The 106,714-nt window shown below is 38.3% G+C and overlaps 3 protein-coding genes across 7 annotated transcripts; all 3 read right to left on the reverse strand.

Moving 5' to 3' along the window:
• Positions 1-1,091: 1,091 nt before the first annotated feature.
• Positions 1,092-42,233, reverse strand: BTAF1 (B-TFIID TATA-box binding protein associated factor 1). The gene is made up of 38 exons (XM_014875374.2): positions 41,962-42,233; positions 32,996-33,119; positions 31,859-31,973; positions 29,362-29,508; positions 27,405-27,568; positions 26,981-27,117; positions 26,230-26,341; positions 24,893-24,961; positions 22,453-22,542; positions 21,212-21,307; positions 20,793-20,969; positions 20,137-20,277; positions 19,897-20,021; positions 18,613-18,733; positions 18,432-18,536; positions 18,049-18,198; positions 17,325-17,467; positions 16,984-17,158; positions 16,306-16,509; positions 14,970-15,396; positions 13,728-13,918; positions 12,654-12,807; positions 12,454-12,563; positions 10,850-11,051; positions 10,294-10,442; positions 8,765-8,917; positions 8,147-8,268; positions 7,768-7,935; positions 7,504-7,581; positions 7,294-7,423; positions 6,472-6,613; positions 6,173-6,303; positions 5,638-5,763; positions 4,754-4,906; positions 3,970-4,181; positions 3,651-3,810; positions 2,906-3,076; positions 1,092-2,687 (listed from the first exon to the last, which is right to left on the reverse strand). Exons 1-38 carry the CDS (start codon positions 41,973-41,975, stop codon positions 2,541-2,543), a joined length of 5,535 nt encoding a protein of 1,844 aa, XP_014730860.2. The 5' UTR covers positions 41,976-42,233; the 3' UTR covers positions 1,092-2,540.
• Positions 42,234-50,829: 8,596 nt separating this feature from the next.
• On the reverse strand, positions 50,830-72,498 carry LOC106852647 (uncharacterized). Of its 5 annotated transcripts, none has more exons than XM_014875415.2 (13): positions 72,415-72,498; positions 71,800-71,987; positions 71,534-71,610; positions 65,741-65,816; positions 62,228-62,359; positions 61,262-61,385; positions 58,902-58,962; positions 58,753-58,799; positions 57,571-57,646; positions 56,614-56,715; positions 55,148-56,068; positions 54,227-54,337; positions 50,830-53,128 (listed from the first exon to the last, which is right to left on the reverse strand). In XM_014875415.2, exons 3-13 carry the CDS (start codon positions 71,560-71,562, stop codon positions 52,816-52,818), a joined length of 1,992 nt encoding a protein of 663 aa, XP_014730901.2. In that variant the 5' UTR covers positions 71,563-71,610; positions 71,800-71,987; positions 72,415-72,498; the 3' UTR covers positions 50,830-52,815. The 5 variants fall into 5 exon arrangements, with proteins under 5 accessions (XP_014730901.2, XP_088025278.1, XP_088025276.1 ...); XM_088169151.1 differs by having other exon boundaries at positions 52,792-53,128; positions 54,227-54,268; XM_088169152.1 differs by lacking the exon at positions 71,534-71,610.
• A 15,274-nt stretch (positions 72,499-87,772) lies between these two features.
• On the reverse strand, positions 87,773-97,340 carry CCNJ (cyclin J). The gene is made up of 5 exons (XM_014875437.2): positions 97,197-97,340; positions 95,293-95,503; positions 92,679-92,978; positions 92,428-92,587; positions 87,773-91,021 (listed from the first exon to the last, which is right to left on the reverse strand). Exons 1-5 carry the CDS (start codon positions 97,263-97,265, stop codon positions 90,610-90,612), a joined length of 1,152 nt encoding a protein of 383 aa, XP_014730923.2. The 5' UTR covers positions 97,266-97,340; the 3' UTR covers positions 87,773-90,609.
• Between the last annotated feature and the right edge of the window lie 9,374 nt (positions 97,341-106,714).

Here is a 106,714-nt window from a genome sequence, read left to right on the forward strand (position 1 = left end):
GGTGTCCCTGTCCATGGCAGGGCTTTGGACCTGGATGATCTTTAGGATCACTTCCAACCCAAAGCATTCAGCCTATGCATGGTTCTACTCAGTTCATGTTTCTTTGGGCCTCTGGTGACTCTACCTGCTGTCAGTCAAGGCTTAGGCTGTATCCTCACTAGCAAGTAAGAACCTGTACGAGGGACAGAGCTGGAGAGCAAAATGGCTGGTGCTGAGAATCTGACATATTTGAAGGTTTCATTTCAGTCTAGAAATAAACTTTCCTATTCCAGCCCAGACCCTGGTCTGGTCCAGCTGAATACCCATTAAAGGGATCAAATGCAGTTAAAGGCATTGCAAGAGCTATTTCTTGTTGTAAGTGAATCCAGTTTGTGCACTGAGGACACTGCACAAACAAGCCAGATCTTGGCAAATGCTCTGCTAGTTTGAAAACCCATAGAAGTGCTCTTCATTAAATATTTAAAGGTAACAAAACCTCTTTTTATATAGTTGGTGCAGTGCTCCAGTTGGGTTACATTTCAAAGCATTGACAGAACACTTAAGATCAGTAAGTACATACAGTAATCTTGAAATCATTATTCTAGGTTTATACCTTCCCCTGTTTTTCAGGTGCTGGAGTCTTCTTGATGTGATATCCAAGAGAGTCATCACTAAAATTATTATGGTTGCATAGCAACTTCAATATGATAAATAACTGGCTTAAAACAGTCCTATGCTATTTCTTTCCCAACAGGACCCAAACAGTTTCTTACCACAGCACCTAATAAAACTATTGAAGAAAAACATGCAATTTTTACCACTAAAGAAGTTTCTTTATTCAAATCTCATTATTTCTAGGCACTATCACCAAATTACTGCACCAAATTATCTTCAAGTATGCATTACTCCAGCATTGTAACTTCTCTGCAAACACCACCAAGCCCCATCTTGTCTCCCCTGCTTGGATCATCAGCTGAAAGCACAACAGAAATAGTCTGAAGGTAGAAATTAATGACTATTATGCTCATAATCCAGCTGCAATTTCCAAAAGCATTAGGTTTTTTAGGCAGCCAGATAAGTCTTCCTTACAGAAACAAAACTCAACATACAACTTATGTATTCCCAGTTTGTTTTATTTTCATGGAATGCTAATTCAGTTACAATCTGGCAGTTCATACCTACTGAAATGTGACATTAACTTGTCTCCAATGTTGTAGAACTGTCTTGATTTATATAGTTTTAAAACCATCTTATTTTACAATAGTTGAGGTCTCTGGTGGTTTTTGAGCTCTGATGCTTAAGCACACAGCAAGCTACAAACCTTAGGTTTTATATTTATACATATATTCTATGTGTTCAGACAACTGCTGTAAGTTATCTATAATTTAATATTTATAAAAAGTGCATATACTGGTACATATGCACATCTAGAAACACACTTTTGCTACTGCCTCCCTTTTTTATAAAAAGCTGCATAACATACAGCCATATAATTCTCACTCACTGCTATTAAAGTCTTTTACTATTTTTGTTACACAATTTTAACTATTCAATTACCTCAAACTGAATGTAGGTATTTCTATGTATATTTTCTCCTAAAGAAAAAAAGTCCTTCCTATTCCTTTAAGAAGCTTTAAATCATGCATCAGTTTAGTACACAGTCACTTTTAGCATGGATTTTAGAATCCTAGACAGTGTAAAATCTACTTCTGGAAAATGTCTGTATATTTAATTTCTTCTTTTAGTTACAAAAAATATATAGGATTGAAACATATGGAATACATGCATCTCTCAAAGTGGCTATATTCTAGCCTTATAGATAAATTAAAAAAGTACACCCCTGCTAATAGGATGCAAACATGGCCTCAAATAGGCCATTACCTGTATTTAATAGAGCTCATTACATTAAAAAGTTCAAGTCAGCTGTTCTCACAAGATGGTGTCAAAAGACTGAAGAGTGTGATATATTTATAGTCCATATACAAAGGTGGGTGCACAGGCCTAGTGCCATTCCATTATTCAACACTTTCAAGGCTTCTGGGCTTTGTCTCTGGTGATACAAGTCCTGAAATGATCTGAAGGAAAGCTTAAGTTGAAAATTGCTTTTTAAATACACCATAAAAGCAAGTTGTGTTTAAAAGAAAAATGTACACTGAACAACCTGAAGTACTCACAGAAACAACTGTACAAAACTATTATAGATACAGAAAGAAATAATGATGGACTTAACTGCAAACACAAGCAACACTTGTTAACAAATGTAAAAACCTGCTTTGTTTTAATTCTTCTACCAAGTAAGAATTTGCAGCTGTTCAGAACAAGTAAAATTCGAACCACCTCACAATGTTTACATTAAAGTTTTTATACAGTGCAAACGTTTAAGACAGAATAACTTCCCAGTGAAACAGCTGACACTACTTTGTGCCAGTCTTTTGAAGATTCCTCTTTCAGTAAGTCTATTTACACATTAAGCTAAAGGTTCACTCTATATGCTTTGAAGTTTGCTGAATATCAGCAGAAAAATGTGAACTAGCAGCAGTTGTATTACAAATATGTGATGGTTACTTTAATGAATGCATAAAGTTTTCAAGACTGTATTCAGTGTCATACTGCTCTTGATCCCATAGTTCTCCAAGATTTTCGAGTACTGATTTCATTGACGCTTTCCCAGAAGAGGTAGAGGTATCTGCTTTTTCAGTTTTGCCATCCTTCACAAAAGAAAAAAATTCCCGTTAATATACAGAGTAATATTTTCAAGATTCTAACCAATTCTTCTGGGGAAGTCTCACTTCCTTTTGTTGTTCAAAAAGCTGTCTACTATTCATGTCCAACTTAAGCATTCGTGTGACTATATTTTATATTTCAAAGCAAAGCTTTTCCCTAAGCTGACTATTTTTGGCAGGTATTTGTAAAAATGTCTCTTTACCTTGTCAAGAGTGAACAGATCAAGAAGCTGCTCTGTTCCCATGCTCTGTAGGCTTGCATTTTCTTGGCTGATCACTGTATTTGCAATATTCATTTTGAACTTCTGAAGACCCATGATCTTCTCTTCCAGAGTTCCCCTGGTTATCAGGCGATATACATTAACGACACGTTTCTGAAAGAAAAAAAAGCACACTTAGCTAAAAAGCGTGTAATCTTAGGTTTTCAGGAAAGCATAAGCTTTTACTGTTTATCATGGAGAGTCTGGAAGTAGTTTGGCTTGGAGTTACCCTTCAGTAACTCTATTCAGTTTGACAGACATTAGATGGAAAGCACAAGACTATCCCACATACAGTACAGGCATCTTCAGTTGCCTCTGTACTCTGGAAGAATTCACTGGTTTTTACAGCTCTAAGGGAAGACTACCAGCAGTCATTCTTGCCCTGTCCAAGCACCAGAGGATAACCCTGTGGGGCTGTCCCTTCAGTTCCTTGTCTCAGCTCTCAGTCATCTCTTCCTCCACCTAAGCGTGATTCTTCTCTGGCCTCTCCCCAGCAGCTCAGGAAGTACACAAGACTTACCAAGAATGAGGAAGTACACACTTCAGCAGCTGGCATATTTGCAAGAAATAAGTGTGAATGGCAGCTTGGCAGAAACCTACAGAAGTCACTTTGTTATACATTGCAAACTCTTTCAAGCAAGTTCAGCAAGAGAAAAGCCACCCTCATGGGAAATGAAGAGGTTCTCACCTGCCCAATGCGATGTGCCCGATCCATGGCTTGCAGGTCTCTCATTGGGTTCCAGTCATGTTCCACAAATACAACTGTGTCAGCCCCTGTCAAGTTAAGTCCCAGTCCACCAACGTGAGTGGTGAGCAAAAGAACATCTATAGATGGGTCATTATTAAACCTGCATACAAGAAGAAGTTAACCATACTAAGTTTCATTTGAAAACCCAATTTATAAACTTAATCTGCTTTGAGTCAGAAAAAAACCCCAATTTTGCACCATATAATTAATACAGTTCATTAGAGCTGGCCTCATCCTGGTTCTGGAGGGTAATGCATACCGGGAAACAATGGAATGTCTCTGCCCAGCAGGGATGCTGCCATCCAGTCGTAAGTAGGTAACTGAAGGTAACTGAGGTCGGAGAAGATCGTGCTCCACTATATCCAGCATACTCTTCAGCTGACAGAAGATAAGCACTCTGTGCTGGGCCACAACAGCTTCTGTACCACTTTCTGAAGATCCACCATTCCCTAAACCACAGTCTAACAGCAGCTTTAAGTAAAAGAATATTAAAGTGTGTCATTAAAATGACTGCAGATCTCATGAAAACATTGACATTCGTTGATTATCAAAAGTAGAAAGGAGAGAAAAACTGCAGAAGGAAGTTTCTAAATGACAGTCAAATTGCAACAAGGTGAAGTTTGGCTTCCCGATCAAACTGAGAAACTTGAGTCATTGAAAAATGAAAAACACAACACATTTTCTTCACTTAAATTCGATTTTAAGTAAGCTATGCAATGCAATCTAACTTTATCAAGGAAGCAGTCTCCTGTGCAATAAAAATGAAAAAAAAATCTGCAACAGGAGGGACAGGAACAGAAGTAAGGTTTTTCATATGCCATAAAGTTATGGAAACATCACTATGAAGATGGTTGTTTCACCCTCCCTCTTGAATTATCAGGGAAAATAGGGCATATACCTGAAACACCCTTGCATTTTTTCATTTGCAACTTAATTTTATTAAGAAGAGTTTCCATACTGATGAAATCTTAAATAAAAGATCCTAGACTATAACAGCAGTAGAGGCATATGGGTAATTTGAGGCACAACACAAGCCCACTTACTTGTTTTAAAGCAGACAGCTTAGGTGCATGTTGGATATCTCGAAGGGATGAATTCTGAGCTGCAAGTTGCTCTGTAATTCTCTTATATTCTGGATGTTGAGTTGTGAGCACTAATGCTGGATGGTTGCAGAGCTTCCGTAAGTACTGCAATGCCTTTATTTAAGAAAAGAAGTTCAAAGAAATAACTGGCAAGAACACAGAAAAAGGACTAACAGAATTGATTTTAAGTACAGGGGTCACTCGGCCACATGCCACAATCTGGACTTCATGGTGTGTTTTCATCAAAGCTACACATTTAAAACCTGCATTTCAAATTGTGTAAAAAAAAAAAAAAACCTGTTACACTCATTGTGATCTTCCTTCTTTCAGGAAAAATGCAAGGATTACCATTTCCCACACTTTCATCTGAGTCTGCAATAGAGGAGCAGTTTGAGAATAATTGTTTCCAATTAACCAAGAGTTAATCTGCAATTCTGTAAGATCATGAACCTTCATAAATTCAGATCTACCCTTAAGGGAACATTTTGTCAATGTTTTAGAATCTTAATGTTGAAGTGTAACAGCTGGTGCAATCAGAATTACTTCCCCCATTCTGAGGTTTTGCTCTCTCAGTACTCAAGTTTTTACAGGATCCACAAAACAGCTGAACACAACTGAGCAGATCACATTAAAAATACAAGGCTGTGTTATGCTCCATAAGACACAAACCCATAATTTAAATGTAATAGCTATACATCACATTCCAGCCATACATACTCTGCTTAGATCGTATGACCACAAATGCCTAAGTTTACTATTTTGATTTTCATTTTTTACTAAACCTATAAATACAGTTACCAAAAACATATGTACTTGGTAATAAAAATTGCTGAAAAAATCTTTACCTGAAATACATGACCTGTAGATTTAAGCTTTGGTTTTTCAGTTTCTTCATTCATTGAAATTGAAGAAACTGTTTCATCAATATCACATTTGGCACGAGACTTGGCAAAATCTTCATAAAGCTGAACCTGTAGACCAGACAAGAGAATGAGTGTTTTTCCTGACAGAAAATAGACAGTCCTATTCAGAGTTTAGTTTCAAATTAAAATTCTGAGTTATCACGCATCAAGAAAGCTACTTGTAGCATTAAGAACAGAATCTCTTGCCATTTATTTTCTTTCAACTTGCAAAGTGTAACTGAAGAACAATCTGCAGATGCCTCCACGTTGTTCCTGAATAATGCCCAAAATTAAGCTCAGTAAATATTCTATTACAACAGGACTGGAATTAGCGTTTCAAACGCACACTACAAAATTCTTATAGTACATCCAGAGAATGTCAGTATCTGATATCAGTCTGATACAGGAATACAGAATTCATGCCTGTGTGGTATAAACTGTGCTGAAAAATAAACTTTCAGCCACTTTTTAAGCATACCTGTAGAGGACTGAGAATACAGTAATAATCTTGAATAATTTTGGGTGGAAGATCTTGCAGCACATCCTCTTTCATTCTCCTTAGCAGGAATGGCAGGACTTGGCGATGCAGAGCTTCCATTGCTAGTACCCCTAGTGAGGGAAACAGCAGCAGTGTTTTAGAAGAAAAACACTTTTTTCAAAACATTCAGCTCCCCCTCAATCTCTGATGTTAGAACTAACCACACTTTTTCTTTTCATTAGCAGTTCTCATTTAAAAGGCTAAAACAAAACCCCAGGTATTAAACATTTGATCCTTACCAGCCTCTTGCTCTCGACTGGAGCTTCGGGCATCTCTGCTTGCCAGGATGGGTTTGCCATAACGAGCTGCAAATTGGCGTTCAGTGCCCAAGAATCCTGGCATTAGGAAGTCAAACAACGACCACAACTCCAAGACGTTGTTCTGAAGATAAAAGAAACATTTGATAAATGATTTTCACAACTAGTAAGTTGCTGCAAGATATAAGAAAATTTCCATACATGTTTAAAACATTACAAAACTCACACTACAACCTAGTCCCAAGCTCCTGGAGCTAGGTTGCTCTTTTTTCTATCCGAGTTACAGAAATACCTCAGCATGCACTTGAATGTATAAATGGACTTCCCACTATGTCCAGTGCCTTAAGTCACACTTAGTTCTTCTGGTTAAAAAAACCCAGGACACACCAGTGGTCTCAGTCCTGGGTGTGACATAGGCTGCACAGGCAAGTCATTGGAACAAAGCTCAAAGTCTGAAGATGACAGAATTGAGTTTCCCGCTAATTTTACTTGAGGTATAGGGAAATGGTCTCTTTCCTGCCTGACACTTAAAGAGGAAGTGGTAGAGAAAGTCTTGCTGCCAACTTTTGAACTTCTTTAATACCATAAACCTGCATTAATTCTCCTGTACACAGGTATACCAGGAAAGGGAAAAGTATTTGAGTACTTATATTTTGAGTATTTAGAAGTTAAAAAAAAAAAAAAAAAAGTTTTACAATGTATGCTTTGAACAAGATGATTGTTAAAAGGTACGCTAAAACTGAGTGCAAGGTAGGTCTATCTTGTTTGTTTTCTACTATTTATCAAAAATAGAAAATTAGTTACCTGGATTGGTGTCCCAGAAAGAATTATCCTGTAATTAGCAGTCAGCTGTTTTACTGCTTTTGACAGCTTTGTTTTTCCATTTTTTATGACATGGCCTTCATCAAGAATGCAGTAATTAAACTTAATATTTCTAGAAAAGAAGAACACAGACTTAAGTAGCATTTAAAATTCTAAGCTATTAAAAACCTCAGAAAACAAGCCAATTCTTACCTGAAGAAGTCAATGTCATTTCTTACAACATCATATGAAGCCACTATGAGATTGTGTCTTTTCACCTGGTGTTGCAATCTGAAGAAAAAAAATGAGGAATTAATTGAGCTGTTCCTTACATATTATTATTTCAGCCTTTAAAGATACCACCACAAGTGTTCCCATGTTCACAAAGTATGCTTCAGTAGTAGCAGTAAAGTAAATTGAAAAAATTCCATGTGTGATATTTTACTCTAAACCAGTCATAAACACAAAATGGGTTACCTTGCTCTCTCAGTAGGAGGTCCTGTATAGTGCAATGGATTAAGATATTCTTTTGAGCAAAATTTGCCCACTTCATCCACCCAGTGTCCTGTGAGTGTAGGAGGACACACCACCAAGGAGGGAAGAGGAACACTGTCCACCAGTTTTGTTCTTGCATATTCTTGAGCCCTTTAAGGGTATAAAATAGAGTTTTAATAAAAATGCTTTTCACAGAAGAGTTGAGGTGGGAAGGGACTTCCTTAGAGGCCACTTGGTCCAAACCCCTTTTCCAAGCACAACCACCTACAGTCACAATTGCCCAGGACTATGTCCAAATTCATTACCACACCTAAGACCTATCACTAAAGTCTAAGACACAATGTTATTTGTTTAAGCTTACCTGAGGCAATGATCACCTGCAAGAATGCAAATGGACTGTAAAGTTTTTCCTAAGCCCATGTCATCACAAAGAATTCCATGAAGTTTGTATTTATTGAGAAATGCAAGCCAATTCACTCCATCCTGAAATCAGAAAAGGAGAGTGCCTCAAGTAAAAACTGGCTTTTTGCTAGTTGAGCTTCATTCAATTCAAACATCCATATGTTCAATGACCCGGCACTGCCAAACTAGGAGCTCATTTCCCACCACAAATGCATCCAGTAGAGCCCATTCACTAAAAGAGGGGGGAATAAAGGGAGAAGCAAACATCCAGATGGTACAGTGAGGTCTGCCTTTGCAGTGGTGGGTTGCCACAGTCAGTGTTAGCAAGGCACAGACCACAGGCCATTCCCACAAAAAAAGGCAAAAATCCAGAAAGGGGAAAAAAATATCATTAGAACAGCGTAAGAAGCATGCGTGACTTCATTTGTTCTTCCTTATCCAGAGTCCAAGATACACACTGCACAACAAAAACCAGAACACTCAATCTACAAGAAAAATGCCAATACCTGAACAACTCCTACTATTCCATGAAATCATATCAAGACTGGAACTCTTAAAATAAAATATAAGCTGTTACCTGCTGGTATTTTCTGAGCTCTGCTTTGATTGGTACTGGAATTTCATAATTTTCCAGTTTTTTTCCATCCAGTAATTGTTCCAGGAAGTGACGTTCTTTAGCCTTCATTTTGATTAATTCTTCGGACATGTTTGGTGGGTCTGGTATACCAGCCTAGGGAACATTTTTAAAGCAGTCGTTTAAGGGCTACAGAACTTAATTGCCACACAAAGGAGAAGAAGAAAACCTCATACTCAGACATTTTAAACACACTAAAGATCTGCAGTCTTCTCAACTGTATGAATCTAAACTCAGGATTTAAATACTATATTTAGCTATACTTGTTTGATTATTTGCAGGTCAACACATGCAGTGTTGTAAGGTACAAGAGACAAATCCTGCCCCAAAAGGACACATTGTACAGATTGACAGAAATTACACAAAAGATGGAAAATTCTGGTCACGCTGCTAAGGTTCTACAAAGACTGAGCTATTCTCCCTCTAATCAAAGTTTATCTGGCTGGCTAGAGAATCCTGTGACACCCACATCTCTTGAGGCACAAGCTACCATCCCAAGTTTGATGGATTTTTCTCCTACTTATTAGGATTAGATTTAATGGGATACTGAAATCCATAGGATTAATTCAAGCAGTTGGAAACTGTTAGGAGAAAAAAAAAAAAAAAATGAACCCCTCTAGATTTGTAACAGCAGACCTTTACTTCCTAGGTAGTCCCCATACCAGGCCAGAAGCCCAAAGAAGGCATTTGGGGGCCAAATATGCTTTCTTACTTGCTAATAACATACAGTGCTAAATTAAAAAGTGAAATAATAAAAACCCATTAAGCTGACAACTGTTTTTTATTATTGCTGTGGAAATTCTAAGCTGTCTTCTATTACCATCTGGTGGTCACATTAAGTTACTTAGAGGCATTGTAGTCTTTGATGCACAACATGAAAAGTTGTCTGAGGTATACAAGTTGTAGCAGGAGTAAAAGACTGAAGCAGATGACTAAAAAGCACTACCCTACATATTTAGGCAAAATATTGTGTATTATGATGCAGTAGTGTTAAATTTTAAGAACTAGTAATAAAAGTGACCCTACTTATCCCCACACAGTTTCTATTACTGTTATTTTTGATTTTTCTTTTAAACTAGTATTGTTTTTGTGCATTTCTCTTAACATACTCAGCAACACACATACCCTAAGGAAAGTGCATGTAGAACTCCAAAAACTTTTAAACCCAAACTAAAAAAAGCAGCATTACACACAAAATTAGTAAGTCTACCATTTAATAGCATATACAGCTGAAATGAGCTTCTTATAAAGAGAAATTTTATTTTAACATTAAATAGGAAATTGCTAACACAGGGTCAAATTTTGTTCATTTTACTTATAAAGGGCACATCTAATATCATCTGATACAAACTCAACTCCTATAAAACCAGTTACTTATTCAGCATTTAATAAGCCAGAAGCCTGGACTTTGCAGCTGGTGAAAGAGTGGAAAGGACAGGTCACATACTCCATAAATTACAGCTCGAGCTTACCTCAAGAGGCATCAGTCTAATGAGTGTGGCAAAGCACTGAGTAGCCATGAAACGCACACTGTTTGTCTGATCACTCATTCTCCCCAGAACTGGAACCACTAGAAGGACAATGTATGGAACAATACCAACATCCAGCTGCTCCATAACACCTGGAGTGGTTATTAAGGAAATGGTTTTTAACAGCTCAGGTTTGTCTGACAAATACACACCCAGGAGATTTCACACTCAATAAGTAAGAGTCATTAATTGTTACACTCGGGTGAGTGAGATTTCTAGTAACAAAGCAATGCAGAAGCAGGGAAATCTGATCTACCCAATTACATTCAGCCAGAAAAGTGCATAGTTTGAGAAACGGAATTACCTCCACCAAAATGTCACTTGGTAGATAAAATAAGGGCAATAGAAATGGAAGTTTCTTCTGTTTCTTTCCACAGGAGAAAAAACAGCTTAGTATTTTATTTCATTCCTCCTCCATTTATTCCAGGCAACCATTTTTGTTCACCCAAATGAAACAACAGCAAAGATTCTGCATTTTTGAATACACAAGCAAGGATACATGCAAGTGCTTCAATTGCACCTTCTTGTTTGGTGTTGTCATCTATTGCTCCTAGCCAGGGCAGAACTTTCTCTAGAAAGATATTCATTGTTTCCATGGTTGCTATTTTGCTCATAACACCCACACAACGGGAAGCCATGTGTCTCACAGCAGTGCTGGGATGTTGAAGGCACATGTAAAGATGAGGCAAATGCTGTATTAACTGAATAAAAGAAAAAAGGCATGGGGAGTAAAGATTAATATGAATTATAAACAAATTCGTAATTTTTTTTTAAATTACAGTCTTTCAAAGTAACTTAAAAATGCATAAAAGGCTCATTTGCAAGATATAATTGCTTAAAACTAGAAAATCATTTCAGAAGAAAAAGGCAATTGGAACTTTGAACATGTATTGAGTGCCCCAATACAGATAAAATTCAGAGTAACAAAATATTTAGCATTTCAGTCAAAATGAAAACTAATGAAGCCCTTAGTTAGTAAGGAGGCGTTTAACACTGAAAATATAGTACTAAATACACAGAATAGAATATTTCTTAAACACAGATACATAGATTTAAGAATTCCTTCCAGCTAGCATATTCATTCAAGACTCATTCCCTCTGTGTTTAAGCAGATTACTCACTCATGTTGGGAATCTCACTAATTCTGTGTGACATGGAGGACACCCAGAAGGAAATCTGCATCTCCCCAGCAGGATATACAGGTCTGTCTTTGGTGTATGTATGTGTCCTCTTTTTAATCAGTGCAGATGTGCTTTCGTATCCAACACCTGAACAGATGGTCAGGTTTTTCCTGCTGTGAAAGTCCCTAAATTCTAGCTTTGATGAACCAAGATCAGCCTCTTTGACTTTCTACGAGTTTTTTTTAAACTGCATACAGTATTAGCACCACCAAAAACAATCTACACAATAACCACATTTATGTGCCTATACATATAAAATGCACATATTAAAAAAGTCTTTCCATGGCATATACTAAATGCATTCAAAATCACTTAAGTATTTTATTAAAATAGGTAAGAAATTTCCACATGATTCTTCTCCATCTGCTCGGCATTTTATAGCCCTTCATTATACACAACCTTTCCAGAGTCTGGCCTACTTATTCCTTGCATAGGAGCCTTGTCATGTATTTTTGTCATGTCTTCTGTGTCTCTTCCAGAGCTACTATATTTATTCTGAAATAGAGTACTGCAGATAGGCTAGTACTGAAAATTGTGTTCAATGCAGACATAAGGATGGCTTTCTTGATTATTCCTGTTTTTTTAACCAGTACTTTACTGATACTTTCACAGAATTATCCCAACTCCAGGATTCTCTCTCGAGTAGAAACAGACAGTTCATAGAAAGAAACAGTTTAAACAATCAAACCTATTCTACTTGGGGGCAAACTGAGGTCTCCATAATTTTTGCATTCCCTGCACAGGCAACCTTTCTGACAACCTTCAGTCTGGTACAGGATAGCCAAGCAATAAACTGACTTTATTACTACCATTTTGCCTCCACTCTGGCCACACAATTCAGAAAAACATCTAAAAAAGAATAATATAGACTTAAACCACTAGCAACAAAGAGGCTGAAGTGTTTCATGCAAGAGGTGATTACCAGAGGATGTAGCTGAGTATCCATTGAAGCTGCTGTTGTTTCAAAAACCTGCAAGGAATTCACCAGCTCCTGAGCAGGAGCATCTCCTTTTTCCAGTAAGGACTTTCGGTCTGGTACAAACAGAAAAGGTGTTCAGTTTAAAACTGGCATACTGGATCCAGCCTGCCACCCTTCCCAGCTGAAATCAGAAGTGTAATTACCAAAATTATTTATGTGAATGTTGTTCCTTAATGAACCAACCATAGCATCCCAGAGATGTGGCAATCCTGTTGCCATTTCAGCACCAAAATGTTTAGCTATAGTAGATAAGGCAAATTCAGCTCCTCTTCTCTGTACAACGTAAGGTTTCTGAGCCTAGAATTAAACAATTTATCAAAGTAGTGAGGTTAGATACATTTAATAACAATTATTGCCAAGGGTGACATCTCATTACATAGGCATTCAATTCTGATTGTTTACACCTACCTACAACACATCCACCAATAGGTTTCCAAGTTAATTACTTTATTCTTTATAGATGTAAAATACAAAAAAATCTTTTGTAGCCAATTATTTAAACTCTATACATTTGAGATGTGGCCTTTGCTGATATTGGTCCATTTCAACAAGACGTTTCCCAGTGGCTCTGGTCCCAGAACCTCAGATATTGCCAATACAGTGACACCAAGAGTAGTACTATACTAGAAAACTTAGAATACTTGATTTTTTATTTATCCCACCCTCTTTGGCAAGAAGAATTAATAAAAAACACTACTAATTAGGAACAAAATCCACAACATTGTTTAGGAGTTCACAGTCCTACCTAGAATCTAGTTAAAACATGCTGAAGTTTGAAATTAATAAAAGGGGAGAGTTTAGGAAAACAAGTATGGAAGCCACACAGATGCTGTTTCACAGAGTCCTATTTCAGTTGCTGGTTTTAATGTTTCAGAGGCATTCAGCAGGCATTGAGATGAACCAACACTACCATGGGAAGGACACAGCTCGTGTCCTCTTGTGTTTGTTCCACACTTTGTGGAACTCCATCTGCACAAACTTATATTGATATTCATATACTACAGTAAATATAACATTTCAGGAGTTACTAATGCTCTTAATGACAAACATTCAAAACATCAAACATAAGCTGCTTGCATCACAAAACTTACTTTGTGATGCAAAACCCTGGCCCATCCCTACTACAATGGTATGAACTCCAGTGAATTCCATTGTAAGGAAAGTAATGGAAGGGAGGAGTAAATGTGAAGTTGCAAATTCACACTTTTGAAATGTACCTCATCAAGTTCTGTAGGAATGCTTCCACTGCTGCCTGTGGGGAGATCTGCAATAGGGGCTTTTGGAGCTTTTGGAGTAGGACCTCGCCGACTTGTGATGGCAAAAGCAGCTTTCTGATGTCTGTACAGTGTAATTATTCCCCTGTGCTTAGTGACTGTGTGCTGCATCCCATCTTTATCAGAGTTGGGCCCTAAAAGAAAAGGGAGAACAGCTGACAACAATTTATGCTGCAGTTCAACACATAGGGGGAAGTGAGAGCTACCTACAAGTCATCTGCTGATTGTGCTTTAAAAAACCCTTGATTTCTTCCACCCTTGAGGACGATGGCACTTCAGTACAGAGGAGTTACTATGCTACAAACACATTACAGACTTGGAATGAAAAGTTCAGTGTGCAAACTGCCAGAAATTATAATTCAGCAAGAAGCACTGGTAACACATCAAATACAAAACATCTGCACAATTTTATTTCATAGAAAGCACATTATGTTCTAAAGTTTCCACCAGTTTATGTTCTGTGTCCTCTAAAACAGTTCAATACTTCTGTCACGACACAATAAAAGATGCCATCAGTATCCTTGGATTTGTTGATGTTTCTATTTATATTAAGAGCTTCACTTTCAATCAGGTATGAATGTTATTCTATCCTGAGATAAAGGAGGACACATTCATTAAGAATGAGTAAAACATACAACAGTCAAACCTTAAAGTAGGTTAGAATCTTTGAAAGCATTAAGATCTTAATTGGGTTAATCTGGGTTATTCATTCAATCCATACATTTTCAATACTGGACAGCCATTTAAAGAATCCATGGCCATTGCATGCATAAGATTACTTTATTAATTTGGAATTAATTTTATTAATTTGTCCTCATCTTTTTATCTTATGATTAGCCTATGGAATGTAACACAAATCATGTTTTTGACAGGCTACTATAATTTCCATTTTTACTCGATAACATCTGTAAGAGAAATGTGATCATAACTGGATAATAACCAAGCAAGAGTCAATACTGGGAAATTGGAATGACAGTATTTTCTAGATCCATATAGATATACAGATATAAAATAATACATATTAGTTGTACACAGTTTAGAATACCTAAATGAAATCATTATTAATAAATACTCAGATGCTGGCATTTTTAAAATCAATGAAAACAAGTCTCATTCAAATACTCATTTCAACAGCTCAGAAATAAGCAGACATATTAGGAACCATAGCAGTCTTAGATGTCATACCTTTGGAGTTTTCCTGGCTACTCTGAGGCTGTGCAGGACATGCTGCCAGTGGGGTAAGGTGTGGATCTACACACAGGGAATTGCAGAGATTTTTTATAATCTTTGAGTTGGGACAAGGAGACCTTGCTGTACACTGCTGAAGTAACTTTGCTATACATGAAGCCACATAGTTTTGCACGAGTGTATTCTCTTCTTTTTTGATAGCTTCCATTAAGGGTTTTATAACAGGATTTAGTTTTTCTGGAAGTTGCTGCAAATTCACAACTGCACACGCAGCAAAGGTGTGGACTCGCAGATGCAACACTTGCCATTCTTGATTTGTTTCTGTAACAGTCATTTGGACTTGCTGCCTTTTACTGTCCAACTGTTGCAGAACTTTAGGATTCAAAGTAAAGGATGATGTCACCTCATTGAAAACAGAAGTAACCTAAGGGAAAGGAAAAAAAAAGAATTGCAAATCTCTTTCATTTACTATAAAACAGGCTATCCTCATGGCACAACAGGAGTCACTTGACCACATATCACCATCTCCATTTGCCAAGTAAATAACAAGAAATACTCCAAAATGTAGTTTCTGGGAATCCTGAACTGCAAATCAAAGAGAAAATCAGATATATTATAGTCATTTAAAGTCCAGATTCCCAAAGCTACAAGAGCAGTTTACCTACTCCTGCAAATTTAGATTGTCCCATATCTATCAGTTCTACCCAGATATTCTGGAAATATGTAAGCATGTGACAGATCAGCAAGGCAGAAATGTGAATATAAGAATCCAGAAAGGATGTACAAGGTCCAGTACACAAACAAGTTGTTTCTCAGCTGATTTTCTTTTGAGGAAAGAGACTGGGATAAAAATCTAAGAAAAAAAGCACAACAAAGTAGTTGCAGAACCTTCCATATCCTTCCCCACTCACAACTGGTTGACTACTGTTGCTTAAATCTTTCACTGGAAAAAGATTAAAAGCAGATTAAAAGGTATGGGGGCAAGGAGGGAGGAGGCCTAGAACTTATATAGTCTATTTACAAGTCTTCTGACAATGGTTTTGAAGCCCACTTTGTCTTCTTATGCATAGACTTCAATAGCGAATCCACACCTGAGATAAGAACACTCAGTGTCCTTCTTCCATTAAGTATGTAACTCGTATTGCACTTTATTTTTGTCAGACTGAAAACGCCTCAGGGGAAGCAGTAAGAATCTTCACACATTCCTTTTCATGAGATATGCAAAGGTCACCACATTATTTCTGCAAGTTATTGTCTATGTAATAATTATGCTGAAGGCATAATTTCAAGACAAGTACAGATTTGGAGCAAAGGCAGGCATGCTTCTACTTACCAGCTCATTAGCTTGATCTATTGTAAATACACTGCAGTTTACTCTGTTTCCAATGTCAATGTGTGCATCAGCTAGCAATGAGATGAGTTGTTTGCATTCATTTTGCATTCGTGTAAAAGGAACCGCAATTTCATCGTAATAGAGATGTTCAGAAAGGACCCCAAGCAAACGAGGTTGAACACAAAGAGCCACAGTTGTACACTCCTGTAACAGAACAACATAATTCGCATTTCTGAATAATCACAATTTCTTTTGTTCAGTCTTGGGCAGCAGAATCTAGCTACAAAAATCAGTTTCCAGAGGGACTATTAACATTCATAACCCAGAATATTAACGATGAAGGATTAAGAACAAAAAGTCTGCCCCTAGAAGTGACATTGAGTAGAGAAAAAACAGTCATCTTAAAAAGCATCACTGACCTTAGATAAAAGGCATCTTGAGAATAGATTTATTTGTAGAAAAGATTTGAGCGTATTTACTGATTCATAGTTCTGACAGCTGGCATTTATCTACTGAGTCCTGTATTCCTCCAATGTCTAATGATCAAGATTTTGGCATTTAAATGTATAAACACCATTTTAGCTTACCTACTGAATTCTTATTCAAGCTAAGTACTACACAACAAGCAGTGGATTGAGATAGTAAGTAAAATTTATTTTTGCTGCAGAAACATCCTACCTTTTGCAAGGCTGCCCACTCACAGATTACTAACGCAACACTAATCCTCTGCAAGGCAGATTTAGAATTCAAGTGGAAGAGCAGTAGCTGAGCTAATGATTCAGCTGGCTTTATTTCTTGAGTAACAGTATTTACACCTGGGTCGCAAATGCAGCAACAAAGTGCTCCCAGCAACCTGACAAGACAAAAAAGAACAGTCACTTCAATGTTATAATTACTCTGCAATCAATGATTCAAAATGAAGATGCCAAAATAGTAATTAGATTTTGGCAAAACCACTATATATTATGGAAAAAATACATGGCTTTTAAGTATTTTTTTCATATTTCCAGTAAACTGACTTTGCTGCCATCATCCGAGCACGCATGACAACGTAATCCCTGGTTGCTGGATCTTCTGCAATGCTGTCTGCCCCAGCAATGTATTCCTGAATCACTTCCTTATTCTGGGTTTGACTTTGACGCAGTTTAGCACCTGCTTTTTCCTGTGGAATAAAGGAAAGGTTAAAAGTGTGTGTGTAATGAAAAGATGAATTTATATTCCATAACAATACAAATAATCATCACACCATTAAAAAGCTGGACTAAGAACACTTCCTGGGTAACAGATTTCTTAAAGTAGTCAATGCTTGCATATCACCTGTCCACTGGTAGCATTCTGTAGTCCAATTAAACGTATGCTAAGTTCCTTTGCTATAATATTAAGGTTAATACTCGACATACAGCCAATAAATACACAGAGGAAAAAAGAAACCTCTCTCAGCATGTTTTCAGAAATAACAATGCTTTTGTATTTAACTCAGTCCTGCAAACAGATGGCTTTAGAGCCATGTAAACACAGATTTATAAAGTACCCACGTAGAGAACGCTACACAGAAGAACTTAATTCTCATAACCTGACAAGAACCCTTTTGCTCTACAGACTTGAGCCATGTAAGACAGTTTACATTTGGAACTGTAGAAAAGCACTGCCACTCCCCTCTACTCCCCTCAGAATGTGTTTTATATACAGCTAAGCAATTTCCTACTTTCCTGAGAACAGTAAGCGAGGCCACATTTCACTTACTTTGGATCTGGTTTTTACTTCTAGCAACATGTTTAAGTCAATGGGCAAATGAGATGGTTGCATCATTAAGCAGAGCCACGCTCCCATCCATGGACAAGCAGCTGCAACAACATACTGTACAGATGCCTTGTTTAACAGTTCCAGCCACACCTAGGGAAAGAACCACAGTAGAAACTATGACAAATTCATACATCTATGTAAGATCATACACATGCTGAGAAACTGTAGAACACACTCTCATTTACTCTACAGTAAAGCATCACACATAACAATTGCAAAATATTTAACATAAACACACTATTCTTCATCTGCACAAAAGCACAGAGGATTTGAAAGAGCAGGATACACAAGCACTGTATCTATGTGGTAAGTCATGCACATACCTTGTGAATAAGATCCAGAATTTCTTGGTTGCTTTCTAAGATACAAAACTGAAATATGTGCCTCAACATGTCCTGCAGAATTGGAGTCAGCCATGTTGAAGAACTCTGAAACAAGGATATCGTATAACCAAGCACATTCCAATATGCATCACAGTAAGACATTACTAACTCTAATTCTTACCTGGTCTTGGGTAGACAACAGTGTGAATAATGTTTCCAGTGCTGCTTTTCGCACAGAAGATATCGTGTGATGCAAGAACGGCCACACACGTGGGACCAAAACTGTCAGGGATTGCTGAATACTACAGGAAAATGAGATGTAGAGGCAGTGTCAGGGATAAAAAAAAAACCACATACACAGAGCTAAGTAAATTTTGTTTATTCTCATTTTATCCAAAAGAAAGGAAAGTATTGCATATACTTGGTGATTTTAAGTGAAGGATCAACTTACTACAGCTTATTCATTTTAAATAGTTTGAGTTGATATCTTTTTTCAGGAAAATACTGATTTGGGATTTTTTAACTGGTATAGAGAACTAGTCAGTTTAAGCGTGTGTTTTTACCATGTTTTTTTTCCCAGATCATACTTTAGGCTTTGTTCAACTGTTTAGAAAACACAAAGGGCTGTTTATGTCCGGAAGTTGCTATTAGGCAGTTATGACTTCACAAATAATTAAAAACAAGCTTGCATCTTTTTTGCACGAACTCACGTATCAACTGCTGCAACTAGCATATCAGCTGATGAAAGTAGTACATGCTGAATTAAAGACTGCATTAGTAACAAAACTTCATTCTTTATTTTGGATTTGGGCAACCACCAGCTTCAGCAGTGCCAATCATACAGGATGAGAAAAATCAAATGTGTATACAGCATCTACCTTAAATGCAGATACTGTGAGTTTACCACGTATATTATGAAAAATTTAACATACTAGGATGAATGAAGTTCCTTTCATTTGTCAGAGTCCCAGAAAGATTGCAACTGTCATCAATCCATCACAGAATTACTGGTTGTACTATTGATGTGAATTTATGTTCAGAACTGTTCCAACAGTAAAGTTCTACAGGCTCATGAATGTGTCTTAATATACATAGTTTAGTCTCATTTCGAGTTTGTCTGATCCTTGTAAGCAAACAAGATGTTTGGGCAGTACCACCATGTGAGTGGAGCAAATATCCTTTACTGAAAACACCCAAGATGAATGGAGAGAGACAGAAGAAGAAAAAAAAAGTCTCATATAAACCACATTTAGTACACCTCTTAATTCCTTTGTTGTATTTCACTACCAGAAATAGAAGCACTGCTGCAACCTTCACTTTATGGAAAAACTAGAGTAGAAATAAAATACTGAGTTAAATTAGAAATCTCCTTGGTACATAATTTGAAAACAACTGGTAATTCCAATTTGACTGTAAGTGGACACTCAGACCTGTAATACTGAAGCAATACTAATTGCAAAGTTACCTGCATTTGCGGACCTGAGGGTAAGTCAGAAGGGATGAAAGAAGGATCATGATACTGTTTGTGGAAGCTGTCAAGTCATCCAACTCCAGAAGTGCATCCCACAAGGTATTAAGAATAAAAGGCACCTACACAAATAAGCAGAGGAGGTTTATAATGAAAAAAGCCCAACAAAACCAGTGCTGCCTCTAAGTATTATTTTCTTCACTTAGACCAAAAGTGAACTTAAAACAGTTCAGTCACCTTCTGAGACTGAAGTTGGACCAGGCTTTCCACTACTGGTACTAAAGATGCTGCAGCAACAGCTCGGACATCATCATCCAGATCTTGCAGACCTTCAATTATTGCAGGCAATACTTTAGGCAATAAAGTGTTGATCATGTCCTGCCAAAAAGATCAAAAGCATTTTTAAACCGAAAAAGCTTATAAAGATACAATCAACTAAGATGTACTCTGTGTGTGAATGAACCTGATTGTTTCAAAGGGATGGTACAGGTCCAAGACTGTAACCTAGATATTTTAAGTAACCGTTCATGAAATTAAACATAGGTTAGCAAATTTAACGAACTGTAAGTCAGCTTGGTTTTGGTATAAACAAAGCTCAGTGTCTGCAGAATGCCACTACAGATAGCCTATACTTCTTGTAACACTCTGCTCTGTTACCTCACATATGAGAGTATCACCAAGACAAGGCAGGCATATCAATGTTTTCTGCAAGCACAGCTTGCACTATATACTTGCAGCATGGATATAAAAGTGCAGTCACACATCTCAACCCACAGGACTGCAGTGCAGGCAAGCTGGCTTTATCACACTTATCTACTGTTCAGCTACATCCTCTACTTAAAGCAGAGATTTTTGATCTAAAGTTCTCTACAATTTGTCATGAGGGCTATTACCTGACGTACGGCCAAAGCATACTTTATCCCTAGGAGACCACCATGTCTCACTTCCCACTGTTCCTGTGTAAGTAGCTTCAGGAGAACATCCACAGTTTTATGAACACCAGTTTCATTCATGTGTTTCAGTACCACTCCCAAAGTCTGAGCACAAGTCTCACGTACTGGTGCCACTACCTAGGAAAAAAGTAAACGACAAAACAGATACTTCTGCATGAAATTTGACTTAAGAAGAGCCAGATGACCAAACCGTTATACAAACAAGGTCAGGTTTATGTATCAGCTACTTTTTAATAAGCATCTGTGAGCAGTTATAACAGGCACATGCAGTAGCACCACACAAGGCACAGCCAAGCTGCTGCAATGTAATCTGCAGAAGCCTGCTGATCTACCTGTTCATGAAAACATAACAAACTTACTTCATCTGAAACAAAGTCTCCAAATCTGTCTAGTGCAAACACACAAAGAAGTCTAATAACCAAATCTTCTAGCCACTCCTGATGCTGCTGAATCATCTGTAAGAACAGAAAAGTTCAACACCTTGACTACATTTATTCATAAAGCATTTCTGATATGCTTACTTGAGCTAATATCTGTAAAAGACATGACAACAAATGTTCACATTGACTCAATAATGTTCTCTTGCAGAGACAGTCCAGGCCAGTAGTCAGCACTAATTCAACTCACCTGGATTATTACAAATATCATAACCTGGTTGTTTTCTTCTCTAAAAACACAGTACCTTTATCAAAAGGCTAGTGTCCTGCTTTCAGCTGGGACAGAGTTAGTTTTTCTCAGTAGCTGGTACAGTGCTGTGTTCTAAAGTCAGTATAAGAATAATGGTGATACCATACTGGCGTTTTGGTTGTTGCTATATTATTAACAATTTATTATATTTATTCATTATATACATATATATTTTATTATACAGAATTTCCATAAATAGTTAAGAAATGGTTTAAGTATTTTATTATAGAAGATTGTGTTATTATTATCCAGCCATCTCCACGAAACAAATACTATTATACAAGGAAGGAAGGAGAGAGAAGTTTTTGCTTTCCCTATTACTAAGTATGCTGAAGTACACTGATTTACATCTCCTTCTTCAACTCTCTAAGCCACAAGCTCTTCCAGCTGCTTTTACAGCAGGAGAGTCAATAGGAATCTGGATAAAATCCACTATTAGTAAACATACAATTACTGTCAGGATATTTTTAAACAATTGTTCTCCTTATAAAAAGACTATTTTAATTCCCTTTCTCGTAATAAAGAAAGCAGGTTGATAAGAGTCCTCTTACCATTCAAGCAAGTAGAGTTAGATGGTCTGAAACACTACCAGAGTTACATAATTAGCTTGTCAATTTTGTTTCAGGACAGCCTTACCAGGACTTGAAAACAGTATATGCCAATATGGAAGCTAATGTTCAATAACTTTATACACAACCAATATATTAATGGCTAATTATACAGTGGTATTGGGTTCTGCACAGGCCTTTTAAAAACAGTGTTTTGTCAGTGCATACAGTGATGTCATCCAGATGCTTCTGAGAAAAGTCTTTATATTCCCCCACATCACACACCTGTTGCAAAGTATTTTAAAGAGTCACTTTTCTAAACTTCATTTAAGCAAAATACTAAGCCTACACAACTGGAAACTTACCTCCTCTAAAGAGCTATCTCCCATTTTACCACCACTTTTACCATGAGCTTTAAGTATCTCTCTCAGTCCAGTACCTGCACCATGTCGAACCTAGGAAAGTGAAATATAAAGTCAGTTTAAAATACTAGGGAACAGAAGACAAAACCCATGCTGGAAAATTGAAATAATACCACCGTGTTCTTAACAGAGATATTTCATGAGCTGAAGAATTAGCACTACTTAGACTTGTGGGAATTATTACATCAAATCACATATTAAAATATTCACTTCTCCAAAAATCAACCTCCTTTTGCTCAAATATTTGCCAGCTTATGAACAGAAGCAATTAAAAACTGCCTCTATTTTCTAACATGTTATGATATTTGCAGTAATGCAGCCAACATTCATTTACTTTTACCTCACTATGCTATATGGCACTAGCTGTCAGAGAAGTCTGAAGATATTACTGGTTTTATTAAGTTTACAAGCTAAAGCAAATCTATTATTATAGTTTCAAGCACTTTGTGTTTAATATTTTTCTGTAACTCTGTATTTCTTAAACAGAGTTTGGATCCTCACTGAGTATTCTGCAGTCTGCAAAACAAATTTCTGGGAACTACTATTCTGCATAACTTACAAACCTGCCTTGCTTGACTGGACTTCAGAAATACGTGAACAAATATTATGGGAAAGCAAATTACAGGCACTTGCATGTTCTCACCAAACATGAACAGCTGAACACACTAGGAAGAGTTCTGGAAATAGCAAAAGACCAGCAGAAAGATGTGCTAAAGACACACCTGTTTCTGGTATTTTTGATACCTAACTGGACTAGTAATCAGCTTCTCAAGGAAAGTTCACTCAACAGATATGCAAAGTTGCAAAAGCAGAGTTTTGAACCAGGTTCTCATTGAGAGGCCTTTACATAAGTTAGAAGAGAATTAACTATTTTTTTTAAGAACAGTTCATATACATGCTTGTTGCTTACATTTCATTTCACAGCAGTAACAACTAGAACTGAGTACTTGGTAGCTCCTCCCTTCATCAGAACATGAAATGCAAATATACATGGCCCCTATGTACAGCTCAGTGGCTGCTGGTTAAAGCTATAAGCAAGCCAATAAAAAACAGCCACAGAGTCCAGTCTTAAAATTCCAATTGTTCATACACCAACAGTTGATTTGGTCCAAGATGGCTCATAAGCTAGGTTTTACAAGTCAAAAAAAGGAGACTTTGCTAGTTAATGTCTCAGCTTCTGCAAATACAAACCAACAAGACACAAATGTACAGAGGAAATAGCAGTAGTAGGATTCACCCTGCCTGACTTCAACTGCCTGTAAGTGTAGCAAGCAGTCTGAAGTAGTCACCCAGGTGACCTCTAGACATTGCAAGATCCTTCCAGAGAAGCATCTTTAAACATACATTTTGAGGCAGGCTAGCCTGTTTTTCACCCAGAACATTCTGTAATAATTATTCTGTATTGATCTACTTCCCTTATATCAAATGTACAAAGAAAGCTATGAGAATGTCTACATACCAGAAGACAAGTGGACCTGGCCTTCAACTGCAAACAGCCTGCTTTCAAATAAGGTGAGACTTTTTAGCTCAGATGCAATGATGTGCCACACAAATATAATTATTCTTTTTCTGGGACCAAAATAATTGTGCTGCTACATATGATCTATCTCTGTGTTTCCAAGTTTGAGAGCAAATTGGCTCTGCCCTTACTGACATCACCGAGACTGCTACAGATACACATAAGGATGTTAGAGTTGCTGTTAGCATTCAACCCTTCAAAAGATGAACTTAAGAAAATGAAGTTAGTTGACCTTCTGCACAAGGAAGTTAGATCATTATCAGCTACTTCATATTTTTACCTGAAATTTCTACCAAAGTTTGTGGAAAATTGTATAAGGACTGAACAAAAAGGTGAGTAGAACCATTGTGAATTTTGAAAATAAGTGGTCTAAGTAACCAAACATATAGCTTTTGTAGTTACTAAAGGATTGATTCCCCTTGCTTTTCTACTAGCTTAGTATCAGACAAACATGCCATTGTTGCCAGCAACAGATTCACATAATATTCCTCAAAGTCTTGATGAATCCAAGTTTGTTTTAATTGCTTCATCTTTTTAACCATAGATTGATGTGATTTTATTTTGCTTGAATTTCAATACTCCCATAATTTTCACTTCTATAATGATGGCTTTTCATATCTTTCCCACTCTCCACAACTGCACATTACACATCTGTTTTCCATTCCCCTTTAAATGAGTCTTAAAAAACATTTAAGTTTGCTAAAAGGAAATTTGTCTCGGCTATGTAATCTGTATGCATAAATGATTTAAGTTTTGGTATCTGGTAAAGTTCTCTTAAATTCTACACATACAGTGTTTGCATTTCTGTTGAAGCCCTTTTTAAAAACCTTAATAGTCCCACCTTAAATAGTGCACGTGTCTTACCTCCCAAGAAGGGTTAAAGAGATCATTGCACACCTCTTCACAAAAGCTTTCCAGAGGCCATTCATTTGCCTAAATCCATAAAGAAATTAAGTGTGAGATTAAAAAAAAAGAATCAAACACTTCTTACATTGTTATTTTTGCATACTTAATAGCATACAAAAAAATCCCAAAAGAGCACTTTGAAGAGTACTTTTCATCATTACTGGGCAGAATTGAAAAAACTATCTTCTTCCCCAGTTCAGAAACTTCACTGATTAGCACTGGATCTCTTAAGAACTTTATGAAGTTTGTGTTAACAGTGTAATCTCTTCTCTATGGAAATTAATTTTGATGTTCTGAAATTCACCTTTCCTTTGGAAATCATGCTAAGAAAGAAAATTAAGCAAAGTTTCTCATTTAACCCAATCATATTTTAAGTTTATGAACTTTGCCTTTAAAGAACATAACAGACAAGTGTCAGTTTGAAAACACTACATAACAAAATTGGGTCAATGAATCCAGCAATAAACAGCACCCTTTTCCAAACACATTCCACTTCCTGAAAACCAAAGCATATCCACTACTCCAAAATTTCCTACAAGAAAACTGACATGGCTGCAGAAAGGAATTTTTACTACTATTAGTAAGTTCACATCATCACATACACAGAGCAACTGAAAGATAGCTAGCAACCAGCAGCTATTCAGCCTGTAATTATCATTAATATATCAGATTAGTTTTCCAATCATTTTTATGTAAATAAAAATTTAATTACTGAACTATGACTGGAAATTATTTTTGTAGGATACAGACTTATCTAGATAAAGTCTTCTCAAATAAACTTCATGCACCATTTATATTCTATTTACCACTTCTTAATTTTTAGCTTTTCAGTCTTTTGAAACAAATGCAGTTTTTTCCAAGACTAAGGTAATTGTTTTAAATCTTCCAACTATTAAAGATAAAACTTAATTCTAAATAAAGCCTAATTAAAGTACAAAGATTAAATAAGCATTTGGAACAAATGATTTGTGGCTCACTGTAATCCTACCATGTAAGTGTTTAGCACAGTTTTCCAGTTTAATACCCAGGTCTGACACCTGTAGCCACCTACTCGTGTTAATTTGGGTCACAAACTGCTACCAAAGGATGAAATGTGTTTTCTTCCTCAATGCTGTCACACAGTTAGAAGCTCACTTGCTTCGTTGTATAAAAGTAAGTTGACCATGACATTCTTCATTCCATTTCTGTGAATGCTAAGATGGCTAAAGAATTTGGGCATATGAAGGAGTTTTGTTTCAAATTTCTCTGCTAAAAAACTGAATGATCATTCCTGCTAACAGCAGAATACATCATACCTCTTCCTGAGTATTTTCTACCAATGTTTTTGAGTCTGTGGCAGGCTGGCTGATGACAACATTTGCAACTTTTCTTCTCTTTTCTTCTGGCTCCCCATCAGTGCTATCATTGCTGAGAAGGAGTAAGTACATGTTTATGAGTTAGAAGCATGCTCTAAGGGAAGTAATTACATCTACAACTTGCCATAAAGTATGGCAAGAATACAAAATAAAGAGGTGTTAACACTGAAATATGCAAGATAGGTAAGCTTCTACGTAAAAACCAAACATGCAGTGAGTAGACAGCAGAATGCCGTCCCAAATTCACAATCAGTCTCAGATTTTTTTCCAAGAAACCCAGAAATTCCTAAATAAGATCAAGAATTTTGTTCACCACTAGATGACCACTAGAACACAGCAGATATGATAATATGTCACTATAAACTACAGTGAAGAACACAGCACACATCAGAAAACTGTATTCTAAATTTTTGAAATCCCCCATTTTCATGCTTTATTATCAAGTCATATTTAATACCAGGGACAAATCACACATTTCAGCTGTAGCATCCCATTATGTCAAGATGCCTCTGAAGCTGGGTCCTCAACAAAGCTCTCCTGGGAACAAGCACTGCATGCAAACTTTCCACCATCAGCACAATTAGCACATAAGAGATTTAAGATGCAAAGACTGTAGGAAGTTTCTCAACAGATAAATCAAATCACAGTCTCAGCTTAACTGAAATAAAAGGAAACCAGTTCACTATTATACCTCTTCTCATTAGCTTCCACTGCATCTCTGGATCTTTGCTTTGCAAATAGCTTAGCCATTCTTTTGGCTTTATTCTTTTGTCTACTGCTCATACCAGCTCGAAATTCTGAGTCAATTAACTCAGCAGCCTGAAGAGTCTGAAAGAAAAGTCATTCATTGTCAATTCTTCTTACAATGAAGTCCTGAAAAATTCTCAAACCCACAATGCTCTCAACTTTCCCAACCCTCCAATTCCAACATTTCAGCAGTTTGACATCAAATAATACTAACAAGCAACTACAGGATATAAGAACTCAGAAGGCCAAAGCATATCACATTAGATGCCAATCTTATTTAAAATATAAATACTATAACCACACAAGCTCAAATTAAGGAAACCCACTGTATTGTTCCTTGCAGTGAAATAGCCCGAGGTTTTACCTACAGGTTGTTTGTTTACTAGTAAAACTGAAGAAGGAGAATAGTCCAAATCTTCATCATTGAACAGATCCTCAGTATTCATTCCAATGGCAGCACCCATATCTAAGCCAAGTTTCTTTTGCAGCAGTTTCCTCTGTCGTGCTATCCTCTCTTTAGGATCAATTTCACCTTAAAAAGGGGGTTTTAAAAGAAGATGTGTCAGATTTCCAACCAGGTATTTTACTGACTTGCTCAATGTACATAAAGCCAAAATTTACAGGATTAAATTGTACTTGGCTAATACAATCATCTAAAGCAAATCACCCTCATACCTAGGAAGACCTTTTCTGCTACTTTAACTACACAAGTACTTCAACTGTAATCAAGCAAGGTTCGTTCTGGAAATTAACAGATGCCACCTCAAGAATGTGTGAAGTTTCAACACTAACTATAGAATACCTAGACTTTGGGAGCACCTGCATTTACATAAAGAAATGTAAGATTTTAGCACCCAAGTAGAATAAACCCTCCAAACAACCCAAAACTTGAAGCTGGTAGTGCTGTCAGACCTCACTTTTTACATGTACAGTACAGAAACCTGTCAGGAGGGGTTGATTTTCTGCTGTTTTGGTTTGTCCGTGGTGTGGTGGGGTTTTTGTTTTTTATTTTCAATTATCAGCACAAACTTTTAAATAGATGACCAATATAAGCACGATTTTGGGGCACACACCAGGTCGAGTAGTAACCAGTACTTAATATAATCTATACCAGTACATTTTTTTAAACTACATTTAACTGACAAGCAAATACAAGTAATTTGCATTCTTTATAAAAATATTTCTCCTTTCTAACATAACCTTAAGAATAATCGTCAAAGACTGCTAATTCTAAAGATTATTCAAAGTTACATTATGTCCATTCATGTTGTTTACTTACTTGAAAAGGAAAGCTGCTATAAAATACAGAAGGGAAAGCAGACTGGACATTTTCCCATGAGTTAAAAAAAAGCAGCAACTAAAGATTTTTTGCTTCATTTTCTTATTTTTTGATTTTTAGTTCTTATTTATTTTAGTTCTTTTAGTTTTTTATGTGAAATCGTGTGACACTGGGATAAATATCAGGCTTCTATGAACCGAAGTGTTGGGTTTCATTAGGTGAGGTGAAACATGTACACCACTTTATTAATCTAGCTTAAAAGATGGCAAGCAATAAATTAGCAACCAGGCTGAAGAGACAGGACACTGCTCAAGTTACAGCAGCCACAGGTGCTGCTCCTTGCTGAGCTACTGATCTTCTGTGTATTCTGCACAGAATCCATCACACACAGGGAACAAAGGAATCAGTGCTACACAGTCAGATTCTTATCAACAGTATTACTTAATTCAGTGCAGAAACGGGTAGATTGTCTGGGATTAAGAACAGGGAAGTACAGTAATAACAAAAAATACCTTAGATTAAAATAATTCAGTACCATTACAGTGACAAACCAACTCTCAGCTAAAAAAATATTAGACAAGTCACTTGAAACAAAAAACATCACACATGCACTGGTATTTGATCTTCCAACTTTGTCAGTCTTATCACAGTATTTTTCATGCAATCTTTCTATACTTGAAACCTTCAAGCTTTTAAATAAACCATATCCTACTTCTGTATGTGGGAACACTGTTTAGGTGAAGAATAAGCAGTAATAGTGCCTGATCCTTTTTAAAAAGTCTACAGAAATCTCTGATGCTTTTTAAGGTTTCCACCCTTTCTTCCCCACTGTACACATAGTAATAATGTTAACCCAAACAAACAATACACACCCCCTAAAAATTGTGTTACTTGAGGATGAAAATACAAACCACTTGTGCTGGGGAAATTTTCTGTCATTATTTCTTAACATTCTGAAAACTCATGGATGACTAGATTCATAATGCTGTCACAACAAATTTTTTTATATCAGTAAATTTTCTTGTTTGCAAGTAAAATATAGATACCTGATTTATCATCTTGGACTTCAAATTCTGCACCAGCAGATCCAAGAAGGGACGCCCCATGTTTTAACAACCGACATATATCAAATCTGTCAAAACGCAACCGATCTGTTGAAGGTGAATCTTCATTAGGACTTTCTGAGCCTGGTTCTAGGCAGGAAATAAAAATAATATTAAGGACAATGTGATGAAATTTTTGTTCAAAATTCTGGCAGAAGATTAAGGAAAAGCAAAAGATAATATCTCTCCTGCAAAGAATCATCAGACATACAGCATTTGGATTCACAAAGTATAAAGGCTCAATTTTCACAAAGATAGACTGAAATAGGTCACTAAATGTACCTGAACAGAAAAAGAAAATAATGCTTTTCCCTGGATAAATTTAGCATTTTAAAATCTTGGACACTGACCTACCACTAAGCCTTCTCTATACACACAGGGCTAGCTTACAGTTTTGAACTGCATATGGCTCACAAACAGTATCACAAGTAGCCCACCAACACTGCTGCATATCCCTACCAGCCAAGCATCCAAAGTGGGCAAGCTAGAGAGTGATCTAAACAGGTGTGGGAGAAAGGGCTGCTGACACCTAGCTGTAAGCTCTTGTCAAACTACTTTTTTCTCAAACACACAATTAACTTTTCAATTTCATTAACAATCTGATTGGCAGATATGCATGAACTGGACAATGCATCTAAAAGGATGCTGTCTCTAAGACTAACAGGTTACCCAATTTCCATGTACAAGAGGCATGCTACAAGTAATCCTTGAACTAGACAAGTGAAATGAACTTGGTAAGATAGAGTACACAATAGCAGGGTCCCCACCTGCAGTAGAAGGGGTTGAAACTAGATGATCTGTAAGGTTCTTCCCAATCCAAACTATTCTGTGATTCTGTAACTAAATTATTAAGCATATGGATAAATATGATTTACTGGGAAAGAATTGCTCTGGAAAAAAGCATCTTTCAATAACCTGAATATCAATGTCCTTAAAGACCTGCCACAAGTGGATAGAGGGCATCCAGCAAATATAATAACATTTAAAAGCTTCTGGCAAGGATTCATATAAAAGAATAAATCAAAAGAACTAGGTTAGCAGAGAGCTGGGGAGAACATCCTTTTACAAACTGAAAGGCAGAAGTTAATTCTGGAGTCCTTTGGAGATCAGTGTTGGTACCAATTCTTTAATCAATGGAAAGGACATTCACTAATGCACTCTTCTCCAAGCACACACGTGACACTAAACTCTTTTGGGTAGCCTGTGCCCCCATGGAATCCAAGGAGGACACTCAGAACAGACTAATGGGCAAATAAGTACATAAGGTGTAAAAATGAATAACCTAAACCATGCCTACAGAACACTGCACTAAATAAAAATCTTGGAGGCATTTCTGACAACTTTCACTGCTCAATAAACAGATGAATACAGAAAGGCAGAGCAGACAACGAGTACTGGGTCTCACCAGGAAGGACACTGATGACAGGACAAAGCACATCATTTTGTCACTGTGTAAATTTCGGTACTCTAGAGATATAGGCAGACTGAGTGGAGTTCTGTGCATCTCAAGGAGGAGACAAGTAAGAGAAGAGAAAGCACAGAGAAAAAGTTATTTAAAAGACAAAGCAGCTGTCTTGTGAGGAAAGACTGAAGAGACTGCAATCTTCAATATGAAGAGAAGTTGTTGGAGGAGAGCAAATATGATGGTTTACAAAAATAAAGACAATGGACAAGGAAAATGCAGAACTTGCTTGTCAAATTCAAAGCCAACAGAACTGGGAGGCACCAAGTGAAACAAATATGAGATCATCTCAAACAGATGTGAGTTTCATTGTTGCTATTTTAGGGAGCATGCGTGTGTTTTTAAACAAATCAGTGAATTTCTGCAACTCGGGCCACAAAGTTGCGAGCACAGACAGTACTAATGAGTTTGGACAAAATCACTTAGTCCACAACTCAACAATTAAGGAAACTAACATCCCAAACATGATGATTCCAGATGAAAAGAAACAGAACAGACTTGAGTAAGCTGCCATTTCACCTCCCTCAGAAAGGTGCCTGGATTAAGGGAAGAGTGAAGAAAAGAGTTTCTGCAAACTATCTTGACAAAGTTGATCCGTTTAATATTTTACTAGCTACTCCTTTTCTTTATAAAAGCTTTATGAGGGTACAAAGCACAAGCACAGGAATTCTGGAAGAAATAAAGGTCAGAATATCTAAAGGCAAAGAGGTTTAACTACAGTCCCACTTCACAGAATCACACAATAGTCTGAGTTGGAAGGGACCCAGAAGGATCATCAAGTGCAGCACTTAAGTGGCCCATACAGAGACTGAACTCATGACCTTGGCCTTATTAGCACCCTGCTCCAAACAACTTACATGCAAATAAAAGTCTACACTCATAAAAAACCAAATGACATAGATGGCTTGCAAAGTCTCGTATCACAGACAGTTTGCATAAGATAAACAATGAGTTATACACAATTAATTTAAGGAGCACCTTGTTTTGATCTTGGAGTTGGATTCCATTCAGGTACATTTTTCACTATTGCTTCAACAGCCTGGCCAGCCGCAATGCGAGTGTCCCAATTCGTACTTCTTAAATACACTAACACCTTTAAGGAGACATTAATAGGTAAATAAGTATTGGCCTAAAATGTACTTAAAAAAAAAATCAATCAGCTGTTATGCTCTATTAAAACACAATTACTTTAATGCAATTAATTAATACAACATACAAACCAAGAAATGCCAGCAGCCTTTTCTATATTGCTCACTGCTTAGCAGAACACTCGCCAGAGCCCGACCTTAAGACTCTGTAAGTTATATTTAGTCCAATCTGTTAAACTGAAGCTTTATTTCCTCCAGGTACTGAACAAGGCTTGAGACATGTTTTTATTTTTTTGGCTGGTTGGTTTGTTGCTGGCTTTTTTCTCTACAAGGAAGCATTCAAAATTGATTAACAGACCTTAAAACCCTGAAGTCATTTAACCCAAGAAGAGATAAAACATGGGTCACTTGAAGCAATAGATGCTCTTCTAAACTAATTTATCACTATGTCACACAGCTGGAAAAACTATTTATTTCTCTGAAAGCAGTTTGATAATCATGATTCCTTGGCCACTCTGCTGATAGCATCAATTGTGATGAGAGCACCTGGTTCAATAAGAATAGAAATGAGGTTACTGAGCCATTTCCACCTGTCAGATGCAGACTATTTTTGGTGGTTTTACTAGACTTGGTCAGATTGAAGTCTCAAACTAATGGAAAACTCTTCCCAATTTCCAGCGCTTTTAAAGGCATGCAGCTGTCGACATTTTTAATGCTTTATCACCCAAGTAATAATCTTTAAAGGCAAGAGCAGAAATCCTTAAAGGCAGTAGAGCTTCTCTTTATATAAGAGGGTCTGAATAAATGCTGAATATCAATACTGAATGCTAAACGAAACCTCACTTATATAATAATTTCAGAAGCTGACAGAACAGCACCTTTAACAGAAGCAGCCCCTAATTTTCTTCATTCTCATACTTTTGAAAAACACAAGACCACAATGCATTTTCTCCTTCCCACAGAAGCAAACCCCTTTAAACTAGTTTTATTCTCACCACTGAAGTACTAGGGAAAAAAATATGCTTACTTTAGATAAGAGATTATTCAGTTCATGAGGATGCAGTTTCACTACTTCCCCAAGTTGCTGTGCAGCTGCTTTTCTTGTTACTGGTGTTGTACCGGTGTCCAGTAAAATAAAGAGACGATCGAGCCTAAATGTGATTGACAAAAACCAAAAAGTTATGCTATTCATAGTTCAGTAGCCCATTTCTATTAATATTCCCCCACATTTTTCAGTTTATATAACGAAAAGATGTTTGCCTGAACATTGTCAGTTGGCAGGGTGAATAACGTACTTATTTTCTAATAAGCACAGCTGTTCTAAAAGCACATTTAATTGGGTAACAAAAAAAGAGTAACTGTAAGAAATGCTACTTCAAAAAAATGTACAAGAAAAAGGTACAAGAAAAAATTAATCATTCCTGTCTTTGTTCTGTGACAGAACATTTTCTATCTTGAAACAAATACGTTATGTTGTAAGTGATCATCAAATTCTATTTGATAGAAAAAGCAGGGGCTCAGTTGCTCCTATTGTGCATTAACACTTCTATTAACAACACAGCCTGTTATCTAGAGTACCAAACTCTGCTTCTCCAGGATGACAAATTTTTACTTTTCACATCTTTTCCCCCCTAACTACCTGGAATACATAAAATCAAACCTCTTGACGTATTTACAGCTTGGAAATCATCTGATGCTTCTGCACTTCTCACAAAATATAGGGATTTAACCACCAGATCTGTTTCCACAGTAACTGTATTCAGTGAAAGACTCCAATCATCTCTATGTAGAACAATTCATTTCTTTCTTGTTTAGTTACTGAATGAGAAATAAAGTCTGTCTTCACATATATATTCACATAACTATCTAGACACTGAAATGTATGACTGAAGTTACAGGTGTTCATTATTCTCTATCAGTGGGTTGATCAGAGGTCGCTAATGAGTGCCAAGTTTATGCATTAGTTATTGGGCAGTATGAGGTTATTACTGATTATGAATCTAGAACCTGTTCACACAGTGCAATCAAAACTGTTCCCTCCAGCCTCATCATAAAAATACTCCTTCAAAAACTGCAACAATACAAAACCAGACCTTACACAGCAGTGAAGCTTACCTAGACCATCCTGGTAGAATAAAGATATCCTGAACAACCTGTCTTCATAAACACATCCTTGGTTTGAGCACACAGAGGAAAGGACAAATGCCTTGTCCCTGTTAGTCTGTTGCTACTAATTACATTTCATGTGCATTGCCTTTGGCATTAGTTCCAATAATTTAAAAAGAAAAGGAAAAAAACCACAACAACCTCTTTGCAACATAACTGGATTTTGTATTTTTTTAGCATGCTTAAACTGCCCTTAATCCTGAGTATACCTTAACGTGTCATAACACAATAAGAATTGCAGTGCAGGGCCAAGGTAACACCAAAACTCAAATACTCTCATAACTGGAGGTATTAGATTAAGTATTCATTAGACTTCCTACTACTAAAATAGGTGAGCTTATTTCAATTTCTGTAGATAAAATTAGAGTTTTAATTGCCAAGATTTACTAGTTAGTAAGTTGGTTTAAAGTCACAAAAATTAAACTCCAGATGTATCTAATGCAGCAGTTTTGTGTGATTCAACAGTCAAAGAGAAAAAAGCTTTACAGATTCAACACTTGTGAATCCCTGATAGTGGAGCAGTAAGGAGAAACACACCAGGTACCTCATTAGTTGCCAGTATTTTTTCTTCAGCACTTTTGACAGTAACAACCCAACCTGATTTACAGCAGTCACTATTATTCCATACAAAACACAGTGGCTTTCACAAGAACCACTGTTTGCTCTGTTCTCACCCCTTTTATTCTTCAGCTTTCTGTGAAACCTCAGTGTTCCATACACAAGTTTGCTATCCAGTACCACATGCTCCTTTAACTATGAAATTATCTTTTTTCATCTCAAAGTCAAGCGCAATGTGCAACTTTGACCACTTCCTCAGCTAGAACTCTTCACAAGTCAAAACCGAGGAAACCACTAAGTCAGCTTACCCTCAAGAACTCAACTTGAATTCCAAACTTAATTACGACACTACATCTTCACCCCTAAACCCCACAACTTTCTGAAGCTGTGCTACCTGCTAAATGTTTGGGGTTTTTATAACCTACAGTGCACTTGGTTTGGAATTTGTTGTTTTAAACTGTAATCTGCTCAACTTACACACAAATGCAAGCCAAACAAAAAAAAAAAAAAAAAATCTTTCACTTGTCTGACACTACAGGAAGGTTTCAGCTTTCAACTCCAGCAAAATACATGGAAACGGGATTAGCAAATACAGCCAACAACAAACAGTAGTCCTGGTCACACCAATCATTCTCTTTTCCTCCTGCAGGAGGATGTAAAATTCCCAAACTGGTAACATTTTGGAGCTATCAATATTTTCAAATTAAGTGTTGGTGTTGCAGCAGAGTATGGCAGAGCCTGAATTCTGCATGAGTTGGAAGGGTAGCACTGAAAAAGTTGTCTTTGATCACCAGTGCTAGTTGGTTTGTTTTTTAAACTAAACCTTTCAGTCTGAGTTTCATTAAGAATGAAAAAACCCCATGAAAAATTCCTAACAAAATAGTTTTGACTACCTGCAGTTTAAAAAAGAAGTTTCCTAAGTTCTGACAAGGTTTTCATTTCCAAAAGAAACTAGCGGTCTCTAAACAAGATATTAAAGCCAAAGAGAACTAAGTTCTCTAGTGGCATTTGGTTCTCTGCTTCTCATGCTAGACAGTGCTGGAGGCAGGGCACCACATGCCTCACATCATTCCCAGAAGTGTGAAGCACTATGGTACAGTGAGATGCTCTACAGTGCAGACGAAATTTTTAATCATTTTATGAAATACTTCAACTCTGTCAAAAAAATTGATCTAAGCCTATAGAAGACACAAGCAAACAACAGAAACACAAAGAATACTTTGGGAAAGAAAAATATTAAAACAAAAGAGATGTATAAATTATGAAAAATAATTTTAAATTATTATGAAAATTGCTATGCTAAAAATTATATATATCTAAAACTATTTCTTCTGCACTTAAAAGTGAAGAATTTTGTATTTTCAAGTTCTGATTGCAGCAGTTAACTAAAACAATGGTTTAGAGCCTTCTGTCATCCTCCAATCTTGTGTCAACTGCATCTCATCAACAGGCCAGCAACCATACATGACTTTAATATGAACTCATGTTGTATGAGATCAGCACAAAGAACTACCTTGCCCAGAGAGGTAAATAATTTCTTCCTCTCACTTTAGACATTTGAAATTTTTCTAGTCCCTGTTGAAGTACATCAGACAGGACTGAGAGCAACAACTCAAAGTTCTTATGATCAGCACTGCACTCAATTTTTTTTCTTCTAAGAAACACCTTTTATACTGACACAATGTCCATTAGAAATGTTTCTGACACATACATCAATGCAGGTGCTTAAAAACAGGCATCCAGTAGCACTGGAGATGCTTCACCTACAGAACAGCCACCACAACCAAGTGGTGGCACTCCCCAGGTACCACAGTGATTCCAGCTTCTGCTCACCAGTTTTGCACATTGAGCATTAAACCAAGTTAGACACGACCCCTCACCCAGGCACAGGAGGCAAATGCTGCAACAAATGACCTGTTCTGTTCTTCATGCTAACCTGCAGTTCTTTGCTGCTGCCCCCAAGCAGGGGGCTGATCTCCATTTGAAGGGACAGTTGGCATACTATTTAAAGTGAAACTTATGGCACTCCTGTGGAAACAGGACAACAAAAACTCTTGAGCTCCAGAGGCATTAGAAAACTAGTAGCTGGATAATAATGTCAAGATACAGGTGTAAGTAGGAGTCTCTTCAAAACGCTGGCAAAAGAACACATGTGCAGCTGCATTGCATAAAGATCCCAACAGTCCCAGTGTAAGTGTTCCAACTGGACTGGGTCCCTAGAGGACTTGAGATGATGAAACTTCCAATTTTTACTTTCAGTGATGGAGGCTTAAAAGGGACAGTGAACTGATCACTGCTGCCCATGAAACGACCTGTCTGGACTTTACATCCCTGTGCCCCAGCATGTTAAACTCTCCTGAGAGCAATCTCGAACAGTAAAAGCCATCTGGTATGAACACCTTGTAACTACCTTAGCATATCCTCCAACCCGTCAGAATTGTGTGACTTTACAAAAAACCCTCAGTGGCATAGTCCCTGGAACAGTAATGTCAAGCTCTGCCTAGAGCTCTTTGAAAAGCTGCTAGCTAGCACCCATCAGAAGGCAAGGGAATCCTCTTAGGAGCTGATATTTTCAACATCCAGAAAACTTTCTCCCAGGCACTATTTCTTAATACAGAAATAGCTCGGGCACCTTGAAAACATTCCTAAACTAAACTTCAGACTTGACAAGGGTGAAATTCAGTCTAAGTTCTAATGGAGTCTGAGCTTTTCTTGTTGATATGACAGTCCTCTGCTGTCACTTCATCATTTGGTCAAATCCCAGCTTGGTCAGCTCTAAACACTCACTTACATGAACGATTAAGTAATCAAATAAGCAACTTTCAAATATACAATCAGCCAGTAAGAGAAAAAAAAAAACCACTCAACAGCATTCAGAACAAAACCCAGAAGTGCAATGATACACAAAGAATGGATTATGATTTTACTTCTTCTAGGTGAAGGTGGGATCGTGGACAAAGAAGAAATCTTGTTTCCTACACCACAGCTGAAAGAACAGCTGGAATGAAACAACAGCTCCATAACCACACCAGGTCACAGTATTATACACTGCATATGGAAGCCAACCAAATGCTAAAATTAGTATAATTAATTCCATATGGATTGTATATTTCATGTATGATCTACAACTTGTCGCTGTACAAGTTTTACTTGTAAACTATTACATATGTATCAACAACTAACAAGGCACCCCAAAATGTGACCAATTACATTATGAAACCTGTGAGAGAGAACTGCAAGTTGAAGCAGCTGTCAGGACAGACTAATACAAGATGTTTATCAGTGAGTTACAAAGTGAGCACCTCGGTGACTATTCAAATTCCATCTGCTGAGGCAGGTTGGCATTCTCATCAGCACGCAATCCTAACTTTCAATTTCCACTTCAGTCCATGAGAAAAGTGTGTCTGAGAGCTCTCTCTCATTTGGGCAGCAGTGCACATGCCAGCTCTGCTTCCCTCCTTCCCGTAACTGTATCAGCCCTCCCACAAAGAGCAGCACAGAAGGCAGTCCACTGTTCTGGTCTGCAAGTTAATCTCCACCAACAAGGGAAGAGATACATTATTCTTCCCCCCCTTTTGAGTCTGAACTCCCATAAGCACATGGGTTATACAATATCTATTCTCATGCTTTGGGCATAGGCCTTTAAGTAGTAATGAACACATACTTGCTCAGGTTAACTCCTGCTTTTTATGCAAGAACAGCCATGAAATAACAGCTTCCACAGAAGCCTAAAGCTGAATGCTTTATAGAGAAAGTCTGTGATAACCTAAAAAAAATTTTAAAAGGTATACAGTGCACATAAGAGATTTTTGATGCAGTGTTCAATTTGAAATGTTACATAAGGAGTAATGCCAGCCAGTGTAGCCACTTGTTATTGGGAAGTCACAGCCCTACACTTCAAAAGCTGAGAGCAATACATGATGCCTGCTTAGTTCACAGGAGCTTTAGTCTCACAGCCTTTTGACATTATTTATTTCAAAATAAAAACTAGGTTCCTAATCTACATATTACCAGTCATACACAAATTCAAGTAAGCAAAAACATTGAAAACGCTAGAAAACAGTATTAGTCTTACACAGATTAAATCAAGAATGGGTTACAAGAGCTGCAAATTATGCTCCCTATATTTGTATAAGGAACTGTCTTGAACATACCCTGAAGAGGTTGTCTTTAAGGTATTTCAGGGAGAACTTAAAGGATACACCAATTAAAATAAAATTGTTTACTTTAATGCACCTTACAAGCATCCTAATTTTGTTACACCTTCAAGGTACATTGGGTCTCCTTCATACTGCAAAGGCACTCAAGAACAGGAGAAAGGCATTAACACCTTGGTGTTAGAATAACACATGAGGTGCCTTTGAACGCATTAAAGAAACTGGAAAAAGGTTTTATTAGATCCTGAAGAACTATCATCATTTTATTACCTACTGAAACTCTACCATCCTGAGTAATCTATGAGTTGTCATCCTCTCGGAAGTATCACTTTTCCTTCTGAAGTATCTCAAAAGATCACTACTGAGCCACTGCAATTGTTCACGTGGATCATGCACTTCATTGGAATGAAGGTGAACCAAAACTTTTCGCTTCCTTTTTTCCTTCTCAGTTCCACTAGCAAAAACATTGGGATTTTTAAATTAGCTATGAAAAAATTATACTACTTCATCTATACTTCTAAGATTGGTGACAGAAGTTCAGGCTTACCAAATCACAGAAGGAATATCAACCTTCCCACCCACCTATCCCTACATCTGGAGGATGGCACTCAGTCTCTTCAGCATAAAGCTACCAAAGAGATGAAGTGCAAATATTCTGCAACATCTTTTAGTATGAGGCATCTAGTGTTCTGCTTTATGTCTAGAGCATCAACACAAAGTTTTATAGAAGGTGGTCTTCAATTCATGTAACATAAAACACAGAATTAAGTATCAGACTTTTTTGTCAATATGTTACATCTACTTACAATTACTTTTAAGATGACCTTACAAATAGCAAAGTTGCAAATTCTCAATCTAATATGGAGGCATTTCAAAGCATTCCCTATGTTCGTTTGGATCTCCCTGAACAGATTAGGGTTTTGTGATAGGTTTTCAATTGGCCAAAGAGCAGAAACTAAACTTTCCCGGGAAAACAAAACAACCACCCAATAATTTCTTGTTTTGAGAATGCAAAACTACTTCAACCCTCACTTCCAACAAAAGTTATTTTTAAAATAATTGTTCCAATACAGAATTACCTCTAATGAAATTATTGTTAATATTGATGCTTGGTATGCACTCCATAAGGACTGTGGGATTTGGGGAACGACTAATTTAAGCCAGCTCTTCCTTACTCTCCAAACTTGTATAGGTAAGAGGCATTCAGCAATGAAATATTATGGCAGTCCATCCATTAAAAACAGTAACTGTAACTATCTAGAGGAAAAGTGGAATTGAAACAGAAGCTGGACCAACTAAACCTTTACAAAAAAGTTATGTGGGTATATACACAAATGCACAAACAATTATTTGTATTATGTCTGAAAGGAAATGACCTTTGAAGTTCAATGTTCTGAAGTAAAAGGTGAAGAAAGGTATCTTTATTTACAAAAGCAACACTGACACTATCACTGCTCCTATGGTCCAGCAGCAGAAAGCAAACTCCATTTATCAGGCGCTGCTGTCTAACTTCAAAGGGACATAAACAGGCTTTGCTTTATTAAAAACATGCACAAAGCCAAATTTACACATTATCACTTCTTACAATTATAGAAACATTCGTGTTCACCAGGAATAGTCAAGATGTTACAGCACTCCAAAACGTATATTCTTTTACCTAAGTTAAATGTGAAGTTGAAACAACTCTGTACCAACTCACCAGTATTACAGCACATTTACTAAAGTTAACACACCAACTTTTAATGCTTTAAATTGAATCTTACAATGACCCATAATATCTAGTTTTCCTTTCAGTTCCCAAAAGATGTTAACTAAATCTTTGTACTACTGCTTTCCACTAAAGCAACCTTGGTGACTGAAATGGAAAGCAGCCTTTGGAGCAGACACAGCCTCAGCATACAGCTGAAAAGCTCTATCTTGACATTCCAGTTAGCCCCCATATCATGTGTACATTAGCAAAGTTGGTTAAGCAGACTGACCAGACTTAGTGTAATTAGACGACTCTTCTATTCTAGATGATTTATTTTAATGTACACGGTAATCTTGTTACAGTAACCCTTACTACTTCCAGGTTCTTCTGGACAGATTTGGGGGACAGGAAAAAGCCACAGCAAACATAACGTACAAGTTGATTAAAAAAAGAAGAGTAGAATAAAACAAAGGGATACTCTGTAGAAACTACAAAGCTTAAAATAAAACACCTGCTACTAGGAGTCTTAAAAGGCGTATTGCTGCCATTAATTTTGATGAAGAATGGATTTCCATTACAAATGTGCACACCTTTACTTTGCTACATAAAATTGCAAACTTATTTACACACAGCTACTGAAATAGAATTTACTTTTGAGATAGCACTTTGGAAGTAGAGATACTACCAACACGTGAATTGGAGCTAATCTATCACAAGCTTAATTTGGATTTATGGTTTCCTTTCAATTATCCTGTTAGGAAGCTTAACCCGCCCATTTCACACACACTAAAAAAAAAAAAAAAAAAAAAAAAAAGGCAGGAATTTGTGCTCAGCATTTTTTATAGAACAGCTCTGTTAAGACACACCTCTGTATCGGTGAATGCTTTAAACGCTGGCACACCCCAGAGCACATGTGTGCAAGCAGATACTGCCCAACATTTTGAGGCAGAGCCAGATTATACTGATGATTTTTCTCCATGAAAGCCTATTTTATTTTGGTTACTTTACAACTAAGGGCTCTGAAATGCAAAAATGGTTTCTCAACAGTTTTTGGGACTCAATATCAGAATTTCCTAGTCCCTAGCAGTTTAACTATCCTAGGAAAGCCTGGCCGACAAAACGAAGGTGTCGAATTCAGGAGGAAGCCCGAGACGCCCCAGGCAGAGCCCCTGCGGCCCGAGGAAGGGAGGGGGCACGGCAGTCACCCCAGGCCAGGAAGCAAACGCAGGCGCCAGTGCACGCAGCGACCCCCAGACCCCAGCGGGGCGGCAGCGGCGAGGGCTCCGCAGGCTCCCGAAGCAAAAGGAGACAGAAAACGGGCACCCCTCCTCCCCCCCCCGCACCCAGGCCACACGGAGAGCCGGGAGCGCTGGGTCGCCGCTGTCGGCCCTACTTCCCCCATTCTTCCCAGCTCCCACCGACCTGGAGACGGCCATGGCCGCCCGGAGCCGGGCCTGGCTGACGGCGGGCGGCGGGACGGGGGGGCCGGGGCGCTGCCCGGGCGGAGGGCGCTGGGCCGCGCTCGGGCCTGGGGCGCCGCACCCGGCCTCGGCCCCGCCGGCGATCCGCGGGCAGCGGCTGAGCGCGGCAGAGGCCGGCGGCGGTCGGAGTGTCGCTCCTCCAGGCGGGGCGACGACGGCGTGGGCGGGAGCGGCGAAGGACCCTCGGAGTGCGGGTTAAAGCCTCGATTCCCCCATCACCGGGGCGAAGCCCAATGCCTGGTTTTATATGAGCAGCCATCTTGTATTTATTCCCTTCCTCCATGAGAGCTGCTTCCTGATTGGCAAGAGCGCCCAGCCGCAGCCAATGGCGGGAGCGCTTCTAAGAGCAAGGAGGGCGGGAGCGCGCAGCGCCCTCACTGAGCAGGATCGGCCATGGAGCTCGCCGGGCCGGCTGGGGGGGGCGCCAGCCTCTGCCGGGGCGTTCCATCTGCACGGTGATGGGGGGGCGAACTCAAAGGAGGGCACCCCGATACCGCACTCCGAGGGAAGAAGAGGGACACAAGAACGCGGAGTAAACGCTTTTCCTTCCATGCCCACGGGGCGGTGGTCCTTTCGCCCCGTCAGCACGGCGGGAGAGGGCAAACGGTATTCGCCGAACCAACGCCGCACCCCCCTCTTGCCGAGGTCCGCCGCCCATCGGCCATGCTCGGTGCTGCGGCGCGAAGCTGCTGCCCGTGGGACTACAACTCCCGGCATGCCCCGCGCTGTCGCTGGGCCCACTCGGGCCGCCCCACCGTCCTTGCGGGCGAGTGCAGCAGTGGAGCGGCCGCAGTTAGGGGTGGCTGTAACCCTCGGGATGGTACCCCAGGGGCTTTATGGCACACGAGGGGTGGGAACACGCAGGGTTTATAAACATAGCCAGCCACGCCAGGCAGGGATGGGGCGGCTGGTCTGGCCCGGTCATGGCGCCTCCGTGAGGGGCCACGTTGTTTCCCGCTCTCTGCTGTCGCCCCGGCTGGGACAGCGGGCCGTCCTCCCAGCCCGGCGGGCCCCGAGCGATGCTGACAGGTCCTGGAATCCAGCCCGGCAGTGCGACTTGTTCCGGGCAGGCACACCAGGCTCCCAAGTGCTCGCTATCAGCTTCCATCAAATCCAGATTAAGATCCAGATGAATCATTTAAATTAATGGTCCCAGACTGGTACACAAAGTTAGCTGACGTACGTAACCTTTCATGTGATAAGTTGGAAACAAAATAATAGATTTTTCTTTCCTGTGGTGGCATAAACTTGGATAAACACACGAATTTGCATAACTCTGTATGATAAAGTTTCCCTCTGAAGCCCATTGTAGTGTGAGTGTTCCATACCCAGCCCTTCTGGAGGGATTTCTGCTCCCCACAGGCTTTCTGGTTGGTCTCCCTTTCCCCAGACAGTTAACTCTTCGTGTATAGGCTCACTCATTCCGTCCCCATGAGCACATATTCCAAACAAACGTTCTAATGCTGTCTGCATTATCACTGCCTTTTGACATTTCCATAAAGACACTGGGATATAATGCTTCAATCTATCCTTATCCATGCAGGCCCAGCCTATACTTCAGCCTTTCATAAAGTATGCCCAGGGTGCTGCTTTCCTGCCTGTCTCTTCTCCTGTCCTTTGGTGGGAGCATTGTGGCAACTGGAAACTGGCATTAGAGTGGCCCCAAACACTGGCAGTGTGAGTCAGCCTGAGGCCTCTGAGCTCAGAGTGTGGCCAGAGCAAACCACAGACCTGTTTTTCAGTGGTAGACACGGATTTTGTCACAGTGCTGCACTCAACAACCCAGGTAATGCCTTTTGCCTGTCATGGCTCTGATGCAGTAACTACCTTTAAATAGCTCAATATACCTTCTGTAGCTGAATTCACACAAAAACTACAGTGGGTTTTGCTGGAGGCCAAGAGCTTCTTACCAGAGAACTCCAGAAACTCCCCACAGTTTCATTTCTGCCATCCCATGCCCTTGTGTTGCAGGTGCACCTGCCTGGGTCCCTGACCATGACCCCAGGCACATGCCTGCTCCTGTCCCGTGTGTGTTTGACTTAGCTGTGTATGGGGAGGGTAAGGAGCAGCCAGGAGCAGACTGAGGACAGAGATATTTTTCTTGTATGTTTGATGCTGTTGACATGGATGTATAGCAAACATCCCTGATGGTATTTCCGTGTTTGTTTAGCCAGGAATCAGCAGCCATCCTGTCCTGCTGTGGGCATTATTGAAATGATCCTCAGGTGACATGTCCAATTCTAACATCCTATTTCCTCTTAGGTTCCTTAAAAACAGTTTTAATAGCAGTCAAGGCAGAGGGCACATCAAACATGCAATAAAATTTGTTTAAACAGCTCCTACCTGATAAAACTAAGTGCAGGGAAAATATTGGTGGTGGGTCATATGCACTGAGTACTTGCTGAAATTATAATAAACTGCACTTCCAGCAAAACAATCAGCAAAAGACAGAGTGATCTGTTATAGCAGGCATTCTGGACTCAAACACAATTCATTCAAGTACCACACCATATATATTTGTATTTTGATGTGACATTTATGTAAAAGCACGTCATTACTTAACTTTTCACTTGTATCTTCTGCTCAATCCTTTCCCTACACCCTATGAAAACTAATTCTTCTTTGTCCATGCATCTGTTCAGCAGTTCTGTAAATCACATCCATTTTGTTTGCATATTTATTTTTGACCTATTTTTCAAGGAGTACCTATACATTTTCTTCTCCTGTTAAAAGAATCCCCCCTGAAAATCTGTTGTGTGCCGGTATACTCTCTCCAACCTGCTCCTAAATTAAATAAAACTCGGTAATTTCACTCTTTTGGTATGTTTTAAGCAGTGCTTCCTGCATTCATCTCAACTGGTTTTTTATTTTGCTTTCTTCCTTCTGCCAACTGTGTTCACCTGTGAATTCTTACTGCTTGGGCTGCAGATTCCCAGTGACAGCAGCTCGGGTACGTGCCCTGTTGGCTGCCAGAGCCCAGGCAAAAAGTGGTGCAGCCTCCAAGTGCTCCAGCTGTGCAAATAACAGATGACAGAGGCACCGGTTTTCAGGTGGAATCCTTCCTGATTAGGCCTGACATAACATAATATTTTACATGTTCTGGGCTTCTAGAAGACTAACTTCCAATTCGTTTTTTGTGTCCTGAAGGTTTGTAGATTTATATTGCTCAGAATCACACCAGACTCTCTGTAGTGCTAGGTACCTTCTAGTCTGATAAAAAAAGATTATTTTCATAATAGCTTGCACGTATTTTAGTGTCTGTGTTACTTGATTTCCAAATTCACTTGGAAATCTTGTCTGAAGACAAGCTAGTCTAGAAGCTTGTCCCTGCTTAGCAGTTTGCTTAGACAGCTTCTCTGCTGGTGTCTTAATCACTATCATTATTTTGATAATCTGGGGGAAAATTTCTCTGAGATACATTTATGCAGTATGAACTTATGCAGGTAAACGTTCAGGTTCTTTGCAACATGTATTTCTTAATAATGCTTTCTGTTCTGAGGTCTGCAAACTAACTAGATATCTTGTAGACTATTTTTAACATTTAAACTTTAAAATTCTTATTTGTTTTGATATATTTAACTGTTTCTTTTTCAAGTATTATTTAGTCTTCCTTGCTTCTGTTTGAGATTTTATCTCTGTAGGTTAGCCCCCTCTTTACTAGTGTTGTTAAAATCAGAGTTCTGATTGCTAAAGGAATTTTTTTTCTTGAGTAATCCCTTGTTTATTGCTAACTTATACTGTCTCTTGCTATTCTGCTTGATTTTTATTTAAAGATGTATTTATTTTTTCACTAGTTTCCATGCCAACTCTCATGGCTTTTAATTGTATTATTTTTACTCCATGGAGGTTTTTTAGCAGCTGCACAACCTTCTTGAAAGCCTCTTAATAAGAAGTCAACTTGTTCATGGCCTTCCTTTTAAGTTCTTCACAATAAGTGCTGGTTGCTGGAGGCTGGATGCTGACTGATAGCTCTTGTAGTTTAAAACACCTCAGAGATACCAGTGAAGTACAGGATTCTGAGAGATAAATCAGGGCAAAACATTGCCACCCATAACATTCAGCAGCAACATTTCTGAAAAATGATTGATGGGCTTAAATTTCTCAATATCAAACAGGACTGCAATAACCACTAACAGGCAGTGAAAATCACCAACATCTAAAAGATTCCCAATGGTACCAGAGCTGTGTAATTATCTCATTAGATTTCATTACCTTTGATCATAATTAACATTGTCAATTTGAGACAGTTTTCCTGAATGAGAGGCTCATGATATGACAAATAGGGAAAACTTGTGATTATCTTCTTGTGATTTTCTGCTCCCAGGGATTTTATCTCATGAGATGACACAGACTTGTTCAGAAGTGTTGTTTCTTGCCCATCTTCATTTTAAACAGATATTCTGTACAACTGATCAACCTTGTTTTACAAGGTTGTACAACCACCTTGCTTTTGCTAGCCATGGACTCTAATTTCTTCAGCATTTAGTTCCATGATCCTGAACTTCCCATTTTCTAACTCATTTCTATTTTCCACCCTCTTATAACACGAGGACATAAATTAAATATCCTTTGGAAGCCTTTTATGAACAAAATCTCTTAAGTTTCTTAGTTTTGTCTAGCAGTTATCCATGCTGTTTTAAGTTAAATAAATATTTTGTAGTTTGGGTAGATAATTGTTCCTGTGGCATGTTTTTTAGGAAATGGTATTATCTATCCATTTCATACAGTTAGGTTTTTTTCAAATAAACTGTTATGTTTACATTTAAAGCCTCCCTCTTTTGACCTCTCTGTGCATGGAGCTACACCATTTTCTATGTCAAGACAGTAACTAAAGTAAATTTACATTCAGTAAATAAACTTAATACTGAAGTATCAAGGGATTAACATGAATAACTTATATAGAGAATTGCATCTTTAAACTTGCTTTCTCACTGACATTTAGAATAGCAGAGATCTCAATTTATACACACACACACACATTTATATGTATATGTTATGTATATGTTTATGATGCACATATACCTACATTTATACATAGATATACATACATACATAAAAATGAATTTAATGTTGCATATCCAGAAAAAAAAACGGAAGGGGAGAAAAGCTCATGTCAAGTACCTAATTGGGCTTGTTTGGATCAAGGTAACAGACACAAAGGAGCCAGTCAGAGACAAAGAGAAAGGAAAATAATAAGGTCAAACTCTTCCTATAAGTCTGCAGGTCTTTCTACAGCATGTGGAAAAATGCAACATGAAAATAACATGAGAGAAACAACTAGAGACCTTTTACTAAGTTTTTCTATAATCTAAAGTTGTGTAGTTTTAAGGGCTTTTAAAAAAAATTTAATCTCAGTAGTCTGATTGTTCTATATTTTTTCATGACCTAATGCAAGAGGGACATTAGTCTGTGCAGTTAAAAAAAAAGTGCATATAATTCCAGTGTGCACAAACTGAATACAAAGAGCATAAATAGAAAAGCACCTCTGTCATCAGGGACATAAGGATTCAGAAGCACACTATAATGCTGAATAAACAAGGCCAGAGGTTTCACATCTAGTCCAGCTCTTTCCAAAAGCTGTTGCTTTTCAAAGATAAAAAAGAAGGCTAATCTGTGGCCATCATCACAAGTTCTACAGCAGTTAATGAGTTTAAATTAGATTTAAAAACAAGTCTGGTGCTCTCTATATATTTTAATTCCTATATTTACGTGATAGAAAACAACTGTTTTACTTTAATTTGCAAATATTGTTTCTCAGAATATATTTTAAGACTATGAAAGATTTCCAGCATGTAGTGTGAATATCAGAATTTACCATTTATTGTATACCAGAATTGCTATTGAATATCTACAACATGATGTTGATAGCAGGACGTGATGGTCCCATTTTTCATCTGAAGTGACCAGACAAGGATCAATCAACTCTAGCATTTGGATATACCAGTTTATACTTTTTTTTAAATTTACTTTGTGCATCTCAAAGATGGACTGAGATGAACAGATATTAATAGTTTGAATTCTCTTTTCTTCTCCTAAAAGAGTTAATTTTGTTTTTCTTTGGTAGTATAACTCTGAAAGTAAAAACTTCTTTCTGTTTATATTAGAAGAGGCCCTTTGAAGAACTACATGGGGAACATCCTCATCTGTAACAACTTTATCAGGTTTATCTATGTTGAGGGTTCTTTCATCTCCCTTTGTGGAACATTCAGTCCTGAGTGTTCCTCATAAAGGAATAAATGTCTCCTGCTTTGAGTATGTATTGTGTTGACTTGCTTGTTGTACTTCTTAGAGAGTTACTTCAGATTTGTTTGTTACACTTTAACTAATTTATAACTGTAAGTTTTGTGTGATGGGTACAATAATAGCAACATTATAGTGTGTTTTCTTGCTGTCCTGAAAGTGTGAGATAAGATAGGTATGTACCTGTAATAGACAAACTAAATTTTATTCTCAGATTCTTCAAATGATGGCATTCCTGATACCAGTAAAAGCTGAGCTCGTTTTCAATGCGGAATAGGTTTGTAGAGTAGTTTCTTACTTGACTGTCTGAAATTCTCTTTGGATTCTACAGGGAATACAGTCAGGATATTATACTACACATAGACTAGATTTAAAGCTTAGAGAGAAGCCTTAATTAGTTTTAAGATCCCACATGACTTTACTGTAGGATTAGAGGTCTGAGTGCTCCTGTATTTTTTTGATAAGTGTTATTTACATCAGCTCACACAGAGCCACAGGCACAGCTTAAAAGACCCAGATAAGAAGTGGCCAGGAGCTCCTCCTCCAGCATGTGCCCTCTTTTTATACCCAGTAATCTTTCACTACCTTTTTACACATGCACCTTTTGCACATTTCTTCCCTCACAGTGGTGCCTCTCTCCCCCTGACACTTCAATTTTCATTTTCCCTCCTCCTGCATTTTTCTTTTTAAAAACCTTTATTTTCCTGTCCTTCCCCTGCAACCCCTGCATTGTTTTCTCATCTCAGGAGGACAGAATCAAGTTGCTTCATCACCTGGTTCCTTTTGTCAACTGTTTTTCTGGCTCTCCATGAAAGGAAGAAAGCTGCAGCTTTGGTAATTGCTGTCCACTGGAACCAGTAAGGCACAGTCTGCTGACAACTGGAGCGAGTAAAGAGTCAGCCTGGAGAGGAAACAAGCTCTAGTGGTTGGTGACAGCATGGAAGCTATTGCTTTTTGCTTGTACACACATTTTAAATAAACTGCTCTTCACAGCAGCCAAGGAGTCCTATCTCCTTGCTAAACCCCATATGGGGAATACCTTCCTTCTTTTCTCAGCACTGAGCAGGTTCTTAGGCCACAAATGACCTTTGGGTGCCTGTATTTCTGGATACTTCACATGAGGTATTTCGAGAAAGAATTGGTCTTCTTTGAAAAGATGCTGCTCAGGTCACTGAACTGCTGGTCCTGGTACACTGGTTTTAGTAGTGCATCCCAAATTTGAAGGATAACAAATTGCTGATCATTTTTGCACATGCAAAGAGAAAGCCTGCAGCTTGCTAGCAGTTACTTCAGAGGCAAATAAACAGGAAGGATCCGAATTACACTTGTGATTCCTTGTAGGTCATTTACCTTTTGCCTCAGCTGAGAGAAAATGCAGTCACATGCCAACATTTCTAGGCCTTTTATAGGTAATTCTGTTCTTCACACAGGAAACTAAACGCTGTACATTGCAGATTTCTACATATAAATTTAGTTGTATCCTTGTGTTCTGGTTTTCTGTTGGAGCTGACCTCTCCTTTTCCCAAGCCATTCCTGGGAATCAGCCTTCTGCACAGAGCTCACCTGAACTTTCAGTGTTTTCCAGGAAATCACTTGAACACTTCCTAACTCAGGATGATCACAGCTCAGGGCAAGCTGGCACAAAGGCTTCACCATCTGATAAAAATCCAATGAAAATGTGACTTCAGCAACAGAAAAGAAGTTTTCTGAGAGTTGAGTTCAATACATATATATTAGAACTGTTACAACTTCATTAAATAATTTTGTGCTCAATCTGGATTTTCTGTATTCTTGTTATTTTCTTCAAAATTTCACACTCAGGGCAGTGAGAAACCAACACTATCTGGCTTTTTATACTCTGTGATACAACAACAGCTAGTTCTAGGTTTGCTGAGAACATATGCAAAAGAGACCAGCAAAATTTTATGACCTTTTTGTACAACTGTGAAATAAATAAAAGTATTGTGTTTTATTTATGAGTGCTGCTGCAATACAACATTCTCTTAAAAAACAAGAAACATTTAATTTAATTTCATTCTCCACCCTGTGAATTTAATCAGCAATTAAATAGTACAGATGTGAATTTACAGTGATGAATCAACTGTGGAATTTGAAGTAAATGTCAGCTGGAGTTGATAATGTATCATGTGGGCTTAGTTCTGCCTAATTCCATTAGGAACAATAGGGTAGAAAGCCTTATCGTAAATTATAAACAAACAAAACTATGTCTATTTCCATACAGTCCTCTCAAAACCACTTGTGGAAACGTGTCTAACAATATTCCCTGAAGAGAGACATTCAATAGAGGTAGGAAAGTGACAAATATTTTGTCAAATAGCAGGAATTGCACCACCTGGTTGTTTGCATCTGAACCCTCAAAGGGTCCTGCAGGAACTGACAAGGGCTGCTAAGAGCTGCTGCTGATCCTGACTTCTTCTACCATGGCTCTTCTTCACTGAACTTTCCAGTGCACCAGCTTTTCAGCTCTCCAGTCTGAAGTAGCAAAGGATTGACTGCAGGGTCACTGCAATCCTAAATAACAAACCCCAAAACAAAAATACAAAGGGCAAATGTTTGCTGCTCTTTATTCACTTTATGAATACTGCATACATAGTAGAATAAAACCTCAAACTTGTAGTATCAGTCTCTAATTCTTGGGTCCCTGCTGGAGAATGCCAGGAAGGGTGGGTTTTTTGTTGATTTTTAAAAGGATCTAGCACTATAGTAGCCCATATTACAGATCTTTCTTGCTTCCAAATAAAGAAGTCTAGATAAAAATTCTCATCTTACAGCTCAATTTAAAAAAAGAAAAAAAGGCAAGTGAAAGAACAAATGCCTTTTCTTAACATTTAGTGTTCAGTTCCACAACCAGTTTATATAGACAGAGCTTCATTCCTGAGACCACATGAATGAAGCTCACCATCAGATTTGATGGCAAATACAATTTAATGGGAAATATAAAGCTGCTGTGAAAATGACAAAACTATTTACTTTGCACAATGAACAAAGCCAAAGTTGTTCTACCAGTTGCACAGGCAGTGAAGCATTTGCAGTATGAATTTATATCCATGGAGTCCTTTGACTGGGGGAAATATTTGCATGTGTTACAAAACAACAAGAGTTACAAGATACTCCAATCTACTTCTTATTTAGTATAGAACCACGAATCCAGAAATCTGGGTTTTATGCTGCCACTTAAAGGCAAAAAAACCCCAACTTTCTGGGTTTTGACTATGAACGCTTTTTTTTCCAGTTTTCTAGTGTATACTTACACCCTCTTGCTTGATGCTTTAAAGCTTTGCTTTTAAGGCAGTGTCTTAACTGTATGACTTAAGTAGCTTGCATTCAATTATTTATTTTAATATAATGGTCTACCTTTATCCTTATTTCTGTGATGCTTTTTATAGTATTACTTCATTAAAATGTAATAATAATGAAAAATGTAGGTATTTTAATTTACCTAAGTCTTATAGTAATACTGTTTTCCATCCTATGGAATGATTTCTTTATCCATAGTAAGAGCTGTTGGTGCTACTGTACAGCTGCTGGCATAAATTCAGTTACTGTTTGTTGCATTACCTTTGTGAGAGCCACAGGCAGTTCAGGAGACTTCCATACATAACTTTAAAGGAGCTCACGTGAAGAAGCCTTCTGTTCTGATTACTCTGCTGTAAGAAGAAACTAGTAAAAGACAGAACTGTGGAGTAGGACAGATATGACTGACAAACAAGGAGGTGTAAGTACATCAGCACCAGTGCCCTTGGCCAGTCGAGACACCTAAGGTGACATACATGACCTACCTTCCTTAGGATTGGTTGCTGAGAAACTGGTGAAATTTACCTGCAGTGGGCTATTCTGAAACATAGGTAACCTAAGAGATCAGGAAAAAAATACACAATCAGGATGAGATATTCCAATTACTGAAAAGCAAGTTTGACATTTAGAATACTTGAACTCCACTTGCTTACATGTTCTTAGCAATCTGGGAAAAATTCTGCTATGAAAAAGAATGCAACTACATCAGTTCAGTGGATGGTACAAATAATATGGAAGTAAATTGTGATGCTGCAGTGATTGTTAGCATTAATTCAAATTTCTGTTTTCAAATTAAATTATGAACTGGACACAACTTGGCTTAATTCACTTTTAAGCATTTTCCCTATAATTTCAATGCTAGTCTACCTCATAGTGCAATGTTTTATTATGCATCTGGAAATCACATGTATTTTAAAGAACTGTAAAACAAAAAACAAACACAATCACTCAGAAAGTTGTTTGTTTTAAGGGGTTATTTGTTTCAGGGTTGCAATTTCACTAAAAGGAAGGACTGCTTTAATACCATGTGTACAGAGACATTGTCTCCAATGACACTTAACAAATATAGACTAATAAATTTAAAGAACCAAACATCAGTAGAAGCTAATCTTACAACAGAGACCTGTTCTTTACTACTGAAATTTTCATTTAACTAATTTGCTTTAAAAAAAAATTGGTCCACATACAAAATAAAATGGGTAAAAGCAACTTTAAGTAGAGCAAACACTGTCCTTTTTATTCAGTTCCAGTTGTAGTGGTCTCTTGGTGGTAAATCATAATGTGATATCTCTTCCTCTTCAGGTCCACAATCTAGTGGCAGACCATAATTGTAATCAACTGTTACAACTGGCAATCTTTTACTTTGTTCCATGCTTCTGGTAGTTTCACCCTGAAAAGGCTTTCTTTCATAGTCTACTGAACTATCTTCTTGGTGTATGGATGAAGATGGGTGCATTGTTCTTGAAGAGTATGGTGCAAATCTGTTTTTTCCTCTATTAAATTCCTCTGAGGGATGCATTCTCCTATTGTCTTCAGGACAATGTGGTTGATTACTGCAAGAACAAATATGAACAGTGAAATTCTTAGAAATGAACCAGTTGATTTACTGTTGATGGCCACCACTAGAATTTAACTGTCTAACACTGAAAGAACAATTCAAACCCTTATTCTTGTTTTTAAACCCTGAAATGAAAATCCTCTCTATGGATATTGCAAACTTGTTTGTATTAATTTTCCAATTCCAGTGATTAAAATTACAGCTCTTGACAGTAATTCTACTAGAGGAAGTTTTGTTTCAAGTGCTATTTACAATTAAAATTACCTGTTTACTGAGGATATCTTTACCTAGGGATGTTTTTTCCCAAGTCTGTGTTTTCATTTTTGTGTACAATACGTAACAATAACTCTCTAGTACATAGGCAATAATATACTTAGGAAAATATTTTCATTATTAATTCTTTTGCAATAGAAGGCTTACTGTCCTATAAAATACATATGGTATGTATATATATATATATGCTTCAATTTTCTTTGCTCTCAAATACCTTCCTTCCTTGGTAAAGTAAGTGGTGTATAAAGCCAATTCAAAACAATCTTTAAAATTTTAGAATCTTCTCCCTTACTGAACCATAGATTCACTTAGACTGGAAAGGATCTCTAGAAGTACCTAGGGTCACCTCAAACTAAGTGTCATTAGATGAGTTTGTACAGGGGCTATGTCCGTTCTTAAAGGATGTGAGATGGTGGCTCTGGGCAACCCAGTCCAGTGTCTCACCATCCTGCACAGTAAAAGTCCTTAGCTCTTTGTACACAGTGCTTTAGAGTTAAATACAGCATCTGTGTTTTGCTTTTTTGCTTACTAATATTTGATTTTCATATGTAGTTCAGTAGCTTGAACTGTGCTTGTCATATCAATGATTAGGTCAGCAATTCACACAATAATCACACTCAAAACTCAGTATCAATGGACCACAAATTAATCACATTATTTGCTCAGTGCTCACATCCAAAGGGTTAAGCTGCATTTAAGCAAAAAACTTAACACAGGTTTTTTTACACTGTGCAGTTAATTTGCATTTTTTAGCTGGGAAACAGGGGGAGTAATACTACAAAGGTAAGTCAGAAAACAATGTATGATATCTGATACTTACCTGTAATTTCTGTTAAAGTCATCATTATCAGACCCATAATCCCTGTGAAGTGAAGGAGATGAGGAGAAATGAGGTTCTGGTACATTGTCATGGGAAGAAAAGGACTGACTTCTGTAAATAACCAAAAGAATTGCATGTTAAGAAGACTGCCAACAGTTGTACGATTTGTAAAAAAATACACATCAAATGAAACAATTTGAAATGAAATAATATTTCTTCTTTTAATAAAGATTACTTAAAATTTTAATAAAAACTATAATAACTGTATTAATTTAATACCTCAAAATCATATGCTTCACTGTAATAACATCATCTGTTTTAGCTGTTTAATGGAACAAATTAAATCAAACTTAACTAGTCCAATAAATCTGAAATACATTCTGCAATACTGAAAGTGTTTTGAAATATGTCAGAACCCAGTAAGTTTACTAATAAGTGATATATGTATTTGTGAGAATATAATGCAAGTTCTGGAGCAAATGTCTCACACATTATTAACTCATGGAATAAACAAAGGCAAATCAAACTTCCTTGTAGCATTCCTGTTTATCTGTGTTTGAGTGAGGGCATAAATATAATTTCATACCCTCTTCCATCCAGAGGACTTCTTTTTAAGTATAAGTTTCTGTACAAAATAACATGGGACAAGAGTTTTGTTTCAAGATGACTAAAAGGTAAAGGAAACACAAATTTTAAAGAAGCACAACCTTCTAATTAAGGAGACACTGGCTTTTGAAGGTGCAACACACCAGTTTACATCAAACCCTTCCCTAAGTCAAAACAAGAAAAGTTAATGAACTGATCATTTATATATTACAAGGATGGCTGATTCTAAAGTATTTTTTAAAATACTTAATTTGAAATTTAAGTTAAAACACTTTTATTCTCTAATTCTGTTCTTACAGCTCAAGGATGCTTTACCTGTCTGAACACCATTCATGTGGCAAGTCATTGTGACCTGGATGATCATGGAAAGGCCTTGGCCTTCTTCCATGCCCTTTATTACCATAATCAAAATCTTTTGATTGAGTCTGTTCCTGTAAGCCATCGTAAGGCTGAGGGTCATGAAAAGGTCTGCACCTTTGTCCAGGACCTTTATTATCATAATCTTTCAATTGCATCTCTGTTTTTAAGTCATTGCGAGGCTGGTGATCATTAAAAGGTCTCGACCTCTGCCCACGACCCCTCTTAACAAATTCAAAATCTCCCAGTTGCCTCTGTGTCTGCAAGTCATGTGACTCGTAGTCATGGAAGGCTCTTAGTCTTTGGCCAGGACCTCTACTGGCAGAATCCAATTCTTTTAACTGCGTTTGAGTCTGAAATTCATCACGAGATTGGTGGTCATGGAACAGTTTTCGCCTCTGGCCACGGCCCCTGCCACCAAAATCAAACTCCTTCGACTGCCTGTCTTCCTGCAAATCATTCGGAGATGGATGGTCAGGGAAAGATCTCTGCCTTTGTTCCCGGCCTCTGTTGAAATCAAAAGATTGTCTGTCTGCTTGAAAATCATCATGAAACTGGTGCCCATGAAAAGGTCTCACACTCTGTCCATGTCCCTTGTTACCGAAGTCTAGGTCCTTCAGTTGTGTGTCTTCTTGATAATCATCATAAAACTGGTGATCAGAAAAAGCTCTTTGTCTTTGTTCTGGTCCCCTATTGTAGTCCCAATTTCTCATCTGCACTGATGCTCTTAATTCATCCTGAGTTTGATGGTCATGAAATGGTCTTCGTCTTTGTCCAGGCCCCTTATTAATGAAGTCAAAATCTCGCAACTGCATCTGTCCTTGCAAATCATTGTAAGAGTGGGAGTGGTCATCATAAATTCTTAATCTTTTCCCAGACCTGTTAAGAAGTATTGAATATCATACTTAAAAGTGCTACAAGTCATTAGTGAAAACAATTCTTTTGTAACCAAGAATTTACATGAAAGACATTGCAAAAATGAAGGTATCAAAATTACTAATAATCCAAACTGTATGTAAGATTATAAAACCTTCAGTACTAAAGCAGAAGCTGTGACAAACATTCAATTGTAATTCTACAGTACTTGTTAAACAGGCAAAATCAGTGATTCAGAATGAATTAAAAATAACTGCAGATTTTTGTAGAATAATGAAGGACAGCAAAGTAAAACTGAATTTTCCCAAGTGAGTTAATTACTTACAGACTTCTAACAACATACATTCCTTTTATTACCCTTATCCTGTCACTGTTTTGTCAATTTCTGTAAATACATTTTAAATGAGTAGGCTATATTAATAAAATCTCTCTTGGGTATCTACAGTATTTTCAATAAGAAACAATTCTTTCCCTTGTGTTTTTTTTTAATTTTTTTTTCGGTTGGTTGTTTTTTGTTTTGTTTTCAATTCCATTTTTCAGCCTATTACCCCTGAAAATCTTCATTAGGGAACCGCTCTACAGATCCTTCTATGGCATGTGGTGGTGGGATAATATCTTCATCTGCATCCCATACATCCATTCCAAGGTTACTAAGAGGGAAAAAAAAATCTCACATAAGCTTCCTTTTTAAAGCATACTATTGACAGAGAAAAAAACCCACTCCCATAAAATTCTTCAGTTTTGAATGACAGAAATTTTATGTCAAGTAAAACTTACATTCAACTTAGAAAATATTAATCTTGTAAATTTGCTTTAAAAATCTGACATGAGTCCAACCTAATCCTGCACAGACCATGAAACAACAACAGGAGCAAAACAAAGGACCTTAAATTAATCTAAAAAGAAACAAATCATTCTGGTATTAATTTTAAAATCAATTTACTGCTACAAGGCATCATCGGCACCAATACCTTAGGAAGACGTAAAGGTTGGCTGTTCTTAGAAGATGATAAGCATAACATTCTTAAACGTCAGAAATACAACTACTAGGAACAGAAAGGGCAAGAACAATGTTCCACTTCCCATATTTTTTTATTCTTAAAACTGCTCTATTTTTTTTAATATCTTGTTCTACAGTGGCAACAACAGCAGGCAGATCACAGAACTTACATCTTTGCAGTGGCTCCTTTCAGCTTCTGAGAGAATACAGGTTCAATACACTTGTCACAGTATGATAAAAGCAGAACAATGTTCAGTAGTAGTTGTCAGATTTAAAATGATCTTTTGAACCATATACATTCAAAAGATTAACAAAGTACACTGCACTTCATGTTATTCATCTGAGAATACACAAACAACTACACATGTATTTTGCATCTACGTGTAGTTTCATATTAAAGGCTTAAGAGAGAAATAATTTTGGCTTAGGACTGGAAGTGAACTTTTAAAAATGCCAGGAGACGTATTGGAAAATCTTAAGCATAAGACATGAAGCTTTTGTTTACCTTCGCATCGGCTGTGTCCTGAGATCTGTGAGATACACGAGGCCATCCATGCGATGACCTCTGGCATCGCCAAAAGCTAAAGAAAAGAAAGTAAAGCCTAATGAAATGTGGTCAAACTGAGCCATGAAAATGTCAAACACAAGTTTCTGTTCCCCATTGTCTTGGGGTGACTGTATGATGCCTGTATCCCCAAATCATCTGTTAGGTTGGTGTTGAATATTAAATTCTGCAGCTTTAAGATTGGTTCCAGGAGTGAAGGGCAGGGAGAGAAGAAGTGCAGAATTGGTTATCAGAGATTGCACTGGCTCCCCCACATTTCTGCTCACAGACTTTGCTGTCTGCAGTGGACAGCAGGAGAGAGCTCTCTTTTGCTTTTTGGTTAGTTTTTTTCTAACCAATTGAGGCAAAATAGTTCCCTGGACTGTGTTTTTCCTCCTTTTTCTTGGAATTGTCCAAACCTGCTCTGCACTGAAAACCCAGAGGAGCAGCAGGAGCTCACACCTGTGTCCCACCAGGCCTGACCTGGGCTGTGACATTTCCCAGCACCGGAGGGACTGGGAACAGCCTGAGTGAGCCGTGCTGCAACCCACAGAAGGGACTCTGCTGAATCTGTCATCTCTTCGGAGTGGTAAGAGGTTTTGCTGTTTAGTATTGCTCATTTTTATGCTGGGAAGTGTTTTGCCTGTTAAATAAACAGGGGGTTTTTTCCACTTCTCTCAGAGGAAATATTTTTCCCTGAACCAATTGCGAGAGGGACTGCTTAAATCTGTTTCCCAGAGGGACCCCATTCAGAGGTTTCCTCCCAGATTTGCCCTAAACCAGGACACCCATGAAATGCTGAAGTTTAAACAATTCTAACTTGGCATTAAATATTTCAGTAAGCTGGCATCATTGCAGCATTTAAAAAAAAAAAAACCTGAAACTAGCAGTGGTAGCAAACTATGACTGAAAATTCTTTCAAGTTAAAAAAAAAAAAAGGCAGCTAAAACATACTCCTATGCTGTCAATTTGCTATTGCTCAAGTCATGCCTGGAATAGAATCAACAGTCAGCTATAAAATCTTCTATATAAGCCAGCACATGAAATTACTGAAAAGATACTAAAACAGAATTGTAGTATTTGAATTTTTAGTAATTGTGAAGTACAACCCAACATGTGCCTTAGTTCAAACTATACACCTACCCTGAATTGCTGCCTCTGGATCCCAGCCTTCAACGTCTATAAGATACCTGAAGAAAAATATGACTATGTTATTGTCCTAAAGGGAATACAGAGTAATGTAAGGATGTGACTTTTTGTGAAGAATGATTTCTGCTTTTATACAGCCTTACCTACATATAAGGTAGCCAGTTCTATTAATTCCATTAGTACAGTGCACTCCAATGAGTTTCTCTATCAAAAAAGGAAAGACTCTTTAATAGTTCAAAAAGTGAAATTAATAGAAAGCTAGCACAATACAAAAAAAAATCTCTGCTTTTCTAACAGAGTAATGATAAATAATGCTTGCTATTTACAAATTCTACTGTCATGCCTGTAAAACAAGAGCCACATGCAGACAGGACACATGGCCTCTCCATGCTGGATCTCTAGCAGCTGTTAGCTCACTACTTCCAAACCTGTGATGGCCGAGATTGACCCAGCAGAATGTAGGAAAAAAGAAAGAGTGATGGCAGGTAAAGCACCCAACCTCAGCCACTGCAGTAATGGGAGAAAAAGAATAAAATATGGGTTTGAAAGCAAATCTCAACAAGTAAATGTAGAACTGAGGAACTTAACTTATACATAATTCACCCAAAAGTACGAAATTCTTAGGAGTATAAAATACATGGAGAAAAAAAGGACCAGTAATCTCTACAGAATTTTTTCTTTTAAAAAAAGATTATACTAATTGGCCAAAGGCTAAAAAGCAGAATAACTTACTATTGCTAGGGTGTTTCAAATGAGAGACTTCTAACAGAAATAGGGAAATTCTAATATGATCATGCAAGGCACTGGTAAAATCCCATCCAGACTATTTATATTCATATAGAAATGTAATAAAAAATAAATAAGTTCAATATATATAGAAAGGCAGCCCTTTCTATGATGGTTATAAAAGAAGGAAGCTTGCCTCAGTCTGTAAAACCAAATCTGAGATACTGAATGTAATAGTAGGGACAGAGAAGAATAATACTTAAAGGGCAAAGCTGGTATAAGAATAAATGTATAACTGATTAAGAGTTTTAGGCTAGATTTTAGAAGAAAAATTATCATCATCAGAAGAACAAAGTTTTGGCAGAGGCAGTACTGATAGGTGGTCTTTGAAACAGGACATTGATAAACTTTTGAATGACATAAAACATAACTGAGACAAAACGTGTTTGCCACAGATCACAACAGTCAAATTGCCACCCAAGTTCATTACAAGTTGATGTCCTAACAACTCAAACACTAAAAATGTCCCACCTTCTCAGGAAGTAGTTGTACAAAGAATCCTGAGATATTTTAGGGATTATCTAGAACAGAGGCCGAATTTCGAGGAGCAAAGTTCTCTCAAGTCAGAAGTCACATAAGCTCTGCCAAAATGCCCTTATGAGCTGTAACTGCAGGTCAACATGCAGTAACGAATCACTAATTGATTCTCTCAAGTTCAGATTCAGATACAGACTATTCTTTGTCACACAGAAAAGCACACTAGATCCAAACCGAAAGAAAACTAATAATCACCAGCTAATTTCCTTAAGCCAAAAAAGAGTAAAGGAAGAATGTACAAACTAACTTCCTGAGCAAGGAAAAAGGCTTTTTCTTACACTTTTTCATTTTCCCAGTAGTTCTAATTCAGGCTCTCATACCTGAAATTTAGGTCAGAACTTTTTCACAAAACAGTTGATTACTCACAGCAAGACCCTGGTTATGCTTTGCAGTAAAATCACTTGGGCAGTTAATATCTCTACTTTCTCAAAGAGAATGCCCAAGGAACCACAGCAAATATCATGAAAGAATGGTCCACCATTATTGGATAAACAAACAGACAAAATCTGCCTACAAAGAATCACTACCAAAAGAAGTGAGAAGTTTAAAACTACAAACACACTGTGGCAAAATACATACTAATTTATTTTCACAAAAAGCACCTTATCCAATCTCAGCAAGAACTGTCCTGTTGCATAGACACTGAAACAGCAGCACAGCCACACCGTGGAAACACTGACACTGGGTCTGTAATCAAATTTTCAAGAATGTTCAGATCTGAGAGCAATAATGGAGACTCACAAGTAAAAAAACTACTACATCAGACAAAATGGACTGAAGCTGCTCATACAGATCAGTGCCCAGTGCCATCACAGACCCAGTGCTATTTAAAACATCCATCAAGGGCTGGCAGCTAAAACACTCAGCTGATGGCAAACAATTTGGGTCAGACAGAGGAAGGCCTTGCACTTACTTTGACACAACACAAATGTAACACTATTAGGAAAGGTATTTAAGTTACCAGTCATTTTTGAAAAGAACATGTTTTGATTTAAAAAGAGATACATAGAGGTTTGCATAATGGATCTTATTATGATAATAAAGCAGAAAGTGCTGTAGAAAGCCCAAGATCCTGGTATCACAAATTTTATTCAATATTGAAATTAGTAAATGACACAGTTAGTACTGAAATAAAACTTTGGTGAGGTTTTTTTTTACATCATAGGATGCTGATATTTACCATTTCCTGCATTTTCCCAAAGGAATTTTCTGACCCACTTTTTGAACTGTAGGATAGTGGCATTATCGGGGACTTCAAGTCCAACAGTATAAAGTTTCTTATACTGCACACTTTTAGGTAAATCCTAACAACAAAAGAAAAACGCAAATGGTAAATGAGAAACCTTAAGCAGTATATAACATAATGACAGTGTAAACCAGTTGTTCAAATCCTGAACAGAAACTGAAAGCAATCTTGACACAATTGTATAGAGATGCACTCTCAGAAACTACCAGTAACATTTCCACATTAAAGACCATCTTAGACAAAGAACAGTTCCTACAGAAGATTTATTTATCCCTGCTAATAAGGCTGCACATTAACTAAGGGAGCAGATTCTTGGCATTCCATTCTAACACGTTTTACAATTATTAGCAGTATTTGTCCCTCCTACCCACAATCATGTACACACCCACAAATTCACTCCCTTAATGCCTAGACCCCATGTGCATTCAAAGATTTGCATTCTGCCAATAACATTGCCATTTATTCTCCTTTTCATTAGGAGGCTGATTTATCACAATTTTTTGAACCATACAGGTAAAAACTTTTAAACTGATAAAGTAGTTTAAAAATGTACACCTTTTTAGTGGATTCCACTGAGGATCAGTAAAAAGAACCACTTAGGAATAAATGAGAGTATCTTCAGGATACAGGGTATAACTCTTCTGCACTTTTTGTGCAGTGCCTGGCACTGAAGTCTTCATCCATTACTGAATGAATGAGTTACCAAAACACTAATAAGCCATAAATGCAACTAGCTGAGAGAATGAGCTATTTCCTCTGTGATAAAACATTTATTTTCTATTGGAGACTTGAAATTAGTCTAGATGGCTTGTCTATTCCAATTCAAGGTAAGGAAATGTGTCAACACTTTCAAACAAAAGCTGCAGTAACTATTTTACATTTTTTTTAGGCTTGTGTTACCTTAACTTCATAGTATCGTGTGGTATATGTTAAATCAATAATTAATCCAAGCTCCACATTTAGGGCCTTCATTGCAGCAATTAAATCTTTTGGTGTAAATTTCTGGGTTGGGGTAAGCCTCTGGTTAATTGCCTACAAAGAAAATGGAAAAAAAATATTTTCTTTTTACGATCTAATAACAAGACATTTGTAATATTCAGCTGTTTTAATTAGCACTAGGAAACATCAATATTTAGAAGAGAGTGTTTAATTATCAGTACCACATCCATGTATTATACAGGTAAGAGGAACAAAAAAGAAAGAAAAATTCATGTATTCCTATTTAGATGAAAATGCAAGACAATGTGAGCATTTCTGCTTGTACAATATTAGCAAACATTATTAAAATTAACTCTGATAGATACAAAGAGTCTGAAAAATGCAGCATATATATATATACACACTGATTTTTATGTAACTAAATACACACTAAAAAGCAAAACACTACAATCTACTTCCCCCAAACAAATTTTGTCCTTCACAGTAACTCAAAACTAAAAGTGTATTTCACATAAAGCATAAGAAATTGTGATACAAGAGTTCATTTCTAAAGGTTTAACTTTCTTGCCACAAATGTTGTGCAGACGTTCTTATCCCTCCTTCATCTCTTGACAGAGTGTACTTACATGTCATTTAGCACTGGGAAATATTAAATAAGACTAAATATCGTGACTAAGAAAGCTGTGTGTTGGTGGATAATGAATAATTCATTTCATTTGACAAACAGTGAGAAAAATGTTTACTCACCCTACTGTAGCTGTGTTTTTTGAAATGTGTTCTTCACTTTAGGTATGAAAATGCCTCATATACTCAAGACTGGATTTTCTCTGAACAGTGCACTTGTCCATTGTGAGAGCCTTTTGACACAGGCTCAGCCAGAACCAATAAAGACAGTGGCAAAAGATGCAGCAGCCTCAACCACCTGTCAGTTCCTTTGTCAACAAGAAATTCAAGCAGACTGAACTCAGAACTATTGGAAAGGAAGGCAGCCACAGACCACATATTTCTTAGAACCACAGATGCTATAGGGTAACTAACCATTCCTTGTTTTGACTGTACAGATTATAATGTAAAATGCTAGCAAGAACTTGTCTCGAGTCTGGAAACAGAGACAGGAAACCAAAGTCAAGAATAAACAGCAGGGCAGCCGTAGCAAAGCTGGTATGTGATTAGGAAGCTTGAGCTGAAAGGAGGAGGATAGAAAGGATATAATAAAGTATTCAGTCCTAGGTATTTCAGACACCAGTGCACCACTGAAAAAAGCAGAGGTTGTAGAAGTTTAAACAAAATGAAATGAGTTAGTTATGTCACTGCTACTCAGCAGTGACTCTTAGTAGAATCTGAAACTGAACAACTTTGAGGTGACAAAGGTGAATCTGCAAAAGGTCTGTGGTAGAACATGAAAGAATTTTTACTATATGACATGACACAAGCTGAGGAGGAATGTAATTTACAAAAATAAGATATCTACAAACATACTGATTGAGTAGACAGTTAAATGTGTTATGAAATACTGTTTTGAAAGGCTTGCTGGAATTTTCTGATAAACTCCTGCTGAGTATTCAGTAGTTTAGGTGTTTAATAGGGCTTTGAGAATATGAGAAATCCGAACCAATTCTAAAAACCTTCCTAATCGCATGGGAAAGAACTTGCCCAGTTCTTACTGTGCTACAATATTACTGTTATAATGGTGATGTGAAAGGAAGGACAGAAAATCCTTCCAAGTAAACACATGACCTTTATTGAACAGCACATCTTCTAAGACAACAACCCTGTATCTTCAAATACTGAAAATATATGTTGTCTTCCTTTGGACGAAATCACCAATCATCAATTTCCTAATACATAGCAAAGAAGCAAACTGCTGCATATTTAAGAGGTCTGTTCCACCAATTTAATATATAATAGGACTTCCAACAAACTATAACCAATCAGGTCTTCAGCATTTTCACACAGATTTACTGACTACCTCTGCAAAGACATCACAGTCTAGCCAGTTACACATTTTATGTGCATTCTGCCACAAACTCCATGACCTTCAAGCACATGGTCTCTGGCAGACTTGTCATTTCTCTGTATTGCATAGTTGAGACTGAATAAACTGAAGGGACAGAAATGTTACAGATTTTGCATCCTTGGGTACCAGACTTTATGTCTGGCCAAGACAACTTCCCAGAGCAGAGCTCTATGCCCCAGTGAGATCAGTAGACAGGAAATGAGTAACATGCTGATGTGGAGTGGTCCTTGTAGCAAGAGCAACGAAGCCAATTATAACTGTACTGGATTTTATATTCACAGCTTGATTTTTTGACTGGCAGTCTTGGTGGAAAATCACACGACTGCTGTACAATCCATCCACGTCTTGGAGAACCTGTCACGTTAAGCATGAGATCCCTGGTGTCCAAGGAACCAAACCATCATCCTAAAGCTGTAAAAGCAGCTGCAGGAAGCAAAGCCTGCATTTCACTTCAGTCATTCCAAATAAAACTGAACTGAATGGTGACTGAAAACATAATGGGTAATAACATACCCAAAGAACCAAAATTTTTGTATATGAATACTAGAGAGCAATCTGTGGACAAAAGCTTAGACACAACATTTCCCTTTAACTGCTACAGTTATGTCAGGCTACTGTACTTTCTTTAAAAGTGCTCAGAAACTTTTATTTCCTCTGTATCTAAAGCAAGGACTTGTAAAAGTTAATTTAAGCAGCACTTGTCTTATTTGCCCTTCTGTATAAATTAACACTAATTTGCCTTATGCCTCCAAAAAGGCATAGGCACTAAAGAACTGAACGGTCTCAACAAGACAACCTCCACATATTTTAGAATCAAAGAATTTAAAGATTTAACTCAGTGTTAAAAGCTTAGGATGGCACTTAATGTTAGTAAGATTCTAAAGGAAATACTAATAAAAGTACTTCTAAATTAATTAATTAGTAAAATAGAAGAACTCTATGAAGACTTCTTTTTTAGCTATAATACATTCCACTAGAACACTGAAGCTTTTTGCTTGTGAAATTGCCAATCTGAATCTATAATTTTCGAAGTTCTGCAGTGGCTGGCATCCTTCAATGAGTGCTTGATTTCCATAAAATTATACTTTGTCTTACACTGCCTAGATTGTTATTCGTATCGTGAGCTCTTCCATATGATTTTCTTAAAACAGTCATGAAAAGATATTTAATAAGATTATTAATTTAGGCCACTTAATAGTGATCAAAAGAATTATACTTATTGATTTAGAAGCTTGATTATTTTTAAAAGATAAATAAAAAGAGTAACATCAAATATAAAGAAAAATAAGGAAAAATACAGAAAATTATATTTTAAAAGCCAGATGGCTGAAAGGCCTAAATCTGAATACATTCTTTTTAAAAAAGCTTTCTTGAAATTTTCATGTTTAGTTATGCTATTCTTCATTACTTTTGCAGTTTATCAAATACAGCCAATTTGCAGTTATTTTCATACATACCCCTTTTAAAGGTACTTTGAATGCAATAAATCTTGTTCCTGGTATAGGCTGTCCAACTGGTGTCAAACTCCGCCATCTGTAAGGAAAGAAATATTAATTTTTAAATATCTTCAAGCTGCATGATTCAACAGAAGACACCTGCAGCTCAAAGCACATAAAAATTGCTGTTATCATACAGTAGAATTAAGTCCTGAAATCTGCAATTATTCCATGAAGCAGTTTCAAAGTATCACCAGGACATTTGAAAAGACTTTTTCTTTCCTTCTTCTTCAACTCCCAAGAAATTCCTCTCCTCAAAACGGCAGGATAACATTCACAAACAAGTAACACCAGTATAAAGCAAAGCAGATCTGTAAGGTTCAACAGGCAAAAATGTATTGTTGTAGTTGCTGGACATTTTTGAACTTGACTAAATCAAACACCTTAAAGTTGCAACAAGCACACTTGAATCAGTTAATTGACAATGAAGTGCAAAGTTTACTTTCATTAACAATACAAATCATCTGTATTTTCCAAAAATGTTTCCTTTGTAATATGCTTCTTTTTCAAGGAAACACTCTTGATTGAAATTTCTCTCACCATTTTGAAAAATACAGAGGATATTCCATCACACCAAAACTCACCACAAATCATCAGTAAGAAGACTTGAGTGTTACAACACTCAATTCCAAAATCACAAAGAACTGGTATGTACAAGTTCTATGTTGTACTGAAAATGCTCTTGATACATAATTTTTCAGAGGTTTCAATTTTTAAAAAAGGATGAAAAGCATTATCTGAAGAAGAAAACAAGTTAGTCAGCAGATCAATTTTACCTTCAAAGAGGTAACTTACTAAATTTAGAACTGTTATTTCTTCTTCTGCAAGTGCAAATTATCTCTATAACCTAAAAATGTGCAGCTAGATGATCTAAAATCTACACAGGCTTTTTGCATTTTTGGCCAATACCTCAACTATTAAAATACAAAACATTTCCACTAGATTCTTTTAAGACTGGCATCTATTCCCTTGCAATTTTCTGAATTAATGCCTAAATTAATCTCTCCCTTTGAAGGGAGCATCCAACAGATTCTAGATTCCTTTCTAATGTTCATAAAACTACATCATTTAATGAAATAAACTGAATACTAAATTTTAAAATATTCTAACCACTGAGTACTTTCTTCAAAATTCCCATATCAGACCATAAAAAACCTAGAAGTTGGCTGAAAAAAAATCTCAATGAAATATCTATAATTATTTTTCTCATAGTATATAAATAACAACATCACCATTCAGAGATGCTTGGAAGTAACAAAGGAAACACAAAGCAGAGTGACCAACGTGTATTTGATATTAAGCAATTATGTGACAATCTCCTACAGCCATGTCTTTAGCACCAACTTCTCTCTGTAATCTCCATCACGAGGCAAAGAACAGATCAAGCTCACAGTGCAGACATACACGTGCTTAGTTTAATGGACAACAAATAAAGCAACAAAGCATTAATAACAACTCATCATTAGGAAGCCTGTTGCCAACAGCTGGTCTGTAGAAGACAGATACAAGGTGAGAAAGTGGAAGGGCAAGCTAGAGATGAGATCACTGAGAGCTGTTTCAAATAAAACCTTTTACTAAATTCTAAATTTTTTTGCAGGATTAAGTCTTCCTAAGTGAATTTTCACATTTGTAAACTCGGGAGTCTGGTAGCTCTATGCTTGCTGTCAAGTATGAAAACAAAAATCTGAGACTATGTCCCATCTACTCCTATTGAAGAGATGTAAATTGTACATGACTCAATTAAGATCAGAAATTCAGTGCTGTTTTAACCTGCTTCCTCTTGGAAATCTGTGAGTGGAAATAAACCAGAATTATATATAGGAGCATTTAGAAGGCAAAAAGAAAGTATCAAAAAAGAGCTTTAAAATCTTATTTTCTTTAATTAACAATGTAAAAAAGGCTTAGTAAAAATTCTGAAGTTTTTTCATATTAGGGGATTTACAGAACAATACCCCAGGATTACTCAGTTTGTTGTCAGACCTTAATAAACTTGGGGTTTTATTCTCTTGTATTTAAAGCCATTTAAATCCTCCTAGAAAAAAATCTGCACAATCAGCAAGAAACTGAAAAGCTGCTGACAGTTCTATGGTAGAAAATGAGCAGAAGGCACTTTTCATCAAAAATATAAAGGATATGTGTTCCATGTTATCTTTAAAATGAAATTTCAGCATACTGCTGCAGAACTAAAAATAAAACCAGCAGATTGAAATTAACCAAAGATTAGCTGAGGAAATAAATTCACATTTGTTCTGTTGTCAACAAAGGAACGTGGTTGGGAATTAAAAATGGCTGGACTAAAGAAAGCCAAACTCTTACAGAACAAGTATAGATAAAGGCAGAAATGATCAAAGATGAGCTGCAGGTGGTCACATAAACAGGAATTACAGGAGAAAAGACTTAACTAAGCATTTCAGCAAGTTTGAATGAGACTTGTGACATATGATTTGTATCCTGCTTGAACGTGAGTGGAAGGAAGAAAGGCAGGAGTCAGAGGTGTTATCACAGGACTTGGCACCATCATCCCTGTACCAGTGACTAAGAGCTACAGAGGCTTCAATGAAAAACAAGCTGGACATGAAGAAACTGATTATGGATTACATCCAGCTGCATATTTTATCTGCTTTGGTTTTAAAGTTTTAATAGCGCCAGGTATGGAACAAATGGGTTTTTTCATAATTTATTTTAACATTAATATTGTTAAGGTCATATGGAAGCTTTAATTTCCAGTAAAATTTTCTGTTTTAGAATTGATTCATTGTAAGGTTTACTTTAACAACTACTGAAATACTGCCACCTCTAGCAAGATCATTTAGAAAATACTACTTGGAACCTCTTTTCGTTTTTTTTGGCTACTGATACTGCATGATATACATGCAGCCTGACTTTCCAAGTGACTTCCATACCACTATAGACACCAGATTCAAAATTGATGACAGAGAACATGTTTACAAATGAAATGTCATCCTTCTCTCTCACTCACTGTTGAACATGCACAATCCATTATGCCACAGTATTTAATATTCCTGTCTAAATGAAAATGCTGATGCTTTAAGTCTGGACAAGAAAAATTCAGTTAAAGAAGCACATTTATAGCACATATGCAAAAATAATTCAGCTTTGCCCTTCTAACAAAAAGATCCTACTCAGTATTTTTTACACTATTCAAGGGAAACATGCCAGAAGGTGACATTTCTGCAGATGCTCTTCAGAACCGAACTGGAGTTTATGTAATTATACCCACAGCAGGATTTTGGATGCTGAAGCACAAATGAGTATAAATCTATAAAAACATCATAGCATTTTATGACTTGTTATGCAGCTTGGACTGTCTGGTTCTCCACTCAAACATCATAGTGTACAATTACTGAAGGATAAAACCATTTCAGACACTGTGAAGAATCAGAACTTGACTCCATGTGGAAACTGCAGCGCAAGGGGTCGCTTGAACCCCTCTTTTACACTTTTGTCTCATTTTGCTACAAAATTACTTCACCAGCGCTACTCTGTAGGCTTGAGACTGCAATGGACATTACACCAACCATAGTTCTGCTCCAAGACATTACTGGTAAAAAAGATAAATACCTTTCTTTATCATAGAATGGCTTGGGTTGTAATAAGCCTTAAACATCATCTAGTTCCAACTCTCCTGCCACAGGCAGGGACACCTTCCATTAGACCAGGTTGCTCAAAGACCAACTGAACCAGCCTTGAAAACACTGGCAGGGAAGGGCACCCAGAACTTCTCTGGGCAACCCACTCCTGTGCATCACCATCCTTACAGTGAAAAATTTCTTCCTTACATCTGATGTAAACCTCTTCCATTTTAAAGTCATTACCTGTTGTCCTTAAAAAAGGTTCACTGTTTCTTGTTTAGTTGCACTATTCCTACCCACCTTAACTGAAACCTCCAATTTATTGTATTGCTTGAATTAGCATAATGAAATTTGGATTAAAAGTGTTAAGAATTGAGGCACTAACAGGAAGTCAGTCTTAAAAGATGTTGGTATGTAGTGTCACTTTCCTCATCTCTTGCAGTACCATTAAACCAAAAGAGTTACTGCTAGACTATTGCTATTACAACATGGTGATTGAGGTTGTACTGCCGCAGTCTGCACCGTCTGGACTTGTCCCTGTGCTCCAGGGTACCACAGTCTCACTTCTGCCAACACTGGTTTCTGGGGCCAGTAAATTGCATGTGCAGGATCACCTAGACTCAAATTAGTTTCCATAAGTCCCTTCCAGGGTTCACTTCTATGTCTTCCCGGCTTACTGAATTGACAGTGAAGAACAACCTGCTGTGCTAGCACAAGGGTGACATCCACATCCTGCTGCATGAGACTGAGGGACTGATAAGGCCTTCAACTTCTTTACTGCCAAACCCCTGTTACTGTGGATGGCTAGCTTCATTTCCTAGCAGTATAAAAACTACCTAGAGAAGTTGAAAGCACTTCAGTATCAGGCACTTTGTCAGAAGTTAATACTAACTTTATAACCAAATATTTGACAGTAGCTGTTTCTCCCCATGAAAGATATTAGTTTCCAATTGTAGAAGTCAAAAGTACAGTCCACTGATTATTCCATACTTAGGAAATCCATGTAACCTGAAAGTTTCTCTAGCTCAAATTCGGGGGGGGGGATACGAATGGAGAAATGAGCACCTAATTCTCAAACTTTTAGTTGCAATTTCCAAGGATGAAGAAAACACGGACAATTAAATTGTTTTCAGATTTCTGAATCACTGCTTAAAAAACCCACTTTAGCTCACTTTTATCCAATGTGTAACTGAAGTTTCATCGAAATTTTGAGAAAACAGCTTGTCTTAAAGTTTATTCTACTTTTAATACCTGAGTTTGTCAGCCATGAAAAAAATTCAGCTTCTTTATTTTTTAAATTCTGTTCATCTTTTGTTTCTATTTACTGCTTTTAGACCAGCAAATATTACAGGAACACGTGTTTTTTGTATTTTATTGCTCCTCCTAAGACTGCTCTTAATGAGACTTAACCCTCACCCTGAAACCGGCATAATGTAATGCTTTCCTCAAATAATATAAACTTCAAGTTATTGCCCCATTACAGTGTGCCCTTGTATTTCAGCATATCCTCCTATCCAAAAAGTCTGTGTTGATGTGATCAAGAACACATGGGTTAAAACTCTTGACTTGGACTTCTCTTTTGTGCTTTATTAGAGCTGAAGAATAGAACCGTATCTGTTTTAAATGACGTCATTCTGTGGTCCACATTTGCACTCCAAATCAAGTCACCAGAAAGCCTGCCTAGTGCATTTGGGTTAATTTGGGATTATTTTTGCTGATACATTTCTGTCGTCCTCTTGTTAGAAACAAAAACACAGGATGTTTCTGGATCTGAAGTCACAAAAATGTTCCTTGATCTTATGCATGCAACCACCTGCTCCCATCTTATCAACTCTTCTGCCATTGCTAGCAGCAAACACGTGAGTACTGAGGAGTATGGACTTACTCTCCCATTTCCCCAGTAAACATACACTTGGAGGCAAAAAGATTAGGAAGAAGGAATTGTGTGTGGCCGACGAAGGAGAAGTGCTCACAGACAGGTTGGAGCATTATACTCACCTGGGGGATGAATAGCTTCGCTGTTCCTGTCTTGGAGAAGATACCTACCTTACCTGTCTGTAGGTGGTGAAGACGCTTGAGGCAAGAAAGCGCCTGGGGCTGTCAGTGCCCCTCTCTGTGGGATGCCCGCTCCTGCCTCTTGCTTAGTGTGAAGGATACTTACCCATCAGGGATAGTATTCTTCTTTACCATGCTGAAAGCAGGAGCAGGCAGAGCAGGAGGCAGCGGTGAAAGTGGGCACTGCAGCAAAGGAGAGAGAACCGCGCGGTTAACACGGTGCTAATCTCTTTCTCCATCAGTGGGCCTTTGCACAGGGCTGAGTCTCAAATAAAACAAACCAAGCAGCCAGATGGGGCTTGAAGTTCTGCACCTTGTAAGCTAACCTATTCCTCGACTACTACAGCATGACAAGAGGGAAAGATAACTCACCTCTCCTCTCCAGGTGATCACAAGAGAGAGGAGAGGCGGCAGGTTTCTCTCTAACTCTGGCAGCAGCGCTGCGGACACGAAGATCTTCCTGGCAGTCCCTTCTGTCCCACTCCTGCGGCTCGGAGCCGTCTATTCCGCCCTTGCACTCCCAGTTAGAACCCGTCTCAACGAGAAGAACCTCCAGGCAGCTGCAAGAGGCGAGGCCGGCACCTCAGCAATGGAAGGACCATCGCCTGCTCCCCCCCAGCCCAGACGGGTCCGATCCCTCTGGACGCCGGGCGCCCGCCGACCTTGGGGAGCCGCGGGAGGGGGGAGCGGCCCCCATGTTCCCGCTGCACGGATGACGCTGATGAGGCTGCCCCTCACAACAGCGTGTCACCGGGGCAGGACGGGCTGCGGGGCCGGCCCGGGGCTCCACAGCGGCTGAGCTCGGGGCAGGGACAAAGAGACCGGGGCGGGGGAGGTCGCGGCCCGGCTGCGGGGGGCGGGCAGGTGGCTGTCGAGGGAGGCGGGCGGGCTGTGAGGGGAAGGGCGCGGGCTGCAGACGGTGACAGGGAAGAGCCCGTGCGGCGGCGGGGCGGGGCGGGGAGGAGCGGGGCTGCGGGCGGCCCGTACCCGGACAGGATTTCCCTGGCGGAGGAAGGAAAGGCTGGTGCGACACAGAACCTTCCCGAAAGGGCCGCGACTGCGCCTGCGCGGCGGCGGCTGCGGGCGGGGCGGGGCGGGGCGGGGAGCGGAGCGCGGGGAGCGCGGCCAATGGGGAGAGGGGCGGCGGCGGCTCCGCGCGTGCGCGGGGCGGGAGCGCGGCCGCGGAGTTCTTCTCCGGCTGGAGGTTTGGAAATTGAGCGGATCCGCTAGGCAGGGATGTGCAAGTGATGTAGATTTAAAAGCCGACTAATCGTCTCTCCTGCTTGAGCCGGTCTATTTTTGTTTTAAAAGCTACTGAAATTCATTATTGCCGTGTACTCCTGCACGCTGCTCTGAGTTGGTGTCAGTGGAGGCAGCCAGGATGATTGTCAGTGCTAGAAGCACCTTCTGAAAAGTTAAACCAGGATTACAACTGTTATAAATTAGAGACAAAAGTCTCGATATTCAGCAAAATTTAGATTGCTTTATTTGATATAGAAGGAGCAAGCAGCGCGCTGGGGAACGCGAGGGGTCACCGCCCACTCCACGCTCCACCGAACCTTGGCTTGCAGCCTCTTCTTATACTGTGGGTTCTCGTTGTAATCAATAATTTTGGGGGTTTTTTTACTGTCATAATTTTGCCAGGTAAACATTGGTGGTCGAATAAACATCCTTACACAAATTCACAAAGCCTTTGGGTGATAATCAGTCACAGATAGCCACCAGAGAAGTTCTGGAAGTTTGGTCCTTGAGATAGGCAGCATTGATCAGACAAAGGCAGGAAAGGCTATTGGGAAGTCTGATTTTGCAAGCTGGTAGCCGATACAACTTATTTGGAAAACATAACATAATGTAACATAATACAATATAATATAACAAGGTGATTTTAAACAGAATTATTTTATCATATCATTTTCTTTATTTAGTGTTCATGCTTCACTTCAGAGCTTAGTATTTTGGTTTATACAAACCCCAATGCTTTTGTGATTAACACGAATCTTTTATAAATTATCACACGACTGTTGTCATCTTGGTCGTCATAATTTGTATGTTAGTACATTTTTATTTCTACTTGGTACATTATCATTTAACGGCTCATGGAGCAAGTACATTAAATATTCTAAGCGTATATATTTTTTCGACTGTTTTTCTTTGCTCTCTGGTCCTTTTTTCTCAAAGACTTCCTTCGGTCTTCATTAAATGCTTTGGGGCAGCAGTTTTGAGATGCCTCATTTATGCAACTTATAAATCCCCTTTCCATACACTGCTTGTGGCGCATTCCATATTGAATGAGTTCTCTTGGTGCTCAGTACAAACGGATCGATCACACCTCTTCATTTTTGCATATTTTTTTATTTCCTGCATAATTACTAAACATCAGCATTTATATTTTTAATTGAATCATTCATTGAAGTTCATTTTAATCTGAGTCTTTGGATGTCAGTAGAAATTGAAAAGGACAAAAGACAACATTTTGTTAATAACAATGCTGGTATAGATCAGTAATAGCTCTTGTTTTTGAATGTGTGGATTTGCATTAGCTAGCTGAGAGTGGAGTCCTTTCGAAAACTTGCATCCAAGTGATTTGGCTTGGACTTTTTACAAATAAATATTTGGGCATTTTTGAGGAATGCTTGTAGGCAGTTTGATTATGTTGATAGATTGAAGTAATCTTGGCTGAGCCGTGCTGTAAACCAAAGATCTTGGAAAGATGACCTTGACTTTCAGAAAAAAAAGCTAAAAGAGCTCTGAACTATATCTGTTTTCTCTATTCAGCAGTACAGTGGGACACTATGACCCAATACTTCTCATCCAGTAAGTGTTAAGTATTGCTTTGAATGTGGTAGATTCTTTACAGCATTTCACCGAAGCCTTCACTTTACTCTGATTCTTGAAAGAACGCAATAATAGACAGAAGCGATGTAGATTGAAAGAAAGAAAGAAAGTAATTATTTTAATTTGCATTGCGTGAGCGCGAGTCTGAGCGGGGCGCTGGAGGGCGCAGCCCTGCCCGGCACCGCCAGGGGGCACTGCGGGCGCGGCGGGCGCGGCCCCGCTGCGGAACCCGGGCTCGGGAACGCGCCCGCGGGGACACGGGCACCGCGGGGACGCACACGGGCACCGCGGGGACATACACGGGCACCGCGGGGACATACACGGGCACCGCGGGGACACACGGGCACCGGGGACACACACGGGCACCGCGGGGACACACACGGGCACCGCGGGGACACACACGGGCACTGCGGAGACACACACGGGCACCGCGGGGACATACACGGGCACCGCGGGGACACACGGGCACCGCGGGGACACACGGGCACCGGGGACACACACGGGCACCGCGGGGACACACGGGCACCGCGGGGACACACACGGGCACCGCGGGGACACACACGGGCACCGCGCGTTCGGCATCACCGGGCAGGAAGGCCGAGCCTTCGGCTCGCTAAAATCTGCACTCGCCTGTAAAAAGTGACAGCAGTTGGTGAAGCGGTCAGCGTGTAGGGAAAATTACACGGGGTTTCTGCTCCGCTGGAAGCCTCTCCTGATTTGTTTTCCATGGCTTGCTGGAGACACTGAGGATGTCGGTAGACGACAAACAGAATGACTTGTAAATCAGAACCTGCAGGAAAGTAGTGCAATAAAAATGCTGATTTACATATTTCCTGCTATTGTGCAGCAAAACTCAACAAGTCAGTTAGGAATGTATTAATTTTATTTTTACGTGCTTATATTGAATAGTGCCATTGATGGCATTTCCCATGGTTAAAGGTAAAGGTTTCTGAATTTAGTTTTCTCATTCTCTCAGCAGCAGCAGTGCTAACTCCAGGTGATGTCTGAGGTCTTACTGCTGAGAAGGGATGCTCCCAAACCTCTGTACTTTCACTTTTGAATAGTGCCTAGATAGACCCGTAATTTCAATTTCTACTGACATCCAAAGACTCAGATTAAAATGAACTTCAATGAATGATTCAATTAAAGTAATGCGACCCATTACTTCTTTTTTTTTTTTTAGCTTCTCTGTTATGTCATAAAACAAATGCACTGCTATCAACTGGAAAATCTGGTCTAGCATACATGATGTGCATTTAGAGTGACAGTTCTGTACCTTGCTCCATACTTAAAGGTGAATGTAGCATCTGGTAGAACAAGTCTTCCTTAGGACATATAAATATTTATTTAACCGAAATCAGTAAGGAAATTTGCATATGTATTTAGGTATATTATTGTACATATTAAGAGAAGAAAAAAGGATACAAATGGTTGCTCACTTGTATTGTGTTAGTAGTTGGAGGAAGTTTGTGGAATATACTGGGACAACCTGATGTTCTGGTCCTGCTGGAGCTGCCTGTGACCCCATTTAAATTTCTCTGAACAACTTGTCTTCACAATCCCCCAGCTCTTGGAGCAAATCCAGGATGACAGTGCCTGCTATAACAACTGTGCTTTTTTTACCCAGGTCAGGTTAGGCACATCTACCTGTCAGGTATCCAGCCTGAAAGCTGGGACCAGTACTAAATTCAGTCTTCTGCAATTTCCAATTGCCTTTCTTCCCCTCTGCTCAGACAATCTTCATTTATCTTGTGGTGATTTGTTTCTGTTTCCTGACTAATCTCTTCCTCTTGTTTCTTCTCTAGCTCCTGTGGATTGTTAACCACATGCTGGAACACAAATAAACTGGAAATGCTGCAAGTTTTTTATAAAAATATTTTTAAATCATAAGCATGTCTTCAGCACATCAGTATCTTCTTTAGTTTTTAAAGTGCTCTCTGATGAATATCAGATATTTAGCATTTGGAAACCAAATTGATTAAGATCAATTACAGTTATAATTTACTTGCACTATGAATATCTCTGCTTTGCATTGTCCTGATGTAATAAGGTTCAGAGAAATACTATTGCTTGTAGGAGGGTTGGCATCAATCCTCAAGAACTGAAAATATAAGAGATTGTATCAATGTCTGAATGACAGAATATGATTATTCAGCTGATATAAATCTTAGTTTAAAAATCACTTAAAAACCTAGTTGATAAATGTAATTAAATCTCTCTTAAGACTACTAATGTGTTATTGTCAGATAATAGTTCAGGAAGAATTATCATGTATGGTACCAGTAATCATACGTTCAATGTATGAAAACTAGGATAAAAATCTGACATTAATATAACTGTCACCAGATGGATAAATTGTTATCACACAGAAGCACTTTTTGTGAAATCAGTAGTAAGTCTGAATCATATAATTATAGAGTCATAGAATGGTTTGGGTTTGAAGGGACCTTAAAGATCATATAGTTCCAAAGCCCCTGCCATGGACAGGGACATATCCACTAGATCAGGTTATTCAGAGCCCCATCCAACCTGGCCTTGAACACTTCCAAGACTGGGGAATCCACAACTCATAATTTTTAATAATCTGAAATTTGAGTACTTTTCTTCCCACTTACCTGAAAATGATCTAAAATAATTGCTGAGAAAAGTCTGCTGCTGGATGGAGGCACTCACACATGATGGTGCAGAGGTCTTCATGACTCAGTTATGAAAATTTGCACTTGTAGCCATTAAAAAGTCATTGCTACTTTAAAAATGGGGGGGGGATGTCTACAAAATATAACTGTTCTTCACAGTCACTTAGAAAATAATTTAGAAGTCAAATGACTAAGCCTGAATAAAAGTGGCTAATGCTTTTATAGGCACATCTTTCTGCTCTTTTGTACTGAAATGGCTGACTGGCACTTGATTAACTGATAAAGTGTTACTGGGACAGCCACAGGAAAGGCTGTGAGGTGCTCAAGTGGTTTTAAAATTACACCAGTCAAGGTGGACCAGTTTACTTTTTTTTTTTCTTTACTGTTTGTAAAATGATTTGAAGTGAAAGTAGTAAGTTCTGTTACAGCTACAGTAAGTGACAGCTCAAAAAAACCAGATCAAATCTGGGCTGGGTTCTGAACACCATGTCCTTATCCTGAAGGAGACACCAAGGAACATGATATTTCCTCACAAAAAAAGTCCTCTTTGAACTCTGATCTGACAGGCTGTCAATATTGACCTCTAACTGTTTTGTCAAGTATTTGTTTGTGAAGCGTATTTTCTGAATGTTTTAGAGAATTCATTTTTTCTCCTCCATTAACTCTAAATTCAAGAAAGCATCCTCCTTCTAGAATAAGAAGCTCATCAGCAATTCAGATGTTAAAATGCAGATGAGGTCCTATGGCTGTGAGGTCGCAAAGTGTAAATTTTGCTTGAAAGCCACATAATTTCTATGGTCCATTAAAATAAAGTGGAAGTTTCACTTAATTTGGAGGGGTGGAGGGGGTGACTTTTCAAATCTATTAAAAAAATACATGTATACAATATACACACAATCTTATGGGATGCCTTTTTCTATTCTGTCAACAAATTTTGATTTAGATGTATCTTTCTTTGTAGAAAAAAGAGAAAATACATGCTTTGATGTCAGGTAAACTCATTCATGCTTTATCACGGGCACCTAATGAAGGAAGTGCTTTCCTGTAGCACCTGTTTCACAGCTGATAAATTCTGCTTGATGCAGGTGGTAATGAATTGTATATTTTTAAGTTTTATCAGTGTTCTCATCTGTTAGGATCTGTGGGAACTGTTTCTATGTTGGTTTAGGGTTTCTTAGTGCTTCCTAGTTGATTTTTTTAAATAACTATAATGTTAAACCAGATAACCTGATTAATCTGTCAGAATTTGAAATATATTCTAAAAATTGCCTACATTATAAGAGATTTCTGTTGCAATAAACATTTTTTATGTTTATTTTTAAATGTTCTTCAATTTAAAATGTTCTTAACTTGAAATGTTCTGCAATTAATGCTAGATGGCTTTATTTTAATGTGCCAAGACATATCAGTGCAGAAATAGCTACAGACACAGATAAACTTATCAAATGGGCTAAAGCAGTTGAGTTTGGTCCCAAATATCCTAAGTATTCATATATGAAAGTATTCATACATGATGGAATTGATTTTGGTAATGTTTAGCAGATTTTCATAGTGCATCTTGACATGTTTTTTCAGAAGAAAATACATATTGTCTGCACTGTATTAGGAGATTTGTCTACAGGGTAATTGTAGATACTTTTAATATTTTTCATGCAAGTTCTTTGGCTTCAAGATTACAAATAACAGGGGCCGAGTTAAGGCTTGTTATGTTATTAAAAAGTTTAATAGATAAAAGCAGAGCATGGGAACAAACTGAAGTAGTTATCACAGTTATTTAAAACCCCGGAGCAGAACTGTTGCCTGAGATTAGGTCTTGTACCAGAATAGCCAAAGGGAGGAAGCTCTATCTTGTGCTGCAGTTGCACAGAGGTCAGTTCTGTGCCTGGGATAAAGGTCCTGGCCTCTGCAGGACACGCAGATGTCCTGTGAACACTCGCTGCCTCTGGGATGTTCTGAACTCTGTGGGTTTATTGCATGAGCTCAGATTAACCCTGCAGAGCTCAGGCTGCAGCTGTGGAGTGTGAGGGCTGTACTGGATTTGTGTGTGTCCTGTGCAGCTCACCTGCTCGTGCTCCACGTGTCTGATGCATCTTGTTATTATCCATTATTAAAGCATTTTGTAAGAAACATCTTTAATTTGCAATACTACTTAGAAAAGGACGTTTTAAAAATGTTTGTAATGCAGAAAAATATCTATGTACAATTTAAAGTAAAAGTACACGTAGTTTTCTAGTTTTCAAAAATTAACTTCAGTAAAAAAAATATGAATTTGTTTACAATTAAAAAGACATTGCAATTAGACCTGATAAATAATTTTGGCTCAGATAAGCCATGTACTAGCATATGCTTATGCTACTGGTGCTAGTCAGAAATATATATCAGAAGTCTTAAAGAAGTTTCTGTAAAGTCTGTAAAGGTTAATTAAGAAAAAAGTTATTTTGAAATTGAGGCAATTTGTAAAACCCTCTAGCCTTGCCCTTACATTCTTTCACAGTGTGCAGGATCCAGGGAACAAACCATTCCAAAACACTTTTGAACAGCTGCAAGAAGAATTTAACTTTTTTACTGAAGAAGATATTAAAAAGTGTAAATGCTTCCAGCTGTTGCAGTAGTAAAACTTCTGTTTATAGGAAGATATAACATTTTCAGGAATTTGGTGGTTTAGATACAGTCTTTGTTTTAAACTTATATTTGATAAGTTGTGTTACATTTAATCTTTGACTTTTAAAAAAATATTTTCTAAATCCATCTTTGCTGTTCTTTTATATGTCTATGTAGAAGATAATTATGTTCATTATCAACCTAAATGCCCAGTTAGATCCATCTGTACTTTCAACACATTTGGATTAACTGTAATTAGAAGTATATTAGATGTATTAGTTAACAGTACATTAACTGTAAATTATGTGATAAAAATCCAATAAGAATTTTATTATAGCTGGCAAAATTTTACTTATAGGTATTAGATATATATCTAATGTATCTAACACATCAGATACTTATCTATATACTATATATTAGATACATATCTAATGCTATGGTCCTTTGAACAAAATTAACAACTTTTTCTCAAATGTTCACAAAGTGACGCTCCGGGTAAAATCTTTAAAATGTAGTTAAAACCAACATTTTGATTAGATACTGCATCTAGCCTGCTGATTTTTGTAGACTGCAATACTTCACATTTTTGATCAATGAGATTGTATTTTCTGTGAAACTTTGTGAACCCTCACGCTGAGCTGCCACAATTTATCATGAGATGGAGCTTTGAGGCAGAGCAAGAGCCAGCAAAGGCAGTGGCACTACACCAATATGGACATTATTCCTTTTAAATATTTCTGGTTTGGGAAAAATTCTGGGTTCTCTAAAGTGTGAACTCTTCAGCTACATTTAGAAGTTTCCGAAGGAACCTGACATCCTGTGAAATACTTTTGCAGTTGAAACTCTGGAAATTTTCTTTCAAAAAGCTGACTGGTATGAACTTCTGTCTTTTCCTTCATTAAAAAGTCTTATAGCTCCTCTTTCAGTTAGTTATTTCAAAAATTGGATATTGGATATATTGAGGAAATATCTGTCACACCCCTAGAAGAGTTGTCCTAATACTTAGCTATCACAAGGCTTTATTTCTGTCACGTAGATCCAGTTTAAATTTATCAAGAGTCAGCTTCCTGGACTCTTCTGTGGTGTGCCCATATCTGCCAGTTCAGGATCCCATGCTCTTGTTCTTCTTGTGCAGAGGCTGACAGGCTCTTGGTGTTTATGAAGTTTATGAAGTTAAATTGGCTTTCTTCACTCTGTCTCTGGAATGCAAGTTTTCTTGTAAATGTTTCTTGCAACTCTTTCCCATTCATTGAACTATTAAATTAGGGATTTTTTTTTAATAAATATTTTCATAGTGCTCTGTCTTTATGGCAAGATTAGCGATGAAATTAATGGGTTTTAAACTCTTTCATGCAAAGGATGGCTGTATTCTGGGAGTTATTAGTTTTTGAGGTCCATTTTTATGGAGATTTTTTATAGTTTCCTGCCAATGTTTTCTTGATAGTTGCAGATGAGGCCAGGAAAAATGATGTGGGTTCCAAATCATAGAGGGAACGTAAATGGAAATAAAAACTGTGATGATTGATATAAACAACTGACACATAGACTGATAGTTTGAGGTATCTACTATCTCCATTCTCAAACCATTTGTAGCATGGTGATCTTGGAAAAAATCCCTTCCCTACTAATTATGCAGTTGCTATCTTTATAGATATTATAAAATTATTTTATACCTTTAATGTGTACATATGTATCCACATGAGTGCTGCCCTGTCAGTGGCAGCTGTGCACAGGGCTATTCATCATGTGCTTATTTGAAGAAGTGTAGATTAAAAGATTCTAGTAATTCCAGAGAAATTTATAATTGTATGAGCAGATGTCAGAAGCAGCTGAGTCACCTGTTCTTTTATAGAATATCTTATGAGTGAATTGCCAGGTAGAAAGGGAGTTGGAAGGTATCAGTAGGTGGCAGAAAAACACTATTGTATTGTAGCTTTACCTGTGTAAGTAGAACCTGACATCTCTGCCTTTATAATATTTTAAAGTTTTCATCTTTCTCTGTGCTGAGCTCCAGACCCCTTTACAAGACTTCTGTTTCCATACTTTCAGTTATGCTTTTCCTATAGTGCTGTATTACTGTTCTCCAGATAGTTCAAATCTGTCATCAGAGGGAACTTTCCAGATGCTTTGATGTGAAGCAGACAGCATCTTTTCATGAGAAGGGAAGTTTGAGGGGTGGTGAAATGAGAAAGTGTGCACAACACTGAAGACCCTTCAACTGCTACCAGAGTTGCTCTAGGATACTGCAACTATAATTTGGAATAGTTGTTTTTCTCTTCTGCAGGTTTGTTTTTTTTTTTTTTCTAGATGTCATTTTTTAATCAGTTTGAAAAGGTGAACTCTGAGCTTAGGACTCTTGAGTCTTTGATCTGCACAGCATCATTTTGGATTCAGCAGTGCTTACTTCAAAGTACAAAAATATATGAAAATCATGTCTGACTTCTGTGGGCTTTGGAAATTATATGACTGCATCAACTCTATGCTCCATCTTGAGCCAAGAAAACTGGCTAGATCCAAGCTAGCATATGAGGAACCAGCTCTGGTATCTATACCAGCAGCACTGTTGTTTCTTGTTCAATCTGCCAACAAATAGTTTTAGCTTTGTGTTCACAGTTATATCATCTTTGCTTCTGATAGGATGTGTTTAAGTTTCACATTGGCCATTCATGTGAGAAAGAACTGGCTTGCATCAGTTATCATTCTGTTCTCAGTTCCTCTGGATCAATTGAAAGTCATGCAAAATTAAATATATTTCTGTGGTGTTTGCAAAACTCTGTAGGAGCTTTTGTTGTTGTAAAAGTAAGTTGATAAGGTTTTCAGAGTGATGACATTCTACAGTGTCCCATAGTACAAATTATAACAACAGCTCCAGTGGGTATTGTTGTTTGTGAGAACTCTTTGGTGTCTCTGTATTTCTTGGAGCTGATATGAAGAGAGCTCCCCACTTTGGTAGCATGATTCCAAGAAAGGCTTTTCCCAAAGCATTTTTAGGAAGCACTTCTTTGTCCAATTTGTGACTACAATGAAAGGTGCTGGCATGTTTCCCTCATGGTGAGGAGAGCACAGAGGCCTCAAGGAGGAACTGAAATGAAGTTTGTCTGAGCAACACAAAGAATTCCAAGAAGAATAAAAAGTTCAGTCACAATATTTGGATTCTAATCTATTCAAGCTCCAGACTCCATGTTTAGCCATAGCTTCCTACACAGTAGGAAGTTTGGAAAAAATAATTGAATTAAGGGGTATTTAGAATATGGCCATTTGCAATAAAATGTTTAATAAGCTGTTTTAGAGCCTTTTCTTGAAATCAATTTTAAATAACTTTTAACTTTTTCAATTTGAATAGGGTCATGGAAAGTGAATTGCAGAGTACTAGATGTCTTAGCATGATAGGATAGAACCCTAGAAGTAGGTTGGAAAAGACTGCCAAGTCCATTTAATTTTACAAGTTCCTTAGATTGTCAGTGTTTAAGTGCTTTATTCCAAGATATCTATTCTACTTCTCTGAGACTAGAAGAGAGTTTCCCAAGATAATTTGTCACAGGACATGTCCTCCTGGGAAAAGTCCACTACTGTTCTTCTTGTCAAGTGTTGGTGTCCTTTTACAGAACCTAGCAAGTAGAATCCTTTGAGGAAGATCTAAATAATTAACATTTCCATTTATTTCAAGTGATATAATATGTATCAAATGGATTTAATACCTTAAACACCATCTCTTACACTGTATTAAAATGATATTATATAATACAGACCTGTTAGCAAAAATACCTTAATTGTAGTGGATTGCACATGACTATACCACAAGTTTTACTTGGATACACCTTGAATTAGACATTATTTCCTAATGCCTTGGAGCACATAATATTATTTACCTACATAATTTTCCTCTGTAGTCAGGCTTTGAAGTTACAAATCAAAGTAATTTGTCTGTTCTAGTTTATAGGATACTAAAAGAAATAGTTCTTCAAGGAGCATGCATTTCTAAAAGAAATGTAAAGCACAATTTCCAAATAGAATAAATAATTTGTGGTTTAACAATGGAGGAAAAGGAGTTTTAGTAATGAACTGTATTAAAAGTACTGAATGTGCCACAAGAACTATTGAATGTTGGTCCAAACTTAAATAAGTTATTTTAGCGTCCAGTAAAAAAAAGCAGAATTTTTGAATTCACAGATTCACCAAACATTCTGAGTTGGGAGAGACTCACAAGGATCATCAAGTCCCACTCTTTGACTAACAATTTAATTCTGTAATTAACAACTGTGGCTGTGGAAGATGAACCAGTAAAATGTAATTTTTATCGTAATTCCTAAAGATATTTTTAAAATAATGTGTGCTTTTGGGAATGTCTGTTTCATAAGTATGTCTTTAATTCAATAAATGTTTGCACATCTTTACTTCTGTGCATACATAGGAAAGCATACAGCATATGCAGTGCTCAGCAGAACTGAATATACACGTCTATTATACCAAAAAATTGTATTGAAAAGTAATTGTATCAAGTCCAGGAAAGCCCTTTGCTTTCTGCATTTAATCAGATTCACTGAGTGGAAGGTGCAAGAAATCCCATCATAGACACTATTGACTAATTTGCATTAAGAGATATTTCTTCCTTCCCTCCATTAGTATTTGGATTAAATCCTGAATGATTTCATTAGCTATGTAAGGGCTTAATCTCTTGAAAATCCTACTAAGCTCTTGCCCTCATTGAAAGCTGTGATAATTTGTTCTAGTTAATTTTGATTTAAATATACATAGCCTTTCAGTTCTACTTAATATTCCTTGCTTTTTTTTCTTTCTTTTTTTTTATATAATGGCAAGATGAATAAGAACACAATATTTTTCTTTATCTTATTATTTTGCATCCCTCTGCTGTTTAGTCTTAGAATCTTGTTTTAAACAATACCCTTTTATCTGAGCTGTCAGTGCAGCCACTGCAAATGTAAGTGAGGTAAAATTAAACACTTACGGAGGTTGATGTCTTTAATCCTATTTTTTCAACACACAGTAATATTTGAGACAGCTGTGATTTTTGCTGTAATAATTCTTTTGACACATGAAAGATTTATTCTGAGTTGTCCTGCACCTTTCTTCCAAAGGAAAGAGAACAACTTGCAAAAGGTTGCAGAAGAAAGTGCTGCTTTAAATCTGTTTTATATTACTGCAAGTATGTAAGGAAGTTAAATAGCGTTTTTACTTTCTTTTCTAGTGAAAGTACATGTAATTTCTGTTATCCATTTTTTTATTCATATAGGAGGAAAAATGGCATTTATACTAACTCTAGAAAAATTCTTTTGGAATCTCTTAATGGGGCTGTATTGCAAGAGGATATGTTACAAACAGTTTGATCTTTTATATCATCTCCAGAATACTGACTGCTTTGTGAATGGGGAGAATTTAAGAATGTGGAGATAGGATGGTTTCCTGTTAAAAAAACCCCAAGGCATGTACTAACAACAAGTATAAACAGGAATATATAAACAGGGATGGCTTATGGAAACAAACAAAACAAGCAATTTTTTCCAAGAGAAAGGGGCAATGGAAGTGATTCCAAGCTAGTTTTGTGTTCTCACAGTCTGGTTGATGGAAGGAGGGAAAAAATTCTTGATAGTCTCTTGTAGGTGTAATGCTGCATGCTTGCTACCTTTTTAGCAATTAGTTCTCTCAAGTCCTAGGATACTTTACAAGAAATTCCCAAAAGAGAACCACCTCGATCCCTACAACCACCTCGGTGTTGTGGGAGGATCCCTTTAGGGCACATAACCTAAACCCAAGTACAGAAATCTAAAGGGGACTTTCCTATTAGAGAACCTGTTGCCCAGCAGGGCCTTATCCATTCATTGTCATTCAGCAGTCTTTTGGATGTATGGCCACACACCCACTCCTTCATCTGTCAGTGCAGATAGTCTTCAAGGTATTCATAACCTCTGCTAAAAGGGAATGGAATATCCAAGTCCTTGGAGATTGTCCTTATTGCACCACAGCAACCAGGAGCTAAGATAAGATATGAGCACTGAGATGGGATGCAAGGTCAGAAGCATAGAACTGCTCTCCAAAATACAGGCACTTCCCCTGGAAACTCAGACTCTGTGGTATTTCTGAAGAATTTCTCGACCTCTGGAGATCTGCAGTGGTGCTGTCTGGAGTGTCATCCACCCAAGCATACAGCAGCACTTAGCAAAGCCTTGCTGCTGTTAGTGTTCTGAAAACAAACAAAATAGAGAACTCTTCTCTCAGTAACACAGCTGATGGTGGTTGGAGAGGGTAAAGCAGAACACCATTTGGCAAAATCTTTCATGACATTGTGTTAACAACAGGCACATTGACAACGTGTCCTTCTCTTTGCATGGAGTCTCATTGATAAATCTCTAGGTCAGACTCAAGGGAGGGCAAGTGTCAAAGTGCCCAACCCGGTGAGCTCGAGTATTGAAACATCCATAGCCTAACTATGCTTACAATAATTTTCAATTACTTCTATCAATTTTGTGTTTTAATTTTTCTAAAAGTTATTAAGCAACGCTTTACATATATTCTTTGTTTTCTTAAATATGAAGATACCTAAATACCTGAAGGTGCATAGAAAAAGGTGTTTAAGGAGAAAATAATTATTCAGTTATACAGTTTGGCTTGGGTTTTTTTTTTTCAATGTTCAGTAGCAAATGGTTTCCTCTGTCAGAATGCATGCCTTGTTTATTGAAGCTATAGAAATTTCTTACATTACATTTAATTCAAGGAAAGAGCAAACAGTCCAATGTAAGTTTCACAATTGTACTTGTGCCCTAACTTCTAAAATACCACTGAGATGAAGACTAAAAATAACAGTGTGCATTTTGTTATTGCTGCTTTACTTGGTATTTTGAAAAATTGCTGTTGACAACCTTTTAATACAGGATGACCAACTGGGCACTTGCACTAACTCAGATAAGGCTTTATCTACTCACAAGACTTCTGTTCCTGTGAACATTCAGAATGAGGAGTGAACAAATTATTAAAGGAAGATGCTACATTACTTTCTGGGTTATATATATTCTAATCACAGTATTACAGTTACAAAAAGTTTGTTATTATTTCTGGTGATGTCTCAGTCACTAAACTGTTGACTTTAAAATTTATATTTTAAGCTAAATTTGCAATGCTGGAAGACCATAAATATCCTCACATTTAAAGTAAATAATGAACCTGGGTCATGGGAAGCAGAGATAAGGTTTTTCTTGTTATGTACAAACACAAAAATAGCTTCAGACTTGCAATTTCAAATCTGAAGCTAAGATTTCTACTGAAATGTTGAAAAGTATTTGGCAGCCCTTATAGCTGTTAGGAGACTCATAAATGTCATGCATAGTTCCTATTTTGTAATTACAGTGAAAAAAATATAAAACCTTGAGATTTCAAGGCCACAGTCTAGACAGACTTGACTTTTGCTGTCTTAGAAGTGAGGACAAAACTTTCCAGATCAAAGTATCCATGTAATATGCATGCTATCATTACACTAGAGCATTGCCCTAGGGATGCAGTACAGCTTGCTCTCCCTCTGACCTTAGATCCTCCAAAAAGGTTTTCACTATCAGCAGTCTATTCCAAAATAGATGGGTGAAAGCTAAAAGGCCTCACAATTTCATTTTCTAACTTCAGACAAGCTAAATTTTAAGCAATTTTATTAAATTTTGTGACTCAGACCATTATCACAGCCTTGCTACAAACATGAAATGTGCACGGTTTTAGGAAGAAACAATTTCTTCTAGTAAGCAGCAATTATCAGAAGTTCAAAACAATCAAAAATATTTGTGCTAGAATGCATCATGTAATTCTATTCTGCCTGCAGCATGACTGAGTCTTCACAGCTATTGTAACACAAGTGTATGTAGCTTTTGACAAGAGGCTATTCCCACATCTCCTAAATTATTTCTAGTATTAGAAACCAGAGATTGCCAGTATTAATGGTTGCTGTTATGTATGAGAACAAAATGAATTCACCCGCTGGCTCTTGAACTACTCAAGTTCTTTTGTTCTTTATTTCTTTGTTACAGCCGTGTACTAGACTCATTGTTGAAGTGTACAATATTTAGCATATGCTGTGGCTGCAATTAGTTTTAAAGCCCCTTCCTGCGTGATTTCCTTCCTATTTTTTTTTCAATTGTGAAGTCTCAGTGTTCCTGAAACTTATGATATATCACAGAAAACAAGGGGGAGGGAGAAAAAGAATTCTCTACAGCTTCAGCCCTTACACAGGGCAAGACAGTTTAAATATATTAAAAAACATAATACACACCAGAGCCTTCTTACTCAAAACTAGTTTTATTTTAAAAAATAAGTTGAATGCATAGCACTCACAAAGATTCCATTGTTTTGGACATTTCGCATTTAGAAGCACCATTCTTATTTATGCCATAAAAAACACATTTTGGTTCTAGTAGTAAGAACAGTGTATTTCTAATGTACACTGATAAAGCCTTTTAAATAATATAGATTGAAACTGTTCAGTGTACATTTTCTCTGTAGTCATGATGCATCTGTAGTGTCAGAAGAAAACTCAGACTAAGTAATAAATTAAAAACGAACAGCATGTAGTGGATCTTTTTACAAATGACCTAATGTCTTAAAATAGTCAAATAAAAATACCCTATTAAATGTAAATCTGTGGTATTAACTAACTGAATAAGCCCCCCACCCATTATAATTCCAGTGTTAAGTATTAGTTAAATTTTTATATATCGAATGCCTATGGGATAAATTTACTAATACCCCCAAAAAGAAGAGTCTATACTGCTGTGTCACAAAAAAAAAAAAAAAAAAAAGATGACAAGTTAGCCGATTTAAAGACTTTACAGAAAAAAACTGCTACAGGCATCTGCTGTTATTTCAAGTCAGGGTCTATTACAAGACTGTACATTCATAGCATCAGAGGTAGTTAGAGCACTGAGGACTTGGATACAGCATTGCAACAAAATGAAACCAGCAGAAAGAAGTCCATTTCCCTCTATAACGGGTAACAGTGCTGAGTAAAAAGCATGGCATCTTATGAGGTGGAAAGTCTCTACTTAACACTACCCTCAGACACAGGGAAATATTCATTAAGACATGAAGAAAAGAGACGGGGAAAAAAACCAAACCAACTTGCATTTTAATAAGGAATTGACCACACTATGCCTATTTCAAAGTTGATTCTCTAGGATAAAAGGGAGAGGGTCATCTTTTCCATTCACCCTCCTATTCTCCTTGACTTGCACATCTATGCTACAAAAGCCCACAACAAAAATTGGAATTTAAAAGACAAAACAAGAGAAACAGGATTTCTTCTCCTCAACAATAAATAGGTTTTTGTAGCATGTTATAATTTAGCCCCAGAAAGAATGAACACAGCTGTCATCCCTCCATTCTGAACATTACAATGATAAAGCCTTCATCTTCATATTGATAATATAATTGTCCCTGCTTTCAAAACAATTTCTCTAAGATTCACAATAATTCAGTGTCATTTGATGGTACACGATTTTAAGTCCTGCCACTAAGACACGGGAGAAGATGGTAAAAGAACAAATGAAACTAACAAAAAGTCTTAAGGCCATATACTATAAAGATATTTTAAAGTAGTAAGAATCCTGTCATTCATACCACTTCTACCACAGGAGAAAGACTGGTATCTTCTTGTACTTAAAAAACAAAACCAAAACAAACAAAAAAAACCCAAACAAAAACAAAAACAAAAAAAAAAAAAAAAAAAACCAACCACCCCCCAGAAAAAAACCCCAACAAACACACAAAGAATCCCAAAAACCGTCTCCATTAGTATCTCTACCATAATATTCATCCAAGAGGTGGATGAGTGAAGCTCTCTACCCTCAGACTATCCACTCCACAGGAGATAGTGTAATTCCATAAAGTTATGTAATTAGCACCTTACTTGTGATGAAGCAGTTCACTCTGCAAAATATTTTTGATCCACCCACTTGGGAAGAGCAAATCTCTATATCTTCTTCTGGAACTCCCATATAGTAGAAGAAAAAGTTGCCCCATTATTACCTGAGAATTTCCCTCCACTGTAAGCACGACAGAACTGGCCTTCTGTCAGCATTTAACTGTACTATTTCTGTAGGGACAATACTGTCAGTACAACTGGAGGGTGCTTTCTGTTGGTTAATAATATTTGTGTGTTTGTGTGTGTACACAGAGGATTCACAGCCACTGTAGTAGTTCTGGTACAGTACAAGTTCAGCTGAAACCTTCTCTTTTCTTCAATTATCACACTGCTGGGCAGCAGTTCACATCTACATTCTGTGAACACTAAGATATCCCTTTGGTACTCTGCATAGATGCCCTGAAGAAAAGCCACTCCACTTGCTATAGTCTTTTCCCTCTCTGCATTCCTTCCCCGAGTTACACCCCATTAGTGTACAAACCAGCAGCACAGAGTAATGAGTAGAAAAGTCCCTGAGTTAGTATGAAAGAGTTACTTTAAACACAAAAAAGATAGGAAGGATAAAAGAGACAAAAATATATTGTCTGTCTTGTAATGTACAAAACTTGAAAAACTAGCGAAAATACCAGTTAATTCATGTGCGTTAGCCTAAAGCAAATAACCAACACAAGTGGTGGAAAAGGGGCAAGAATATGGAGTCAGCCACATGAGATTTGTTTCTTCCTGTGATCTCCATGTACCTGTAGAAGTCTGGCATTCAGTGGATTCTTAAGTTTCAGTAAGTATAAAATAAGTGTTAATACTGTATGGTGGGATGACAAATGTCTTCAAAATAATACTGCATATCTCCTTCATTAAAAGATAAGTCTGTAGTTAGTCCACAGCTGCTCTTCTTTTGAGTAGTATTTCACAGACACACATTAGAAGCAGAATATTCTGGGTGTCAGAGTCAGAATGTATTATCCCCAAGCATACAGATTCTTTTTCAGAGGATGGTCTGCATGCAACTTTTTGCAGGTTGTTATTTGAGCTGTGGTACCAGTTGCCAATCCAGTTGCTTTTTTTTTTTCTGGGAAGACACCTTTTTTTATTCAATTTTTTGCCCTCAAATTTTTTTGAGGTTTAACAAAAAAATGAAACCATTTTCCACACAACTCTTCACCCCAAACAAACAAGCACAAAACCGTTCTGTACTTATCACCTCTCAAAGCAGGGAGTAATACAGGAATATCGTCCATTCACTTGATAGGTCCGGTTGTAGGAGACACTGATACATGGCTTCACTTCCAGCGGCACAGCCAGCGACACGGCAGCGCCGGGCTGGACGTGGCCTCGAGCCTGAGCACCGGTCTGTAAGGCAGCAGGGCACGTCTGGAGAGGGTAGGAGGCTGTGTGAGTGGATGATAATATCTGCTGGCAGCTTTGCTGCTGGGATGCTGCGTGGTGGTACTGTAAGGAAGACTGATGAGCCTGTAGATACTGTGGTACGTGCTGCTGAGCATTGGCCTGCTGGGCACTTGGAGCTGGGGGCTGAAACACAGCGTGCTGGGCAGACTGCGTTTGCTGTCCTTTCTGCTTGTTTGCTTCCTTCACATCGTTATCATGCGCACTAGAACAAATTGAAAAGACAAAATGCATCAAAATAGATGCACTCTAAAAATGGTGCAAATATCTGACAGCTTGCAATGCTTTAAAAAATAGTTTTAGCTACCCTTTACAATCACCTAAGGTTTCAAAATTTGGTTAGGGTGCAGTCTTTCTTTTCGGCATTTCACTTCATTGTACAGCAATAAACACAGATAAAAGCAAAGTACAATTCATGTAATAAAGCAGGATCTAGAATTACAGTGCAATAAAGTTTGCTACTGTACTTTAGTAGGCCAATAAATTGCCAGATTACCAGAACCTGAACTTGCTGCTTCTACCTCATTTAAATTAAACAGAGCACAATGTTTCTAAAGATACCAGAAAGGTTTGTAATATCTACATTACAGTACTTAAAGATCATATGTATATTCACATTGGATCCTGTTCTGGAGGGCAAAACCACTTTTTTCCCCCCTTTCCTTTCACCTTTTTGCTAGCTTATCCAGTACAGCTCATCTGAATTCTCTTTGATTTACAATTGTCTGAAATGTATCCTAGACACACTTTCTCAATTCTATCCTGAGGTTAAGCAGATGCCACCTACACGTTTCATTCGTAACTTTTTGATGCTGCCCTCCCTCTGTTCCAGAGCAATACTGAAAACACTTCTGCCACAGCACTTGCACGCTTTAGGTACTACTCCTTTCATTTTACACGAGTCAAGCCAACAGAGGCCATCAAGGGTGATAATGTCACACTTCTAAGGCTGATGTGGTTCTTCCAGATACAGCTGTGCTTCTACTGATCACAGCTATGTTAGACTTGGGCAAGAACAAATTTCTGTAGAGGAAAAGCAGATTGTGTAACATGCCTTCCCAGGAAGGTTCACTTGGCATTCAGTGGCATTTTTATCTCATGTCAGCTGTAAAGCAAAAATGGATACAGCAAAAATAGACACAAACTCCTGGTCATTTTCTCCTGCCAAAGCTGCCACTCAAACGGTCTGCACGTTTGATCCACAATCTCTTTGCAGCATGCCCTGCACTTCCAAGGCATACAGTCTTCTCTACAAATGCTCCTATGCCTTTGGTACTCTTCATTATCTCTTTGCTCTCAGAACAGAGTAGAGAGATTGGAAACAAGTTATTGAAGATGCTCAAAGCATCCCATATGTTCAGTGGAAATGCAAGGAAGAAGTTTATTTGTTGAAAGATCAGGAAAGAGATTAGATCTGAAGATTTCTCTTAAAGAAAAAACAGTTATTGCCTAACAATACGTATCTACCAAAATTTTGTTCCCTAATACATAAGTATTTTTAGAACAGAGGAACAGAAATTTATAAAGAAATGTAACTGCTCTGTTGGCAGCAATTAAGCATAATAACAGATGTATAAATAGGCTTTAAAAAAGCCACTGGTGTTAACTCACATTAAGAGTCGCTCAATACAGGGCACCAGGAAGTCCCAGGAGTAGGCAGTCAGGTGATGCAGCCGCGTGGGCCAGGTGGGTGAGAGACGCAAGATAATCCTTGAAGAAGCTACACATGCAGTAGCAACTAAAGAAGGGGCATAATTTAAAAATTCATGATCTAGAAAGAGAGAACGAGAAAAAAAATTATTTAAGTTTAACACTGTGTGCCAAGAGAACAAAGAAGTCATTATCTGAAATCTGTAACTCACCTTGCAATGATACTTCCAGAAAGTAATCAGCATATTTTGCCATATATAACTTAGTCTTCTCTAAGCAAACCATTGGCCAGCCATCATGAAGATCAGTCTCATGGACAGCAATAGAAAGATAATAGTCGATGAAATGAGCAGCAGTTGGGAGGCACAAATTCCACTGAAATGTTTCTAGCAACAACAACTCCATATGAAGCAAATTCTGTTTTGTTAGTACCAAATTCATGTTAGTCATACAACCCAAGCTGTTCAACTGTTCAAGTTTGGGAACACTGTCTTCCTTTTCTTCAAATTTACCTTCAGGTGAACAGAAAGAGGAAGGAAAAAAAAGGTTCAGCACAAATGAACTATAAAATAGATTGTAGCTAATGTCTTGTTGGTCATATTTCAATTGTCCTATGTCAAACAAACTTGAGATTTTCCTGCAGATGCAAAGCTCAAATGGACTAAGTTATTAGAGACAAAAGCGGTTATGCACTAAAATAAGCTAATTTCAGCAGATAATGTCAAACACTGTGCAGGATACTGTGCAGTGCCATGTTTCCTGTTGGTTTTCCCATGCCAGCACACAGAAGCCAGCTGCCAAGAGCAGAATATTAGGACATCACTGACATTACATATACAAGTTTTTGTCACCAAATTATTGTATAATGTGTCCCCTTCATCAGTGAAATACCACTTTGATGTGACTTGGCAAACCACAAGAGCATTTGGCTTTAATCACCCTCCCACCCCCACACACCCTTTTTGCATCTAAAACTCATTAAGAGCATAGCTAGAGCTCCAGCCAACCTGGCTGCTTTTAATGCCTGCTACAGTAGGTGCAGTTTTATATTTGAGATCTGGCAAACAAGTGGATTTCAGCAACGTGCATCTGAAAACCCCCTCTGCCACTGTTGCAACCTTCCTTGGACTTTTAACTTTTTGGGCCTGTATGTTTTTAGCCTAAAGTAAAATTATGTATGTAGAAAACCCGTAAGAGAAACAAGTGTCACATTTCCATACCGTTTGCCATATGGTTGTGCTATTTCAATTTCACTGCAAATTCTTTCCATCTTACACTCTCTATTCAATACTACATGATAGGTTGTAAATGCACATTCTTTGAGTTTTGCAGGACTGAACACACGTGAACGTTTACTTTTTTCAACAGTGGAGGTACTTATGTAGGACTTAATCCAAGACCAGTGCCAGTCTGTCAGTTTTTGTTCCCCATACTCCAGTAATTACAGAAATAAAAACTTCAGGAGTCACATAATAATTTCTTTTACTACTTCTTTAACCTTATCAGATATATCACAGTGTCATAACTTATTAGACCACTGATTAAACTGCTTGTTTAAGCTACACAGGGCAAAAGTTTAAACCAGCATTTTGCTTCTCTTTGAACCAACCCATACACTGCTTCTCAGAAGAGCAAGCAAACTCCGGGCTTTCAGATCTCTACTTGCAGCTTGCCATGAACAATGGCAGAGGTTCATTTAAAACAAAAAAAGAAATTCTCTTCAGAACATGAATTTAATTTGAAAATCCGGCATTAGTTCAAAGCCAATCCATTTTCCTAAATGGATTACAGTGGTTTCTGAGGCAACGTTTTCATACTCAGCACGACATCCTTTGCCAAGAGAAGATTACTGGCTGGTGGCACCTAGTCAAAGTCTACCCTCAGAAGAATCTGAAATAACCCTTTTCTGGTTTAACTGCTCTGCTGAATAGCTGTATTGGTGGACATGGGATGCAGTGAAAAGAAGAAAACTGTCCAACACCACTCCAGTTTTGTAGCAAAGAGGGCCTAGAGACCTTACTGGAGAAAATAAGAATAGATTCAGAGAAACAGATCAGCAGAAACCGAACCAACAGTTAGTTCTGCTGTCAGGACCAGTTTCTCTAAATCTACTGGTTTAAGAACTAGTGCCAGCAGGTCTCCCAGCAAATGGCACCCATATATTTTCAGAGATATTGAAAAGGGGTTCACAAATGTTGAAAAATGGATACATGCCACAAGAATCTAGCTGAGGTCAATATAAGCAGCACTGTTCATAATGAATGTTTGTAATTAATTCTGTCTTCAGAGTACTGTGCATTCACCAATGTATTTTACCTGCATTATATTTTATATGTGACAATACAGGATTTATGTTAGCATTAGCTTGCTTAATTAACATTGCCATTTACAAAATCTGAAGTATTCTAGAACTATACAGCACCATCAGCAGAATGTAGTGCATTCATGATTAATTTATTTCTTTATCACAGATATGCAAATTTCTCATTTCCAGCACAAGACGTACCTATTTTGAGATACCCCTAGAAAGACAGTCTTTCTGTTCCTACAACATAGTGCTTAAAGTTCACATTAGAATAATTTGTTTACAAATATAAACATCAGTCTTTAATCACAGTTTGTTTTTTCCACCCTCAGTTTCATCAGGTGCCAACAGAAGTCAAAACAAGTCTAAAGAACAGCTCTACCAATTGGGCCAAACTGATATGCACTGCTTGTCCTTTAGAACTACTTTGTTTCCACCACCTGCTCTATCCCACCAAGACATGCCTTGCATTTGGCAGTAGAATCTATTAGTCTAGTTAAAGTTTGGTGCCACATACTTACTTGCTAAAAGTAAACAGGAAAGAGCAACCACGTGCAGTTGCTGTGTGGATATGTCGTAGCGGTCCATGAAGAGGTCCAGCAGATACACAGCCAGGTGTCGTGCAGCAGGACAGAGCCTGAACCTGTTGCTCACAATGGCAATCAGGTCTGCAAAGTATCTTCTCAGGTGTAGCTGGGGAGACTGGCCTTTGTAAGAGGGCAGCTTCAGCTCCTAGATGGACAGCAGTAGGGAATTTTATTAAAACCATAATTTAGTTGAACGGAAATTTCAAAGGATTTCTCCCTTCTCCCTTCTGTTCCCGTCATTTCAGAATCCCTTTTCAGTGAACAAAATCCATTTGCTGTATTACAGAACAACCAAAAAATACTTTCTTTCTACACAACATTAACAACTTAAAATTTAACATCTTTCATTTGGGCAATCAGCCCGAGTGTCTTCAGCTTTTACCATGTCTGTTGTATTACCTCCGCTGCAAAGGCTGTACAGCAAGGGCATGCAAGTATTCCTCAGTTGCTTCAATGCAAAGTTCAATAGTTTAACTCAACCCCTCTCTTGCTACAGCTCAATCTGAGCAACTAGACTTTGTACTTAAGTGTTTGCATGTTCTATAGCCGCCAAATCTCCTGCTGATGCCTCCAGGAAAAGACCCTTAACAGCCAGCTGAATCTTAGGACGAGAAATGGGGTGTGCATGAACCAACAGTCACCTCATGTGTGTGTCAAAACACCGACCCAGTCTGATTGATGTCACACTGACACTCATTACAGTGTGCTCGAATGCAGTTAGTTAAGGTCACACACTCTCAGATTCGGGGGGAGGACCCCTCAAAACAAAGGTCCTAGAAACACCACATTTAGGAAAATCTGTGCCATGATCTATTTTGAATACACAGTTTGGACTGGTAGGAAAAAAGAAACCCTCCAGACTTCTGCCTAGTAGCGAGTACCTCCTCTTTTATGCAGCAGAACAACAGTGCTGTCCTCTGTTACTATCAATAAATTTATGAGATAGACTGTGCACCCACATGCTGTGTTCAAGTAGGATTTTGAGTACAATTACATTTCCAGCGAAAATTAACTTGATTCATTTAAGTTAAAGTCATCAAGTTGGAATGAAGTCACACAAATTTTTCAAAGTTTTAATGTAAATTCAAAGTTTTGAAATGCGCTATTGAAGTGAAAAACAAAACCCCACAAGCTTTCTAATTCACCTTTCACAGCAATAACGTAGCTTTAGCAAAAATAATTGTGGTAGCAAATAAATGATTCTGTCCTTCCCTTATTTCCCTCCATCACCGGAAAAGAGTAAAGCAGTAACGACTCGGGGAAAAGTAATCCGCTCATCGAGTACCATTAGGCAACAAAAGCATGTTTTTAGTAGGTTCAGTCACTGTAAACTGATTTTCATCCCCGGTGTTAAGATACGCTTTATGAAAACAGTCCCGAAGAATAACTCTGAGACAGCCGAAGCAACTTCTAAGCAATTGCTTAAATTCTCTACTATTCTTAATGCACCCAGCGTTTCTTTCACTGGTTTTTGTTAGGATGGTAGGGCTTTTTCGTTCCAATAACATCACAACGCTGTTTGCCGAGTTTAAACCTGGACGCACACAAACATGGGAAGAGCACCGGGCACACCGTGAGCCCTTCCCGTGTGCGGAGAGCAGCGGGAGCGCAGTCCGGCCGCTCGGATCAGCTGCCACGGCCGCGGACAGACGGCCCAGCGCCCACGGAGGGAACACACGGCGAGTTCCGAGTCCACAAAAGCCAACTCCGCCGAGCCCCGGCGGCCGAGCGGGGCCGCCCCACACGCGCCCTCCGCCCGCTGTCCCCGCGGCGGCTCCGATGGCCGGAGCCTCACAAAGGCGCCGGGGCCGCCCCCAGTCCGGTTCCCCCCACGCTACCTTGTATCGAAGCGCTTGGTGGATATCGGCCGCCAGCTGTCCTGTCCACCACTGCGCCTCCAGCTCCATCGGCGGCGCGGCACGGCGCCCGGGCCCGGGCACCGGGGAGGAAGCGGCACTCGGTGAGGGCGGGACAGGCAGCGCAACCCGCGCCCCTTTCTGGCTCGCCCCCGGTTAACCGCGATCAGCTGCCGCGGGGCGACCTCGGCCCCCTGGCCCAGCTGGCCGCCATGCGGGGCACAAGTGCGGCTAGTTAAGCCGCCCCCTCCCGCCGCGGGGCACGGCCGGGTAAGGGGGTCGCGGAGGTGGTGATGGTGGTGGCGGCGGCGGCGGCCGCGGGGGAGGCGGCGGGGCGCGGCCCGGGACACCCGAGCGCGGCGCGGCGGCCCCGGGGCTCCGCCGCCATCACGCGGCGCCGCGCGCCGCGCCCATTGTTAAAGGGCCGCGCTTGTACAAAGCCGGGCAGCACCCGCACGCGCCCGCCCGCTCACCAATCGCCGGCTGCCTTACAGCGCGGCGTCTACGGCCGCCAATCGCCGGCCGCTTTACAGCGCCACCCGGCCGCCAATCAGCGCGTGGCGGTCGCGGGCCGGAGGCGGGGGCCGCTGGGCGCGAGGAAGGTGCGGGCGGGGCGGCCCGGCCGGCGTCCCTCAGCCCCTCAGCTGGGGCTCTGGAGAACCGAGCCAGGGGGGCTCACCCGGCTGGAGCGCAGTGGTCTTTGAGCCCCCGTGAGCTCCAGATAGCACTTTCTTTTCTCTTTTTTTTTTTTTTTTTTTTTTTTTTTTTTTTTTTTTTACCTCTCCTTTTATTCTCCCTTCCCATATTTCTCCCGGTTCTTACGTAGGGCTCAGCTGTGCGGTTCCAGCACGTGGCGGAGGCAGCGCCTCGCTCAGCTCTTGCCCTGCCCGCGCACTGTCCCGGTAGCAGTGCGGGGCACAAACGCCTCCTCCGAGCTTTGAGGTTCTAGTATTGGATTGATTTGGTTCCCTGCTGGTTAAATCCGGGATTTGCAGGAGCACGCATCTCACCTGAGCGAAGGGCTCCGTGTCCTGGTAGCTGGTCACTGAGAGAGCTCCCAGCCGTGGTCCTGGTTTAGCAGGAGATGCTCTGCCCCTGCTCTGCGCTCACAGAGCCTTTTCCTTGGTGCTTTCTACTCCCCGTAACCCCCCGCTACGGACACCTTCCAAAATAAAACTTGGTGCTTCATAGTCCTTTACATATTTGCATTTGTACATATTGAAACTACTAGTTAATGAGAATATAAAACCTGGTACAACAGGTGATGCAAAGTTACGGAGAAGAAATGCTTTGTGTGCAATTTTTGTTGAGAGAGTATATTTAATTTTTTGTTTCTATTTTTTTCTTTGCTCAGACATGATTTTTTTCCTTTTAATTAAGAAAATAGAAACCAACTTTTTGACATAACCAGTTTAATGACTCTGTAGTGGGAACTGTAAAAGCTGTTCCCCTGTGCTTAATGGGTAATCTTACAGACTACAGTGGTCCCTTTCATCTGAGGAGGTGTGCTTATAGGTGGAAGCTTTTATTTTTAAGGACATATTTTTGGACAGTTTCCATTTATGACAGATGTTGTTATAAAATGCTACATAGTTTTCTGAAGGAATAAAACAAGAACTTAAGGGTTTTTTTTGTGCATAACTGCGAAAATATTTTAACTATTTAGATTAGCTAACATCTATGGACTATTGACAAATCAGTATTTTCCTTGTCCGATGGCTTTTTGTCTCATTTCTGTACATTATTTAATAGGCAAATGCATGCTCAAGCTAATTTTTATATTTGTAGATGTATTGTTTTAAGTTGTTTGTCTTTAAAGAAAGGTAATACCAAACTGTATGTTTCAAGGATAAGTCTCAAAAACAGATACCGAATGGAGACACTGTCTTTTATAACATTTTTGTTGCCTGCATGAAGAGGAGGCTAATAAACACCAACATGCTAAAACCTGTTACAGTGGGCCCAAACAGGGAAGTGGTGTTCCTTCTCTTATTGCTATTAGCAGTGCTGCCTCCCCCTAGAGCTTTTAAACGCTGTGTGGATTAGTCTGAACCGTTAAGCAGGGAAAAAATACTGATGCTTGCTGGCTTATTTCTAAGATATGCTTGGATAGGAAACACAATCCTCATAAAGCAATCTACTCTGAGAACTACTTAATTTATATATAATCGAAGAAAACAATGATGCCATTGTTAATTGCCACTGTGAGGTGGAGTGAGCTGTGGAACTCCCTATTTCAGATTCTTTTTCCCATTGCAATCTGTGTTAATTGAGTTGTTGGTCTTGTGAACAGTTATATCTGTCTGCTTTTCATGCAGTGAAAACATTGGTTTGGAAAGAGCTTCATCATCCTGCCCAAGGCCAGGATTGCTCCTGGCATGCATTTTTCTAATCTTGGAGACATTCAGAAAATCATCCTATTGATAAAGCACCTAAGTACAGCCTGGTTATCTGCAGGAAGTTTACATCCTATCAGCTGTTAACAATCAGCCATTGGAATAATCTCCTCAGGGAAATGGTGGATTCCCAAACGTTGGACACTTTTAACATTCAGTGGGATGGGGTGTTGGGACATCTTGTTTTTGCCAAGAAGGCTTGGACAAGATGATGCTGGAGCTCCCCTTCTAACTTGGTATTCTATGACCTCAGTTTATGCCTTAGCCCCAGCTGGAAGATTTGAGAACAGTCTTGGAGTGCCGAACTGAGGCTGATTGTTTTCAGAGTTTGCAAGATCAGCTTTGAGGTTTGAATGGGAATGGGAGTAGCACAACTGTAATGAGAATAGGTTAATACAGCTACTCTGCATGCCTTATAACCAATCCTAAGTGTGCTACCCAGTGGAGTTTTTTTAGCCAGTCCAGATTTCATCTACTTTTAATGGTCAAGGCTGTGTACAGTTCTTTAAGTATTCCTACATTAGTCCCCTGTATGTAAGTCAGGATAGAACAAAAACCAACTCAGTGAGTCCTTAGAATAAGCAGAGGATATTAAACATGACTTTCAGTGGCAGTAGTTACATTTTCTTAGCAAGAAACTGAAAGCATGAAGTATGTGTAGTGTATAGAACCTGAGAAAACAGCAGAATTAAATGTTATGGAACCATTTTGAAATTGGTATCCTCTTTCTGTAAATGACCCTGGATCACCTAATCAAATATGCGTGTCTCGGGGGGGGGGGGGGGGGGGGGAGTGAAATTGGCTGTGAGAGCTGCTGTCTGTGCTTCGAAAAGGTGCCAAGTAGCAAGAAATACCGTTATTCTTGGAACTCTCCAAGGAAAATTATTACCCTGAACTACATCCAAAATAGGCTAGAATGTAACCTGTGAAATCTGGACTAAAAATCCCTGTAACATTTTTGTGGAATCTTCTGAAGAGGATGCTGCAGAAGTCTTACAATTTATGGAGCTGTAATTCACAGGTTATAGTCCTAACACAGTTTCAGACATGGTGGGTGAGCTGGCTTCTCTTTGTAGTCACTGGGAGGTTAGATCTGTATCTCAGGAGTTGATGCATGTTCTTATGTGTTTAAGCTGCTTTTTCCTCCTCTACTTTTCTTCAGATGGTTCTCCTTGGCCTGTGAAAAAAGAAATGTGACTTTTAAAATACAAATTAAGAACTTGGAAGTAATTGCCAAGTACAGCAAATGCTGTGATCCTGCAAACCACATTAGAACCCATTTGCCCCTCCCAGTATAAATGGATCTGTTTCTGGTGTATTGTTCTTAGTTTTAATGGTACATCAGCCATAGAGAACAAGTTTCTAAAGACTAACACTGTTTTACTTCTGTGGCCTTTGTCATATGATACATCTCTGAAGTCTGGATTTGTCTTGACTGGCAGAATGAGATGAATCAACACACAATCAGCACCCATGATGCAAGCTGAATTCTGGGGTGACATGACACTGAAGGAAACAAATCGTGGCTCAATTGCTATGTTAATTGTCGGTTTTGTTTATTGGTTCTTGCTTTTGTTTTGTAGCTCCTTGGTCATTCTCATCTGAATAAAGACATTGTAATTCCTTAAATGGCATTTTTGAAGGACTTAGTTTTTGGAATTAAAATGTAAGGGAATCTCAGTTTTGTAGAGCTGAAAATTATTTAAAGAAAAATAGTTCAAACCTGGTTCCTGAGCTTCTTGGGGCTGAGAAAGTTAGCTCTGCTTTTGTTTTGTCCTTCTTGATCTTATTTTCAAACAAAGACTGCATCTGATGATATTCATAGCAGTAGTATTTCAAGGGCATTTAATTAAAGGGAATGAATCACCCTGAAGACAGAACTGTAATTGCTCACAGAGCTCTTTTGCAGCATGGTGGTAGATGAAATGTGCCATGTTGGTAAAAAGTCTTAACACTTCAGAAGGATTAATGAAGGAAGTTTCCTACAGAAAATACTCTGGGGTTGTATTTGTAAATCCTGTATTGAATGCTAAAGGTACTCTGTGGGTTGGATTTTTAAAGTTGTCTGGGGATTTGAATTCCCAGAATAGCTACTAAAATGTGATTAATAGATTTGATCTGAGCTGGTAAATATCCTTTAGAACTGTTGACTTTAGTTGTTAATATGGCTTTTAAGACAGAAAACATCTGAGAATGCTCAGGCCTGAGCAATACATGCTTTTCATGAAGCATTTTAATGAACAATTTGACTTTTAAGTATTTTCCCATCTTCTGGAAAGCTATTATAAAAATGTGCATCCATGAATTTTTTATTTGGCATTAGGATAAATGTATATGTTTTTGATAATGTGTTGGATGAAGGGAACATTCATATAAGTGGAAGGGTGTTGGTGGATATAAGTTGTACTGGGGAGTTGTTCTTTTCTGTAAGTCTCACTCATGGTTGTCAGTAACTAAAAACATGGGAGGAATTTTGCATCTAAAGCAAATGTACTTCCTGCTTGAAGGGCTTCAGCTTATTTGACTGGAATTTAGTAAAGGTTATTTGTTGTGCTGTTTTCTCAGGGGTGGAGGGAGAGCAGTTAGGAATATGCAGTTGTTGCTGTAAAATGTTTTGATTTACTTAGATCCACAGAATTTAAGTAGGGCAAACTTGTCTATTCCTTTTCATTTCAAACTTAAGGTCCATCACAGAATTTTTTTTTTTTTACTTTAATATCTAGTGCTGCCAAAGTAGGAGCTAGCCCAGCCAGAGCACCATAATGTTAATGTTTTTGTCAGCTAGGGGTGGCCTAGGAAGAGAACTGCCCACAGACATGGGACAGGGCACTTATCTTTGTGGTGCTTCTTGTTCAAGTACTTAACTAGTGGGGGTCCATCTTGGTAGCAGCACAAATGGAAAACTTCACACTTCCAATTTCTTCCTAATGAGCAGCCAATTGCTGCTAGTGAATTTTTGCTGCTAAAATTATTGCCTCTGTTCAGAAACTAGTTGGTAAACTAGTTTCATCTGTAGGGATTTACATGCACAGAGGTAGGGCAGAGATGTGAAGAGTGTGGCACTTTTAGTTTAGGGAAGGCTACTCCAAAGTCATTCTGGAGCTGCATCTTCTCTGGGATGAACAAGCCCAGATCACTCAGCTTCTCTTCAAAGGGCAACTGCTTCAGTCTCTAACCATCTTATTGACTCTCTGATGGATTTGCTCCAGATGGCCAATGTCGTGGTTGTACTGGGAGGAGGAGGGTGTCCCAAAACTGCATGCGGTATTCTAGATATGGTTCAACAACTGATAAGTAAATGGTGAAAAGAACTTCTTTTGCTATGGCTCTGTTAATACAGGCCAAATGCTGTCAGCCTTCTTCAGTGCCAGAGCATATTGTTGACTCTTGTTCATCTTGCTGCTGTAGGAGCCTTCGGCTTCCCTGCAGTGCTGGCTGGTCTGTGTTGTGCTCCCTCCAGGATGTTTGCCAGGGTCACAGCATGGATTACTCTGTATCCACAAAGCAAACAAACAAAAAACCTGGCCAAATATGAAGAACGGTAAATTTCAGCAAATTTGGGGCTGGGTTAAATCCTGCCAAATCCCACAGGGCATTGTGTGTTCAAAGTGTTGTGCTCCTTGATCCATTATTTAGAAGTACTGCACCTCAATCAGTTGTGTTGTTAGGGAAGAGCCTGTGGTTTTGGGCTGCAGTAAGTAGGAACAGTGATTCCCAACATGATCATAGATGACAATGAGATTTGCCATCTCATTCTGCATCAGTGTCTGATGCATGTGGCCACTTCTGCTTCTGGCAGCCAGAGCCCAGGGGCTCCTAATGTAGTCTTAGCATCTCACTGTGCTGAAAGAATTTGAGATTTTTATGTGTTTGGGACACATTTTACTGCCAGGCAAATGGTCAAGTGTTGAAGGAGCTGATTAACACCATCATATCTAGATAGTGTAGATGTACTTTTCTCGAGGTTTAGGGACAAGCAGACCTTCACTTCTGCTTCCTAGTATCTTCATGCTATTTAGTGTATAATCACCAAGTCACAACACATCTAGTCAAGACATGTTTTAATAGACGAGTCAGTACTCTTTATTTTCACTCGTTGCATTGTGACTCATTACACCCACTGCATTATTAAAAAGGCAGAAACATACTTCCATTTGGATATTGCTAAAAGCACTGTGATAACTGGTTTGACGAGTATGTTAAATGATCAATCTATTTGAAAGGATCTCTGAATGGAAGGATTAAATGAACCTAAAATGTTTGGTTTCACAGCTTGTTGCCAGTGGTGCTCCCGTCTGAAGTTGTGACCCCCATTTTGAATTAGACTCTATTTGGGACCTCTTTGATGAACACATGGAGAAAAGCAATGCCTTTAACAAGTAGTTAACAACCCGAGGGAGGAAGGGCTCAGAATAAAGTTTTTTTTCTGTTTAAATTGGTCAGCACTGACTGGTTCTCTGACAATAACAGATAATATTAAGATTGCCCTTCTCCTCTTAGAGCAGAATCTATTTCCACAACTGCTGTGTAAGAGATGGGAGGAACTGGTAAGGCATTGCTCATTTTGCACTTTAATCAACTTCAGAGTTGGAGGAAAAGTGCTGTCAAGAGTCAGTGTGGATCCTGGCCTCTATTTAGTTGCTTTGAACATGGTGTGATCATGTGCACAATTTCAAAGGAACTCATATATTTGTTTTCCTGTCCCATTTAGAATTACTTTGAAAGACAATGTGTAGGAACCATCTCTTTCGTGCTGCTTGCAAAATGGAGTCATGTTTGCTTAGCATTTTGAATGCAAAACACTGCATGTGAAAACATTATATAAATCTCAGACTGAAATTAGAGATATCAGTATGGTAAATAAACAATATCTGTGAAACACTCATACACTACCATATCTTAACTTTGTACAAGATTCTCTTTGGCAAGAAAACAAACTAGCACTTCATGTTTCTCTTCTCACTAATGGCCTCAGTCTTCTGAAGTGCCAGCTTGTGTTTTTTTCTCTAAGTGGTGGTCCAACGATTTCAAAACAGATGGTAAAAGTCAATCTTTGTGTTTGAATCGTTATTTTGCCTACTATGTGACTGTGATTAGAGTAGGTATTGCTTGTAAGAAATAAGCTGATTGATGCTGCTGGGTGTTTGTTTTGTGGATGTTTGTTTTTGAGAGTAATTTGTAAATTACGCTTTGCTTGAAAATGTCTGTAGAATTCTTTGGAGTTTGCCATTTGAAACTACATCTGCAGTTCCTAATTTGCCATGTTACTTAGCTGTAAAAGCCAAGTGGTATTATTGTTGGTTCGCTGTTGTTTTTTTTAAATAACCATCAGAACTGAATTGAACTGAGTTCTGCTCTTCCTTTAAAGGTTTCATGAACATAAACAGTGCCTTTTAAAGTTGTCCTGAGCATGTGTTTGTGTGTTTACTGTTCAAAACTGGCTTTTTGTGTCTCTATGATGTTGTAGGGGAGCAAGAGCTCCAAACTGCAGAAGGAGAAGGGAAATGCACCTCAGTGATGTTGGTGTGAATATGTGACTGCAGATGATTGGGATGGGGGCATATGGTGGAATGGAGAAGAGCAAAACCACATGATTAGTAGGGTTGACCATGAACTGGTAAATCCTTAGAGACTGATATTCAAAGCAATGCTCAGTCACTGATATTGTGCTTGCTTGGGGTCACCATGGAAAAGTTGGTGGTTCAAACAGTTTCAGGTATTCATTGCTAAATCAACATGTCTGTTAGATCACAGGAGCTAAATGTAGAGGAAAAGAAGCATATCAGATTAAACTGACTTTTCCAACCTTTAGGTTTTACTGCCTAATGATGTTTATTTAAGATTTCAGATAAACACTTCCATGGTACTAGAAGTGAAATTAAGAAACCCACCCACATTACTTATGAAAAGGAGCGGTATAATGCTGCAGACATGGAGTCACAGATTCTAGAACCAATTTGGGTAAGGGTTTAACAAAATATTAAGTTCAACTTTTGGATTTGTACAAGCAGTTTAAAAATGTTCTGCTGCAGAAACTCAAAACTTTGATCTGGCATTAAGTTTCTCTGATAGTTCAGCTTTGTTTAAAACACTTATTGGGTTATTTTTGTGCTGTTTACATCAACAATTGCCTCTTAGTGTAACACTTACATTATACAAAAACAGGAATTACCTGTCCTCTGACAGACCCTGAAAGCTCATGTAAAAATGTAAAGCCAGTGTAAGCTCTTACTACTTCTATCACATCTAAATGTGATCTGTTTAGATCCTTCTGTTGTTCAAATTTCTGCTGCTGACTAATCCTACAGCCATAGATCTGTGGTAGTGCCGGTGGAAGCCTGGTCTTAGCTATAGATAAGAACATTTGCATGCAGGGTATTTGAGTTTCACTTCCTTGTTCTGTAAAAACTATTAGTTAGCTGTGGCCCAAGTAACTGAATGACACTTGTACTGTGCAATCATTGGATGCAAATAATCCTTTAAATCATGCTCACCTAAATGCTAAATTGAAATCAAATTAATAACATGAGGTGGCAGAGTACATGAGGTAGAGCAACTATTAATGTAGTTACTAGAAGCAAAAAGACAATGAAGCCGTAGATTTTTTTTTTTTTTACTAGAAGGTTGAAAACTGTAATTATTTTAAAAAGTTAAAATTACATCCTTATTGATCAACTTTGTGGATCTTTTATACAGATTAACTGAATTCAAAGAAAAAACACAGGAGAAGTAATGAAGGAATCTACTGGGTTAGCTTCTGAGTTCAGATTAGGTCATACTGAATATTATTTCATGGCCTTTCTCTAGTGGTTTGTTGAGTATTTTCCAAAGCCAAAATATACATTTTTGACTGATGAATGTTCTGCAGTTTAATGAGGGCAAGCAGTGAAATACTCTTGAGGTTGCAGAACACAAAGTGAATTGACAGAGCTCTCCAGCACAGCTACAACATCCCCCTCACAACAGGAGAAACATTATTTCACTCTCCTTGTTCCCTTTGACTGGGATTTTGTGTTTCTCATGAAAGTACTGAGGTCATGATGTAAAATTTAATAATGATAATGTACATTTCACTTCTTAAGACGTATTTTAGGCAGAGAAAAT

This window comes from Sturnus vulgaris, chromosome 8, assembly GCF_052056855.1.
Source record: "Sturnus vulgaris isolate bStuVul1 chromosome 8, bStuVul1.hap1, whole genome shotgun sequence".
Classification (NCBI taxonomy): Eukaryota; Metazoa; Chordata; class Aves; order Passeriformes; family Sturnidae; genus Sturnus; species Sturnus vulgaris.

Bases quoted from the DNA above. Each gene is read 5' to 3' on its own strand.
- BTAF1 (XM_014875374.2), bottom strand. The intron at 18,537-18,612 runs GTAAGAATTAGA...TCCTTGTTTCAG, and splicing joins TGTTGTCTACCCAAGACCAG to AGTTCTTCAACATGGCTGAC. The intron at 3,077-3,650 runs GTGAGAACCTCT...TTTTTCTTTCAG, and splicing joins GGGCACATCGCATTGGGCAG to AAACGTGTCGTTAATGTATA.
- LOC106852647 (XM_014875415.2), bottom strand. From the start codon at position 71,562: ATGGTAAAGAAGAATACTATCCCTGATGG. The intron at 57,647-58,752 runs GTAGGTGTATAG...TCTTTTCTTTAG, and splicing joins TCCAGAGGCAGCAATTCAGG to CTTTTGGCGATGCCAGAGGT. The intron at 54,338-55,147 runs GTAAAGCATCCT...GGTTATTTACAG, and splicing joins CATGAATGGTGTTCAGACAG to AAGTCAGTCCTTTTCTTCCC.
- CCNJ (XM_014875437.2), bottom strand. From the start codon at position 97,265: ATGGAGCTGGAGGCGCAGTGGTGGACAGGACAGCTGGCGGCCGATATC. The intron at 92,979-95,292 runs GTAAGTATGTGG...GTTCACCTGAAG, and splicing joins TTCCTGTTTACTTTTAGCAA to GTAAATTTGAAGAAAAGGAA. The intron at 91,022-92,427 runs GTGAGTTAACAC...AATTTGTTCTAG, and splicing joins TGTATTGAGCGACTCTTAAT to TGCGCATGATAACGATGTGA.